Below are 137499 nucleotides of genomic sequence, written 5' to 3' on the forward strand. Positions count from 1 at the left end.
GAGAAACAGCGGCGCCTTATTAATGGACTGTGTCTGTATTGTGCTGCCCCGGGTCACCTTGCTGCCGCCTGTCCTTTAAAAGACATCGCTCGTCGGTAGGAGAGGGGTTACTGGCGAGCGCAACACCTTTGGATAAATCCCCTGGACTTCAGATACTACTTCCGGCTCGACTGCAGTTTGGATCGGCCTGTCATACTATTTCTGCTTTGATTGACTCTGGCACTGAGGGTAACTTTATGGATCTTGAATTAGCATCCAAATGGCGACTTCCCACATTTAGGCTGGATGAACCTATCAACGCCCATGCCCTGAGCAGAACACCACTGTCCATCATCACTCATTCTTCTAAGCTGGTCATGTTCATCTTCAGGAATCATATGGAACAGCTGTCATTCCTCCTTATCCTGTATCCATCAGCTCCGGTAGTGTTGGGGCATCCTTGGTTGGTAATGCACAACCCACACATCGATTGGTCAACCAACACTGTTCTTGCTTTGAGTCCTTATTGTCTGTCACACTGTCTTAACATTAGATACACTGTTTCCCCTATCCAGTCTTGTGTTTCATTGCAGGAAGAACCAGCGGACTTATCCTGAGTGCCGTCGACATACATTGATCTGAGGGCGGTGTTCAGCAAGTCCCGCACCGCGACCCTTCCTTCTCATCGCCCGTACGACTGTGCTATCGAATTGCTCCCTGGCACTTCTCCGCCTCGGAGATGGCTGTATTCGCTCTTGGCTCCTGAGAGGGAGTTCATGAACAGGTACATCAATGATTTTCTGGCAGCCGGTTTCATTCGCCCTTCCCCCGGCAGGGGCGGGGTTCTTCTTCGTGGAGAAGAAGGATGGCTCGCTTAGACCCTGTATTGATTATCGGGGGCTGAACGACATCACAGTAAAGAATCATTATCCTTTGATGTCCTCAGCCTTCGAACTATTGCAGGAGGCGTCTGTCTTTACGATGTTGGACCTACGCAGTGCTTATCACTTTCTCCGTATTAGGGAGGGGGATGAGTGGAAAATGGCATTTAACACCCATAGGGGGCACTTCGAATATTTGGTTATATCTTTTGGATTGGTCAACGCCCCCGCCGTTTTCCAGGGGCTCATGAATGGCGTGCTTTGAGACATGGTCGATCGATTTGTGTTTGTTTATTTAGATGATATTCTGATCTTCTCCCAGAATATACAGGACCATGTGCAGCACGCCAGGTGGGTGCTCCAGCGACTGTTAGAGAATCAGCTTTTCGTCAAGGTGGAGAAGTGTGTTTTTCATGAACAGTCGGTTCAGTTTCTGGGGTTCATAGTTTCACCCGAGGGAGTGCACATGGACCTGACTAAGGTAAAGGCTGTTTCCGATTGGCCAACCCCAGATTCTCACAAGGCTTTGCAGAGGTTTCTGGGGTTCGCTAACTTTTATCAGAGACTTATTAGGAATTACAGTCAGCTCATCGCACTTTTGACGGATCTCACCTCCACTCGCACTGATTTTTGTTGGTTCCCGGTAGCCGAGGACGCTTTTTCCAAATTAAAGAAGCGGTTTTCTACTGCACTTATTCTAATTACTCCCGATCCCGCAAATCAGTTCGTGGTGGAGGTGGATTTATCCGAGGTTGGTGTCGGAGCAGTCCGTGCCTCCCCCTCAGACAGAAAGATGCATCCGTGTGCTTTTTTCCACATCGTTTAACCCCAGCTGAGTGGAGTTACGACGTTGGCAACTGAGAATTGTTGGCTATCCGGTTGGCCTTGGGCGAGTGGCATCACTGGTTAGGGGGTTCGGGGGCACCTTTCGTGGTCTGAACAGATCATAAGAACCTAGAGTATATTCGAAGCACCAAACGTCTTAACTCTATGCAGGCCCACTGGGCATTATTTTTCACATGCTTCAATTTCGTGCTTTCATATCAACCGGGCTCTACAAACATCAAGCCTGACTCTCTCTCTCTCTCTATGTTTTGAAGTCGAGACCTCCACCATCCCACCTGATAACATTCTACCTTCCACTCGCATGGTGGGTATGGTATCCTGGGAGGTGGAGGCTAAATTCTGCACGGTGCTACGCCCAGGAGGTTGGTCACTCGTCTAACATCGCTTGTCATCTTGGGGCGACTCGTACCCAGACACTCATTAGACAATGATTCTGGTGGCCATCACTAGCGCAGGACGTACGTCGCTTCGTTGCAGCTTGCCCTAACAAAACTTGTGACTAACAAAATGCCCTGTGAACCTCCAGCTGGGTTCCTCCAACCGCTGCCAGTCCCTTTGAGGCCCTGGTCGCACATAGCCATGGGTTTTGTAACTGGTCTCCCATGACAACAAAGTCGTTTTGACTGTAGTGGACTGGTTCTCGAAGGCACTTTATTCCCCTCCCCAAATTCCCTTCAGCGAGGGAGACAGCTGTAGCAGTCATTAACCAAGTCTTCTGCATTCATGTCCTTCCGGTCGATGTGGTTTCTGACAGAGGCCCCAATTTGTGTCACATTTTTGGGCAGAGTTCTGCCAATAGCTGGGGTCGACAGTGAGTTTGTCCTCTGGGTTCCATCCCCAGACTAATGGGCAAGCTGAGCGGGTGAATCAGGAGCTGGAGAAAGCTCTGTGTTGTGTGGCCTCCTGTAATCCGTCTTGTTGGAGTGATCATTTAGTCTGGGTCGAGTACGCCCTAGCTCCTTGCAGTCGTCGTCTACAGGGTTATCGTCCTCCATTCATGACTTTTTGCAGAGGTGCCGACACACCTGGAAAGCCACCAGAGAAGCCCTCATGCGGACTGGCGCTCGCGTTAAGAGGTCTGCGGACCGGCACCGGGTTAAGGCCCCAACTTAAGTGTGTGGGCAGAAGGTTTGGTTGTCCTCTAAGGACATCCCTCTCTGACTCCTCACATAAGCTGTGTCCCAGGTTTATTGGACCGTTTCCCATTGCCAAGTTCGTCTTAAACTACCTCCTTACCTTAAGTGTATGCATCCGGTTTTTCATGTTTCAAGAATCAAACCTGTTTTACGTTCAGTGTTACATCCCGCCTCTCCCATCCCTCCTCCTCTATGTCTTAGTGATGGCTCTCTGGTGTACATAGTCAGGAGAATGATCGATGATAGGCGGAGGGGCAGAGGGTTCCAGTACATGGTCGACTGGGAGGGCTATGGACCTGAGGAGAGGTGTTGGGTCCCAGCTCGTGACACCCTGGACTGCACACTCATTGATGAGTTTCATCTCCGGCAAGGTAATTCTGCCGGGGACATCCTCCTTGTTTAGCTGGTCCTGTCTTGTCACTCTGTTGGTTGCCCGCCTTGTTCAGGTTGTGGTTTGCCTTCCAGTCTTCACTGAGTTCAGCCTGGTAATCCACAAAGGAATTCCAGTCTATGCCCTCGTGCCAGGGATCTACACTTCTGCTGTTGCTCACATTGTCCGCTGGACAACTCTCTCATCGCCTAGCTTCTATGGAGGATTCTGCCAAGTTTCTCCTGACTTCCATGATGCACACAATCCACTGACGAACACATTACTCTCTGCTCTGCACGGTGGCGCATTACTGACTTTGTGAATAAATAAGTGCCTCACTGACTTTGTGAATAAATTCTGTCCAGCACCTACATGTTACAATTAGGGTTTGTTGGCATTACATCGTCATGGCAACAAAGTTGTAAAATTGGCTATAACTTTACACAGAAAAGGTTAGTAAGTGATTTTATCACACTAAAATCATGTTTTCATGCATATCCTTTATGTCTTGTGGCTATACTTTTGAAACAGTGAATATTTTAATGTTTACGGACTGTCTCCATTCACTTCCATTGTAAGTGCCTCACTGTAACCCATATTTTTGCTTTTTTTAAAGAAAAGGAGAGTCAAGTCAAATACATTTTTTGTGGTATTCAATATTATGCCACAAATGCTGTCGACTGACAGCATTTAACTTGTAGTGAACCTGGAATATAAAAGAAAAATTATTATTGAAATTTACAATATTAAATATGGTAAAAATAATTTTAAAAAAGTGCTGGTTGTGTTAATAAAAAATAATAATTGCAGTATACAATATAAAATACCAGTTGTGTTAATAAAATTAGAATATATAATATAAAATACGATAATAATAAAAATAAGGTGCCAGATGTGTTCATAAAATAATAATTGCAATATACAATATAAAATACAGTAATGCTAAAAATAAGGTGCCAGTTGTGTTAATAAAAATAATAATTACAATATACAATATAAAATACAGTAATAAAATAAAATAGGGCACCAGTTGTGTTAATAAAAAATAATAATTGCAATTTAAAATATAAAATATAGTAGTAATGAAAAAGAATTGCCAGTTGTGAGAATAAAAAATTATAATTGCAATATACAATATAAAACACTGTAATAAAATGAAATAGGGTGCCAGTTGTGTTAATAAAAAATAAAAATTGCAATATACAATATAAATACAGTAATAATACAAATAAGGTGCCAGCTGTGTTAATAAAAATATTTGCAATATACACTAGATTGAAAAGTTTGTGGACAAACTTTAGGTTGGCTTTAAAAAGCCTAGTCTGAAAGTTTTTTGATAGAATTCTTAGCTAGGCATTTCTAACATGTTTTAGCATGTTGCTAGTATGTTTTAGCACTGACCTATGTGTTGCTAGCTTGTTTTAGCATGTTGCTAGCAAGTTTTAGCACTTCGCTAGGCATTATTAGCATGTTTTATCATGATACTAGCATGTTGCTAGCATGTTCTAGCACTTTGCCATTTGTTGTTAGCATGTATTAGCATGAAGCTAGCATGTTTCTAGCCAGTTTTAGCACTTTTCTAGGCATTGCTAGCATGTATTAGCATGATGCTAGCATGTCTCTAGCATGTTTAGCACTTCGCTAGGTGTTGCTAGCATGTGTTAGCATGATGCTACAATATTTTTAGCATGTTTTAGCACTTCGCTAGGTGTAGCATGTGTTAATAATAATAATAAGTATGTGAGATTATAATAGTGATGCTTTGCTTCGCAAGCACCACTAATAAGTATGTGAGATTATAATAGTGATGCTTTGCTTCGCAAGCACCACTGACTAGATAGGTAAATTTCCTGAAGAAAATGTGAGTGGTGCTTGCAGTGGCAAAATTTGTCACCACCATGTCCCACCAAGTTGAAAGAGGCCACCCCTATGGTAGTAGGATGTTCTGGTGCAAAGATATTGGTGTTGTTCCATGGTTTCTAGGGTGTTCCATCTGGTTGCTAGGGAGTTACCAGGGTGATACTCAAAACGCTCCTTGCCAGCCTGTCAAATGAGCCAACCCGGAAATGTCTAAGATGATCTGGTGCAGAGATATGTGTTTTGTTACTTGGTTGCAAGGGTAATCCCATCTTGTTGCTAGGCAGTTACCAGGGTGATACTCAACAGGCTCCTTGCCAGCCTGAGTCAAATGAGCCATCCCGGATGTGTCTACCATGTTCTGGTGCAGAGATATGTGTTTTATTACTCAGTTGCTAGGGTAACCCTATCTGGTTGCTAGGCAGTTACCAGGGCGATACTTAAAAGGCTCCTTACTAGACTGAGTCAAACAAGCTGAACAGGAAGTTTCTATGATGTTCTGGTGCAGTGATACCGATCTGAGCGACTTTGAATGGAAGTCAATGGTGTTTGGTTGCTAGGGTGCTCTAAATGGTTGCTAGGGCGTGGCTAAGTAGTTTCCATGATGATACTTGGAAGACTGATTGCTCACCCAAGTGAAACAAGCCAACTCTCATGTCTCTAGGATATTTTGATCAGAAGATACACTATATTGCCAAAAGTATTCGCTCACCCATCCAAATAATTGAATTCAGGTGTTCCAATCACTTCCATGGCCACAGGTGTATAAAATGAAGCACCTAGGCATGCAGACTGCTTCTACAAACATTTGTGAAAGAACAGGCCGCTCTCAGGAGCTCAGTGAATTCCAGCGTGGTACTGTGATAGGATGCCACCTGTGCAACAAGTCCAGTCATGAAATTTCCTCGCTACTAAATATTCCACAGTCAACTGTCAGTGGTATTATAACAAAGTGGAAGCGATTGGGAATGACAGCAACTCAGCCACGAAGTGGTAGGCCACGTAAAATGACAGAGCGGGGTCAGCGGATGCTGAGGCGCATAGTGCGCAGAGGTCGCCAACTTTCTGCAGAGTCAATCGCTACAGACCTCCAAAGTTCATGTGGCCTTCAGATTAGTTCAAGAACAGTGCGTAGAGAGCTTCATGGAATGGGTTTCAATGGCCGAGCAGCTGCATCCAAGCCATACATCACCAAGTGCAATGCAAAGCGTCGGATGCAGTGGTGTAAAGCACGCCACCACTGGACTCTAGAGCAGTGGAGACGCGTTCTCTGGAGTGACGAATCACGCTTCTCCATCTGGCAATCTGATGGACAAGTCTGGGTTTGGCGGTTGCCAGGAGAACGGTACTTGCCTGACTGCATTGTGCCAACTGTGAAGTTTGGTGGAGGGGGGATTATGGTGTGGGGTTGTTTTTCAGGAGCTGGGCTTGGCCCCTTAGTTCCAGTGAAAGGAACTCTGAATGCTTCAGCATACCAAGAGATTTTGGACAATTCCATGCTCCCAACTTTGTGGGAACAGTTTGGAGATGGCCCCTTCCTGTTCCAACATGACTGCGCACCAGTGCACAAAGCAAGGTCCATAAAGACATGGATGAGCGAGTTTGGTGTGGAAGAACTTGACTGGCCTGCACAGAGTCCTGACATCAACCCAATAGAGCACCTTTGGGATGAATTAGAGCGAAGACTGCGAGCCAGGCCTTCTCGTCCAACATCAGTGTCTGACCTCACAAATGCGCTTCTGGAAGAAAGGTCAAAAATTCCCATAAATACACTCTTAAACCTTGTGGAAAGCCTTCCCAGAAGAGTTGAAGCTGTTATAGCTGCAAAGGGTGGGCCGACATCATATTAAACCCTATGGATTAAGAATGGGATGTCACTTAAGTTCATATGCGTCTAAAGGCAGATGAGCGAATACTTTTGGCAATATAGTGTATCACTCTCAGCCATTTTTAATGGAAGTCAATAGGGCTGGTTGCTAGGGTGCTCTAAATGGTTGCTAGGGCATGGCTAGCCAGTGACCAGAGTGATTCTTATTGGCTGCTTACTAAACTGACTCAAAAGAGCCAATCCCCAAGTGTCTATGACATTCTGTGCTGAAGATATCCTTCTGAGCCATTTTGAATGGAAGTCTATGGGGGTGGTTGCTAGGGTGCCGTAAATGGTTGCTAGGGCATGGCTATGCCATTTCCAAGATGATACTTAAAGACTGATTGGTAGCCCGAATGAAATGAGCCTGCCCCCATGTCTCTACGACATTCTGATTGGGAGATATGTTCCCACAAATTTCAGTGTCTTGTCATAGTAGGAAAAAAACAATTGTTTTCATGGGCAAGACCCTTGCCATAGTATGCCTATGGGGCATTTTTTGGGCCGTTTTTACCCCCCAGGGGTACATTTTACCCCCAATCTCATGTAATGCTCCAAAATGGCTTGCTAGGCTGTATGAAATGAGTCCACCCACGTCTATACGAAATTTTGATCCGGAGATATGATCTGTCAAAGTTAATCGCAATGCAAAGTCTATGGGATTTTTCACCCTACAGGGGTGCACTGTACCCCTCATCCCTTAGAAAAGTCATAGCACAGGTGTCATAAATAGGCCGATCAATTTGACACCTCATTTGTGGGTCTATAACAAACGATGCGGGACGAGTTAGGTGCCAAAAAGTGTACGAAATAATAATAAGTATGTGAGATTATAATAGTGATGTTTTGCTTCGCAAGCACCACTAATAATAAGTATGTGAGATTATAATAGTGATGTTTTGCTTCGCAAGCACCACTAATAATAAGTATGTGAGATTATAATAGTGATGCTTTGCTTGGCAAGCGCCACTAATAATACATTTAAATAGTATATCAGTAGGTTGGCTTTTTCAAGCCAACCTAATAATAAGTTTAAATAGTAGATCAGTATGTTGGCTTTGTCAAGCCAACATTATAAGTTTAAATAGTAAATCAGTAGGTTGGCTATCCCAAGCCAACCTAATAATAATAATAATTATTATTATTATTATAAGTTTAAATAGTAGATCAGTAGGTTGGCTATTCCAAGCCAACCTAATAATAATAATAATAATAATAATAATAAGTTTAAATAGTAGATCAGTAGGTTGGCTATCCCAAGCCAACCTAATAATAATAATAATTATTATTATTATTATAAGTTTAAATAGTAGATCAGTAGGTTGGCTTTTTCAAGCCAACCTAAATATAAAATAAAATACAATAGAATAAAATAAATAAACAACTTTCAGCAAAATATAAGTGGACATTAAGTCTACACTGTACAGACAATGAATGAACCAGTGAGTATGAGATCAGAGCAGTGGTTGGTTTCTGAGGGTGTGCAGTTCAAATATAAATTTGGCTGTGCTAGATGCATTACTGTTCTCGCCCAGTAACACCTGCAATTGATCTCCTGCAGACACTTGAAGAAATTGTCGAATAAGCTTTCAGAGTTTTTCAAGGTATTTCTCTCTTATATCTCTAAACTTATCACAGTGAGAAAGTATTTTTCTTGGGTCTCCCTCTATTCCCCAAGTACTCCCAGATTCAAGACTAGAGGTTTATCATGTGACCCTTTTGGCCACCTTCACGTGGCTGTTCAGCACCACATGTGATGCTCTCTCATGATGAATAAATAAAAAAACAGGGAGAGGGAGAGAGACAAGGAATTGAAATGGGGGTGGGGGGGGGATCCTTCTTTTATCTGCTATTTCCCTCTACGGCTCCCATTACCTGTCGTAAGGCAGATTTATTTTAAATGCACAGAGTGCCTGTGTCAGTGTGTGCATGTGTATGTCACTAGAGCGGAGTCTGCAGCCTGCGTGTCATTTTATGTGCAGCGGCTAACACGTGGGTAAGTTCTCTGATACTCACATTCATTCGTGCTTCACTACAGTGAAGTCATTGCTATACATGGTGTGTATGCAGAGCTCCCATGTAAATAATGTTACGCTCTCATGAAACAGAAAGTGTGGCGCAGTAATCATGGGTTTGCTGTTAGGCTGGGGCACCACTGATGTCTGATGGCACGCTCAATTGCAGACTCTTTAGAAATGGACAAAAAAAGCCCTTTTGTTTAATCTAGCAGGATTTCTTCTCTGGTTTTCAGGTTTATTGCATGTTGTGGTCTTGTCAATTGCAGTCTGAAGACAGTTTGCTTAGATATGTTACATATGCAGCATTCTACTGTATTCCTTGTGTCATAGAATATCCAGTCAAAGATGAACAGAAACAATAGGCTGGTGTAGAGCATGTGCTTGTTGTTAGCAGGAAGCTGTAATGCAGTAAGTGGAAAGTTTGCGTGTAACTAGACCCAGTGCTTATTATCTCTTATGGGAGGTGTGTGGGGAAGTATTTGCTCATTGGATGATTATCCTCAGATTAATTCACACAGAATGTGAGCGTTCATGCTAATTAACATGCATTCATTCTTGTGGATGCATTGTAGTAAACAGTATTTCTTTCTTTTTTTATTAAGACTGGTATAACCTCGGTTCATTTTAGACAGAGAAAATACAGAATGTCGTGGTTTGAAATGGCCTTTTTATGGAGGTAAATTCATGACTTAAGTCTTTGAAGCACAAAAGCTTATTGAATTGCTCTAATCGAGAAAAAAAAATTATATTATCAGTGCTTGCATTTTGGGAGGCTGAAATTTAAAATGGTTGTATTTCTGAGCATTAAATATTTCATTTGGAAACATTTCACAACTAATTTCTGTATTAAAAATTCAACAATAAATATTCACCTTCCAAAGTTAATTTCCAAAATATTCAGTTCATTTGAAAATACCATCTAGATTTTTCGACAGGTATAATTCAGCCTGTTCTATTTCACTTAACAAAATTCGCTTCCTCAAATTCAGTGGTTCAAATTCGGTTGGAAATTCAACCTTCCACATCCGGGAACTGCAGGAAAAGAAGCAGAGAACTGATGCACAATCTCAATCTGGTGCTATTCGTTCTCACCAGTTGGTGGTGCAATGCGATTGGGTGTTGACTGCTGAAGACCAAAGCTACAGGTAGAGAGAACTGCCGTATACGTTTTGATAGTTTGTTTTTCAGAACAGAATTTGTGCCAACATTCTTCTACGTAGGCATGGGTTCTGCAATCTACGTGTGCCAGAGAAATATTAGTTGTAGCCCATTGATGTCCCTCGCATCTGCATGCAAAATTTATTAGCCTACTTCTTAGATGCGCGGCCTGCTTTATTTAGCTGTCAGCTATTAAAATTTCTATCTAAAGGTGTGGCTAAGCTGCGCACAGTGCAATCCATTGGACCACGCTGAGCGGATGCATTTCTGTTGTAGTGAAGCGCAGACCAGTATGTGGAATGCATTAGCTTTTAAACATTTTTATTAAAAGACTGCCGATACATTGTCCAGGTTATTACATAACTGTTTGAAGAGCTGATTGCTTTGTAGGTTATATATATATAAATAACGAGTGGCGTAAATTAAGAAATTAACGGCATTCGTTATTTTAAATAGAGAACACCTGTTTTCCAAAACAGCACTTAGATTGCTCATTATTAAGTAGAACTTAAATGCTATGTTACGGGAGCTGTCTGGTCCAACGCTGAAACATTGGCCAATATGTCCAGGAGTAAATAAAATCTCCTTTTTAATTTTTTTATAAAAATTTATTTATATAATGTATATAAAATTTATATAATGTGTTTTGTAAAAAATACACATTAATGTATTCCCACTTATTGTATGTAAGGTCGCGAAGGTACTGGAGCCTATCCGAGGAAAATTATTTTATTTTTTATCTAACATTAGAAAAGCTGAAAACTGAGCTTTGACTTCTACAAATGAAGATAGGCAGATTTGTCTCTGCTAGAAATTAATATACTGTCTAGATAAGATTATTTGAATGTTTATAAAAAAATTTATGTTTGTCAATTATATTTATGATTTTAAAAATCATCGACTGTGTGGAAGTCCTTGGTTTTTTGGAATTATTTACTTCAGCACTGGACATTAATACACAGATATTGATGTAGTTCAACAAAAGTTGTTGTTTTTTTAAAATTATTTTTATTATTTAATGTGGCATGACATACAACAAAGTGGTAGCTCATTCAAAAAAATTACTTTAACAATCTGTTTAAAGCAGTACTCTTAACTGCTTTTTTTTTTGTTTTTGTTTTTTTGTTTTTTCAAGCTTTGGTAAATCTAATCAAAAGTCAAGTAGTTTTCAACTATAGTTCTTCCACAGAGGTGCTCATTGTTGTAACCTGGTAACTTTTAAACAACATTTTGTTATCTGATAAAGTGATAAAAACCTGTGCACCTCATAAGAGCTGCCAGCCAATCAGAATGGATTTTCTGACAGCTCTTGCAATTTATGCTGCAATTTACACAATAAAAACAAGTGCTGTTTTTATTTTATCATTTGTTTATCTCATGTAACAACTGATTATGATTCAACTGACTTCTATTATTTAACTGACTATTGGCTGATTTTATTTAACTACTACACTGGCTGCCAAAAGTTTGGAATAATGTACAGATTTTGCTGTTTCGGAAGGACATTGGTACTTTAATTCACCAAAGTGGCATTCAGCTTATCACAAAGTATAGTTAGGACATTAATGATGTAAAAAACAGCACCATCACTATTTGAAAAAAGTAATTTTTGATCAAATCTAGACAGGTCCCTTTTCCAGCAGCCATCACTACAACACTATCCATGAGTAATCATGCTAAATTGCTAATTTGGTACTAGAAAATCATTTGCCATTATATCAAACACAGCTGAAAGCTATTTGGTTCGTTAAATGAAGCTTAACACTGTCTTTGTGTTTGTTTTTGAGTTGCCACAGTGTGCAATAGACTGGCATGTTTTAAGGTCAATATTAGGTAAAAAATGGAGAAAAAAAAAATAAACAGCTTTTTCTAGAAACTCATCAGTCAATCATTGTTTTGAGAAATGAAGGCAATACACTGCTTGAAATTGCCAAAAAAAAAAACTGAAGATTTCATACAAAGGTGTACACTACAGTCTTCAAAAACAAAGGACAACTGGCTCTAACAAGGACAGAAAGAGATGTGGAAGGCCAGATGTACAACTAAACAAGAGGAGAAGTACATCAGAGTCTCTAGTTTGAGAAACAGATGCCTCACATGTCCTCAGCTGACAGTTCATTGAATTCTACCCTCTCAACACCAGTTTCATGTACAACAGTAAAGAGAAGACTCAGGGGTGCAGGCCTTATGGGAAGAATTGCAAAGAAAAAGCCGCTTTTGAAACCAAAAAACAAAAAGAAAAGGTTAGAGTGGGCAAAGAAACACAGTCATTGGACAACAGTTAATTGGAAAAGAGTGTTATGGATCTTAACCCCATTTAGCATTTGTGGGATCAGCTAGACTGTAAGGTGCGTGAGAAGTGCCCGAAAAGACAGCCACATCTATGGCAAGTGCTACAGGAAGCGTGGGGTGAAATGTCACCCGAGTATCTGGACAAACTGACAGCTAGAATGCTAAGGATCTGCAAAGCTGTCATTGCTGCAAATGGAGGATTTTTTGATGAGAACTCTTTGTAGTTTAAGAAGTTCTGAAAAAAAAAAAAATTCAAATTGTAATAGTAATTTTTCATGTTATTAATGTCCTGACTATACATTGTGATTAGTTTAATGCCACTTTGGTGAATAAAAGTACCAATTTCTTTCCATAAGAGCAAAATCTGTGCATTATTCCAAACTTTAAGCCACCAGTGTATATGAAGTGCAACAGTTAAAGAACAGTTAAAGTGAGTCCAGTTTAAAATCTGTGGTCAACTGCATCTTAATTAAAGAGTGTTGACAGGGCCCTTCTCCTTGAGATGAGGTAAAACAGATCCAAAATGACTTTGGATAATGAAATTTGTGTTTAATTACATTGGTTTTAGTAAATACAAATATGTGTGTGTATGTTACTTAACACAATGGAGTTCTTGTTCATTATAAATATGGCAACGGCACTCCTGAAACCGTGACCCACAAAACGTATGTGCAATATGGAAGCGAGAGCTTTATATCTCTTGTCATTTCTCTTAATTTATGTATGTTGTTTTGCACTATTTTCTTTGCATGCCATTTCTTTCTAAGCTGCTATTACTTCTAAGCACTTAAAACTGAAACAGAGAGCACTCCCAGCCAAGTGAATTGATCATGAGAAACAAAGGATGCACTTTTATGACAACTATGGGTCTTCGCTCTTAAGAGCGTTCTCTACATGCAAAACTGCGAACGTTCTTTCCTTTTTCTCATGCGTTTCCCAAACCTTCACTTAACACAAATGTGCAACGCACTTTTAAGTGCTTCTTAAGAGCTGCTGTACATTGTGAAGTGTTGAAATCTGACCGTATAGTGTCGCTTATTCATAGATTTGTGCATAACTTTATAAAAACTTGTAATTTAGCTCACTGAGAAATGTTCAAAGTAATTCTCTTAAATAATCAAACTAATTAAATACATAATTAAATACATAGTTTTGTCATTATTTTTGGGCTGGAGGCTACGATCTACTGTTTTTACACAATCACTGCTTTGTTCATCAAATGTGCATTTGCAATGTTTCATTTATCATCTGTGGGTTGACCATTGGGGTGCAAGCTCCTAGGGTCTGTGAAGACTACTGTACATAAAAAGTATAAAGAGTTTAACGTGTTGGCAGGCCTATTTCATGTGCACAGTAGGGCACAATAGGGCCCCTTCAGTGTCAGAGAGGAAGATGAGAGCTTTAAAGAGAAGGAATGTGGGAAGACGCGCCAAGATAGACAATTTCTCTGTAGATACAGTATCATCAACATCATTCCTTCTGAATTTAATACTATATCATACAGCCACTTGTACCAACTTGTGCAGAAAGGTAGGCCTATTGTTTATTGATTTAGGCCTAATACATTTTTCATTCATTTATTTATTATTTTTATTGTAATATATTATTTTATTTAATTTTCTCATTTTCTTGTTTCTGCTCATTTCTTTTCGAATTGAAAAACAAACTATCAAAACGTACACGGCTGTTCTCTCCTGTAGCTTTGTTCTTCAGCAGTCAACACCCGGTCATATTGCACCACCTACTTTGAACCACTGAATTTGAGGAAGCGAATTTTGTTAAGCGAAATAGAACGGGATGAATTTTACCTGTTGAAAAATCTAGATAGTATTTTCAAATGAACTGAATATTTTGGAAATGAACTTTGGAAGGTGAATATTTATTGTTGAATTTTTAATAATTAAATTAATTGTGAAATGTTTCCAAATGAAATATTCAATGCTTAAATATATAATTTAACCATGTTAAATTTCAGCCTCCAAAAAGGAAAGCACTGTAAATGCAGCACATTTAAATGTAAACACTGTAAATTCAATGCATTTAAATGCAAGCACTGATAATACAGTGCATTTATTTTTTCAGTTAGAGCAATTCAATATGCTTCAAAGACTTTAGTCATGAATTTACTTCCATCATTTGTTTTTTTTTGTTTGTTTTTTTGGTAGTGTTAAACTTAAAAAATTTAAATTTGACAAAAGATAGAATTCAGTCATATAAAGCTTACAATTTGATAATGTAACAACATATATATAAACAGTGATGGTTATATTTTAATATTGCAAAACAACACTACAGTTTCTGCTGTTGTTCATTTCTCATGAGAAATATTCCTCTCAATTTCATAACAATTTTAAGCCATTACTATTTTTAGGCTTGGGCTTGGTGCCTTTTTCACGCATCGATAAGCGGAAGATTTTCCCGATCATTATTGATATATATTGGGATTTTTTCAGATATTAAAAGGGCTGCTTGTTGCACAACAGTCTTTGTCTTTTCAAACATATTTCTCAACAAAACTGTGAGCATCAGGGTAAATTAAAGGGAGTAGCGCACCTTACGTGTCTGGCGGACAACATGACATGTTTCTTAAATTCTAAAAATTATTTTCTATGAAGGTACATCCACACCATGGGCTCATCTCTGGAGGCTGTTCAGAAATCTGCAGCACCATGGAGCATAACTTACATAGTTTTCCATTAAATTTGAAGCAAATCATTTTCAAATGACAAAGATTATTTACTCTTACTCTTTAAAGATTATTTATTATTTGCTATTATATATTGTGCATATGAATCTTTCATATAGCCTACACAATGTATTTTCAGTTAGAAGTATGTTGTTTTGTGGTTTGAAAGCTTGAATGAAACCTCTTCAAGTCTACATACTGAGAAATTGCATAATAATTTCTAATCGTTCAGTTTTCGCAGTTAAGCTCGTTTCATACACTAACCTGCAAACTCATCAATGTCACTTTGTTAATTCTTGAAGAAGTACAAAAACCTTCATAACTTTTTTGTGTATGCGTCCTGTGCATGGAGCACTAAAATACCTGTCCTGTGTTGTGATACCTGTGCCTTGTGACCTGTTTCAGAAAATCTATCACCCCCTTGTGGTCTCTCAACACTATTACGGCAAACATTAAACAGAATCCCAACTGAGTGAATAGGAAAGCATGCAAATTAGGCTTCTTATTTAAATGTTGGCTAATTTTAATATATCCACGCCTCAAAAATATACTGATAAAATAACGTGAAGATCAATAACCGATATATCAATATTTTATGACATGCCTACTATTTATTGACTCAAATTTGATAAAAGAACTTAGGTTTTAGAATAGGGGAGACCGGGGCTAGTTGTCACAAATTTTTACTCCAATTAATGAATTGTGCAAAATACAAAGAATTGTAAAACATTTAATAGGATGATATGGGAATTGGAGGATATAATTTACAAAATTAATAACATTTTCAGGCAGTTTCAAACTAGATTTCAAGAACTAACATAAAAAGAAAATTTCTGCTAGAGAAAACAAGCATTTGTGCAATTGGACATTTAATTAAAAACGTTACAGTTATTGAAATATAGAACTTGACAACTTCCCTGTGATAACTAGCCCTGCTCTACCCTATCTCTCTAGTCAACATTATCACATTAATAACAAAGCATTAAATAAATTCACCTATGTAAGTGTGAAAACTGCTGTGGAATTATTGGACTGCCAAACACAGTTTTGACTAAAACATTAGGACATCAGGCTAATCCCTGGCTGATCTAACAGCAGTATTGAGAGGACAAAATACTTTTAGCACTGAGGGTGTGTGTATGTAAATGTGGATGTGTGTTTAGGGTTTGGTGCTCTGCTCTGATTGTTGTTGACAGCCAGTCAGATTGTTTAGTCTGTTTCAGCAGAAGCCTCAGCTGAAGAGCAGCCGCTTGCCTGTTGGCCATTACTGAGTCAGGGAGGAAAAAATTTGCTCTTTTATGCGTCAACCAAAGTATTGAATGTCATGTGGAGCTGCCCGGGTTTTGTGTTGTGAAGTCATGTAACTGATTTTGGGCTTATGTGCATACTTTTTTCTTTTTAATTGCTTCAGTGTGGACATTCATGCAAAGGAATCATTTGAAGTAATCAAACAAAGCTGGTTTTTGTAAAGGAAATCTCTCTCGCCCTCTCTCTCTCTCTCTCTCTCTCTCTCTCTCTCTCTCTCTCGTAAGGGGGCTAGGTGAAGATGAATATGGTATTTGGGAGTACTTCCTGTAGCTCAACTGGTAAAGCATGGAGCTAGCAACACCAAGCTTAGTTTGATTCCCAGGGAACACACAAACTGATACAATGTATACCTTGAATGCACTGTAAGTTGCTTTGGATAAAAGTGTCCGCCAAATGCATAAATTTAAATGTAAATTTGAGGTCAGTGCAAGAGTAATAAATCGCAGATAGGAATTTGTATATCTATTTTATATTGATCTATGTTACACACTTGTCAATGGTTAAGGACATGGAACATGACTTTTATTGAGTCTATTGCTCATACTAAGGGTTAGGGTTTTGGAACGTATCTTTAACCAAAAGTATTTGGTTTGTAACTCGTCCTGCACCATATTTGCTGTGGGCATGAATGATACCTCAAATCATATGGCTTTATGAGGAGAGGTGTGCTATAACTTTTCAAAGCAATCAGAAACATAATGTTCACATGGTGGACTACAAAATGTGTGAAAAAATCCTGTAGACTAACAATAAAAGAGAGTCCACAGCCATATCTAGGGACTAGGATATTATAGAGAATTGGGGGTGTGCTCTTTTGACTTGGGACAGTAAGGACCTACCAAGCAACCATCCAGAACACCATAGCAACCACCTAGCAACACCCTAGTAACCACCCACAACACCCTATTCATTACATAGCAACATGCTAAAAATACTTAGAATACAATAGCAACCATTTAGCAATGCCCTAGCAACAACCCACAGCATCCTTGCAACTGCATAGCAACATGCCCACTCAGAACACGTGTGCGACCACATGGCAGCTACCCAAAACCCATAATCATCGTGAAGGTGAACTTTGCATGTTCAAGCACTCATTTTTTTCTTATTCTTTTTTCATAAAATGTAAAAATCTGGTTTTATATTTACAATTAAATCAGTTACATTAGGTGTTTTATATTTATTCCATCAATTTTCTTTAAAACAGTAAAAAAAAAAAAAAAAAAAAAACTTGCAGAAGAAAACAATTACGAAAATTGGCCAACCCCATTTTTAATCTTGAGGGGGAAAAAAATCTAACCCTAAGCAGGATTTCTAAAAACATCCTTTATGGTGCTGTCTTTACCAGCAAGAAATACTAATAGTGCAGCAAGAGCACATATCTTGCCAAATCCCTCCCAGTAAATTTTTAAAAGCCAGTTTGGTACAGAACAGACTGTTAAATGTAAACCACCTCGACTGATCTTCAGAACATGGATAGGTTTTCAAGAACAGAGTTCATCCAAAGCTCGGGGTACAGTGGCCATGTCCAGTGCTTGGTACACCAGCATTTCACACCACACATCCTGAGTATTTTTGTTTGGTGCCATAAAGGCAGCACTGAGCTTTTGTTCAATACAGAACATTAGCCGATTGCAGCTTGGCACATGTCCAGCAGCGTCAGACTCTAAATACAGAGAGCCCTTTCATCCCCACTCAGAATCCTTCTTACAGCAGCCAAACGTTCCACAGAGCCACAGCCATGTGCCATCACTCACTGCACACTGTGATTAATGCGTTCAGCAGACACAACAGCACCGCATCTGGAAACAGCATAAATGCAATTTTATTTTTCATGTCTTATATGACTATTTAAGACCCTGTGAAATCCAAACTGGCTTAATGTAAATGTTAGCTTTGAGGTTTGAGGTTTTTTTTTTTTAAACCACCCTATATGCAAGGGTATACCTAAAAGTAGACAAAAATAAATGGTCTATAAATAACAGATATACGCATTTAAAATGTACAAAAAAAAAAATATTGATGACTCATCTTGCACCAAACAGTTTTTGTGCAATCAGATCTCTCAAGAATGAGAATGAGATTCATAGCGAGATTCATGGTTTATGGTTTTATGAGCCTTTTATTCAGCTTGCTCAAATGTCCTGTTTCCTTTAAAATTGCGTGCTTGAAAACAGTGCTTGATTTTACAGGGTTTTTAATTAGCATGTATATATTGGTGGTTAGCATAATGCTATTTTTAGATTAAGGAGATCATTTCTGTGTTGCAGAAGGGAAAGTTCGGTCATGTTTCCTGTGTGGCAGTAGGTTCCAGCTAAACAAACGGGTTAATGTTAAAATGTACACAAATACAGGAACAGTCTGACTTTCGGGTATTGTGCAGGCAGCTCAGTTCTTGAGAAAACGGCCCTCACTTTGTCACAGAAATGTTTGTGGTGTAATTTTAGAGAGAACTCATTTCATGACAACCAACACATCATCACAAACCAAACATTCTCTCTGAGCTTCATACATTCACTTGGTGCTGGGCTCAAAGGAAATTAAGATTAGAGAAAATAACACCAGGTCCTACATGCTTTTTGATTTGAACTGAAGACGTGGCCGAGTTTAGTGGGTTAAGTTTCATTGTGTAGGAATGTACAGAGGCCCCAAAACATAGTTGGGTACTTACACTTACAAATGTCTGAATGTCATTGCACAGATAGAAATACCAAACAGATTGGCATCTGTAAACAAATAATGCTTTTCTCAGAACAAAATGTATTTTTCTTTGCCATTTTTTTTAATTTTCTTTTATTTCCATCAATTATTTTATTTATTTTAACAGCACAAAAGAAAATGATGTTGTACAGACCATCAAATTAAATCCAATCCCATTTAACCCCATCCCCTACCATATCCTCCTGCCTCAGTTGGGTAAACAGTATATATATACAAATATACAGAAATACGAAAATAATGACAATAATAGTAATTAAATAAAATACATCTATACAAATGTATGTGTGTGTGTGTGTGTGTGTATATATATATATATATATATATATATATATATATATATATATATATATATATATATATATATATATACCTCAGAAAAAAATTGTGGACCTCCACAAGTTTGGTTCATCCTTGGGAGCAATTTCCAAATGCCTGAAGGTACCACGTTCATCTGTACAAACAATAGTACACAAGTATAAACACCATGGGACCACACAGCCATCATACCGCTCAGGAAGGAGATGAATTCTGTCTCCTAGAGATGAACGTAGTTTGGCGTGAAAAGTGCAAATCAATCCCAAAACAACAGCAAATGACCTTGTGAAGATGCTGGAGGAAAGTATCTATATCCACAGTAAAATGAGTCCTATACTGACATAACCTGAAAGGCTGCTCAGCAAGGAAGAATCCACTGCTCCAAAACTGCAATAAAAAAAGCCAGACTACAGTTTGCAAATGCACATGGGGACAAAGATCTTACTTTTTGGAGAAATGTCCTCTGGTCTGATGAAACAAAAATTTAACTGTTTGGCCACAATGACCATTGTTATGTTTGGAGGAAAAAGGGTGAGGCTTGCAAGCCGAAGAACACCATCCCAACCGTGAAGCATGGGGGTGGCAGCATCATGTTGTGGGGGTGCTTTGCTGCAGGAGGGACTGGTGCACTTCACAAAATAGATGGCATCATGAGGAAGGAAAATGATGTGGATATATTGAAGCAAAATCTCAAGACATCAGCCAGGAAGTTAAAGCTCTGTCACAAAGTCTTCCGAATGGACAATGACCCCAAGCATACCTCCAAAATTGTGGCAAAATGGCTTAAGGACAACAAAGTCAAGGTAATGAAGTGGCCATCACAAAGCCCTGACCTCAGTCTGATAGAAAATTTGTGGGCAGAACTGAAAAAGCGTGTGCGAGCAAGGAGGCCTACAAACCTGACCAAAATTCCAGCAACTTATTTGACCCAAGTTAAACAATTAAATGCAATGCTACCAAATACTAACTAAGTGTATGTAAACTTCTGACCCGCTGGGAATGTGTTGAAAGAAATCAAATTTATTTTAGCTATTTGAATGTGATCTGCCAGGTCCAATTTATGTCCGTGGGTTTGGGAAAAAATGAACATTTAGAGTGACAGAATAAACACCTCAAGAGCATTTTCACACAGTAAAGGGGTGCTGTAATCCATTTTGATTGACTCTTCTTAGTGGCTTCATTACAAACAGGAAGTTAGATGACGACAAAATTCGGAAGAGCAGAGCGCGGAAAAGGGGCAAGGCTGAATAATGATTGCCAGATCACCACTTCATAGCCTCAGAATAACCACAAACATTGACCTTGTATCTATAACCTAGTATCAATAACAAACATTTGTATAAATATATTACAGTTTTTCTGAATTGCTAAAACATTAAACCCCATTCTCTGAACCAAATGCTCAGTGGCTTACACCCATTTGTCAAATCAATCACTCTTTTGGCAAAACTCTAAACATTCTCTCTCACTAAAGCACATTTCACACTGTGAGCACTTGTGTTGCAAAAGATGGCACCGAGTATGGCTGCTGCGTTGCGAGCTCCGACACAACGTGGCAGTGTTTTGTTTGTTTTGTTTGTTTTTTGTCTTGGATGTTGTCTGCCTTATTGTCTACGACAGACAAACACTTTTGGACATTGGTTCAGCAATTTCACACCGTAAACCGGACTTCAAATTCCTCAATGCCGACCCGCTGTTTACAAACACGCAAGCGGAGCCCTTTGTCTGGGCTGCACGGCCACGGAAACGCAGGAGGAAAAGGGGAAACAGAGCCGGCATTCTCATCAGAGTAAGACGCTGCGCAAATCAACCCCCGCTACCCAGTATTCTACTGGCAAATTTTCAGTCTCTGGATAACAAGCTCTGTGAGCTGAAAGTGTGGATCTCTTTCCAACGAGAGACGAGGGACTGCTGCATTATCTGCCTTACAGAAACTTGGATGTCTGTGGAGATTCCAGACTCCACGGGGTTCTCCGTGCACCGAGCGGACAGAGCGAAAGAACTCTCAGGTAAAAGCAGAGGTGGTGGTGTATGTTTTATGATCAACAAATCCTGGTGTGATCAGAGGAACATACATTCTATCGAGTCTTTCTGCTCTCCTGATCTGGAATTTCTCATGCTTCTGTGTCGACCATTCTGGCTACCGAGGGAATTCACAGCGGTCATTATCACTGCTGTGTATATCTGTCATAAGCCGACACACCGGGCACTCAAGGAACTGTATGGGAGTATAAGTGAGCAGGAAACTGCGCACCCTGAGGCCGCGTTCATTGTGACCGGGGACTTTAATAAAGCCAGTTTCAAATCAGTCGCACCAAAATACCACCAGCACATTAGTTTCAACACACGAGGGGACCGGGTTTTGGACCATTGCTACTCTCCCTTCCGGAATGGCTACAAATCCCTCCCCCACCCACCATTTGGCAAATCGGACCACTCTCCCATTCTGCTTCTGCCCGCTTACAGGAAGAAACTGAAACAGGAAGCACCCAAACTCAGAACGATCCAGCGCTGGTCGGATCAATCAGACTCTATGCTACAAGACTGTTTTGATCACATGGACTGGGAGATGTTCCGGTCCGCCTCTGATGACGACATCGAGGTTTACGCTGATAGCGTAATGTGTTTCATCAAAAAGTGCATGGAGGACGTCGTTCTGACCAGAACAACACGGATCTATCTGAACCAGAAGCCATGGATAAATAGCGATGTTCACGCAGCACTTAATGTGCGGACCTCCGCTTTTAATTTCGGGAATGCGGAGGAGCATAAACAAGCCAGTTATGCCCTCTGAAAAACTATCAGAACAGCAAAACGGCAGTACAGGAACAAGATTGAAGGACAGTTTAACACCACCAACTCTAGAAGCATGTGGCAGGGAATTAACATCATCACGGACTTTAAAGGGAATAAAAACTCCGCCATGAACACCGCTGCCTCTCTCCCGGATGAGCTAAATACATTTTATGCTCGTTTTGAGGGAAATAACACTGCCCTCATGGAGAGAGCTCTCGCGGCTGAAGCTACAGAGGTTAGTTCACTCTCCGTTTCTATAGCGGATGTAACCCGATCCTTCCGACGGGTGAATATCCGCAAAGCCGCGGGCCCAGACGGCATTCCGGGCCGCGTCATCAGAGCGTGCGCGAACCAGCTGGCTGGTGTTTTTACAGACATTTTCAACCTTTCCCTCTCTTTGTCTGTAGTCCCCACATGCTTTAAAACGTCCACCATTGTGCCTGTTCCAAAGCAATCAAAAATAACTTGCTTAAATGACTGGCGTCCTGTTGCTCTGACCCCCATCATCAGCAAATGCTTTGAGAGACTAATCAGAGATTACATCTGCTCTGTGCTGCCTCTCTCTTTTGACCATTGCAACTATACTACACACTGCTCTCTCCCACCTGGAAAAAAGAACACTTATTTGAGAATGCTGTTTGTAGACTACAGCTCAGCATTCAACACCATAGTGCCCTCCAAGCTAGATGAGAAACTCCGGGCTCTGGGCTTAAACAGCTCGCTGTGCAGCTGGATCCTGGACTGCCTGTCAAGCAGATGCCAGATGGTTAGAATAGGCAGCAACATCTCCTCATCACTGACCCTCAACACTGGAGCCCAACAGGGCTGTGTTCTCAGCCCACTCCTGTATTCCCTGTACACACATGACTGTGTGGCAACACATAGCTCCAATGCCGTCATTAAGTTTGCTGATGACACGACGGTGGTAGGTCTGATCACTGACAATGATGAAACAGCCTACAGAGAGGAGATGCACACTCTGACACACTGGTTTCAGGAGCACAACCTCTCCCTCAACGTCAGTAAGACAAAGGAGCTTGTGGTGGACTTCAGAAGAAAAGACAGAGAACACAGTCCCATCACCATCAATGGAGCACCAGTGGAGAGAGTCAGCAGCTTCAAGTTCCTGGGTGTCCACATCACTGGGGAGTATTTTGAGTGGAAATACGTCACATGGTCTTGCCGAGCTTTGTCGGAAGTATGTCATGTGGAGAAGTCCCATGGTAGGTCCTACCTTACGGGGGAGGAGTTTCTACAAGCATGGTGACTGGGGCAGAGGGGCCTCTGCCAAAGGAAGACGCAGTTTACCAACAGGGAAACGAATTAGCGGAAGATATACGTTGCATGGGGTATGGGGAACCAACACATGCAGAGCACCTACCCCAGTACAGGGCTTAGTTAGCACATGTACTGAGCCAGCAGCGCGTTTCTCCGTGAACTCGTCTACTACAGGGCTCGGAGGAAATCATCCAGGGAACACAGTCTGTGAACACTACTGGGAGTCAACAGCGCACGTCTTCAGCTCAGGGGAGGTGAAAGGTGCTATGCGCAAGCGATACACCCGGCCAGCTGTCCCGGACTTACCTGCTTGTGCCTGCCATTACACGAGACGAAACCGGTTCCACCCGGAGATAGTAGAACCTCGCAAAGGTGTTGGGTGTTGCTCTGCAATTGTCTGTTAGAGAGGCGCCACTGGTCAAGGCCCAGGAGGCCGCTACACTCCTGGTAGAATGGGCTCGTAGCCCTGCCGGGGGCGGCACGTTCTGGGCGTGATATGCCATTGTTATGGTGTCAATGAGCCAGTGGGCTATCCTCTATTTGGAGACAGTGCTTCCTTTCCGCTGTCCACCAAAGCAGACAAAGAGCTGCTCAGAGACTCTAAAGCTCTGCGTGCGATCCAAATAGATGCGTAAAGCGCACACCGGACACAGCAACGTCAGGGCTGGGTCTGCCTCCTCCTGGGGCAGCGCTTGCAAGTTCACCACCTGATCCCTAAAAGGGGTTGTGGGAACCTTGGGCACATAGCCCGGTCAGGGTCTCAGGATCATGTGAGAGTAGCCCAGACCGAACTCCAGGCTTGTTTCGCTGACAGAAAACGCTTGCAGGTCTCCTACCTTCTTGATGGAAGTGAGCGCAGTCAGGAGGACAGTCTTCAAAGAGAGTGCCTTAAGCTCAGCTGACTGCAGGAGCTCAAAGGGGGCTCTCCGTAGACCCTGAAGAACTACAGAGAGGTCCCATGAGAGATCGAGGCGCGGTCTGAAGGGATTCAACCTCCTGGCGCCTCTCAGGATCCTGATGATCTACAAACACCTTCAAGGTGGAGGGGGACAGCCGCCCTTCCAACCTCTCCTGCAGGAAGGAAAGCACCAATCCGACTGTGCATCTCTGGGGGTCTTCGCGTCAGGAAGAACACCACTTAGCAAACAGACGGCACTTCAAGGCATACAGGCGCCTCGTAGTGGGGGCCCTAGCCTGAGTGATCATGTCTTCCGTGTCCCATCCAGGGGCCAGACATGGAGATTCCAGAGGTCAGGTCGTGGGTGCCAGATAGTGCCCCATCCCTGAGAAAGAAGGTCCTTCCTCAGGGGAATTTGATGGGGGGGGGCTGTTGCGAGGAGCGTGAGGTCCGAGAACCATGTCTGGGTGGGCCAGTAGGGTGCTACCAGGATGACCTGCTCCTCGTCCTCCCTGACCTTGCACAGAGTCTGTGCAAGTAGGCTCACTGGGGGAAACACATATTTGTGAAGTCCAGGGGGCCAGCTGTGTGCCAGCGCGTCCACTCTCCCCTGAGGGTAACCTGCAGTGACAGCGCGTCTGCTGCATTGTTGAGGTCACCCGGGATGTGAGTGGCTCGCAGCGACTTGAGGTGCTGCTGACTCCAGAGGAGGAGATGGCGGGTGAGTTGTGACATACAACGGGAGCGTAAACCACCTTGATGGTTGATATATGCTACCGTTGCCGTGTTGTCTGTCCGAACTAACACATGCTTGCTCTGGTTTAACGGCCAAACCTCCGCAGGGCGAGCAGAATTGGCAGCAACTTGAGGCAGTTGATGTGCCAACATAGCCACAGGCCCGTCCAGGAGCCGGCGGCTGCGTGCCCATTGCATACAGCGCCCCAGCCCATTTTGGAGGTGTCTTTTGTAACCACGATGCACCTGGAGACCTGCTCTAGGGGAACGCCTGCCCATAGAAATGTGAGGTTGGTCCAAGGGCTGAAGAGACGGTGACAGACCGGCGTGATGGCCATGCGATGTGTCCCGCGGTGCCACATCTTGGGTCAGCACCGACTGTGCGCACTCGTTCGTGAGTCCAACTCCAAGCCGAGAAAAGAGATGCTCTGAACCGAGAGGAGCTTGCTCTTTTCCCAGTTGACCCGAAGCCCTAGTCAGCTGAGGTGCGAGAGCACCAGGTCCCTGTGTGCACACAACACATCCCGAGAGTGAGTTAGGATTAGCCAGTCATCGAGATAGTTGAGGATGCGAATGCCCACTTCCCTTAACGGGGCAAGGGCTGCCTCTGCGACCTTCGTGAAGATGTGAGGGAACAAGGACAGGCCGAAAGGGAGGACCTTGTACTGATACGGCCGACCCTCAAATGCAAACCGCAGGAAGGGTCTGTGTCGAGGTAGAATCGATACGTGGAAGTACGCGTCCTTCCGGTCTACCGCCGTGAACCAATCTTGATGCCTGATGCTCACTAGAATGCATTTTTGCATCAGCATCTTGAACGGGAGTCTGTGTAAAGCCTGGTTCAGTACTTGCAGGTCCAAGATTGGCCGCAACCCACCGCCTTTCTTCGGTTTAATGAAGTAGGGGCTGTAAAACCCCTTCTTCATCTCGGCCGGAGGGACAGGCTCTATCACACCTTTCCGTAGGAGGGTAGCGATCTCCGCGCGCAAGGTAGCAGCGTTCTCGCCCTTCACCAAGGTGAAGTGGACGCCGCTGAACCTGGGCGGATGCCTGGTGAACCGAATCGCTTAGCCGAGTTGGACGTCCAGACCAGCCATCGCAATGGGTTGGAAAGCGCAAGCCACATGTCCAAGCTCCGGGCGAGAGGGACCAAGGGGACAATGTAGTGGCGGGTGGGGCCTTGCGGCGGGGCGGAGCCTGAGGTGTCACGCCGTGTTGTGGCCGTGCTGAGTTCAGGTACATCGAAGCACTTACCTGGCTCCTTGTGACCACCCCCGGAACAGCCTGGGACAGGGGAGGAAGAGGCCTGTCCTCGTGACCCGTGGAGACTGTCACATCGGGACGGATTTGTGCCACAGCTAGGCGCGCAGGGGCAGGGAGACCGCCACTAGAGCGCCAAACCTGCCAAAATGGAATGGTGGACGGTGGTCGTGATGACGGCCGTGCACACCGGGTATGTGACCCAGGGAACAAGGAAACCGCTCTTTTGATGAATTCTTGGGTACCGCAGCCACTTGGGCATGTGGCAAAATTAAATGAAAAGGCAACAAAAGATTCTCCTCCCGGCCCTCCACCGGGGGATGGAGTGGTCTGCTTACCAGCTCCAGAGCAGTGGGTTTCGTCGTCCCTGGGTCGCCCATCTCAGGGGCACTTCGAAGCCTTTCGCGGGTTCTTGGTGGCTGGCTGTGAGGCGGGTGGTGTCTGCTTCCTGCGGTGGGCTCCACGCCGGGGGCGGGCTGCGGCAGAGCTGTGTAGTCACCGCAGGGGGACGCCCTTGGCGACGAGCAGGCAGGGTGTGGGATCTTGAGCCGCACCAGGGTAAGATGTGCTGGATAGCCTCCATCTGCTGCTTCACTGCCGAGAACTGCTGGGCAAAGTCCTCAACGGTGTCGCCGAACAGGCCAACCTGGGAAATGGGGGCACCAAGGAACCGTGCCTTGTCGGCCTCTCCCATCTCGACCAGGTTGAGCCAAAGGTGGCGCTCCTGGACCACCAAAGTGGACATTGCCCGCCCGAGAGACCATGCCGTGACCTTCGTCACCCGGAGAGTGAGGTCGGTCGCCGAGCGCAGCTCCTGCATCAATCCTGGGGCGGAACTACCCTCGTGCAGTTCCTTTAGCGCCTTGGCTTGGTGGACTTGCAGGAGAGCCATGGCGTGCTGGGCGGAGGCGGCTTGTCCAGCAGCACTGTAGGCTTTGGCCATCAGGGACGACGTAAACCTACAGGCCTTGGATGGGAGCTTTGGGCGCCCGTGCCAGATGGCGGCACTCTACGGGCTTAGGTGCACTGCGATCGCCTTTTACACCAGGGGATCACCGAATAGCCCCTGGCCGCCCCACCATCGAGGGTAGTGAGGGTGGGGGAGCTGAAAGATCGGGACCGGGCAGTAAAAGGTGCCTCCCATGACCTTGTCAGCTCCTCGTGCACTTCCGGGAAGAAAGGAACTGGGGCGGGGCGTGGCTGTGAGCGGTGCCGCGAGCCCAGGAACCAATCATTGAGCTGCGAGGGTTCAGGGGAGACTCTAGCCCGACGCTCGCGGCTGCCCGGGAAAGTGTGTCTGTCATCTCCGCATCAGCCTGTGACTGGGCGACCGTACCCAAGAGGGGGAGCTCAGCTGAGGCTTCCGCGTCCGACTGGACGAGCCCGCTCTCTGATGCTGCGCTCGAGAGCTCATCACCTTCGCGAGCTCCGAACAAGAGGTCAAACTCGCCGTGAGACGAGCTGGCGGACTCATCCGGAAGCCTGATCGGGGCAGACGAGCATGCTGGGGAATGGGAGGTCCGTGGGGGGATACCTGGCGGAGATGGTCCCATTGGGGTCCCCAAATCGCCCCCAGTGCTAGCCGTGCTGGCCTCATACCTATGAACTGTCAGTTCCCCTCAAGTTCACACAGGTGCCCTAGCAGAGTAACCACAGGTGATGTTCTACTAAGTTTGACATCTAGAAAGTGTCCAAATACCTTTGTCTTAAAGGTGCTGTAAGCGATTCTTTTAATGGAAAATTATGCAAAAAATGTTCTTGCTCCCTTAAAAGACATTAAGGAAATTAGTGTCCTGAGATATCTCACCGGTCTCTGTGACAGCTGTAGACTTTGTAAACCGCAAACAAAAATGTGTCTGCGGGCCACGGACATTGACGCTTTTCACTTGTCAATCATTTTGCTCATTGTCATAGCATTGTATTTGAAGCGAATTATTGGGGCTAAGATTCTAAATGGATGTCTGTTATGGGCACTGTTGTGCCACTGTTGAAATTGACAAACACAGGAACAAACAATGCTGCTCTTTTGCTCGGTCTTGGTCTCAAAATTAACTTTGGAGGGCGGGGTTTTGGAATTAGGGGGCGTGGCTAATTCAACAAGCTTCAGAATGCTAAAGTCTCTTACAGCACCTTTAATTTTGAACTATTTAGGTACTGTTGTATAATTATTAAAAATAAACGTATTTTCATAGTTATTAGCGAGAGGCTTTGAGGTCATTGTTAGATTTTAGAGGGAGCTTTTTTAGTATTGAATTGAGGTTACACAGCCTTATTAGGATTAGAATATAAGAAAGAATTAAAGGTGCAGTAAGTGATTTTAGCCATTCTGGAACTTCCACGAGACTGAGCCATTGAATTAGACACACCCCTCTTTCCAAAACTCCATCCTCCAAAGATAGTGTTGAGACCGACACTGAATGAAATGATTGACAGGCACATCAAAGTCTTCTGATTGGCTGGTCAATAAATGTGTCCACAGTCACATATTTGTTTGCTGTTTACACAGTCTAGTGCTGTCACGAGACTGGTAAGATATCTCAGGACACTTATTTCAGTGAAATCTTTCAGGGAAAAAGGAAAATTTTCTTCATACAATTCCATAAAAAATTGCTTACAGCACCTTTAACCGTCCTCACATCTTGACTGTCACAAATTAGGCATCGGCTGTTTGACCAAACAAGCATTGGTGCATTGCTCCTCAACAATGAGAGTGATTGTGTGTGAGTGTGTATATCTGTGTGCATGCAGGAGTCAGTAGGTCAATAATGCTTAGGCAAAGGTTCGGTCAACGGTAAAGGCTACTTTACCGACAACAGTGAAGGCGGGTGAGTGTAATAGGGTCAAAGGTGAGCTCATTAGGCTTGGATCAGTTGCGGTTTGGCAGAGCAGTTATACAGGCAAGACATACGAACACTAAGAAGCGTCACATTCAAATGATCTGTCTGTTTACAATATAAGTGACCACTACCATTCACTTCTATCAGGGTCAGACCATTAGTGCCAGCCAAGAAAATTTATTTGTGATTCATACCAATGTTACTGTAAAATTCTGATTTAATGGTGGCTTATTCTCAAATGTCTAAAGATCAAAACACGTGTGTAGAAAATTTGTTTACTGTCACAACTAATTCAGATGAATTGTCCATTAAGGCCCCGATATACTTCCAGAGAAGTTCTTTCATGTTCTTCGATCAAGGGTGAAAAGAAGTTCTAAACAGCTGAGCAATGGTATACTGTTTGAAAACATTCTGACACTGGCCACACCACTGTGGGAGGCGTTTAGAAGAACATTTAAATATGAGGACACTACATGTAAATCCTTAAACTGTGTTATCAATGACTTTGCCTCATTCTTTGAGTAGAATTCACATGAGGTCAGTAAAAGATGCTGTTTTAACCACTCAATGGTGATTTAAAATAATATATATGCAGTAGAATTTTTTTTATTTGTCTTGTTTACATTCAAAGATGGATGTATAAAAGAGTGTTAATGTTCAGAATACAGACAAAAGAATGATGATAGGCATATCTTACTTTGGGCAGATGTGTAAATGGCTTTCACTGCAGATGGCACATGAGTGCTTGGACACTTGAGAGTATTTGAGTAGATTTGATTCCTTTTGTAGTCTAATTAAACAAAATAATTGCATGACATGTTCTTGGAAAATGTCTCTATGCAAACGATCGTACAGATGTAGGTACATTTGCACCAGCTCGCTAATAACTCTGCATGCCGGTGTGTTCATGTTGAATACTGACTGAACAATTATATATATATCAGCCAGTCTGACCGATATTTGGCCTTTTTGAGCTTATCTTGTGCTAATGGCACAGATTGAAATTGATTTCATAATAGACTGAAGCAGGTTGCTGAGGTGTCTCAGGAAGGTGTGTTTGGTCTAATTTAAATGGATAGTTCATCCAAAATGAAAATTCTGTCATAATTTATTCACCCTTATGTTGTTCCAAATCTGTACCATATTCTTTCTTTGTGGAACACAAAATGAGATATTAGAATGTTAAGGAATGGTACCCTCAGTCACCATTCATTTACATTGCATTAACATTGCAAATGTTTTTTTTTTCCAGGCTTATTGCCTTTAAGGCAATTAATGCCCTTTTAATATAGACAAAAAAATCTTTAGCCCTCAAGGATTTACCTTAAAAACTTTTGGGTTACCAACTCACTGTGAACAATGAACCATTTTGTATTGTAATCCAGGTTAATGTTACTCTCATATTTCATGGGCAGGGTGGAAAAATGAAAGCAGTTACTACAGATTGTCAATTTCACCCTTTAAAGTACTTGCCTAGGAAGCATGCATCAAATCAAATTTAATCAGGCTTGGTATTTGTTATGCGTTTCTGCCTCTGTGTGCTTTTTATAAGTGTGTGCTTCTCTAGGTCTCATGCATGATATGGGTACTATATTTACTAAGCTACAGTTGATGATGAGGTGAGGAAAGAGGAGAAAGGAGCATGTGGAGTTTGTGAATGGATGAGATGATGTATACGCCCGGGGCCGAGAAGAGGGAAATGAAACTGGCATACAGATGGATTTATGCTCTGCCTACTGCTGTGCACAACTAATGTAAGCCAGTTACCATAATGAAATGAAATGTAGTAGCTAGCACTTCATAAAACCCAGACTGGGACCTCAGCTGTAACCTAGCAAGAGAGATGGTCTTATTTTAATCAATGGTGATAATGCAGAACAACATTAGCCCTGGTCCTCTGGTTTACTCTGTGAATGTGTGTTTGTTTGGTGAGGAGGGGGGGCGGGGGTCTAGACTGAATTATTCTCTTGAGAGAAATAGTAGGTTTGGAATTGGATCTTCAATTTTTGACTTACTGAATGTTAGCTTCACTGGCTTACTTATCTTTACGCTAAGGATGTTCTTCTTAGATGAAAAAATAAAACAAAACACACACACACACACACACACACACACACACACACACACACACACACACACAACAGCTTAAAGCAGCCTAATCTGATTTTAGCTGGTTTAAGCTGGCCTAACTGGTCTCCCAGCCTGGCCAAACTGGCATTTAGCTGGTCTAGCTGGTCAACCAATGGGTCTCCCGGCATAACAAGTTGACAGCTACCCAAAACCTCTCTAAAACCAGACCAGCCTGAGAGACCAGCTAGGACAGAATCAAAACTGAACCAGTCAGGCTCTGTTTACTATGCACTATAAAATGTGCTTCATGTGTTAACATCTGAATTAAAATATTATTATTATATGTTATTATTTAACATGTCTGAATCATCCTGGTTACATTAGGTTATATCAACAACATACATTTTAAGGGTTATCAAGTAGAAATAGCTACTTAAGGTAACAATTGTCAGTTAGCATCATTTTGAGTCGAGTCATTTTGGTTGGCATTCTACATTCTTTTTCATGTCTAGAAAAATTTTGTTGTCAAGTCATTTTTATTTGTATAGTGCTTTTCACAACACCTCGTTTCAAAGCAGCTTTACAAAAAATCATGCATTCACAAAAAATGAAACCATAACATCTATAAAATCTTAGAGTGATCATTGTGTAGTTTGATTAAATGTGATTGTAAATTGTGTAAAAAAAATAAAATAATAATTAAATAATAATTGTGCCCCTGTGAGCAAGCTGAAGTTGACTGTGGCAAGGAACACAAAACTCCATAAGATGTTGGTAAATGGAGAAAAATAACCTTGGGAGAAACCAGGCTCACTGTGGGGGCCAGTTCCCCTCTGGCTAAACAACATGAATATAATGCCAATATTTGTTACTTGTGTGCAGTGCAAGTCATGGTTTAAAATGTGTAAACTACGTAAGTGTTAAGGTCTGGTGTTTAAAAAAAGATAAAAAATAAATAAATAAATAAATTATGAACTTTAAGATTAATGACTAATGTCTTTGAAGTCCATCCTGAATTAACTGCAGAAGTTCATTTATGGGTCTTTTCCACTGCATGGTACAGCTCATCTCGAATCGACTCTGCTCGCTTTTTGGGGGTTTTCCACTCTGGATAGTACCTGGTACCTGATACTTTTTTTAGTACCACCTCGGTCAAGGTTCCAAGCGAGCCAAGCCGATACTAAATGTGACGTCAAAACCCTGCAGATCACTGATTGGTCAGAGAAAATCATCACTAGCAGTGTCACTGGAGTTGCGACACGAGACATCAACCTGCTAGTTTTAAAGTTAGCAACAGTGACAGCAATATCATTTGTTTACGTGACTTTCGAATTGTAAAAAGAAATGGCTGTGCGCAAAACCACACCGTGGTCAATAAACGAGGTGCAGACGTTCCTCTCGTTAGCGACGAATGAAACAACATGAAACGAAAAAGTCTTTCAGGAAGTGTCTCAGCAGTTGGCCACACACAGCTACCACCAGACCTACCAACAGTGTAGGGAAAAGTTAAAAAAAACTAAAAGTGACTACAGAGCCATCAAGGACCACAACAGACGGAGTGGTTCAAACAGAAGAAAGTGGAAGTGGTTCGACCAAATGGACGCTATCTATGGCAATAGACCTGCCCTGGACTCAGCGTTGTTGGAGTCCACGATGGAGGATGGTACGTTTTGTTACGTTAACTCTATATTCTGCTTGAAAGCTTCACTTTATTTAGTTGACCAGCTACTGGGAAGCTTGCTTCTAAAACAACCAGGCCAATTTAACTGTTACACTTGTGTAAAATCACCAAGCAATAACTGCTTTATGCTGGCGGTCGTGTTATTGTTTATGGTCAGTAATGTTTGTGTCGCATTTAAGATGATGTCACGGCAGTAGAGGCGGCGCAACTTTGACGATCAGTCTATAATCCCACCCACGTTGAGGCGGCACTAAACTGCAGTGGAAAAGCAAGCTCAGAAAAGTAAAGCGAGCAGAGTCGAGTCGAGTCGAACCGTAACGTGCAGTGGAAAATGCCAATAGATGCATTGTCCTTTGTTAGTTGGCTGATGAAGTCTTTTGTTGGCAATTAATTGATAGTCTAAGTCTGTTGTACATACAAATGGCTTTTATCTCAGCTGATTTGCTAAATGTGTCAAGAGTGGTTTATGTGGTTTGTTGAAATTGTCTTCCAGCTTTTCCAACCCTTTTCCTCAACAGCGTATCGACTGGCTTTGCACTCTGAGAGGTGTAATTTATATGTCAGACGTTTGCTAAGCAAAACTGGGCTGCTAGTTTTGAATAAGATGTTGAGCGGGTGAAAAGCTATGGTTGGTGCTAATTTATTTATCAAAGGAGTGTGGACAGTTGAGACAGTGGATCATAGCCCTCAAGTGCTTTTTGATTAATTGCCACTTATGGAGTTCTGGGCATCAAACACAGCTCAGCATGTGAATTAGCATCTCAAAGGGACAGAAAGGCAAGTGACATCCCATTGTGAGGGAAATGACTGCATTTCTGCAGACCTATCCTTTTAAGTTCGGCTCTTCAACAGGGTCTAATACAATAGAGAAACACTGTCTCCTGCATGCTATGTTTGCAAGATTTTATTCAAGCCTTGTTGGAAGTATTGTTATATAAATTGCTCTCAGAGAATAGTATAGTGTTGGTATTCTAGAGGTGTTTGTGTTAGGAAATGTTGCCCTTGGCTTGGTGTTGGGTGAATGACCTGGGCTTGTCTGCATCACTTAGAATCACCCTATACATTTACACAATGTAGCTGTGATTCTCTATTACTCTTGCAAGAGTGTTGTTGTACTTGTTCTATAAACATGGTATTATGTAGTTCATGTAATATTAATATTAAGTGATTTACATTTTACATATGGGCAGTTATTTTTCTACATTTGCTCTGCTAACAGAAATAATTCTGCTTTATAATCTGTTGTAGCAAAATGTTACCTATAATCATGTTTTAAAAGTGGCAAACCCTCTGTCAAAAGACACTTTGAAAAAGGGAAACAGTTTAAAATTTTATTTTATGGCCATATTTCATTGTTTCGTTGATAAAGTAGTACATGAAAATTTGTACCAGAAACCCTTCCCAGTGGGAAGCAGAGGAATTACTGTTTGAACTAATTTGAAATAAACTAGCTTATCCACCATCGGGCCAAACGGCTCAGGACTGTTCCGCACCAGTCAAATCAAATCAAATCACTTTATTGTCACACAGCCATATACACAAGTGCAATGGTGTGTGAAATTCTTGGGTGCAGTTCCGATCAACATGGCAGTCGTGACAGTGATGAGACAAATACCAATTTACAATAACATCAAATTAACACAGCACAATTTAAACATCTGATATACACATAATTACATTCAACAATATACAAATAATAACATACACTGTACAGTATACAATATGCACTATATAGAGACACATTATTCAATAAAAAAAAATATATAAAAAAAAGTGTATATATATATATATTTATATAGAATGTACATTATTGTACTGTATTGACATTCAGGCTGTCGGTTGATAGTCAGTGGTTAAGAGAGAATATAATATAATAGTAATATAATTTATGACAGTCCGGTGTGAGATATAAGAGTACGGGTAATAAAGTGCAGTGCTGATGTATTTGATCGTGGGAGATCAAGAGTTCAGAAGTCTGATTGCTTGGGGGAAGAAGCTGTCATGGAGATGGCTGGTGCGGGTCCTGATACTGCAATACCGCCTACCTGATGGTAGCAGTGAGAACATCCCATGGCTCGGGTGGCTGGAGTCTCTGATGATCCTCCGAGCTTTTTTCACACACCGCCTGGCATATATGTCCTGGAGGGAGGGAAGCTCACCTCCGATGATGTGTCTGGCAGTTCGCACCACCCTTTGCAGTGCTTTGCGGTTGTGGGCGGTGCTATTGCCGTACCAGGCGGAGATGCAGCCAGTCAGGATGCTCTCTACAGTGCAGGTTTAGAACCGTGTGAGGATGTGGCGGTTCATTCCAAACTTCCTCAGCCGTCTCAGGAAGAAGAGGCACTGATGAGCCTTCTTCACAACGACTTCAGTGTGGATGGACCATGTGAGTTCTCAGTGATGTGGACACCCAGGAACTTGAAGCTGCTGACTCTCTCCACTGGTGCTCCATTGATGGTGATGGGACTGTGTTCTCTGTCTTTTCTTCTGAAGTCCACCACAAGCTCCTTTGTCTTACTGACGTTGAGGGAGAGGTTGTGCTCCTGACACCAGTGTGTCAGTGTGTGCACCTCCTCTCTGTAGGCTGTTTCATCATTGTCAGTGATCAGACCTACCACCGTCGTGTCATCAGCAAACTTAATGATGGCATTGGAGCTATGTGTTGCCACACAGTCATGTGTGTACAGGGAATACAGGAGTGGGCTGAGAACACAGCCCTGTGGGGCTCCAGTGTTGAGGGTCAGTGAGGAGGAGATGTTGCTGCCTATTCTAACCACCTGGCGTCTGCTTGACAGGAAGTCCAGGATCCAGCTGCACAGCGAGCTGTTTAAGCCCAGAGCCCGGAGTTTCTCATCTAGCTTGGAGGGCACTATGGTGTTGAATGCTGAGCTGTAGTCTACAAACAGCATTCTCACATAAGTGTTCTTTTTTTCCAGGTGGGAGAGAGCAGTGTGTAGTGTAGATGCAATGGCATCATCAGTGGAGCGGTTGTTGTGGTAAGCAAACTGCAGCGGGTCAAGAGAGAGAGGCAATACAGAGCAGATGTAATCTCTGATTAGTCTCTCAAAGCATTTGCTGATGATGGGGGTCAGAGCAACAGGACGCCAGTCATTTAAGCAAGTTATTTTTGATTGTTTTGGAACAGGTACAATGGTGGATGTTTTAAAGCATGTGGGGACTACAGACAAAGAGAGGGAAAGGTTGAAAATGTCCGTAAAAACACAAGCCAGCTGGTTCGCGCACGCTCTGATGACGCGGCCCGGAATACCGTCTGGACCCGCGGCTTTGCGGATATTCATCCGTCGGAAGGATCGGGTTACATCCGCTACAGAGACGAAGAGTGAACTAACCTCTGTAGCTTCAGCCGCGAGAGCTCTCTCCGCGAGGGCAGTGTTATTTCCCTCGAAACGAGCATAAAAAGTATTTAGCTCATCCGGGAGAGAGGCAGTGGTGTTCATGGCGGAGTTTTTATTCCCTTTAAAGTCCGTGATGATGTTAATTCCCTGCCACATGCTTCTAGAGTTGGTGGTGTTAAACTGTCCTTCAATCTTGCTCCTGTACTGGCGTTTTGCTGTTTCTGATTTTCGGAGGGTATAACTGGCTTGTTTATGCTCCGTGTTCCCGGAATTAAAAGCGGAGGTCCGCACATTAAGTGCCATGCGAACATCGCTATTAATCCAAGGATTCTGATTCGGATAGATCCGTATTGTTCTGGTCGGAAAAACATCCTCTACGCAGGTTCTGATGAAACACATTACGCTATCAGCGTAAAGCTTGATGTCGTCATCAGAGGCGGACCGGAACATCTCCCAGTCCGTGTGATCAAAACAGTCTTGTAGCGTAGAATCTAATTGGTCCGACCAGCACTGGATCGTTCTGAGGGTGGGTGCTTCCTGTTTCAATTTCTGCCTGTAAGCAGGCAGAAGCAGAATGGAAGAGTGGTCCGATTTGCCAAATGGTGGGCGGGGGAGGGATTTGTAGCCATCCCGGAAGGGAGAGTAGCAATGGTCCAAAACCCAGTCCCCTTGTGTGTTGAAACTAATGTGCTGGTGGTATTTTGGTGCGACTGATTTTAAACTGGCTTTATTAAAGTCCCTGGTCACAATAAACGCAGCCTCAGGGTGCGCGGTTTCCTGCTCACTTATACTCCCATACAGTTCCTTGAGTGCCCGGTCTGTGTCGGCTTGTGGGGGAATGTACACAGCTGTGATAATGACCGCTGTGAATTCCTTCAGTAGCCAGAATGGTCGACACAGAAGCATAAGAAATTCCAGATCAGGAGAGCAGAAAGACTTGATAGAATGTACGTTCCTCTGATCACACCAGGATTTGTTGATCATAAAACATACACCACCTCCTCTACTTTCACCTGAGAGGTCTTTCGCTCTGTCCGCTCGGTGCACAGAGTCTGGAATCTCCGCAGACTTCCAAGTTTCCGTAAGGCAGATAATGCAGCAGTCCCTTGTATCTCGTTGGAAAGAGATCCGCGCTTTCAGCTCGCAGAGCTTGTTATCCAGAGACTGAACATTTGCCAGTAGAATAGTGGGTAGCGGGGGTCGATTTGCGCTGCGTCTTACTCTGATGAGAACGCCGGCTCTGTTTCCCCTTTTCCTTTTGCGTTTCCGCGGCCGGGCAGCCCAGACAAAGGGCTCCGTTGGCGTGTTTGTAAACAGCGGGTCGGCATTGAGGAATGTGAAGTCCGGTTTATGGTGTGAAATTGTTGAACCAATGTCCAAAATTGTCTGTCTGTCGTAGAAAATAAGGCAGACAACATCCAAGACAAAAAAACATAAGAATTGTGAACAAAACAAACAAAACACTACTATGTTGTGTCAGAGCTCGCAACGCAGCAGCCATACTCGGCGCCATCTTGAGACTTGTCCGAGTTTACTGACACTTTTACAGTTTTTTCCATTGTGGTGCTGGGAAATCAGGATTAGAAGGAACTGACTGAGCAAGTGACCAGTCGTGAGTCGCCACATCACTAAAGCTGTTCCATCAGCACAGCTGAGTACGATTAGCTAACCGTGCTGAGAAATCTGTGCAGGGAACAGTTTGTAATTGTACCATACTGAATCATGCTCAAGTTGAAATTCTATTGGAACGGTTACTCACCTTGCTTAAAATCGTTCAGCCCGATAGTGGGAAAGTGTTATAATTTAGATTAGTGCTAAATACATTTCATAATGTCTCCCAAGTATAACATCTTTTTGACATGGTCCAGTCCCACTATGCTTAAAAACTAGTGCTGTCAGTTTATAAAAAAAATTTTTAATCGCTATTAATTGCAGATTTGAAAAGTGCAGAAATTTGACCCTATATATACTTGCAAAATGCATTTATTTCCTTTTTAGGAAAAAAAACAAAACAATATGTAACAACAATGCTTTATTAACATTTTCCAAACAATGCCTTCCACAGTATAAAGATAAAAATAGCTTTAATTTAAGTAACATTAAACATTTCCCAAAGTCTAAGTGGGAGGTTGACTAATTAAAAGAATTAGTCTCCCCATAGGTTGAGGATTCATTGCAATGGGCATTGAAAATCTCGTAAATGATCATCCTCCACAATTTTTTTCTTTTTCACCCAATTTGGAATGCCCAATTCCCAGTGTGCTTTTAAGTCCTCGTGGTCGTGTAGTGATTCGCCTCAATCCGGGTGGTGGTGGATGAATCCCAGTTGCCTCTGCATCTGAGACCATCAACCTGTGCATCTTATCATGTGGCTTGTTGAGCGCATTGCCACTGAGACATAGTGTGTGTGGAGGCTTCATGCCATCCTCTGCAGCATCCGTGCTCAACTCACCACGTGCCCCACCGAGAACGAACCACATTATGGTGACCACGAGGAGGTTACCCCATGTGACTCTACCCTCCCTAGCAACCGGGCCAATTTGGTTGCTTAGGAGACCTGGCTGGAGTCACTCAGCACAACCTGGGATTTGAACTAGCGAGCTAGTGAACTCCAGGGGTGGTAGCCAGTGTCTTTTACCACTGAGCTACCCAGGCCCCCATCCTCCACAATCTTAATCAGCCGCCATACTGTGGCTATCCACTTTGCTACAGCAATCGTGAAGCCGCGTTCATGATTCACGTGAGAGCGTCAGCGTCAAGTGCCGCTTTGAACTCCATATGAAAAGTGCTGAGACCTAGCACGTGTGGAGGCTTCACGCTATTCTCCATGGCATCCACGCACAACTCACCACGCCTCCCACCGAGAGCGAAAACCACATTATAGTGACCACAGGGAGGTTAACCCAACTTGACTCTACCCACCCTAGTAACCGGGCCAATTGGTTGATTAGGAAGCCTGATTGGAGTCACTAAGCACGCCCTGGATTCGAACTTGCGACTTCAAATGTGGTAGTCAGCCTCTTTGCCCAGGTCCCCTACAATTTTTATTTTTAAGATTATTGTAATATAAGATTATTTAATCATTTTGCGGTCCCCTTGGAAGTTTGCTGAAGCCCCCTAGTGTGCCCCAACCCCTGGTTGAGAACCTCTAAGATTCCCAACCGGAGATACGTAAGCAGGTTCTGGGGGGTACATGAAAATAAATTAATTTTTGCTGTTGAATCTAACTAAATGTGTGGCTTAAAAAAATAATAAGAATTAGGGATGGGTAAAAATATTGATTTTTTCCAATTTATCATGATCTTCATTTGAACAATCTTATTTTCATATTTTTTCTTAAAAATGTTGTCATCATTTACTCACCCTCATTTGTTCCAAACCCATTTGACATTCTTTTGTGGAATAGAAATGCTGGGAAGAAGGTTAGCATCAGTCACCATTCTCTTTCATTAGATGGTAAAATATGCAATAAAAGTGAATGTTGACTCTCCTTTTTTATTCCACAGAAGAAAAAGTCATAACTAAACTAACACTTTAATTACTCTGTCCCATGAAGCAAAGTCCTTATCCTTCTTTCATAACTCTTCACCTGGCTTCTTTTTCTTGTTCAGTGTGATTAAATCAAACACTTCATGCCAGAGCTCATATCAAGGACTCTATCAAACACACATAATTAGCCCTAGCAGTGGACTCCCTTTTCTCCAGGCAGCATGTGTGCTCCCCACAGTGAGGATGGATTAGATAAATATGTGCTAAACTAAAATCCCACTGAGCAGTCAGTAGTGTTTCTTTTCCTTTTTTTAATTCCAACTCTAGCCTTTTGAACACAATGTAGAAAACCCTAGCCAGGTCAGCTCACAGCAATAGGGTGGCAGCCACATTAGAGTAGTGTAATAAGGGTTTGGTAATTTAGCCTAATGTCTGCTCAGACCCAACACTCTCTTTGCTGTGCTTGCAGATTTTAGTTAAACTAAATGTCTATGGCTTTACACAAGTATAATCAGAATCGCAAGCCATATAATTACTACATACTTAGCCAATTAGTATAAAACATGTGGTCTAAAGTCTGAGATAAATCTGGGCTTCCAAATATGATTTTAACTTGAAAAAACAAAGTTAAAAAATAAATAAAAATGAAATAAAATTAAAGAAATGTTAAGACATTAAATTAATAAGAAAAATGCAAAATAAAAGCATTGTAACTAGTGGACTCAGATTTGTGATATTCACTGTGTAATGGCTATTTTCACTAGGTGTAAAAACACTTGCCACACAGCACTGCTATTTGTACTCCAATAGTCTGGTGAAACATAGAAATTAAAGACGAACTGCAGCACTACTGGTGTGGGATGTAACAACGGTGTGGATGTGCTTTTTCGTATGGATGACCCGGGTTCGATTCTGCCTTTTGTCCTACTTTTTTCCATCCTGTTTCCTCTCTCTGCTCTTAATATTTCCTTTAATACTACTTGTAATAATAAATAAAAATGAATATAATGTAGGGTTGCAGATTTCGTGCATTTTCCTTAACCGATAGTTGAACACGTTAACAATCAATAATCGGTTAATCATTAATAATTAATAAGATACAAAATGCACGTCTTTTTCTAATTATTTATTTAAACAATAATAGTAGCACATTAGTTATGTGAAACAATACGAAGCACAAACTATTTAAACGAACAAAATAATAAAACAGTAAGGCTCTCGCTCGAAACGGCTGCTCATTTACACCTGTCCTAATTCAACAAATGGCACCGCCAAAAAAACAATGTCAAATGGGGCACAACTACTGCCATTTCTAGACTAGCAAAGGCAGACCAAACTAAACCCTTTTTTTAAATAAACATAATGTGCTGTATAAAAGGAAAATAAAAAAGACCTCTGCACAATAAACTGAAACCCTACTGGTTTGTATTTAAGAAAATTAACATATCTACACGGGCAGGAGTGAGTTGTGAGCACGGTAAAATACTCTTAAACTCACCACAACATATTTAAGACCAAGGCCTACTGGATTTTATTTAGAAAAATGAGCATATCTACGTGTTCAGGGGTGAGTCGTGCGCGCGGTCTGTTCACTGTAAGTCCAGCTGCAGAAAACACCCTTTTTCTGGCCAAAGAAGATGCTTTTTGTTGCTATTTACCTTTAGTGCAAATAGCCTCTGCCATATTATTATTATTTCTTGTGGAGCTGTATGTGTCTAAAAATATAGCTCAATTCTATCCTGTGTTTTAAGAAAGGTTTGCATCTGAGCATGTGATCTGAACTGTTGCAAGACATCTTGCAATCATTATCATTCAAGACAGATGAGCACCATCCCACTAGTGTAAAATGTTTTCCAGTAAGGGATTTTTACAGTGCGTGTATGTGTGCATGTAAAAGTAGAAAAGCGGTGTCCTCATCTATCTCACTCATACTGCCTCCCTCTTTCAAAGTGTGTCTGCCTGGTTGCCCCTGCAGCAGCCTGTGCATCCCATCAGACAGCCAGCTGTCAAGGATGAGACCAGAGATTCAAGTGCGGAGGCAAAGTAACAGGTTTTATTAAATATCAAACACAGCAAAGCTGGCGAAGCATGATGGAGACCCGGCACCGACTGTAGCGTGGAGATGGAGAGTGTGTTCATAGGCTTGTGTGCGTTGTGGTAGTGTGGAGCGCAGATCCGCAAGGAATCCTCTGAAGGATAGTGTGTTCATAGGTTTGTGTGCGTCGTGGTAGTGTGAAGAGCAGATCCGTGAGGAATTCTCTGGAGGATAGTGTGTTCATAGGTTTGTTTGTGTCTTGGTATTTTGAAGAGCAGATCCAGTGTAGAGGGATAACCGATGAGGAACGCTCAGGTGAAGCATTAAGGCGAGCGATGCAACCAACAGGAAGGTCACCACAATCCGGGCACTACAGCGAAGACTGGCAACCAATACAGAAAAAACACAACAGGACTGACTAGGGCAGAGAGAGAGTGGTGAGTGATTAAACACACGACAACAATCTAGCAATGAACATGAAAAAGAGTGGAGTAAGTATAGGCAGAAAACAAACAACAATCAGGTGCCGTTCACCAGCTGAAAGTTGGCATGATCAGCGAAGAGAACATAATCACAGTGGAACAAACCGGCAGACTCACCGAGACCGGGACAGTACCCCCCCACCCCACCCCCTCCCACAGGAATGCCTCTTGGCATACCCAGAGAGTTACCATGATGAAGATGGAACTGATCGATGAGGGCATGGTCCAGAATGTCCCGAGCCAGGACCCAGCATCTGTCCTCAGACCCATAACTCTCCCAGTCCTCCAGGTATTGGACCCCTCTGCCCCTGCGTCTGACATCGAGCAACTGCTTGACAGAATAAGCAGAAGCACCCTCCACTAGGCAAGGCGGAGGTGGGATGGGTGTGGAGGGATGTAAATTGGACCAAATGACCGGTTTAATTCTGGAGACTTGAAACACAGGGTGGACGCGGCTGAGGAAGGGAGCCGATTTAAGACAGACCGCCACCGGGCTAATGACAATGGAAAAAGGTCCGATGAAATTGGGCCCCAGCTTACGAGAGGGGAGTTGGAGTGGAGTGTCCTTTGAAGATGACCAGACCTTCTGCCCACAGAAGTAAGCTGGGGGCTTAGACCGGTGACGGTCCGCCGACTTCTTAATGCATGCGCCAGTCCGGAGGAGGGCTTCTCTGGCTTTCCTCCAGGTGCACAGCACCATTGAATAAACATGTGCGTGGGCATTGGGTTCTTGGGCAGGGAATGGAGGGGGCTGGTAACCTAGGCAACACTGGAAGGGTGATAGTCCCGTAGACGATGACGGTAAGGAATTTTGGGCATGCAAGATGGATTATGGGAGGCGACGCAAAGCAGGGTCGTTTCAAGCTCTTGATTGGCTCGTTCTGCCTGTCCATTTGTCTGGGGATGGAACCCTGAAGACAGATTCACCAATCCGAAAGATATGACCGATTATTCAAAGTGCCCCTTATGGGTCCAACTTCGTAAAGACGGACACTCCCTGCAAGAGTTCGAAAGTCGAGGACATCAACGGCAAATGATAGTGATTCTTCACCGTGATGTCATTCAGCCACTGATAATCTATACAGAGAAAGAGTGGTGAGTAACTAAACACACAACAACAATCTAGCAATGAACATGAAACAGAGTGGGGTAAATATAGGCAGAAAATAAACACTGATCAGGTGCCGCTCGCCAGCTGAAAGTTGGCATGATCAGCGTTCCCATGGAAAAAATCAGGGTTCCCATGGAAATGCTGATTCCACGTGCCAGCGGCACCTGAAACACAAGAAGAGAACGTAAACACAATGGAACAAACCGGCAGACTCACTGAGACCGTGACAGCCAGCGGCCTGTGTAGCTTAAAGCAGAACCTGATCCACTAAGCCATTCAAGCATCACAAAACAAAAGGAGAAACAAATAGTGGAGAGGAAAAACAAACAAATGGAGAACAGATGGAAGAGACTCCTCAAAGCCATTTCATTACCACAGCCTTATTTACAGGCAAGCAGAGCTAGAGATAATACATTACCATTTGCCTCTCCAGTGTGCCATATATATTACTTTCTACAGGCTATTATGGCCCCCCTCTTCCTAAAAGATGTGGAGGAGTAAGAGGAGGGGGTATTTATGGAGGTGTAATAATGAAATGATTTGCTTTTATTCATTCCATTGCAATACATTCATTTATAATTAACCACAATACATTGCCTCTGTAATTGTTTTAGTAGTTAAGGAGATAGAGCAATCGCTTATTGAACAGATTGAAGCTCTTGTAGCTCTTGCTGTCTTCAGCAAACAATAACACTTCATGTGTCTTGGGCCCCCTTTACACCTGGTATTAACAACCGTCATGGGTGATATGATTACAAACGGACAGTGCTAAGTACAGGTGTAAATATGGTCCAAAACATTTTGAGATCTGATCAATAAAACCACATTTGGCAGTAGTCAGTGCCTGTTTACACCTGGTATTAAGGTCTAAGGTGATCCAATCACAGGTGGTCAGAGTTAAATACAGGTGCATTTTGGCTATAAACACTGATAATATGTAATATTTAACAGATTAAGCATATGGTGTTTCCTCTCTGTATGCCAATTGGATCTCAGCTGGATCTGAAAATAACAAATAAGTATTTTGTCTCAAAATAAATGTGATATTTTCAGGGATTCTTATTAGCTACGTAAATTTGTAACATTTTAAAAGTTAATAAATGTTAGATCAAAATACCTCAATATCAGCCTTAGTTAGTTGTTACAGTAAGTGATGCCCAGCAGACATCTTTTCTGATTGTCTTTCTCCTGATTCCAATGATTCCAGTAGAGTCTTTTTCCTGATACATATACAGTTATTTTGATCTGCTGCTTTTTGCTCAGTGTTTGTCCTGTTTGTGAAAAGCATTTCAGATGTTTAATACTCTATAAAAATAAAAAATAAAAAGTCTAAACCAGGCAAGCCTTTTTATGTTGTATAAATAGACATTTAGAGTGTGATAATTTGTAATTCCACTAAAGTTACCATTTAAATTGTTGGTAATCAGAATACAGTTACATTCAAAAAGTATTTTAATTACCGAAGAGAGTACTTTGCATTTTATTGTCATTTGTTTCATGTAATATTTAGTCTATTCAGTTGGAAAACATTTAGCCATACAAATGATGCGATCCAAAGAGCAAATGAACAGCGGTGATATACTTTCTTATGATGTGTTACATTCATATGAGCAGACAGAGAAGTACGTTTGGAGCAGCAGAAATAGAAACAAACCTTGTGTAAATTGTCATGGGAACATTTAGCTTTATGCTAAGCTAAAATGCTATTTCTAGCCATTTTACATATGTACATCTGTTACCAGGCACGATCATATTTTTTATGATGAAAACCCACATTAGATAATTTTTTCGACAATAGACAACAATTTAAATTTTTGATATTAGAGCAAAAATCTTATTCTTGATGATAATTTTTTATTGTTTTTCGGTACATTTTTCTAAAAATCCTTAAAACAAGATCAGTTTGCTTTATCCTGTTTTAGAAGCAACACTGCATAAGATATTTAGGCTTATTCTTTTTCAGAAAATGTATTTTTAATATGTGTATTTTGTCTTACTGTACTGGCAGATCTTTTATAGTCAAAACAAGTGAAAAAATCTACCAGTGCTGAAGAAGTAATCCAAAGTATTTAGAATACGTAAATACGTAAATGAGTAATCTAATGGAATACATTACAAATTACATTTTACAGCATGTATTCTGTAATCTGTAGTGGGATACATTTTAAAAATAACCTTTCCAAACCTGGACATAATATATTTGTTGACAGATTCCAGTGCCCCTGCAACTTAATTTAGTGACTTTGCATTACTGAAGACATAATAGTGCCAGGAAATTAACTTGGAATCATTTTGAGTTGGTAGCCATGGTCAAGACGGGTAGGTGTGCAACCTTATCCCTCGCATGAATTAGTAATCTTCTCCGTACGGCCTTATCACTGCTCAGTATGTCAGTGCTCTAGAGAGAATACGTAATGGAAATATCCCTGAACTGAGGGGCTTTAGAGATCTAGAAAGGTATCCAAAGCTATTTTTTCACCATAGGTTAAAACCTTTGTGTCTGAGTTTCATCTCAGATAGACGTTGTTTTCCATGCTAACACATGTTTCCAAGGCAAGAGTGCTCCCACAGCATAACTTGACTGTAGTGCTCTCTAAATGTATCCTGTAATACAATCATGCACCAAAAGGCCTCTTTTATGTATATTATTGAAAAAATGTATCTATGAAAGAAGGAGAATATCACTGAAAATTACAATACATCATAAAATCACCATAAATAATTCTAACTATGCTGGTGGTTAAATCCTAAAGTATGTTCTAAAGTATGTTTCAAAATCAGATGAGACAGGATGCCATATCCACAAGGTTTTACCAAAGAAAGTGCTTTTCACACTTTAAAATGTTAACCCACTTTCATTAATAACCTTGGATTAAGGTACTCCTGGGTCATCTTATTCCATATTTCATACTTTACCCTGGATTAATAATTTACACTGTGTATCTTTGGCACCACAATTCAGGGTTAGCACCTCAAAAGCATGTTGCTTTGCTAAACCCAGGATAAAAGTGATTCCTCAAGAAGTTGGTTGAGAAAATGTCAAGAGTACATGTCTGCAAATTCTAGGCAAAGGGTGACTACTTTGAAGATGCTAAAATATAACACAGTTTTTATTTATTTTTCATATAAATTGTTTAGTCACAACATAATTCCCATAGTTCCATTTATGTTATTCCATAGTTTTGATGACTTTACTATTATTCTTAAATGTGAAAATAAAATTATAATAAAGAATGAGTAAGTGTTTCAAAACTTTTGACCGGTAGTGTATATGGTGTTGCATATGCACTGATTTATATACAATATTTATTATATTTATACTGTATATACAGTTTATACAGACATACAGTATAGTGAGGTCCAGAAGTCTGAGATCACATTTATAATCTTGGATTCAAAATCGATTCATCTGGAAATTAACAAAGTTTAAATTTTAACAAAGAAACATGGTGATTTAAAATTAATAACAAATATTCAAAATCCTGCACTATTTCTAGACCAAGTAAGCAGATTTTTGACATTAACCATGTTAATACTTTTTGTACAAAAAGTCAAATTTCCTACATTCTACTGAAGCACACAAGATGCTCATTGGAACATTCTCAAATCATGCTGGGATAGCATGGATGATCTGGTTTTGCACAAACTTGTGGATCCATACTAGCTTGAGTGCATACTCTCATTAAAGCACACGGGGGGGGGGGCATACCAAATCATTTTTCAATTAAACGTTTTACTCAAATTGATATGCTTATAATTTAAAACAAACAAATGCTACATAGAAGCATTTTTATTAGTGGTCTCAGACTTTGGACCCCACTGTATGTCGATATGTATTGAAGCATGAATTGACTTTTCTATAAGGTCATAATATTAATTACTTCCTCTACAGAATCATGTATGGTGTACATGTTTCTAACATAACCACTGAATAAGGAAAAACATGCACACATCGCTATGCCCTGTGTGTGCGAACTATTGTCGCTTAACTTCGTTACAAACAGCAGTCGCCATCCAGATTTGAATAAATCCAGTTTGTGCAGGACAATGAATATTTCAATTTCTAACAGACAGTTTAAAAGGAAATCTGCATGGAAAGCTGATGGTCTCATTGCAATTTATTTCTGTAGGAGCAGCTCTCCACTGCCTGTGCTCACCCCCCACTTACAACTCATAGATTGGATCTGTGAGAATTGAATTGATTTGGTCTGCTGAAATATGATGCATTACATGGCCCGTCTGCTCTGCTGTTGCCACAGTAACGGGCGTCACATTGGCTGGCCCAACTGCACACACGTTTTGCAGTAATGAGCACTTGGCAAAATGCCAGGGCAACATCCAACCAACCTCCTTCCTTGTCGTTTCATTTTCATGCACTTACAACTCATAATTCACAGATTCGCTCTGCATATTTCATCATGAAAGTGTGCTCACATCAGGGTCCAGCAGTGTGCTCCCCAGCCTCTTTTTGTCTGTAATGATTACTGTCACCTTGTGCTTTCCCCTTGGCAGTGAAGTGGGATCCGTAATCAGGGGCACATACCTGACTTTATTTGCTATTCCTACAGTTAGTTCCTGTGGTTAATCTAACCCATCTTTGGGCACTTCGTGATTGGTGGACTTGTTCTAAAGAAAGTGCTAAAGGAAATGTTCACTCAGAAAAGAAATTCTGTCATTTACTCACCCTCATATCTATGCAAACACTTTAAATTTGCCGTGGTTTACGCCTCTCATCCACACTGAAATGGTCTTTCCCTCCACCGAAAATGGTAACTAAAAAAAAAAACCTCTCTGGTTCCACATACTTTGGAAAACTATAACACTAGAAAACAGAAAATAGAGTTTCCAACCGAAAACTTATTAGTGAGGACATAGCATCAGTTCCAATTCACTTTTATTATATAGAAAAAAGAATTGTCTCATTTGTAAGTTGCTTTGGATAAAAATTTCTGCTAAATGACTAAATGTAAATGTAAATAGCATCAACATTATTTAGAATTTATCCTTGTATGTTCCACGGAAAAAGGAAGGTCATGGGGTTTTAGAACAACATGCGGGTGTGTGAATAATTACAGAGTTAAGATTTTGGGGTGATTTATCCCTTTAAGTCCTATGTGTTATCAATGCTAAAAAGACCAGCATATGCATTTTGGAGAGTTTAACCAGCAAGACTTTCTTGGTCAACCAGCTTCATCAGAAAATCCATGCTTTGTTGGTAAACAATGTGAATAAGCTACAACCAGTTGGACCTGCACCAAACCAGCCTGGACTGACATGGAAAGTCATACTGGTCTGAGCTGGTCTTTTCAACAGGAATCACTCTTGGCCTAAAAACATTCTGTGATTACCAACATATTTTAAAGAAAAATCATATGTACTTCATATTCACTTTCATGCGTTGAATTAAACTGCATCCAAATGAATAACAGTAGAGCTTTTTGGCTCCTGCTGGAATCCCAGTAATGTTAATGCTAATCAAGCCAATTAACATGTGAAGAGGTTCCAGTGCTGCACATTCTTTCATGCTGGACATTGTTTCTCATGGAATCCTGCCTGTGGTGAAGAGTCTATTGTTATACTGAATACAAAAACTTGGATGTTATTCATCACCTGGGGCTGCGAGGACACCCATTCGCTACCTGACTCCCTACCTTGCTCCATAAAGAAATACACAGGCTCTAACACACCATTACGCAATGAAAGATTTATAGGTGATACAGCCAAATGCATTATTGAGCATTCATAAATTTTTGAAGGTGGAAGAATGGGAATCTGTCTCATTCATGGACAAAAATGAACCCTTTTCCCCAGGACTAGTACTTTTCAACATTTTTGCAGCTGAGGAACTATAGTTCCTCATAGCTGTTTAAAGGTACATTTTAGCTCCTACACTGGGGTAGGTACTTTTGGGGACATAGAGGGACTGTGGGAGGTGCTGCAGCCTGTGACTGGTCAAAAACCTATGATGCACAGAGCATTGATAAAGCAAAGAGTCGGCAGCCTCCATTTGCTGTAGCTGCTAGACACCTACTCAGAGAATTGCACTAATTTTACAATTCCCTTAACAGAAATAACATAAAACCAACTAAAGTTCATGTAAGTGGGGCCTGGGTAGCTCAGCGAGTATTGACGCTGACTACTACCCCTGGAGTCGCAAGTTCGAATCCAGGGCATGCTGCGTGACTCAAGCCAGGTCTCCTAAGCAACCAAATTGGCCCGGTTGCTTGGGAGGGTAGAGTCACATGGGGTAACCTCCTCGTGGTCGCGATTAGTGTTTCTCGCTCTCAGTGGGGTGCGTGGTAAGTTGTACGTGGATCGCGGAGGGTAGCATGAGCCTCCACATGCTGTGAGTCTCCACGGTGTCATGCACAGCGAGCCACATGATAAGATGCGCGGATTGACTGTCTCAGAAGCGGAGGCAATTGAGACTTGTCCTCCATCACCCGGATTGAGGTGAGTAACCGCACCACCACGAGGACCTACTAAGTAGTGGGAATTGGGCATTCCATATTGGGGAGAAAAAAATTAAATAAATAAAAAGTTAGTGTAAAACAGCCCTAACAAAAGTGTAGCTCTAATCCTGGCGTCCTCCATCTGTGTTGATGCTATGGAATTGCGCTTGCAAACAACATCAGAAGAAAACTGGTCGACACTAGATGACTGTGATGAGGAGGAGGGCGTGGCCGGGCCGTGAGGGTGCACGGCAGGCGCTGAGTCGTGCAATCAGCGGGAGAGAGAGATAAAAGGGAGCTGGAGATGCCAGTTCGAGAGAGAGAGAGAGAGAGACACACACGCGGTCACTGTGTGTGCGTGCGTCTGTGTGTTTTATGTTTATTTATGTCATTAAAGTTCTGTTGACTGTTCTGCCAGTTCCTAACCCTCCTCCTTGCCCATCCTTTTCCCATTACATTGGTGCCAAAACCTGGGAAGGAGGAGGGATGCACTGTCGTGGAGTCCTCACCGCTGCCGTCCGCCAGGGGAGGAGCCACAGCCATCCGCTGGGGGACAGAGGAGTCGCCAGCGGGAGTCAGAGGAACCGCTGCCATCCACCAGGAAGGGGAGGAGCCGTTCCATCCACCAGGGGTCTGAGGACTTGCTGCCATCCACCCGGTGAGGAGCGGCTGTCATCCAGCGGAGGAGTGGCTGAGGACCAGGCGACGGCATGTCCGGGGACCGGTGAGAAAGTTTCTCTTTCTCCTCTCTCTCTCTCTCTCTCTCTCTCTCTCTCTCTCTCTCTCTCTCTCTGTCTCTCCCCCTCGCTCTTTCCCTGTCCCCTCTCCCTCCCCTCATCTCTCCCAGGGCTCCAGAGAGGCAAGGAAGACTTGCCGGCAGAAGGACGGCCAGAAGGACAACACCTCCCCTCCAGGAAGGGAGGGGAGGGGAGTAAGTCATGCTGGAGGTTTCCCCTGGCCTGAACTGGGCAGTGGAGGAGTGTGACGAGGAGGAGGGCGTGGCCGGGCTGTGAGGGTGCACAGCCAGCGCACTAATCAGCAGGAGAAAAAGATAAAGGGGAGCCGGAGACGCCAGTTCGGGAGAGAGAGAAAGACACACGCGGCCGCTGTCTGTGTGTGTCTGTGTGTTTTATGTTTGTAACAGGTAAAGGTGGGCAAGGAGGAGGCAGGAACCGGCTGAACAGTCAACATAAAGGTTTAATGATATAAATGAACTTAAAACAACATAAAACATAAACCAACACAGACACACATGCAGCACGGCCACGTGCGTCTCTCTCTCTCTGGTGCCTCCAGCTCATCTTTATCCCCCTCCTGGCTGATTAGCCTGATTCAGAGCCGGCCGTGTGTCCTCACCCTCCTCCTCGTCACACTCCTCCATCACCTGACTCAGGCTGGTGGAACCAAGGCATGATGCACTCCCCTCCCTTCCTGGAGGAGGGCGTTGCCTTTCCGGCTGTGCCTGCCAACAGGTCTTCCCCACCTTTCTGGTGCCCTGTGAGAGATGAGGGGAGGGAAAGGGGAGAGGGAAAGAGCAAGGCGGAGCGACAGAGAGAGAGAGGAGAGAGAGAGAAAAACTTGCTCGCCGGTTCCCGGACATGCTGTCACCTGGTCCCCAACCACTCCTTTGCCCTCTGGCAGACGACAGCTCGCTCCTCCTCTGGCGGATGGCAGCGAGTCCTCCGGCCCCTTGCGGACAGAACCGCTCCTCCCCTTCTTTGGCGGATGGCAGCGACCTCTCCGGTCCCCAAGCAGATGGCCACGGCTGCTCCTTTGGCGGACGGCAGCAGCGAGGACTCTGCAACAGCGCATCCCTCCTCCCTCCCGGGTTTCGACACCAGTGTCAGAACTTCAGGTTCAGGTATGGAAGGAGGAGACTGGGAGCAGTGGCAGACTTCAGGTAGGCTTTTTATTTTCTGCCTTCAGTCTCTTAAGTGCAGCCTTCTCAGGGCTTTTCTTATTTCAGTCAGTTCAATATCATAAAAGTCTCAGCTAACACAAAAAAAACTTCTCAAACTCTTCAGCTTCACGATACAACACTAAAATATATAATAAGGCACGCCAGTCGCTGTGCTCTTGTGCCGTTCTCTCTCTCTGCCCTCTCTGGCGTGTTCAGCGGTTTTGAGGCACTTCTCCGCTATCACTGTAATGAGAAACAGCTGTTAAAAATCATGACAACCAGCTTGACGAGCCACACCACTCCCTCTCTCCCGCAGACAGATACACGACCACGCCCCATCACCAAAGTTCATTTATGTCAATAAAGTTCTGTTGACTGTTCTGCTGGTTCCTGCCTCCTCCTTGCCCATCCTTTACCCATTACATTGGTGCCGAAACCCAGGAAGGAGCAGGGATGCGCTGTCATGGAGTCTCGCTGCCAGCCGCCGGGAGTTGTAGGAATCACTGCCATCTGCCAGGAAGGGGAGGAGCCATTCCGTCCACTAGGTTTTGGAGGACTCGCTGCCGTCCGCCCAGGGAGGAGTGGCTGTCATCTGCCAGAGGGCGGAGGAGTGGCCGAGGACCAGGTGACGGCGTGTCCGGGTTTTTCTCTCTCTCCTCTCTCTCTCTCTCTCTCTCTCTCTGTCTGTGTCCCTCCCGCTCACCCTTTCCCTCTCCCAAACCCTCGTCTCTCCCCAGGTTCCCAGTGTTTCCCCTCCAGAGATGGAGGGGGGAGTATGCCAGTCTGGATGACACCCCGGCCTGAATCGGGCGGGGGAGGAGTGTGATGAGGAGGAGGTCGTGGCTGGGCCGTGAGGGTGCACAGACGGCGCTGAGTCACCAAATCAGCCGGAGAGTTTGACACACGTGGCCGCTGTGTGTGTGTGCGTGTCTGTGTGTTTTATGTTAAGTTCATTTATGTCATTAAAGTTCTGTTGACTGTTCTGCCGGTTCTCTGATTTTCTCCCCAATTTGGAATGCCCAATTCCCAATGCGCTCTAAGTCCTCATGGTGGCATAGTGATTCGCCTCAATCCGGGTGGCGGAGGATGAATCTCAGTTGCCTCCACGTCTGAGACCTTCAAACCACGCATCTTATCACGTGGCTTGTTGAGCGCGTTACCGCAGAGACATAGCGCGTGTGGAGGCTTCACGCTATTCTCTGCGGCATCCACGCACAACTCACCACACGCCCCACCGAGAGCGAGAACCACATTATAGCGACCGCGAGTCACCCCATGTGACTCTAGCCTCCCTAGCAACTGGGCCAATTTGGTTGCTTAGGAGACCTGGCTGGAGTCACTCAGCACACCCTGGATTCGAACTCGTGAATCCAGAGGTGGTAGTCAGCATCTTTACTCGCTGAGCTACCCAGGCCCCTGTCCAGTTCCTTTTAAGATTTCTCATCTAGAAAGTTACAAAGGGAAAAGTACCAGGACTGTAGGCTGGAAAGGGGCTATATCAAGGAAATTATGGCTCATGGCTGTGATTAAACTGAAGTCTATTGGCTATTTAAAAGACAGGGACAAGCCATTTGATATGTCCTGCTGCCCCAACTTCATGTTTTAACAGGAAACACATCAACTGGGGAAAAAACTGTACTTGTCAAGAAATTTCATTTCCCTCTCTAAGCCCTGGTGTAAATTCTCCCTAGGTAAGGCGTGAAAGGAAGTCATACTCAAAATGCAGATTTAAAGATAACAAAGTAGATCTGGTAAATCTCCTGTTGATGGTTGGCAATTTGTCCTGTGTGAAAGTCCGGTAAGAATATTTGTTTCAAATACTATGTCGTCTATTTGGATTTTTCTGTGCTATATGCTTTTTCTAAAGCCTTTATGCATGTTAGTGCAGGGGTTTTCAAACCGGGGTCTGGGGACCCCCAGGGGGCTGCAAGAGTGTGGAAGGGGGTCTGCAAAAAAATTTACAGGAAAAAAAAGTACAAATTTTGACATTGTTAAAAGTTATTACAGTTTCATTCTGAAACCATGAGATTAATCATGATTATTTTATTTTATCTTTTGAAACCATAGCGTCTCATTGGAATAAATTGAAAACACTCACTTGGCTTCACAGTCACACTCACAGTGTAAGCCAGTCGACACATACGGTTAGAAATAAAAACAATTATATATTCTGACAAAAACATTTCTTATTTGTAAAAATCTGGGTCATACCTCACTTTTCTCTATTCACTATTTTTATTGTGAGAGTGCAAAGTGCTAAACAAATAAATTTGAACTGAATTTAAAGTGTTTCTCTTCAGTTATAACATTTTAAATTACTATAATAAAAAACGACACAGTGTCAAATTAATAAAAAGTACACATTCACTGAGCACTTTATCATAAACACCTGTACACCTGCTTATTCATAAGATTATCTAAAAATGATTCCTTGCTTTAGCAAATATTGCTCATTAAAATAAACAGATTTTACTGAAAACATAATGCTGTCAACTTTCCTTTATTATATGCTATATTTGTGACACAAGATATTGAGATTATGCTGTACTCATAATAATAAAGAAACTTTGCTAATTATTTTGAGTGAAGCAACAATAATCTGAATTTCAGTAAACCCAGCCTAATTTTTTAAGATTCCATGGGAAACCACGTGATGCAGAATGTGATTGAATTTTAAGCAAGTTTATTTGGGGCTGGCTGCCGCTTTGGATGAGGAGAGCTCGTGGTGGACAACACAAAGTTTTTGCCAAAAAGTTCACAGGTAAATTACTTTAAACATAGTGTGAAATCAGTAGAGTTTTTTTTTTTTTTTTCTGTTGCTATCAATTTTCTGTGTATTCAAGTTTCTATTTGCTTAAATAAGTTGTTAATTTACGTTACGTTTGCAAAACTACAGTATATTAAATGTTTGTTTGCATGAGGCTAATTAGATGTGTACATCTTCACAGTCGAACAAACACAAAGGAGCCCGCACATTTTTTCACCAGGCAGATACTCTTCATCTTCACCTACAACTCCTCAAACTCAGCAAACAACAGGTAATTTCAGTAAGTTAATCGCATTTCTACACCAATTTAAACTTCAAATTGTACATTTTGAAACCAGCGAACATTTCTGATTGTTGGTTTATATTCGGTTTCATCAGTTGCATCTACAGTTTTAGCGTTCAGTTAGTGTTTGATACGACATGAATAAATACATACATCAATATCATGTGAAGCATACATTTCGGTCTCTGTAATGAGTTTCACTGTTGTGGTTGCCGCTTGCCTTAAATGACATTGAGGTTGTCAGTGACAATAATTAATATTCTGTATGTGGCACTTACACTTTTCTCATGGGAAAATACTGTGCTTTCTCATTGTCGGGCAGTGGTGGAGAATTCTCGCAGATTTTTCACCGGAGAGACAGTTCATCTTCAACTCATCACTCACACGGCAGAAACTCAGCAGGCAACAGGTAACTCCAACAAGTAAATCGCTTTTCTACATGTTTCCATGCAAATGTCTCATTGAACCCCTTTGTCTTAAAGGGAAACCAGCTTGCATTAGCTGAGTGTTGGTTTATGTTCACTTTTCAGCTTAATCAAATGATTTTAGTAGTTCACCCAAAAATGCTATTTCTCTTATCATTTGGCCTTCTCACCCCTTATGCCTTCTCAAACTTGTATGACTTTCTGTCTTCTGTGGAACACAAACCAAAATTTCCACTCAAGTCATATGGATTATATGCTGCCTTTATGGATCTTGAAAGTTTTTAACCTCACTGACTTCCATTATATGGACAAACACACATCATATATACATGAAAAATCTTTGTTTGTGTTCCCCTGAAGAAAGTCAAATGAGTTTGACATGGCATAAGACTGCATAAATGATGAGAGAATTATCATTTTTGGTTTGCCTCAAGGAGACACCCTGATATCAACATGTGTAAGTTGGTTTGTAAAAAAGAGTCACATTATAAGTATAATACTGTTGCAATATGTCGCAGGGTTTGCAGCGGTTGAAAATTGTCTCGACATGAATCTTAAATGTAAACTAGCCATACATGTTGCTTATCTTGTCAGTTACAATTATACTATTTTTTTTTTTTTTTTTTGTCTAACAGGATAGGGTAATTTAAATTATAGTCCTGGCAGGTCTACAACTATAACTGAAAGAAGAGTCATCAGAGGTTTTCAAGGCAAAAAAAAAGGTAGGAAACACATTTGGATGACATTATTCATATTTATATAGCACCATTTTAACATATCCACTGACATTCATATAAAAATATGCATTTGGTACAGTGGTTGAATAGCTGTGTGCTTCAAATGAAAATTCTCTCATCATTTACTCACCCTCATGCCATCCCAGATGTGTATGACTTTATTTCTTCTGCAGAACACAAAGTAAGATTTTTAGAAGAATATTTCAGCTCTGTAGTTCCATTCAAAAAAAGTAAATGGTGACCAGAACTTTGAAAGTACAAAAAGCACATAAAGGTAGCATTAAAGATATGAATACAAATCCAGTGGTTTAATCCATGTCTTCAGAAGCGAAATTATAGGTGTGGGTGAGAAACAGATCAATATTAAGTCATTTTTAATATTAATTTTCCTCCATGCCCAGTAGGTGGTGAAATGCATAAAGAATGTGAATCCCCAAAAACAAGAGAAGACAAATATGAGTGGAGTGGAGATTGATAGTAAAAAAAGTATTTAAATATTGATCTGTTTCTCAACCGCACTTATATCACTTCTGAAGACATGGATTTAACCACTGGAGTCTTATGGATTACTTTATGCCACCTTAATGTGCTTTTTGACCACCATTCACTTGCATTGAATGTACCAACAGAGCTGAGATATTCTTCTAAAAATCTTTGTGTGTGTTCAACAGAAGAAAGTCCTACACATCTGGGATGGCATGGTGGTGAGTAAATGAGATAATTTTATTTTTGGGTGAACTATCCCTTTAAGCATCACTTTTCTTTTTACTCTGTAATTATTGATTTTGAGGATATTTAATTGTGCAAATAAATACAATGGAAACTGTTAATATACATTTTGACAAAGATTATTTCTTTGCATTTAGGAAGAGCAGCTTGACCAAGCACAGAAAGGAGCAGATGCCATCAGTGCTTTGGAGCAGGAAGAGCAAAAGTTGCCTTTCAACCCCCTGGATGTATTGATTGTCCTTAAAAATGAGCAGGGGACATTTGTCAAAACTTAGGTCAGTGTACTGACTTTTTGGGCTACTTTATGCCCTTCACATCAGCTACTCAAAAAGCTGACACTTTATATTTTTGAGGTCATATAGTAAATAGCGTTGCATCTTGATGATGGCAATGTCTGGCCAAGTTGAAAGGATCTTTTGAATGAATAGTTTCATTTATAAATACAAATTGTTTCTGGTGTTTTTGTTACAGTATTAGTTCAGAGAGTTTTCTCCTACCTGCGTATATTTCTGCAGTGTGCAGTCTGTTAAAATGTATTTTGAATTGCGTTTATTTAGATATACTGAAATTCTTTAAGTCATTGCATAGCCCACTTGTTTTTATGTTTTTTGTTTATCGTCATGATTTTGTTACTATTTTTGTATTTGAGAATGTATTTTGGTTCCAGGATAGCATGAATATTTATGCTAGATTGTAAATTTGTAAACAACAATAAAAACCTTTGATATTCACCAGTTGTCTGTTATTTCTTCAGGTCATTTTATTTTAAAGTTAATTGAAAGTAAATGAACAATACATTTACAATTGAGCTAAATGAGCTTAAAATGCATAGTTGGGTAAACAGAGACTCTTAGGGTTAAAAAACCTTAAATGTAGTAGCTGGCATGGCACAGTATTTTAAGTAAACATTTTTGAATGGAAGCTCATTAATTTGGCCATAGCCAGCTACGTTTTTTTTTAGGTAACATTGCTTAATATTCCTAGTGGAATTTGCTTAAAAAGTGGGATGCAAAAATGATGCACTATATTTTTAAGCAAATCCAGCACATTATTTGTTTCAGTGTGGCAGCAGTGCAATGCATAAAATCATGCAGATACACATCAACAATCAGAATGGGGGAAGTGATCTCAGTGATTTCGACCATGGCATGTATTTTGTGCCAGACGGGCTGGTTTGAGTATTTCTGTAACTGCTGATCTCCCTGGATTTTCACACACAACAGTCTCTAGAGTTTACTCAGAATGGTGCCAAAAACAAAAAACATCCAGTGAGAGGCAGTTCTGCGGACAGAAACGCCTTGTTGATGAGAGAGGTTGATATTATAAAATATTGATAACTTATCTGGCATTACACTCATTTTTGTCCAGTCAAGGACTCTCTAAAATGAAAATGTCCCACCCCCTAAAACCACAAGCACTTGACTAGCAAGTTGCAAATCATTGTTAAAGGCCGTGACATATCTTACGTTTGTTGGCAATTTAAAAATGAGAGGAAAACCACGCTCATCCATGCACTTACCACATACCATCTCTGCTAGTTGCTTTTGCTTTTTACTGTTCCCTTGAGGGGCAAAGCAAGCACACAAGGGATACAAGCTATTTGTTGACAGGGGAGTGGGATTTGCGAGGCTAAAGGGTGCAGGTCAAAGTTTCTGTTTACTGTATAGTGGCCATGTTCATGGTGTGAGCTTATTCAGTACTCTGTTTTGTGACTATACTGAACTTCATCGCACTGCAGCGGGAGTACCTTTCCTTCCCCCCACCTCCACACTTTTTATGATCATAATCTTTACTTTTAGTCAAAGTGACACCTTTTGAAGCACATCGGTTTACTTTTCAAATTCATACACTGCTGTACTTATATTCCCATGTACAGTATATTTCCCATAGAGACTTGGAGGACTGTGAAAGTGCACTGTGAGAGGACTTCACAAGCCTGAACTTAGATGCATGCCTTGCAGATAAAACACATTATGCAGATAGGTGATTGACAATAAGATCAGCCTTTCAAGCGTTATTTGTATCTTTATATTGCTGCTATGGGAAAAGACTGGAGTAGGTCTAAAATAACAACTCAAGCTGTGAAGATAAAGATCATCACAAATAAAAGTGTACATGTTAAAGCATGTAGCTCAAACTATGCAAAATGTTTTGTTTATTTTAAAATTACAATCTGTTTTCAGACTTGTAAAAGTCTTCTGTAAAACAACTGTACCAAGAGTTATGTAGTATTTTTGTATGCCTGTGTCTCCCTCTAAAATAATAAATAAAAGAGTACCATAATATTGTCATGTTTTTTCAGCATGGTACCATGGTAATGCCAGTGTTCTTTGGACACGTACCATGGTGATTTTATTGTATTCTTTGAATTTATATTACCATATAAATTCCATGGTGTAATAATATGTTTATCATTCAGCACCATGGTATTACCATATGATACTACCCCTGCTCCATAGTAAATAACACAAAAGATGGAGCAGAGCAGACATAGTACACTGTTAAGGGTTAAAAGTGGTGTTTATTAACATATATAAATGATGGAGCACATGGCTGTGTGAATATTATAAATGCCTTTCAGAATAGTGGTCTGATAGATAAATCGAGCCTGGAAGCACAGCAGTGTATGCTGACCTGCGAATGGTCAGACAGGTAATTGGTTGGATGCAGAGTGTAATTCAGCTCTGACAAATCCCTTTCACAGCTGGCACCCTGTCTGAGAGAGTGAATCTAGGGGGATGGGTGAGAGACAGATAAAGATTGAATATAATGATGGGGGTAGTGGAGGAATTGGGAGAAAGAAAATGAAAAATAGTGCCCTTGTTGGTGAGACTTAGTACATCTGGGGACCAATGAATAATGAGGATTTGTGGGGCAGAGGTAAAGAAGAAAGAGGGAATGACTGACTGAAAGAGAGGCAAATATAGACAAGCCACAAAAGTGACATATGCTTTTGAGAAAGTTTTTCATGTCACATCAATATGATCTTATTTAACTATTATAGCATAGTATTGTTTTGTGATCAGTTTAGAAATATTAACAATATACTGCAGTTTCACTTATTGAAATGCCTTGTTTTATCATTCTGAAATGTTACATCAACACAGCAGAGCTAAAGCTCAGGCTTTAGATGGCACATTATTTGGTGGAAACCAAGTGATTTTGGAAGTGAGTCTCTGAAAGCCAAAGCCAGCCATGTATTTGTCATGCAAAACTGTTCCCCTCCTCCTGCCCTGTCTGCCCGAGCAAAGTGCATCTGCCCGCGTTCCCAGGCTCCACATGCTCTCAGCGGCCTGGAAGGGGGAGAGCAGCCCACTGCCTGACCAAACTGACCCTTGTCCTACTGCAGCCAACTCACTCACACGCAGCTGGCCCGGGCCTCTGCTGATCATCAATATTCATGCCTCATACAAAATTAATTCTCAACACCACAGACGCCGAGGCCTGATCTGTCCCAAGCACTATGCGGCGTATATTCTCATTTTGTTTTATGTCAATTGTGAAGAGACAGACTTGTTAAAACAGGAATGTCTTACATAATACAGTAGTATGTCCTAATTGACCTATTTTGATCGACACTCTTAGTTAAAAAGTATTTTTACCCATGCTAAAGACTAATTGGACAGTACAAAAGTAAACAAAAAACTTTTTAACACGAAATACATGTTGTGTTTGAAGTAACAATTAGTGTATTATTCTGTGGAAACATACAAACAGTTGTTGACACGATTTTGCAAAGACTTCATATAAGCAAAATATCTCTGCATTTTACCTCAGCTCTATTTTAGAAACATGAACAGCACTCAGTGGAATGTGGCTATACAAGAACCCTTATAGACCTGTTTGTGTATTTTTAGTATCCCATTTCTGAGCAGTGACAAAAATTTAAATGAGATGTACATATGTAAATGATGGGAACTGTCATTGTAATATAAATCTGATAATATTGATAAAATGTATGTTTAAAACAAGTTGCTTTCAGTGTGAAAGAGGTTGTCATGTTCTGTACGATTCCTGCCTAGTGAGGCAGAATGACCGCCTTCAAAAGGACAGTGTAGCCGAGCCATTTTCAGCTGTGCCACTGCTTTGTCTTCAAAGTGAAAACGCAGGCAAATTCCAGACTAAAGACTGGACTGTTTGTATATTGTTGCAGATTTATTTAGGTTTTTCCCAGTCTGCTCTTGGTTGGTGTTTTTGTCTTGCTTTGAAAGAGTATTATCTTTCACTATGGGTCAGGGCTTTACTGTAAACAAACCATGTAGTTATATTTTCCCAAAAGTGTAGAGCATAGCTTATTTACAGAGTAGTTTAGACTGCACATCTTAACGTGTTCTTTTTGTTGGTATCTGTATGGCATTTATCAGTCTGTCACTCACAGGCTGACAACAATAGTATTGCTTAGTGTATTTTATTTCTAAATTTCCCTCTTGTCATAACAGCATATTGCCCTTATTTCAAACTGTTTCACACTGATTTCAGTGCATGACATAATTTTATTTATTTATTAAACTCTTACTGTATACCTTTTAATTAAGTTTCCATCTGTTTGTATCAGACATTTTTCTTAATTGTTTTCCATTTCTAATATGAATTCTGTTGCTGTTTGTTATTTTTTCATTTTATATTAAATCAATATTTAAGTCAATATTTTTTTATTATAAATTCTCCTCCTTGCCCAGTAGGTGGTTATATGCGTGAAGAATGTGAATCACCAAAAACAAAAGAAGAAGAATGTTGAAGTGAAAGGGAAAGTGGAGATTTACAGTAAACGTGCGGTCAAACATACTCTTTGCACGGCGAAATTCCGCAGGCGAAGATAGCGTGGGCGGATGTTGAATGCATGTGAAATCAGCCAAAAATAACTGCCAAGCAGCATATTTTTAGTGCTGCACTTCATACTCTGGCAGAGTGAAGTTGAAAAGAAACTCGCCGCTAAAGTGATATCCTTGTCCATTGTGTATATTCACTTTAGCTGTGTAAGAAGCACCGCCCACTCAGAGGTCACTGCCAAACCAAGCAACTTCCTATGGGACAACGTGGCGAAAAATCACCGCAAAGTTCACCGAACTCGAACTCACCACGAAATCCGCGAGGGAAATTCATGATCACGTGGATTCCTATTGAGATGAATGTATTCCGCCCGTGGAATTTCACCGTGCAAAGGTACAGTAATGTGCAAAAGATTTAGGCACTTGTGAAAAATGTTGCATAGTGAGGATGTCTTCAAAAATAATGACATAAATAGTTTTCATTTATCACTTAATGTCAAACAAAGTCCATTAAACATAAAAAAGCTAAATCAATATTCAGTGTGACCACCTTTGCCTTTAAAGCAGCACAAATTCTCCTAGGTACACCTGGACACAGTTTTTCTTGGTTGTTGGCAGATAGGATGTTCCAAGCTTCTTGGAGAATTCGCCACAGTTCTTCTCTATTTAGTCTGTCTTGATTGCTTCTGTCTCTTTATGTAATCTCAGACTGACTCGATGTTCAGTGGGGGGCTTTGTGGGGGCCATGACATCTGTTGCAGGGCTCCCTGTTCTTCTATTCTATTCTATTTGCAAAAGTAATGTTTGGGAGTCTAACATTTATATTTCCTATTGACACACTAAAGCTGAAGATATAAATAACCATCTTAAGACAAATGTTTTTGTGAAACACCTTATGTGCCTAAGACTTTTGCACAGTACTGTATGTGAACCACGCCTTAAAAATAAGACTTAAATATTGATCTGTTTTTCACCCACACTAATCATATGGCTTCTGAAGATGTACATTTAACCAGTGGAGTCATGTAGATCAGTGGTTCTCAACCTTTTTGACTCCAAGGCCCCTCACTGTACAAGACCATATTTGAAGGCCCCCTCGCCAGAAACTAGACGTGTCTGATTAAAATAATTAATCATGGATCATTTTTTATTCCAGAAGTTTCAGAAAGAATCTGTTTATGATTTGTAGGCATACATCTTAAAGTATTTTTTAGCATTTTAATTAAGTAGGATTATTTTAATTATTTTAATATTTCTTATTTTATATTAATTTAAGTCATCTTGAGGCCCCCTTGGAAGTGTGCTGAGGCCCCCTAGTGGGTCCCGGCCTCCTGGTTGAGAACCACTGATATAGATTACTTTATGCTACATTTATATGCTTTTTGGAGCTGTAACGTTCTTGCCACCATTAACTTGCATTGTATGGACCTACAGAGCAGATATATTCTTCTAAAAATCTTAATTTGTGTTCAGCAGAAGAAATAAAGTCATACACATCTGGGATGACATGAGGGTGAGTAAATGATGAGAGAATTTGCATTTTTGGGTGAACTATCCCTTTAAGTTTCCAGGTACTTCTGTTTGGATCAGGTATTCCTTGATGACATTATTCTTAATTGTTTTCCATTTCTATTATCAATTCTATTGTTGTTTGTTATTTTCTCATATTACACTTTTATTATTTATCATAATAATTTTCACTTGCAAGCCTACCTATTTCCCTAGCATTTGACTGTGCATTATGCTTGCAAATTATAATGATCATTTTGCTTCAGAACTTTGTGAGCTGCCGAACTAAAGCGAATTTTGGGCCCACAAACACTGTTAGCGTCTTAAATGCAAAAACACGTTGTCTAGGTAGGCAGTACACCAGGTTTTTAAGGCAGACATAGCCTATTTGTGGCCACCATTTTGGAGGTGAGTGTGTTGAGTTGAAGGAAGTGCACTGAGAGCAGCGCCTGAGCTCTTCCTGCAGTTACAGGGATGAATGCGAGAGAAGAAAATGGCGATCGAGCAGGACAAATGTTTCCCCTCCCAGACTCTGCAAATGTGTTGAATTTCTATAGCCTTATTATTTGCTTTCATTTCATCTCTACTGCACTTTAAACTACAAGAGGTGAGTGTTGTAATCCTTTCGTGTTTTTTGTGATTTTAAGTATGTAAACGGTATAAATGTATTCCCCAGCCTATCTGCGATATCTAAGCTGAGCTCAGCACCGGAGGTACATGGTTGCATGTTTTTGTCTTGCTCTCGTTTGCACGATAGTTTTTCGTTGTGATGATTTATAAAAAATGACAGAGCAGTCTCTCCTATCAGTGTGACGTGTAAAAAAGAAAATCAAAAAAGGAAAGTACAAATGTATTTCTGTGTGGCAGATTTCTTGAACGTTGATCACGTTATCAACGCATTCACGTTATGGCATCGTAGTGACATTGCAGTCGGTTTCATAAAGTGAAACGTTACATTTAATAAAACAGTATGCTTAGAAACGTAAAAGTCGTGTTTATGAATGTACATGCAAACTAGTTGTTTACTATGGTGTGTGTGGGCTTGCGTTCAGAAGCTATATTGTGTTGGTGTATTTTGGAAAGATGTTGGTTTAATATGGATGTTTGACTCGACGTCCTGCCACTTTTCTCGACGTCGACTCCTGTTTTTTTTTATTTTTTATTTTTTTTTAGCAGCCGGTTGGAGCCTTTGCTTGATAATGAAGTGACAGTATACGATAAAACACGACTGTGTGTCTGATTAGTTCATGTGGGTTGTTATACAGTCGCATTTAATTGCTGAAGTAGTTAAAAGTCAGATGCTTTAGTAGCGGACTGGTTTGTTAGCGCTGTTAGCTTGGCACTGAATTGCGCACATCGGGACAGCGGCTTTAATTACAGGAAAAAAATCATATTTAATAACTGTATAATCTACTAGTTTCTGTCACTTTAAAAATATCGTACATGGGCCAGCTTCACTTGTTACTTGTTTTCAATATTTAACGTTTAAAAGTACGCAGTCACGGGAGCTAACACAAGCTCGAGACCAGCTGTGAAATGTTTATTTCTCTTAGAACTGTGCAAAGAAAATACACACGACACGAAGTCACCCTTCTGCCTATAAATGTGTTTAAAAAGACGTTTTAAGTGTGTTACATTATGTTTTTAAGGGCAGGTCAAGGTTGCTGGTGTTAGCAGCAGTAGAAGCAGCTGAAGCCAGTAGTGGGGGAGGTGTGCCTGCACTCTACCATTAACACTGTTTATAATATTTTTTTTAACCCTGAAGAGACTCTTAAAGGGGCACTCAGTATTCTTGTCCTCATTTAAAGCGTTTTACTCCTAAATAAATAAATTTGTAAACGTGTATAAAATCATAAGCACGCACATTAAAATGAAGACTCCAGTCATATCAGTAACCTTATAAAAGCTGTTTTATTCAACATGGAGAGGGTCCGCACATGGGGGCTGCCATGTTAGAATCACATGACCAGCCAAATACTACTCACTTCATCTCAGTAACTGCCCTCTTACTGGTCTGTTAACTCATGAATTAAGTTAATTATGGCTGACTGTAAATAGTGAATTTCTATAATGGCATTGGTAACTGAAAACTATTGCGTTTGAATTATGCTGCATCCACACCACTAGGTGTCAGTGTATGTCCAAGATGAGAAATAAAAAAATGTACTCAGTGCACCTTTAAGGTATAGTTCTCCCAAAAATGACAAATTTCTCATCATTTACTCACCCTAATTGCATCCCAATGTGTATGACTTTCTTTCCTCTGCAGAACACAAACAAAGGTATTTAGAAGAATGTTTCAGCTCTGTTGGTCCATACAATGCAAGTGAATGATGACCAAAACTTTCAAGCTCTAACATAAACGCAGCATGAAATGTAATCCATAAGACTCTAGTATTTTAAGCCATGTCTTCTGAAGTGATCCAATCGTTTTTGGGTGAGAACTGAACAGACCAACGTGGAACTCCTTTTTCACTGTACATCTTAACATTGCAGTCTCTAGGCATGATCATGATTTCAAGCTTGATTACAGTGCATGAAGCATGCACAGAGCGTTAGATGGCTCTAGGAGGTGTAATTGAGCTTGAAATCATGATCGCCAAGGAGGCGGCTGATGTCAAGATTTATAGTGAATAAAGAGTTACATTTTGGTCTAGGGCTGCACAATTAATCGAAAAACCTAATCACGATAACGTAATTGTGAAAACTGATGATTACAGCGTTCAATTTAAGTCTGCTTCTGTTGTGTCAATGGTTTCTATTTACAATGTGTTTTTGCAGTGGTTGAGTATTCTAACCAATAACTAACATGTCTGTTGAGCAATACAATGGAAATGGTCAATCAGAGCCGGTTAAATTAGTCCTCTGTCCTATCAATAATGACAACTGATCCTAATGGGCAAGTTTTAAACCGTCTGAATGCCCAGATGCTTGCTTTATGTTCCACCACTGTTCGCAGTGGCACACGAAAATTAATAATGAAGAAACATCACCCGACACTTGAAAAGAAGCTGTAGAACAAGAGCGAAAATCACTTTGGAATTATTTTGGATTCATTGCATATTGCACCGCTCGCTTTGAACATAGATGTTAAATACACTGCAAATGAGCAACACGACAAAACTAAAATGCTCCCGTTCTAATCAAGGCATAGACGCGTTGTAAATAATTGATTTATTATGCTGATTAGACTTCTTTGTTTTTAATGAGAGCATTCACAAATTGTAGAACTTTGTGCAGAGCGTCACTGAAATCGAGTCGAAATGCAGGTCTCAAACAGTGTAAACCTGCAGTGAGTGACAGCAGTCATTGTAATGGGAGAGTTTGTTGCATTGCTCGATTTCTATGTACAATTTATTAAAAATGTAATAACAGTTTTGTTTTGTCATGTTAATAAGTAGGCCAATGTGAATTTGATTTGTACAAAATAGCAATAAAGTAATTCAGATTAACTGTTCTAAGTTTGTTTTGGAGGTGTAGCCAACATAAAGAATATGGCATGAATAGCATATTTCAGGAATCACCGTCATTATCGCGTCTGCTGTAATAAGACCCATTTGCCACGCAGCTGGTATTAGTAGATTTAATATTTTCACGAATCGCACAAACTCCGATCGCAAATGACTGTTTTTAATTTCCAAAGCGCACCACTGAGGCCAAAAATTATCTAATGAGAATCTTACATGAACAAGATCACCATTGAAGATCTAAGATCTGGTCTCGCCACCAAAGGGCTTACTGAACGCAGTAACTTGGTCAGTTTAAATCGGCTGTTAATAAGTTTGAATATTGAATATGTCATTATTTACTGTACGTGGACTAATAATTTAAGCAGTAATTTAGCAATAATTGAATTTATTTGATACCATAGCCATTTAAAATAATTTTTATTTGGCCTAACTTTAACAAACATTATTACAATATTTAATGCTTAAAAGAAAAGCGCAGCTCATATCCACCATTGAAATCTGCTATGAAGAACTGCACGGTTGCTTGCTTTGTGACGTCACGGTAATTTAATATTTTAATCAACATTAATAATCGCGATTACAATATCAAGGGCAATAATCAACAATTATTTTTGCTATAATCGTGCAGCCCTACCCAAAAAGAAAAAAACAAAAAAGATTGGATTACTTCAGAAGACATGGATTAAACCACTGGAGTTTTATGGATTACATTATGCTACAATAATGTGCTTTTGAGGCTTCAAAGTTGTGGTCACAATTCACTGGCATTGTATGGACCTACAGAGCAGAGATATTCTTCTAAAAATCTTTGTGTTCTGCAGAAGAAAATAAGTCATACACATCTGGGATGGCATGAGGGTGAGTAAATGAGAAAATCTTCATTCTTAGGTGAACTATCCCTTTGAGTTGTTTGTGGTTTTATATTGTGATGCAAGTTAAGGTGTGATAGGATGTGAAGGCAGTGTTGTTGTTGCCATTAGATATATAATCCCAGTATATTGCACATGCATTACTTATGTAGTTGCTGCTTCCCAAGAAATGAAAGTGAAAAATAGAGAAACCAAAATCTTTTTGATGTGTGTCATGAGTGTTAGGATCTATTTTGCTTATTGCCACATTTTCATTCACACAATATAAATACATAGCTATACAAAAATGGATGAACAAGAATGTATGGTATGCTTTTGTCTAGCTTTTGCATTTGCCTTTTTAGAGCTAGAGATATAGCCTTCAGTTATACAGTGTAATTGCATTTGGATTCTGTCAAAATGTATGTCTGTGTAATAATTAGAGATGTGCCAGGGTGGTCGACTAATCGACTAGACGGCCAACAACGGACTAGTATATTAGCGGGGTCGACTACTAACATTAATATTTTTAGTGGTGGTGGTTTTAAGGGGAGACTCATTTCTCATTATTTAGGAGAACTTTTTTGAGAGCATTTTTGCATAATGATAACTTGCTGTGCTTAACAGTGAATAACAGTCAGCAGGGTAAAACCCTCTGCAAAAAGTTTCGTCTCTTGCTTTAGGTTTATTCTTACTATGTGCTGTTGTTATAGCAAAATGCTGCATCAATAATACTTGGGATGCACCGATCCAATACCTGGATCGGTATCGGCTCCGATACTGAAGCTTTTAGACGTATCATGTATTGGTCCGACGAGCCCGATCCAAATCCGATACTGTGTGTTAGTCATGTTCGCTACTGTCAAGCTCCAAAAATGACATAAAAGAACCATAAAAACACAAAGTAGTTCATATGACTCGTGCATTTTATTCAAAGCCACTTGAAGACGTGCGATAGCTCTGTGAATCACAAAAGGCTGTGTTTAATAAGTAAATATATAGTATGCGCAGCGCCAGCGCGTTTAGTGAATGGTGCTTCTCAGTTGACATAAACTCTTGCACAGGCTGGTGATGCACTCGTGGCTATTTTTAACCTTCACAACTTTGCGCAATATTTGAGCGCTACTCAAGAACAGCATCTCAGATGTAGATGCTCAATAGTTCAGTTCACTTATAATAGTCAGCACAGTGAGAAGAATTCAACATTTCTGGAAACACAGTGGGAAAAGCACATACACTATACACTATACACTATATCCATTTATGCAAACCAATGTAAAATATTGACGGTCCCTCGCATTCACGTATATGCACTCGCTCGTACTTTGGGTGAATCCCAGAGTTTTACATAAGAGGGAAAGTCCAATATTGCAGTGCAATTCCACTGCAGGTTGCAATGGAAAGTTAAGGAAACAGATACAGCAACAACTCTAGAATATCTGGGAATAAAGCGACGCAACAGAAAATAAAAAGGGGAAGTCTTCCTCGGATGCCATGTTAATTATTTACACAAGTGTCACAGGGAAATTACATTGCTGTGGAGAAAGCTGCTTACTGACCGAGGCGCATGTATACAGGAGTGCTGAATACGCTGCATATTTAGGCTAGTGCATGTAAACGGGCATGTAAACTTTCTGGTTTTCATGTAAATTTAGTAATTGAAGCATGTTATTCTGCGTTCAGGATGTGCATAAGCAGTTTTGTGCCGCTCCGTATTGTAGCCTTTCATATTTTGATAGTTTTGTGCTATATGTTCTAGTTATTTAGCCTATTTATTTGTTGAATATTTGTTCATTACTGTTAGGGCTGGGTGATATGGACCAAAAATCATATCTGAGTGTTTATAGGTTGAATGGCAATACACAAAATATATCTCGCTATTTTCTACGAAGTTGGCTAAATGTTCAGTTGTAAGTCAAAGCCACATGTGAGACGGTAAATGAAGCTTGCAACACACTTTGTTTCTTGGCAGAAGACTTTTTGGGCTGCGAAGGCTTCGTGGCCGGGGTTGCAGCAGAAGTCCAAGCCTTATTTTCTCTTCAAAAGAGATGTTGTTTGTAATGTCTTACATTCATAATTACCATGAAAGTGAAACAATCTTTTAAATATTTAAGTTGTTAAAAGGTTTAAAATACACTTCTTTATATTTTTTATTCCTTTATGCCATTTATCTGATGTTATAGACCTTTTTCACAGACTGATGATGCGTTTCCACCTTATTTATCTGCGTAAATCGCACAATTTTTTTATATTATACTTTTTAAATATTGAGTATAAATAATTAAAACATTATGCTTTGTGTTATATTACCCTGGAATTAGTTTTAAAAAATGAATTACCACAGCTGTGAGTGGGTTTCGATTACAGCTGCTGAGAGAGTGACAGTAAATTTGGCATCTTCTCCCATTTTACAGTCTTAGTCCACCGCGCTCTATTTTTTTTTGTCTTCTTCTGGAAAGTCATTCAAATGTAATAGTGGATTTTTTCTTTTGGTCTTGGAGCAAATGAGTAAGTGAAAATAATATTTGCTGTGATCTCTAGGGCTTTCCCCCGACCAAAGATTTTCCTAGTCGACTAGTAGGCGTTAGTTTAAGCCATTAGTCGACTAGTTGTCACACGTTTATGATATTCATTTAATTACTTAAATATATATTTTTTGGGGGCATCAGAAAATGGTTTGAGTTCCAGGGCTGAGAAATAATCTTTGCTAACACTGTTCTACATTACAGAGAAATGCTAAACTGTGATGAGCCTTTAAAATATAAATTTACAAGCGCACGCATGAAGCGAGCTGCAGCGACACCGGCAAAAGCGGTAACGATTCTGAATGTGTCGGAAAAACCAGCAAGGAGACTGTCTGAACATTTTGTTAATTTATAGAGAGAAATGCACATTAGTAATGTGCCGACAGATGATCTCGGGGATCGATGATGGTCAGAGTGGTCGCCAATAGCTTATGCCTTTGATGTCAAGGTGATATTTGGCTCGTTTTCCAATTAATGTATTAAATTATTATCGTGAAGGAGCGAACAAAACGAATTTATTCACACACATGATGTTTTTTCCCAGACAATGAAATACCCGACTGGTAGAGAATGCACAGTTGAAGTAGGTTCTTTGTCTGAGAGATGTTGTCCTTCACAACTGTTGTAAATCCATCTTTCAAAAAGTGCCCAAATTCGTGCTCACAATATACTGATTCACGACATATGGAGCTGATTGAGACACAGGATCAGTTTTCTTTGGCAGGGTGGACTGGTGCTGTGTCTCCCATGTTGCAGGAGAACTTGTGAGTGAGTGGGGCCGGGTTTGCGCACAGACACAGAGGGAGAGTGGGGGCGGGGTTGTGCGGAGTGTGAGAGAGGAGAGATGCAAAAACTGGCACGGCTTTACGGAAGAAACGGGTTATGTAAAGCAATATCAAACTATATCGATATAAATGGTATAGTCTCATCCTATATTTCGTTTGAAAATATATCGATATATCTTTAAAAGTTACCGTGTTAAAGTGCTGTGCTCGTCAGTAGCATATCCCACTGAAACACTATTGATCGGGATCACGTGAACATTACAGAGCCTAATTATATGTTATTGTCCTTAAAGGTGCTGTAAGTGATTTTATCCATTCTAGAATTTCCACAATCTGAGCTGCTGGATTAGCCACGCCACCTCTTTCCAAAACCCTGCAGTTCAAAGATATCAAATGAGTTTTATTGAGACCAACATTGAGCAGAAGCGGTTGTCAAAAACAACAACAGCAGCAAAATAGCGCCCTCAACTGCCAACTGTTTTGAACAACTTGGCATAAAAGTTTAATTAAGCCTCAATTCGCTGCAACTACAATACTGTGCAATACAATACTATACTATGCGCAAAATAATTGACAAAGCAGAAAGTGTCAGAGGCAGCGGCCCGTGGACACATTTTTGTTTGCTGTTTACAGAGTCTAGTGCTGTCACAGAGACCGGTGGGATATCTCACGACACTTATTTCATTCAAGTATTTCAGGTTGGAGAGCAATTCCACAAATGTCAACCATACCATGGAAAAATAGTTTTAAGCAAAGGCACAAAAACCCTTTTAAATTATCCACCTCACATGAGGGGTGCACCATTTCTAAAACAAAATTTTCAAACAGCCGTATTTTATAATTGCAAAAGAGGGATCAAAGGATTATTTATTTTCACTTGAACAAAAATCATTTTCCAGAGTGAAAATATGCAAACTTTGTCATAACAGCACAGAAGAGCCACATTTATGATGTCGCTGCGTTTTAGTGTTGTCACATCCATAACGTTTTAGAGGTTAAGTTTATATCACTCAAGCAATATTCATTCAAAGAAGTTAATACTTTCTGTACAAAGCTAACTTATGTTGATGTAAAGTATGATAAACAAATGGTCTCCCTTGGTTACTTGAAACACTTATAAAAATGTGTTACTGACTTGACCATTATGGACGCTTCATATCAAATCATTTGAATATCAGAGAATATGAGAGAATCACAAACCTCCACCGCTCGTTCTTTACCCTGATGATTCTGATAGATCACTGACTATTGCTTTGATATGTGAATTGTAATATGATCACCCTAATCTAATATTGCTGTGCTACTCTGCGTGTTCCGCTTATACTTTACTCCCACCAGAGCACCACTCGCTTGCACAGTGCTGTCTGAAGTAGTCAAGCAGACTTTAATACACAGCCCTTTGTGGCTTAGTATTCGTGCAAGGCCATATCGTAATTACAGTCTTATTACAATCCATAATGCAGCCTTGATGGATATCATACAGATTTCTCGGACATCAAAGTTGATAAGTTTTAGCGTTTTGGATGGTTTTCTCCTCGTCTTGTAAGTGCTGCTTTCACAACTGTTACATCCGTAACAAAGAGGTTTCACGCCCGTAATGACGATTTTTCCCCGTTTATGTGAAAACAATAATTAAAACAGATTAAATATTACATGTTCTTATGAGTGCCAACCCTCCTACAAGTGTACGGTCTCCCAAAAACACGTCTATTTTATAAAGTCCATAACGCAAGTTTATTTCCCGATCTACATTGGAAGAAAACTAGTATAGACTGAAAATTTTCTGATGTCTGGTCTCTATCTGCAGGTGTCTATGATTATTCATTCAGATGGTTCCATATACTGGTCATGAGTACTTATTATGTAATGTTAAATTTGAAGTATTCCCTGCAAATGTCACGTTTGTAATGCTGGAATATTTTTTGCATACCTTTCCATGAAAAAAATCACTAGTCACCAACTAGTCATTCAAACAACTGACCTACTAGTCGATTATGAAAATTGTTAGTTCTGCACATCCTTTATAATAATTATCAGTTATGTCAGCATCATTTACATAATGGAGAATGCAAAGTGAAATGTTTGGTTATTAGTTTACACCGTTGTCCTATGTTTCTTTCCATTTAGAGAATTGGATGCTATTGCCACCAAAGACATTGAAGAGAAGCAACACAGGTCAGTAAGTATTCCCATCACCCTGTAGTCCTTGTCAGTTGTGTGATGATAACTTGATTTTTCTGAAGCTTGTGTCCTTCTGGGCTTTTCCTATTCATGCCAATGCCTGTGCTGGGTGACACTAACAAAGCCAGGTCAAAGCAGCTGCTGCTGGTGTAAGCAAATGCAGTTCCGTTTGTATTACATGGGGTTCCCAGTGCTGAGTAAGCTTTGCTGTGTTAAAATATCCAACAAAACAGTGTTTGTGTAGCTCTTTCTAAGTCTACTGTATTGCATTTGTGAATTGCAAACTCCTGCCTCCACTGTTTGTCTGCCTGAGCTTCTTGTTGTTTTATTGTAAACTAATAGATAAGTAACACTGCTAAAAAGTCAAGAACGCTTTCAGTTTGATGTGTTTTGATGGTGTTGTAATGCTAAGAAGCATAGGCATATTGTTTAACCGGCTTGCTTTTAACTCAGTTAATCATAGACAGTCTTTGAGTTTTTCTTATCAGGAAAATGAACATTGCCGCTGTATGGTCATAACCATGTCCACACTTACACTGGCGGCCAAAAGTTTGGAATAATGTACAGATTTTGCTGTTTTGGAAGGAAATTGGTACTTTAATTCACCAAAGTGGCATTCAACTGATCACAAAGTATAGTCAGGACATTACTGATGTAAAAAACAGCACCATCACTATTTGAAAAAGGTCATTTTTGAACAAATCTAGACGCCTTATCCTTGAGTAATCATGCTAAAATGCTAATTTGGTACTAGAAAATCACTTGCTATTATATAAAACACAGTTGAAAGCTATTTGGTTCATTAAATTAAGCTTAACACTGTCTTTGTGTTTGTTTTTGAGTTGCCACAGTATGCAATAGACTGGCATGTCTTAAGGTCAATATTAGTTCAAAAATGGCAAAAAAGAAACAGCTTTCTCTAGAAACTCATCAGTCAATCATTGTTTTGAGGAATGCAAGCTATACAATGCTTGAAATTGCCAAAAAACTGAAGATTTCATACAAAGGTGTACGCTACAGTCTTCAAAGACAAAGGACAACTGGCTCTAACAAGGACAGAAAGAGATGTGGAAGGCCAGATGTACAACTAAACAAGAGGATAAGTACATCAGAGTCTCTAGTTTGAGAAATAGATGCCTCACATGTCCTCAGCTGACAGCTTCATTAAATTCTACCACACCAGTTTCAAGTACAACAGTAAAGAGAAGACTCAGGGTGCAGGCCTTATGGGAAGAATTGCAAAGAAAAAGCCACCGAAAAGCAAAAAGAAAAGTTTAGATTGGGCAAAGAAACACAGACATTGGACAACAGATAATTGGAAAAGAGTGTTATGGATCTTAACCCCATTGAGCTTTTGTGGGATCAGCTAGACTGTAAGGTGCGTAAGAAGTGCCCGACAAGACAGCCACATCTATGGCAAGTGCTACAGGAAGTGTGGGGTGAAATGTCACCTGAGTATCTGGACAAACTGACAGCTGGAATGCCAAGGATCTGCAAAGCTGTCATTGCTGCATGTGGAGGATTTTTTGATGAGAACTCTGAAGTAGTTTAATTTTTTTCAAATTTTAATAGTAATTTTTCAAGTTATTAGTGTCCTGACTATACATTGAGATCAGTTGAATGCCACTTTGGTGAATAAAAGTTTCTATCCATAAGAGCAAAATCTGTACATAATTCCAAACTTTTGGCTGCCAGTGTAATAATGCCAGGGACTAGGCCAGGGCTATTCAGCTTCATCGACAAAAGGGCCAGATGGAAAAAAAATCTTGGGGGCAAGCGAATGAGAATCAAACTGATTCTGACATTTTTATTGAACAATAACAGTGAACTTTGTTATAGATGCAATGCTTTAAACTTTAAATCCAGTGTTTTCTTGACCAAAGTAATAAACTATTAACTCACTCCGAACTCACGCTAATAAGTCGTCCATGATTTTAATTCTTTAATCTTCCCATTCTGTCGACTCAGATCATTTGAGCCTGTAATTTGTTAGAACAAATTTATGTAATTATCTTTTAATCAAACCTTGTAAATTGAAGTCTTTTTTGCAAGGACTTTATCTGTGCTGGTATGATATTGACTGGTCATATTTTCAGTTGTGTTTATTGTTGGTGCTTCATAAACAGATGCCCTGTCTTTGTGTGTTTATGTATGGGAGGCTTCTGTTGTTGAACTGGCCATCTGGTTAAACACTTTTAAGGAACGGGGGTTGTTCCTGTGGGTGGGTCAGGGCCGTGTGGCCTCGAGCTATAAAGATAGGCTGACTTTACCCCCCTGGAAGTGGCTACACTCTTTACATTAGGGATGGGCACGGGGACTCGGGTACTCGGACGTGGCAGCAATGATCGATCATGAAAACGATGATCGATAGTGATCATGCATGACGTGACTTCTCTTAATTCGAAATCCAGAGACAATTACCTGACAACTAAACACAAACGTGTCAAAGAGGGAGCTTATTTTTAATTTTGAGATTGATTACGTTGTGACTTTGAGGGGTACATTGATTATCAGAGACTTCTCATGGCAAACAAACTGATACGACGCTGCAATGCTATTGTTACAATAATCAAAACAAAGAGAGTGTAATTAACCGTATTTTGATCACCTGTCTCTGCAAAACATTTGTTAAACACACTTTATTATCATTTAATGTAAGAACTTTGACTTGTTAATGGGTATAATTTAATGGATATTATTTATTAAAATTGAATGATTGTCACTGACTAAACCTACCTGCCCTGCGTGAAGTAACACGCACCTGCATCTTAAAATTTCGAAGTTAGATATCTGATATAAAGTGTCATTCCGTTGCACTTTCCTCAGTTTGAAAGGTGGAAATGTACAGCAGGCGAGTGTTTCAAACAGCTAGACAGAGCGCAGTTAAATGGAACACAGTGCAGCATCTTCAAAACTGAACTTCAACTTAACACGCATATTAATACGCAGTGGTTATGGCATCTCCTGTTACTTGAAAATAGACGGTTCAGACACTCACTAAAAAAACTGGTGCGCACTTACTAAGATTACTACGGAAACCTTAAGGAAGAACAGACAGATGCGTGTTGTGCACATTCTTTCATAGTTGGGCAGCGAATCTTCACAAAATGACAAAATATGATGCATTATATTTTGATTATGCAATCTTTCGTATATTTTGTAACATACTATTTTATAACAGCCTATAATAATGAATAGATGATACACTGGAACAACAAGACGCAATGCAGCAGCCATAGATGTTTGTCAGACATGTTATTATATATACAGTTATGAATATGTAATTGCCCCTTGAGTACTCGACGAGTACTCGAGTAGACAAAGTGCCCATCCCTACTTTACATCAGATACCTGTTTGGCCTTCTCACGCATTTGTGATGCTGAAGGCTTATTTTATGAGCTTGAAGGGTCCCACGTTTGTTGAAACTGAAGAAAGTGCCTGACCCTACCCTCCAATGTTGGTAATTGCACTTCTTTTGGAAACCTGGCTTAATGAAACCATCCCGGACAGCACGTTTCATCTGCCGGGCTTCCGGCTATTCAGAGCGGATCGCTTTGCGGAGTCATCGGGGAAAACGAGAGGTGGTGGAACATGCTTTTACATCAACACAAGTTGATGTACAGATGTAACAGTGCTGAAGATGTGCTGTCCTAATTAAGAGGCGCTCTTCATCAACTGTAAGCCTTTCTATTCGCTGTGGGAGTTTTCCTCGTTCATTCTGGTGAGTATTTATATCCTGCCACAAGCGTGCGTGAATGCAGCGTTGCAACAACTGGCTGATCATATCACAGACACGGAGCAACAACACCCAGACTCACTTATTATTCTGGAAGATTTTAATAATGCTAACCTCACCCATGAACTGCCAAAATACAAACAACACATCACATGCTCCACCAGAGAAAGAAATATATTGGACCACTGCTACACCACTGTAAAGGATACATATCGCTCTGTCCCACGTGTAGCTTTAGGACTCTCTGATCACTGTCTGGTTCATATTCTCCCGACCTACAAGCAGAAACTAAAATCAGCTAAGCCTGTAGTAAGGACTGTAAAGCTATGGACCAATGAAGCAGAGCTGGAACTACAGCCGTGCTTTGACTGCACTGATTGGAGTGTTTTTGAGGCTGCAGCTGATTTTATCTGCTTTTTCTTGCTTCAAAGGCCTGATCACCATTCACTTGCATTGTATGGCCCTACAGAGCTGAGATATTTATTTTAAAATCTCTGTGTTCAGCAGAAGAAAGTCATACACATCTGAGATGGCATGAGGGTGAGTAAATGATGAGAGGAATATACATTTTTGGCTAAACTATCCCTTTAACTTGTATTGAACATAGAATATTCCTTCAAAGTGTCACATTACAACATGCATATGCACAAACAGGCTTTAAGAATTTATACAGAATTCAGAAAAAAATAAGCTTGATACATGATGGACACCTTCTCTGATAAACCTTTAACTTTACATGCAGCACCAAACAACTTAAGTCCTGACAGATCAACTTTATGAGCAGTTAATAAATGTAAAAATATATTTATGACAGCCCTCTACATTACAAGTAAATCAGTCGCATATGCGACCACATTTCACACTATGAGACTAAAATATGACTTATTAGCCACTGGCTAGTAAATGTTCAGATTTCACTTGCCAGTGATTTGATATATGTAGTGTTGAAAAACATAAGCACAGCGATCCTTTTACTGCGTATTATATCTTGTGAGTGCACACTCTGAAGGAAATGTACCTTATTTGGCTACAGTGGGTCCTGAATAGTCTTGGATCGCAGTGTCACCATGGCTTAGTTGAGCCGTGATATGCCATAGTTACATTAACTTTGTTACAAAATGTCATTAAAGCAATGTAGTAAGTGTAATAAATGTGTACATATAAATATTTAATCCTTGTATTCTGTTTGTTTATGCTTTACCTTAAAGGTAAAGACCCCACACACTAAAAGTGTGATTGTAGCGAAATTTTATTTTTTAAACAAATGTTATATCACTTTCTTCAATTATTTAAAAACTCTAAATTTGTGCAGCTTATTTACCAAAAATTTTGTAAACAGTACCATTAATTTGCATATAAAATAAGGAATTGGAGATTATGCCATGTGTTAGGGGCAGATTGCTGCCATCTCCTGGTAAGAAAAAAAACTAAGTAAAATTACATGTTTTTTTGTTTTTGTTTTTTTTAGGTGTTTTGAAGTGTCAGTTTTTGCAATGATGCCCCATAAATGATTACATACCATGGTACTACAAAGACAAGACTTAGAGTAAGATTTTAGTCACCTGTTTATTTCAAACATCCCAATTTAATAATTCATTAAGTTAATAAGAAGAAATAAAACATATCATCATAGTACTAGAATAACATTTTGCAATGGCAAACTTGGCATTTTTGCAGGCATCAAAATTGTGAACATTCAATGAACTGAATAGCAATAAAAAGCAACAAATTATTTCTAATTAAAAAATGGGGGAAAAAACAATAAAAAAACCAAGAACAGTACAGAACAGTGAGAATGATATAAAGTATCAGAAACTATAGTCTTTTTTTCATGAATCCACGCACATCTGGCAGAAGGTCATGAAAAAGGTGTGAGCCTTGCAAATTTTTTTTTTTTTTTTTTTTCCAGTTTGTGCATATCATGCTGCCTTTCACATCCTTTTTACGGGGACACACCTGAAACCTTTGCCTTTTGTGAGGCGGAGCTGCTGTGGAGGGGCCTGCAGCTTCATCTTCTGAAGAAGATATATATATCAGCCTTTGATCTGTGTGTGTGTTCATTGTGGATGTGTAATGGTGTCATCCTTTCATCTCTCTGTATGTGTGAGCGTACGTGTGTTCATTGTGGATGTGTAATGTTCTATTAAAAAAAAAATGCTCTCTGTTGCAGTCTTACCTATTCATTCCTGTATGTATGTGTGTGTGTGTGAGCACATGCGTTCCGCAATGTGGATGTGTTATAGTACCACCCCTTTATTTCTGTGTGTGTGTGTGTGTGTGTATTCTGCATTGTGCCGTGTTTATTGATTTTATTTAACAAATAATAATAATAATAAAATAAAAAATAAAAAAACTGTTTGATTGTCTTTCCCATTCATTTCCAATGTGGGGTCCAATTTGACCCCAAACACCATGTAAGGTATTTTTTTTTTTTTTTTTTTTCCACACCACCACACCAACAGAATCCAGTCTTGTGTGTGTGTGTGTGTGTGTGTGAGTAGATGGGTAATGTCAGCAAAGTCACAATTTCATGCCACTGAGATGAAGGATGCCATGTTTTTAAAGAAGCAAATTTCAAAATGAGTCATTTTTGACCCCAGTACCATACAAGGGTTACAGGGACAATCATACATTATGAAATATTTTAACTTCAGCAAACATTGTAAATATGGAAGAATTCGAAAAATAGGCTCTTGCAGCATCTATGCTGGGTTTTTTACAAAAAGTAATGTTTTTACATGGTACTTTTGATGTAGTAGCACTTAAATTATTATTTTTATAATACAATTATTAAATTGTTATGTGTGTAATTCTATTTTCATTATTATGTTCCAACCTTGTGAATATTTTGATAAAATGTGTATGAAATCTTTAAACTGTGACAACAGCTTGTATCATTTATATAAATGCAATTTCATGACATCATATAAATTGATAGAATGTGAAATTTTAACTTTTTTAAAAAGCCTAAATGTAATTCAAATGATAAAATAATATGACATAAAATGTACAATTGCATACTATATCACATGGAGTAATATACATGATAACATTATACATGTTAAGATGCCCCCCTTCTCGGTTTGCTTAATATATTTTAAGTTTTCAGTTGCATTAGGCTTTGCATTGCATGGGTCTAATATGGATCTGTATGATGCAAATGTTTCTACTGGCTCGTATATAGCTGACTGGTAATTTGAACAAATTTTTTTTTTTATATTGTCCATCTTTACAGCATGTCCAGCAGACTGGTGGTTAACCTCGATGCGGTAGCTGACTTGCAACATAAATATTGTGTATCCCACTTAAATTGGCAAGTCAGTGGGCAGGTCTCGCAGGTAGTCAGTGAAGCAGTATTTGCTGGTTTGACCCACAGAGGTAGTTGGCTGTTTATAGAGGAATAATTTCCAGGTGTAATCTGTTAAGGAGATTATGGGAAGCTTTCTCCCTTTTACTAAATGCGTTACTGCATCATTTATTTGGAGATGTAGTCCTGGATAAATGTTAGAGTTGCTAATGATGAAGCCAAGATATCGTGTCTTATTTACTATTTAATGCTTTCATTTTCAGGGAAATCTTTCGAAACACGGATGTTGAGTGGACAGAGGAAAGTGTAGAGCACAGTGGAATGACGATAAGGAAGAGGGGGCTGGTGTAAAGGTAAGAATCTTTGTTTACAGGGCTAACAACATTTGAGTTATGCTGCACTCTTTTACATTGTTGTTGTTATTGTCATGTGTATTGTCACAGTGTCAATTAACATGCCACATTCACTAATTAAATGACACTTTACATATTAATTTCTAATCAGGAGAAAAAAGCAAAACCATCTTATCACAAGTGACCATACCTTTCATTTATGCAGGCCAAGTCACATCATAGAAACTTACCAGTGGGTGTAGCATTTTTTCACTGAGTGATGTGGAAATGCTGATATCTTGGAACTTTATCTCTTGACCTTGTCGTCGCTCTCACCGTAGCTTAGGGCTAAAGCCAGCGGTGCAACTGATGCTCGCTTCAGTCTGGCAACGAATTGCTCCCCTTAAAAAAGAGCCTGCAGGTGTGTCTTCTGTCTAATGTCTGTGGTTTATTTGATAGTCATTAAAAAAAAACAAGAAGAAAAACATTCTATGTTTGGAAATGTTGCTTTGTTCGTTTTATGGAATGGACTGAGTTAAATGGCTTATTTGTAAGCCTGTGTAAAGAGCTTTGTTTGAACGTGGGAAAAGACCTCCCAGAATGGCGACGTAAAAACCCTGTCATTCAGTATCTGGGCAGAACGCTGATGCTCAGAGATTCGCAAGGCACAAATATAGGGCTGCAACTAACGATTATTTTGATAATCGATTAATCTTCGATTATTTCTACAATTAATCAATTCGTCGGATAAAAATGAAATTTTCTTTCCTGTATTTTATTAAAGCATGATTTTTCAAAAAAAACTGAAATGATAAAGCGTGTAAGGATTTGGTTTGATTTACATCCCTGAATTCATGAGTCTATACTCTCACAAAACTTTTAACAAAGCCTTAATCATCAGAAGTTAAGTTTGAATTTATTATTATTATTATTATTATTATTATTACTTTCAGGATATCCTTTACTTGTAAAACTTAACAAATATGCTCCTCATTAAAGAGTAAAATGATCCATAGGGTATGGAGTGGGACAACAAAATCAGAAGGCAATAGTGACATGAGAATAGAAATGTTAATAATTCTGCCCAGCTGAAAAATACATAATTATGTTAGATACATATGCTTGTAAAGTGTCACTGATTACGTTGGTAAACTATTTAAAAAAAAAAAAAAGTTGTTTATCCTGTTTATCCAATAAAATAATGTTTGCCATATTATAAATTTACTAGTGAAATCAGACATTACATGTGGCATTATCAGGACTTTGAAATATCAGGACCCTTAGCATTATTATACAATATATTCAGCATTACATACAGTTGAATATATTACAATCATCTGTAAACCCTGTGCAAATTCACTCTCACGCTGAAAAGACTCATCCTGGTGCTCACAGTATTACATGCGCTTACATGAGCACGAGAAAACACTTAAAGCCGGCACACCTTAACTGCTGAGACTTCAGCCTGATATCCATGAAAGCTGCACTATTGAACACATTGAAACTGAAATCGTGGTATGATGTTGGACAGTTCAATCAAAATGATTGCGCTCCCTTTCTCCATTGCAATCGATTTGATTGACACGGATGTGCATGTGCGCTCGCTTGCTCAGAGTTTAGCGGAGACTTGTGGTAAGAACAAACAGTTTCGCGAAATGTGCAGCTGATTTTGAATTCATAACTTGTTTACATTAAAAAACATAGAAAATAGCAGTAAAATGTAAGTGATGCGCTGGAGAGAAGCAACTGCATCAAACAGCACAAGCAATGTGTAAATGCTCCTAATGCAGCATCCGCTCCACATTGAACTGTATGCTTATTGTGATCTTCTTTTAAGTGTTTATAAAGTGCTCTCGTGCACTGGACAACTTGTGTCATGTTTTTTTCTGCTTCATAATGCAAGTTTTATAATGCAACTTATTTTTCACTTGTCTGTGAATTGACATCACTGATGGGGCTTCTCCGTGCTTAGCGCAAATATCCAACTAATCGATAATGAAATTCATTGTCTGTGATTTGTTACATAATTTTTGTTCCTGGGTAGTGTGTTATTTCCTAATTGCTTATGCCTCAAAAGTATAGAAAATGGCTATTATTCCCCAAAAACTTTGCTTTTGTGACCAGGACAGTGATATTTTGAAATGTACCTATTTCCAATGAGAAAACGGGCGAATTTGTGTCTTTTCGTTCACATAAAGTCAGAAAAAAAAACATATGAATCCAAAATCCTTCTTTATCTGTGGTCCAACGAAGACACCGGCTTTGACCTTTGCCTCAGACAGCTTAGGGAAGAAGTCTTGAAGGTACTTGAAGGCTTCCGACTCCTAATCTAGAGCTCTGACAAATTGTTTCATACGGCCCAATTTGATGTGCAGTGGTGGCATCAGCACCTTCCGGGGATCCAGCAGTGGCTCCCACTTGACGTTGTTCCTTCCCACAGAGAACATGGTCTGCTGAGGCCAGTCCTGCCTGTGGTAGTGTGCCTTCATGTCCCTGCTGTCCCAAAGGCAAAGATAGCAGGGAAACTTGGTAAAACTGCCTTGAAGACCAATCGGGAATGCCACCATTTTGAAGTCTCCTGTGACCTCCCAGCCATACTCGACATACTTCAAGGTGTCCAGCAAGGTCTTGATGCTGTTGTAATCCTCTTTGAGGTGCACCGAGTGAGCCGGGGAAGAGACGGGTACTTGTTACCATTATGGACCAGCACGGCTTTGAATATTACTTTAGTATAAATACATGTTAATTTGGAGTCATATGTTGTTTTTTTCTGACTTTATGTGAACGAAAAGACACACATTTGCCCGTTTTCTCATTGGAAATGGGTACATTTCAAAATATCATTGTCCTGGTCACAAAAGCAAAGTTTGTGGGGAATAATAGCCATTTTCTATACTTTTGAGGCATAAGCAATTAGGAAATAACACACTACCCAGGAAAAAAATAAAAAAATAATTTGTTACACAGTGTAATTATCAATTTTATCGATTAGTTGTTGCAGCCAAACACAAATACAGCAATCATGTTTCAAGTACACACCTCCACCCCTCCCTCGTTACACCTGATGACTTTTTACTTATCTGTTTCCCCAGATATCCTTGCGTCTTTGTTATGATACTGAGCAAATTAAGCAATAAAATTGACTTGTTGGCTGTTGCATGCACAACAATATTCTGCTCTTATTTTATTCTTTATCGTTAGAGGTCGGCCGACAGTGGATTTTACCAATAACTAAGTTGGGCAGTACCTGCTGATAACAGATTAATCAACAGATAGTTTTTAAAATTGATACCGAATGAAAAAATAACTGAGTAAAATAGTGCTGAACTTTATTAAAAAATAAATGGTACTGACTGAACCATGAAAATGTATTGTACTTTTTTTAATGAAATAAATATATAAATTTATATATATATATATATATATATATATATATATATATATATATATATATATATATATATATATATATATATAAATATGAACTAATATTCAAATTTTAAAGTCAGATGATTTTTAAATTGACGTTGTTTCCTTAGTCCACAAGAGGGGGCAATAAATACATAAACCATTCAGCACCGTATATTATTGCATAGAACATTCCTATCCTGGCTGTTAAAAAAAAGAGCATTTCATTTTCAGCTAATGTGCATAAAATAAATAAGTTTTTGGTCGGTCCATATTCTCAAATGTTAAGTCAAAAGTAAAATGAGGGGGGCAAACGCTTCAATAGACAGTTCACATGGTGTTACACTTGCACTGATTCCTACTACTCCAGACTCAAGCTTCATAATAACAGCGACATACCACATTGTTTTTTTATTCAGTACAGTTCTATGTAGAGTAGCAATATTCACAGATAGCAGTGGTATTCGGCTGAACTCGGTGGTGAAGTGGCTCAAATTATGAGCTCAGGTCAGGGTCTGTTCAAACAGACGGAACACAACAGAGTGGAACCAAATGCGAGGATCTCGAGACAAACATTTCCAAGTTCAACATCTTTCCTGAAAAAGCATTTAAACAACTCATTGCTTAATCTGAGAAACACTTATAAGAGAGCAAGATGCAACTGCCAAAGACCTCCAAGAACTGTAAGGGGCTGTTCATACCGATTGCTTTTGCAACCATCCATTTGTTTTTCTATGTAAACGCATGCTAGGTGAACGTATTTGTTTCCCTTTGTTTTTGATTATTCAGCATCTCGTGCAGGAGCACTGTTTTTTGTTTTTTAATTTTTTTTTTTTTAGATGTGGCTAATTAAAAAGAACTTTACAAACATATTGAGACACCAGCTTTCTGTTAAACTGTATTTGTTGCACTGTCTAGCCTTTTTTTAGTGCAAGAATGTGATCAAGCTGAAGTCATCTTATTACAGTGAGGATAAAAAAATGTAGTTGATCAGATGCTTTTCTGATTTGTTTATATGTTTCTCGACTGCATGAAGATATTAATTTGCTTTTTCACATCACTAGCTTTAATTATGCAACTTAGCTGGCTAACAAATGCATAAACATGACCAGCTGGATGTAAACTAGATCCCGACTGTTATGAGATTTTAGTGGGGGAAATTCACCGATTACCGATATGGTGGCCAATGTAGCTAATTTGAGCTGAAATGAAAACAGACCATTTCTGTGTGGATTTTGCATATGACTATGCAAAACTCAGAAGGCTGCTTTCTTAAATATTTTTTATCAAGGAATATTTGACATTATTATACATTGTCAACAAATTCTAGAAATGAACACTGAGAAAATAAAGAATAAATAAAAATGAAATAAACATCAGTACTGTTTAGTATCAGTCAAATGCTGACCATTTAAATAAAGAATAAATAAAAAGAAAATAAATAGCTAAATAAACATTAGTAGCACTGTTTAGTATCAGTCAAATCCTGACAATTTTAATACTGCCAGTCAATTAGGGGGAGATTGTAAAACAAGAAGCATTTACACCTTCCGAGTCAAGAGATAAACAGCGGCAGCGGTGTTACACTGTATTCTTCTATACAAGTTCAGGGGAAACTTTCAACGGTGGAAAACCAGACTTTAAATATATTTAAATATTTTAAACATTATATTAAAAATAATGTTTTAAACATTCTGTAAATGCAATGACTGGAATTGTTCTGTTGAAGGGGTTACCAAATCCTGAATAAAACTGTTTGGTGAATACATGTTTACACATTAGCTTCCACTCAGCTGACAAGCAATGAAAGTAGCTACGTGTTTAGCTAGTTAGCTATAAGCTCGTTGTCACAGAGAGTAAAAGACGGACGTTGTTTATTTACTTTCCAGCATTGCATCTCACCAACTAGGTAACAACGTAGCATGAAATCGACACTCAACAGACACAATCCACCACCGCACAGTTGTCTGTTGAGCTGCAGAAAGATGCTCTGATGTTTACCTTTCAATCTGCTACATTACTGACTGCACTGACAAACTATAGCTGGCTAACAGCAAACAGACATGAGTGACATGGTTGTCAGGGACAGGGTTAACGTTATATTGAAAAGGGAAAATGATGGGGTCATTGTTTATTAACTTTGCAGAATGTATTTCACCAACTAGTTAGCAACTTACCGTGAAGACACCGCTTAACTCCGCCCTGTCTGCAGAACAACCATCAGCTCAGTTCTGTAAACAGTGGAGTCAGAGCACGCTCTGCGGGACAAACTACGTTATGGCACCAATTCTAATGCATTGTGTTCTGAAAAAGTTTTCATATCGGCGCATATCGGTAAACATATACGCTGATACCGATATATCGGTGAAAGGCTAATATCGGCCGACCGATAAATCGGTCGAGCACTAATACAAACTAATGTAAATAGATGGTAACAATCGTGACATTTAAACATTTGGGTAGGACTTGCATGTATTTTTGTCACATTGTTCTAACCGCTTGAGGTGAGTTTTAATGTCAGCGTCCTCTCAGCCTTGTCGGCAAACATACTGCTGTTCTCTACTAATGCAACATCTAGTCAACAAATTAATTACTTTATAATGATATGACAACATGTACTGTAGTGTACTGTATACCTTTTCATTGTTGATGTTTTAAATCCGCATCTGAAGTGTTCAGCTCCATGCAGAGTGTAGTCTCACCTGTCAAAACAAACACCACAAGGAATCAGTGAAGCCGCTCTCATTCTGTATAATGACAGCGGACCCTTCCCAGCCGCTCCAGCACCAGACGCAACGGGGAAAAACTATCGATAGTTCCAGAAATCTGTTAATGGTGCCGATTAATCGGCAAAACTGATATATCGGTCTACCTCTACTTTATTGTATAATATAATTACGATGAATCCAAAAAGTACCAGCTGGAAACCATTAGTTTTGAATCCTGACCCAGTCTATGAAGGATTTGCTTATTAGAATTATTTTCCCTTTCATCTCTCATTTCAAGTCTAACATGTAAGTGTATGGAAGAAAAAAAATCATAAAATTTGTCATTTACTTTTTGTTAACAAAACCTTGGGGTCAGAAAATGGAAAGCCTTCAAGAAATGATTTGTAGCCTTAGTGCTATGTGACAAAGTCTTTGTTTGTTGACTGAATCACATAGGTGTTGCTTAGCAATGGCTCTGCACAAAAAAAGCCTGCTTGAAAGGAAGTGTCACTGGCAGAGATGGTCTGCATGAACTCATCTGGGATGGAAAAAGCCCTATATGCCAAAAGCATAACTTCAGGCACTACTTTGTCTTAAAGGAGAGTACCTTGTCCTGTAGCCTCTAATACTTACAGATTACTTGCATAACTAACTCCAAAAATAGAAAGTAATTTCTAGTCAAGACCTGCTCCTGCATACTTGTCATGTTCAAACAAATTGGAGACCTGATCATTTTGTTTTTTTAAAGGGATAGTTCACCTGAATAAACTCAGACCTGAATGACTTTTTGTCTTCAGTGGAACAAAAAAAGGAGATTTTAGAATGTTAGCCTCAATCACCATTCATTTTCATTGTTTGAGGGAAAAAAAAAAAAAGATGCAGTGAAAGACAATGGTGATCTCTTTAAACTATCTGGAAGGCCTTTTGGGTGTGTTGATGTTTTTTTGCACAGGCATCTGCTTTTAACAAATGTAGACAGGCATGGGGTGCAAATTATGTTCTCTGTTTTTGCATTTGACCTTGAACAAAGAATAAATGCACTAATATTTTAGGTGTTCCTGAAAAGTTGGCTTACCAATACACTGTCAAATCAGTACCTGAAAGCATGCATGCTTAGTTCAAATAATTTAGTCATGCAGGCATGCCATTAAATGTGCCTCTGGATCTAGCAGTGCAGCAGATCTGCAGGGTAGTCTACTTGTTGCAACGTGACCACCTGACTTCCTGACGGTTGTCATTCCACAAGCAAGTCGAAGCTGTTTGAACAGGAAGTACCCCTAAGTAAAAAAACAGACCTTATGCATGGTTGCAGTATTTTTTCACGTGTTTTGTTTCATTTGAACTCCTTTCGCTAAACATTCAAATGAGGAATTACACCTCAAAAAAAGAAAAGCCAAAAAAAATAAATAAATAAATAAATAAAACCACTCCCCCCCCCACGGGGCCTGTGGCTGAAGTCACTCTCTTGGGCCCACACTACAGTTAGCAAGAGGAGCTGGCAGGAGTTTCTTCTCAAGCAGTAAAATGACACCATACCCCTCCATTTTTTCCCCTTATGAAATGCGAAGAGAAGGAACAAAGCTGGATGTCTTGGAAGGCTTCTGGTTGAACTAGAGAGGAAGGGAAAAGAAAGCCGTGCTCTTAACTTGTGTAACTTAAAGGTAGAAGCTCAGCTTTTTTTAAATGCACTAAGATAACAGTTTTGCTTTGTAGCTTCCAGTCCCTTTTGTTGATAAATTGTTTGACATGTTTTAAAATCTATTTACAGCTGTGGTGATGTGAGAGGAATTGTGAATTATTCTATTCTGATTTTTCAGCAAATGTTTATTGATGACAGGCAAGTTAGACAGTGGATCTGTTCTTGAAAGGTCAGGACAGACTCTGTTAGAGGAATTTATAGCACTATGTGGTTCCTCTGTTGTCATTTCTTCTTTATTAAGTGAGACTGCTGCTCTGTGAGGTCATTCCCTAAAGAGGACATTTTATAGCCAAAACAACTTTCATGAACAAACTGGTGGATATTGCAAACAGTTGAGCTAAGGGTAAAATGGTGAATTGCATTGATAATGTTGTGAAGCTAAAGATCTGTGCAATGGTAGACTGGACTGAAACAACTTTGAGGTGATTTTGATTTTCTGCTGTTCGGAATTCTATTTTTACAAGTCTATATGCATGGAGTTTAAATGGGACAAATAGAAAAAGATGCACTGATTATTTTTATTTAACAAATGGTACGCTAAAATAAAGTACCATGGTATTTTTTTGTGAGGAGTACCATGAATATGGTAATCATTCAGTACCTTGTTAAATATCAAAGTAACATGGTATTACCATCTGCTACTGTATCATGGTACCCCAGCAGTACTATTAAAGGGGTTGTTGTATAACAGTTGTATAATGAAATTTCAGATGTAAAAAAACATCGACTCCATTTTCAAAAGGGGTTCAATTACATATAGTCAGTTATTCCGTGTTTTCCATTTTATTTTCTCTGGAAATTGGGTTTTAAAGTTTAATTACATTTTATCATTAAAAAAAACTCTAATCAGATTAATTGAATTTTAATAAAATGAAAACTGAACAATTACTTTTTATCATACCGTTGCATTATTTTTTATTAAATGAAGAGCGTCTATACTGACCTTCACAGCACAATCCAAAACTCAAAATTTGAGTTTATTTTTATTTTTATTATTATTATTATTGTCAAATACAGTGCTGCACAGAAGAGCATTACAGTATTAATGAAAGCAGTGATGAAACTCTTAAGATATTGCTTAAATATAATGTAATTATTATTGATATTATTATTATTATCATCATTATTATTGCTACTACTATTACAGCAACTACATTTAATATTACATTTTACTATGCAGAAGTAAAATATTTCTGTAGCATTTTTTCAATTTCACGTGTATAGTTAAATGGCGCTTTTATTTTGGCGTAAAACCGAATATTTTTGATGGCTTCACTTCTCACATCCAGACAGCAGTTCACCAAATGGCCTTATGTGCTTATTAAACTGCAAAAGGCTATGATTTAATTGTATAAATCTATATAGTCTATATGTGCTGCTCTTCACATCGAATAAAGTGATCTGCTCTTTGTCATTAAGACACACCGAGAGCGCACGTGATGTTAATCATGCGGATAGTGCAGTGGCTTCTCACATTCACTTCTCACAGCTTATGCAGACCATATATTTGTTTAATTAAATCTCAGCCTTTTGAGTTTTAATCATCACACTAGGACATATCATGATTTTAATTTGATTAATTGTGCATTTATACTGGGGATGTCAGTTTTCAGACGTTTTCATAATCGATCGTTCCAAACACACGTGGAGGACTCCAAATAATATGTGCTTGTAGCCTACTGTTTATATATAATATAAATGAATAAACTTAAGAAATGCAAGTATTGGCATTTTCCTCTTAAAATATTCTTAGTTCAGTGTATTTTAATACGTTTAGGCTATGTTTAGTACAAATTTGTGAATTGTTTAATTACTGTTAATGAACTACTGTTAAAAATAACTGAAGATATATAACTTGTATACATGTTTGAGTTTATTAAAACTTCACATTGTTGATCGTGGAAGATTTCGGAACTTTGGATTTATTTTTTTAATGGAAATTAAGTGAAATAATAACACACTGTGCAAACACAGTACATAACATACCGCTTCTCCGGTGATGCTAACGTAATTGTAGGTTGGGATGAAACGAGGAGATCAGCCGTGCTTGTTGTCATGTTGTACTTTAACACACTTTCACGGTGTGTGCAGAAAATGCTCCAACACTATTTACATTGAGCCCGCTGCATCTGTGATCTGTGCGTCTGTGCTGCTCTTCCGTGAACCGGAGAAGACATGACATGCAGCGCCAAGTGCCCTCTAGCGGCTGGTGATTGTAAAGACAGCCATTTCAATGTCTGCTGTCATAATTACTGAACACATTTGTCCTGAAATTAATCGATAAGCTTAATCGGTAAAATTATTAATGACAATTAATCGATTTCCAATTAATCATTAACATCCCTAATTTATACATTAACTTCATCCCAAATATGTCAAATTCCATGACATTCTGCATTTGACAGCAGTGTTCCCCATTAATTGACTAGACTCTGGCGGCCCGCCACAGTCTAATTTGCCCCGCCACGGTCTCATAATGAACCGAAAACATTTTTACACTTCTCATCTAAAATATTTTTGCACTTCTCAGTCTCATAATAACATAAAATAAAAGGTGGTGTTTTGCGCTCTCTCTCGTGCTCCATTCAGCTCCAGTCAGTTCAGTCAGCTCCTCACCCGCTGCTGTAAACTCACTGTCCTCTTTTTCGGACCTTAAAGCATCCGACCGTGATTTCTAAATTTGCAAAAATGTTCGGGATTCGGCTTTATTTGCATTATGATGTGCTTCTGGTCTAATACTTCATTGTGTGCGTACGCATATTTGCATTGCTTTAACCCCTCTTTGTAAGTCCCGCCTTCTCACACACCAATTGGTCAATTATAAGACACTTGCAGCAACTATTGGCCAAATTCCTGCCTGTCAATCCACAAACGCGCGAAGCGCTGTTGTGTTCGGCATTAAACAGTTGCTTGACAGTAGCAGCAAATGACATCTGAGTGGAAACAATGCCCAAACGAAAGTGCAAATTCACAGAAGATTTGCACAAAAAATTCCCATGGTCGAGATCCGTTGGAAGCAGAATGTATGACATGTAAAGCTGCCACTTATGTGTCAGTTGCTAATAAAGGTGCAAGTGATTTAGAAGCACACATTAGCTCTGCGAAGCATAAAGGGTCAGCAAAAGGTGAAAGATCATCCGGTAAATTAACGGACTACTTTTTACGACCAGGTAAAATTATCACATTGCTTCATTTTCCATGGCCGTTCATAATAATAGTAATAGTAAATGAAGGTACACTCATGGCATCAAATATTTTATTTTAGTACATGGACATTCAAAAGAATGTTGGAAAGGTTTATTTATTTATATATATTTATGTTATGCTAATAGAGTGTCTTTTTCACTGTATTAAAATTTGCATTCATAGTAACACTCTTTTGAACCCTATTATCTCCCCACCCCCCCCACCCCCAGCGGGAAAAAAAAAAAAAGGGTGTCCTCTTTTTGGAAAACCAGAATATGGTCACCCTAATCATGATGATTAACATAAATTAACATTGGCATTACTAGGTTAATTGGCATAACGTTACACTGCTTACGGCTTCACTAGCTAGCTATCGTTAGCAGTCTGAGGTAACGTTAAAAGATAAAAAGCTGAAACTGACATCCCTAGTTTGTACCCTGTGAGGGATTAGTTAGGACCACAGACTCTAGCTCTGAGTGAAAATTGTGGGTCGGGTAGTGTCAGTCCAGCTAATTTTAGCCAATTGCTTTTGGCGAGGCAGGCCTTGGCTCTGTTTGTGAACAGCTGTCAATTAAACCCTGGCTGGGGGTGAAGAGCATCATGTATATGGGGAAGAATTGGGGGCGCTGTTTCTCACAATTCGATTTATTTCAAAGTTGCCTACTGAAGCTTTAAGAGCACAAAATTGTTTACAAGAGCACAACACTAGCCTCTTAATTTTGTTCTCAAAGTGCACCAGATGGAATTATTTATCTTATAAATGTACAAAATTTTCTTGCGGGGGAGCATGCCCCCGGACCCCCCAGAGGGTCGGAGGTCCACCCCCATAGTCTCACAAAATCCTGTGGGAAACACTGGACAGTCAGTTCCGTTTTTATCAATGAATTCCGCAATTCCGTCCATGTTTTTCACAATGCAGAAATCATAGGGCCCTAGTCTTGTCTATTCAAGCTGCTTGCAAGGAACACTGCAAAGATTTGTAGCATGCTTAGTGTTAAGAGGTATTGTGTGTTGTCTTTGTACACTGGAGTCACCATTTTTAAGGTTCTTACATCATGATAATCTCCTGGTAAAAATCTATTGTGTTACCATGTACCATCATTTCTCTTAAACGCAAGTAGGCTGAGTATCAGGACTAGTGATGCACCGAAATTAAAATTCCGGAAAATTATTTTATTTTAGACTTTGTTTGGAATAATTGAATAAATTCTAAATGTTATTATAAACCACTTTTTCTGTAAACATTTCATTATAAAATAGAGTAGACGGAGAAGAATTACATAAAAATGTGAAGCCTTTTAAGAAAACCTGTGTTAACTTCTCTGCTGGATAATGCAGGAGCAAAATTAACAGTAATTCCGTGTGAAAATCTTCAGTGAATATAAAGCCAGTTCTATTGGACTTGGAATGTGAAATGGATTCTTTAGTGGATCTCTTTTGTTTATTTTAGTTGTGATAGGATATCACATTACTCCTTCAATATAAATATTATTGTAATTCAATAATAATAATAAAGTTATATTATACAATAATAAAATCGTCATAAAGTCGTAATCATAATAAAGTCGTAATTTCTCAACTTTAAAACCTTCTGGTATTTATTTTGACAGAATATTCCAGACATGTGTGCATATGCTGCTATGAGTGTGTGTCAAACAACAGAGCAGCATTCATTCATTGAAGCATGCTATGCATGCAGATGACATTTTTGCTTATTAAATGCATCCTTTGTGATTCACAAATCCATTGTATGGTTTCAAGATACTTTGAATTTTATAAACCACTGGTGTCTGAAATTTTAGGTGCATCCCTTAATCAGGACATTAATAGTTAATTGTAGGGATGCCCCGATCCGATACCTAGATTGGTATTGGCTCTGATACTGACGTTTTTAACTGGATCCAGTATCAGTCCGACGAACCCGATCCAAATCCGATACTGTGTTAGACATGGTTGTTAATGTCACACTCCAAAAATGCATTAAAGTAGTCCATATGATTTGTTCATTTTGTTCAAAGTCTCCTGAAGACAAAGTATAGCTTTGTGAATCACTAAAGGCTGCATTTAATAAGAAAGTATGCATGCGCTGTGCATTTCAATGAATGCGCACTGCTCTGTTGATACTCGTAACACGCGCAGGGCTATCATGATATACTGCTGTTTTCAGCTCTCAGAGGGGCACATCTCCGATGTAGATGCTCAATAGTTAGGTTCGCTTATAACATTCATCGATTGATTCTACTGAATCGATTTAAGACCAGATTTTTGTTATCTAGCAGACTAGTTAAAGTTTTCCTAAATAGGCTACATATATTAAATAATAACTAACTAATATGTAGTTAGAGCTGTTTCTTTACATATAAAAGAGCACTCCTAATCAGTTCCACACAGTGAGGTATAGATATACTGAACCGGGGCCAGTTGCCTAAATCTTTTTTAGAATAGTTTTACAAGTTAGTTGTCTAAAATTTTAATTTAAGACTGGTCTTATCTTTTTCAGTCAGTTGCATAAGAACACATAGAAAAGGTCTGTTTTCATTCCACCTCAAAAATGAACTATATCGACCACCATATCGGTAATTTGTGAATTTCCCCCCTCTAAAATCAGTATCATCTCAAATCAGACTCTATTTTCAATATATGAATCAAACTCACTCAGAATGACAACAGTTTCAGACATAGTTTCCCACACGTCATTATATTATATCCATCCATGTGGTTACAGAAAAATTATACTGAACTGTGAAATCCCTCACAACATAACGTCTTGCCTGCGCTCGACTCCAGTATCTCTCAGGAGATGGATGACGTGAGCTCTGCTGTCTTCGCACTTATTGGTAGTCGCTCCCGAATGTCGCTCATCATTTGTATAGTTAAACTTTTCTCAACTTTGTTGTGTTGCTCGCCACGCTCACCTGTTGCTGCCAGTGATCACTGTCGCAGAAAGTTGCTGTGCTCTCATTGAAAATGAATGGCATCCTGTCGCTGTTTGTCACTGGCGATGTAAACCGGGCTTAAGACTGCATAACCTTGGTCCAGTTGCATAAAACTGTTTTAGACTAGTCTTACAAGTTAGTTGTCTAAAATTTTGGTCTTAACTTTTTCAGTCAGTTGTTTAAAAACTTTGGTCTAAATTAAGACAAAAATGAAAGGAAGCATATAGGCTAGTACAGAACCCTTCTACATAGGGGAGCCTACAAGCTTAGCATAAAATAGCATAACGCAGTGGTCCCATAAACATTCTATGGGTGGTACACTGGTGAGGAGACGAGGCCTTTTTTTTTTTTTTAATGGCTGTCTATGGAGGAGATGCTTCATTACGCTGAATAAACTGCTTTTGTAAAGAAACAGCTCATCATTTAATGAATTATCGGCAAACCCTGGTCTGAGGGATCGGTGAATATTCTTGCTTTACTGATTTTGCATTGAAAATTAATTTAAAAAATGAAAAACTTAAATACATTTTTAAATTCAAATTGCACTCCAAACGAAAAGAAAAAGCAAATAAAATAATGAAGTTACCACAAAAATTATATATATAAGTAACCACCTTTCCATTTACTGTCATGCAAGTATCCGTCTAAACATGCAGGCGGAAAATTACTTACACAAATAAAGACGTAAAAACAATTATAAATAATCATTATAATGATAATAATCACTGAAATATAAATTATGGTTCGAGGTGAACGTGTTTTTGTATTATTTCATGTTGTAATCACAGATGTATAGGCTGCAGAGTTGTGGTCACAATAAACTGCCCTGTGGAAATAAAGTGAACTGAAATCAAAGCACCTCCTGAGCTGAGATGTCTGAGGTCATTTGCGGCACTCATAGATGATACTGTTCTTGCAAAAAAAAAATCAGAAGTCAGAAACAAAGAGAGTGAGAATCTTTTACATGCGCGTGTTCCACGAGACTGCACGTCTCCGTATAAACATACATGCGCATAGACGGCTTTTCTGTCATCTGTTCTTAATCATTTTATAAAGTGTTTTCCTTCAAGCGTGTGTCTGCGGGCAAATTATTTGTAATATTAATTTGATAATAATAATAATAATAACAATAGCCTAATAATAATAATAATTTTATACATTAATGGGAAAACAAGCCAAATATCGTCTTGACATCGTCAAAGGCATCAGCTATTGGCGATCACTCTGACCATCATCGATCCCCGAGATCATCGTCTGTCGGCACAACCCTAATGTGCATCTCTCTATAAATTAACAAAATGTTCAGACAGTCTCCTTGCTGGCTTTTCCGACACATTCATAATCATTACCGCTTTCGCCAGCTCGCTTTGTGCGTGCGCTTGTAAAATTTATATTTTAAAGGCTCATTATTACGGTTTAGTATTTCTCTGTAATGTAGAACAGTGTTAGCAATGTTACTTATAAGATTATTTCTCAGCCCTGGAACTCAAACCATTTTCTGATGCCTCATATATATATATATGTGTGTGTGTGTGTGTGTATATATATATGTATATGTAATTCAGTTAATATCATAAAAGTGCGACTAGTCGATTAATGGCTTAAATTAACGCCTACCAGTCGACTAGGAAATCTTTGGTCAGGGGCAGCCCAACAAATTAGAGACAGTTGTGTTGGAGCAGATAGAGGGGGTAGGGTCACCCTGAGTATTATACTGTCCTACTGCATACAATGTTCAGGCATTTATACAAGCAAATATGGGCTACCCTGTCAACACACACAATGATTGACAGGCAGAAAGTCTTCTGATTGGCTAAACAAAGGATCTGACCACGGCCTACAATAGATCTTTTCCATGCTGTTTTCCGAGCCTAGGGCTGTTACGAAGGCAGGTGTGATATTTCATGGCACCTATTTCATTGATATCTGACAGGTAATAATAAAAAATAAAAAAAATCACTTACAGCAAAACATTGTTTTATTGGCAGAAACCATGGTTTATTAATGTAATCTTGTAGTAGCCATGACTGTATGAACCATGGTTAATTTTGTGGTTACTATGGTTTTACTAAAAATACAGTGATGAAACTATGGTTACTGTAGTAAAACCATGGAGATTTATTTGGTAAGGGCAAACCTGTAGAAGTGTTTACCAAATTGAGTATTCTTACTTTGACAGTAGTATTTTTTTTTCCATGAACATAGCAAGTATCAAACCGTACCACAGTTATACGGTATTGTATCAAAACAGTGATACAAAATGAACCATGAGAAATTTTAACCGTTACACCCCTAGTTCCTTTTGGCAATATGCTAAAATAGATTTTTGTAGTTTAGCTTTTTATTGTGCGAAGTTGTATAGGATCAAATATAGTTTTGAATTCCTGTTATTGTTTTGATTTCAGTGCCAGAACATATCAAGTCCAGATTCAGCCAGCCTCAGTCTGCCAATTAAAACAGCAGCAACTCCACTGTAACCTGCGCCATCAGCAATGCCAAGAGGGCCCCAGCCAGTGGCCAGCCCCAAGCCCTGCCTCGGTACCCGCTCTGTGAAGTTCTGTCGCATCTCTGTCAGCACAAACAGAAACAGCTGTTGAAGCGTGGGCAATCCCTTACAGTCCTTGCTGCCACCCTGGGAACTCTAGTGCAGCTTATCTCTAACCAGACAGGGGAGCTTACAACTGAGAGGGCTGTCCTACACTGCACCCAAAGCCACCTCTCAGGTACCACTACACTGCAAAATGACCTTTCCAGTTACTGGCAGATGCATGGAGACTTTAATGTTAGCCATTCCTGATAGGGAAAGGCATTCCCATGTTGAAATACAAGTTACTTTTACAAGGACAGATGTCTGATTACAGTATTTTTTTTTTTTTTTCCTCCAAAGCCCAAACTGTTTCTGTGTTGATTGTGTTGAATTTGTTGGTGGTATGTAAAGTAGTGATAGATTGATATATCGCCAAGCCAATAAATCAGCTGATATTGGACCACATTGAGATTATCTGCATCAGCCGATTAACAGAAGTTTTAGTTTTTGCTTGTGTCGGTTCCAAAATCTAACAATAGCTTTCTCAATGAATAAAAAACAATACATGTATTTTTTTTTTATTTTTTTTTTGCAAATGTTGTGTAAAATTTTTAGTGATAATTAATGCAAATACATCAGCCACAGACTGTTCTGCACTCTAGATATTGGCAATTGCATAGGCCATTGAAAAACGTATATCATTCGGCCACTAATTTAAAGTCCAAGTGCAGTTGATGGTGACTGAGCACTGTGTGCTTCCAAATTTTGCAAGTCAAGTTTCTTTCATAGTGTGTCTAGAATTTGGATTGACTTTGATCATAGCTAAGGAGTAATCAAATGTGATGTTTATGTCATAGTCTTAGTTTGTGAACTTTTTATTTGCAGTTTAGGAAAGGTCAGAGATGCAGATTTGAAGCTATTTTTTCCAGGCTCTGCCCTGCTGTAATCCTCCTGTCAGAGTGTCTCATGGTGTTGCTCTTTTGTTTCATAGGCATGGCTCCCATTCGGGATTCTGTCAGCCACTCCTCTAACCAAACAGGTGACGCACCTTTTTTTTTCCTCACCACACATTATTGATTACTGTTTTTGTGTGGCATGTGTGATAAGTCCAAAAGTCATAAAAGACCTGTTTGGCCATCTATATTTTAGTAGATTGGGTAAATTTCCTCTATACAGGCTTATTGGTCTCAGTAATATGCAATACAGACAGTGTTGTTTAAGCACTAAAAGTTTTATTTTCAATCACTTTAAATATAGCCATATGCTTTGGCACTTGTAAGACGTGTGGGAAAAAATGTCATAAGGTCATGGCATAAGTATCCAGACTTACCCTTTATTTCCTGCCAAACCTGTTTTCCTGTGTTATGTAAAACCAAATCTGTTGTGCTGCCAACTGATTCACAGTGCACACTTTTCTGAATTAGCTTTTAAAATAAAAATGGAACTGAAAGTTTCCTTTACTGGGGTCACCTCAGTGACCTTCAGCGGAATCTCCTGTTACCATGTCACTTTTAGCCAAACTGTTTACTTAACAGTGAGACTGTCTGTTTCTTTGTTTTGCCATGTCTGTTAACAATACAGCCAGGGAAGAAAGATCTCAGACTTGGCAAGAGAACAACGCTCCAGGAAGCTTGGCAGCCATCTTGTAGAAAAATCTGTAAGCAAGAGCAGGCTAGCAGAAACGGCTTGTTTCAAGAAAGATAGCAGTGTGTTATTATTATGGTTTAGTGCTGCCACTTGCTGCATTGATGCAAAATGATCAAACTTGTAGAGACACTTCACACTGTCTTGCTGCTAGTGGTCATCTGTCTTTCCCTCCTTTATCTCTTGGCATGCAGAATGATCATGCTGCTGCTGCAAAATGGTGGCAGCTCTACTACTGTTTTAGTCTGGCTTAAGACACCACTCAGCAGGACTGAGACAGGGCCTATGGGCAGTTAGCCATTGTTAAGTAATCCACAAATGGACAAATAATCCACAAATGGACAAACTGTGAGATTTTAAACAAATGTCTATCGAATTGTGTGGTTTCCAGTGCATTATCCAAATAAAGTTTTTCTTATATTTTTGTTTGTGGGGTGTATTACACTTCATATGTCTTAAAGATTATGGGTAATTGTATAAGGTAAGTGGAGGTTAATCAGTATGTCACATTTAGGAATTTTTCTGTGTTTTGAAAATCTTACTCTTTAGTATCTTCGTGTCAAATGTCCTTGTTACTTTTTGCCTAGCCTACTTTTTGCCATATTCAATGTCAAAGCTCTAACAAAAGCTGTGATGCATAAATATTGGTGGTATTTGTATTCTGGCATTTTTGTTTTGCTTAGCCTAGTTGTCTTTGCCTACTTAATTTGGAATTCTGAATAATTTCTAAATTGTGCCAACATACATCTTGTTGAAGGAAATTATAATCACTTATTTTGACTCAATACACTCGTATACAGTCTCTGTTTTTAAAACAGCATTTCTTCTCACTTTTATAGATGGATTTTTTTTCTGTTTGCCTTTAGAACTGATTTGACTTTATGTCCACAGGTTTGGAACACGCTGGTCTGGAACCTCAGTATGAAAATTCATTGTGGAGCTCTGGCAGCGACTCTAACAGCAACTGGGGAAAAGTCATTGTAGATAAGGGAACCTGGCCCTCTATCACTGGTAGTGACCCAGAGTTAGCCTCAGAATGTATGCATGCTGACTCTGCCTCCAGCTCTGTGTCTGAAAAGAATCTTAGTATGATGGCATCTGGGAACACCGGTGGTGACAACAATGGCAATAGACAAGGCAGCAATCATTTCATGGTTGCAAATGGCAGCAATAATGTGGGTAATGGGAGTGTTAAGGGGCCTTGGGGTATGTCCAATGGCTCGATGCTAAGCACATGTCAGGGCTCTGTGGAGGGCCCCAACAGCAAGCTGGCAGAAGGCAGCCAAGGGAAAATTAATGCATGGGGTACCCAAAGTTCCTCAACCAATGGAGGCATAAATCCAAGCACTTTGAACCCAAATGCCAACAATGGTGCCTGGCCTGTTCTTCAGAACACTGGGCCCAACCCCCATGGGCCTGTGGGGAATGAGAATGGTAATGGCGGCACCAACTCTCAACAAAGCACCATATGTCAAACACCCAGCATGCAGAGTATCAACTCTAAGATGTCCTGGGGATGCCTGCAGGAAAATATATCTGAAGCTGAAGTCAATGGTACAAACAAGGTTCCAAGTGGGCAGCCTCAAAACATTAACACTGAATTTAATGGACCAAATAACACTACTAACACGATGACCTCTAGTTTATTAAACTGTACAGGTTCAATGCAGATGAATGAACAGCCCCCAGGGCACCGAGCCTGGCCTGTGAGCACAGGGGGCTCTCCTCAGCTCCCGATTTCTACAGTCTCTAATGGCACTTCCATTTCTCAACATGGCAACAGTGAGGGAATTAACAGCGGGTCTTATGGTACAGCATGTGGCATTCCGCCCGGCACTAATTACTCTGGGGAAAAATGTCCTGTCCCTAAAGGCCAAGCTGTGGGCGACACTGTGAATGCAACTCTAATGCAGTCTGGAGCCAATGGCTTCTCTGTGAGTGCTGCTCCATTAAAGAATAATAATAATAGTGGGATGGGCAGTCGTGGAGGAGGTTGGGACTCTGCGTCCACTACCTCACAAAGTATGTCTTGGCGTGCAGGTAACTCTGTGGACCCTGCTGGAATCCCTCGCCCCTGGGGGAGTGCCTCCTCCTCCTCTTCCTCTTCTTCATCCTCTTCAAACACTGGAACTAAGGTCTCAAATGGGGAGTGGAACACTTTGCCCAGCAACAGTCAGCATTCCAATGATAGCACGAATGGGAGCAGGAAGGGAACAAATGGATGGAAGTCGTTGGAAGATGATGCTCTCGGTATAGGTAGCTGTGGTCAAGCATCCCAAGGCAGCACATGGAACAAATCAACAGGCAGTGAAGGAAGTGGAGACAGCTCAGGAGGTCGCAGCGACATTGATGGACAACGCAACAGCAACCGAAGGAGAGGTAATCAACAGGGGATGATAAATGCAGCTCTCTCTAAAATTGACGTAGATCCCAGGGTCTTGTCCAACACAGGGTGGGGACAAACACCAGTCCTCCAGAACACTGCCTGGGATGTATCGAGCTCTGATAAAAAGACAGGAAATGGACAGGCCGGCTGGGGCAGTGCTCCCCCGCAGGCGTCTTATTCAGGTGGGTGGGGAGACAGACCCAGCACCAACAGTAGTGATTCTTCAGTGTCTGGTTGGACAGAACAGAAACCTTCAACTGGCTGGGGAGAATCCAAAGGCCCAGTTGGGCAAGGTGGTTGGGAGGAAGCCTCTTCCGTTACAATGAACAAGGGCAGTTCCTCATGGAATGGTGGCAAGGATGAGAAGTCCTCCTCTTGGAATAACACACAGAAGGCAAAACAGGGATGGGGTGGACCATCTGCTGGAGAGGGATGGGGTGGAGAATGCCCAAAGGGAAACCATTGGGAAGAGCCCCAGAAATCTGGTTCTGGTGGCTGGGACAGCGATAGTGACCGCTCTGGATCAGGCTGGAGCGAACCCGGCCACTGTGGAACAAGTAACACCTGGGGAGGCAGCGGAGGCACCAACACTCCTGACCAGAGTGGTCCAACCACAGGATGGGGAGAGCCAGCCAAGACCAACAATCAAAACCAAGGCTGGGGCGAGCCAATCAAGCCAAGCCACTCCAACCCTACTTGGGGTGATGCCACCAAACCAAACAACTCTTCAGAGTGGGGCAAATCCCAAGAATTCATTATGGGAACATTCAGGAGTGGGAACACCCCTCAGACTGGAGCCCCTGGTCAGAACAAGCCTACAGGATGGCTGGGAGGCCCAATGCCTGCTGCCTCTAAAGAATCATCATCCACTGGGTGGGAAGAGCCATCTCCTGAGTCCATCAGGCGTAGAATGGAAATTGATGATGGTACTTCAGCTTGGGGAGATCCCAACAAATATAACCACAGCAATGTCAACATGTGGAACAAGAACACTGCTGGAGAGCAGGATGGCATGGCTGCTTCTCAGCCCCCACAAGCCCAAAGCTCTATGGCTCCAAAAGAAAAGAGCTGCAACTCAGGTGGGTGTCTTCCTTTTTTGCTCGACAAGCATTACTCACCCATTATATTTATGTTGCAGTCGTCTGTTTGGAATTTTTCTGGATGTTCTCTCCACCCCCCCCAACCCGCCCACCCCTTTCCTCTAATACCTCTGCACTGACAAGGCTCTGAACTTTTGAGAAAGTGTGTGTATATAATATATATATATATATGTGTGTGTGTGTGTGTTTGTTTGTGTGTGTCAGTTTCTGCCAAAAAAATTTGGTGCCGTCCAACGTGCCGGGGAAAGATAAAGTTTGCCGGACAAATTGTAAAAAATCCGGTCATCTCATTTCGCTGTTTTATTTTGCGCTATTTTTTTCTTGATGGATGATGCATAATAATGCAATATAATAATGACACACAATCAAGTCAAATGAACGATAAACGTTTGTTCATTACAACTGCTTTTCCATAAAAATAAAAAAACGCCCATCATATAATTTCTCACCTTGACATATACTTGGCTCTTTTTATTATTACCATTTCCTCCCATTTTTCATAGCAGCACAAAAGCATTTTGCTGCCAAAGTGAAGTCAAACATGTCCAGTGTTTCTCTACAACTTGAAATTCACAATCCCGTGGTGTACTCATCCAGAAGACGGCAATGCAAGGCTGTTTTAATGCGATTCTGAAGTGAGAAACTTCTGACTGGGGGCACACGAGACATGGGAATCAGTAATAACGAGAATAACACAAGCTGCTTTTGCCAATGTGTGGGATACAACGTGGTGCACTTGCAGATTAGGAATTCGCAAACTTCGGGAAAGTTAAAACTCTCCGTGATCATTGGGATGGCATCACATTGTACACTTGTGGCATGAACTAAAGAGGTTGCTGATGCTTCCTGTTAATATTTTCACCGGACATTGTGTCTGACAATGTTTGAATTTGTTGGACATTTGGATATTTTTACAGTCCAAAACCGGTAATTACCAGCTAACGGAAGCCCTAGTGTGTATGTATATATATATATAAGACCTGTCGAAATTAATGTGTTAATGCGTGCAGTTCATTTTAAAGTTGCCTATACCCATGCTATAGTTCTAACATGGACTCTTGCTTTATTAATACAGTTGTAAGTATGTACCTAATGCATATGCAGCGAGATGCTGATAAAAGAGCAATAACCTCTGGGGGGCTGTTCCCTCCGAAAGAGCCTGTATTTTTGTATGCAAGCATGCGCTATACAGATGTCTTGGACCATTGTGTCTACATATATACACTACTGTGCAAAAGTTTTAGGCACTTGTGAAAAATGTTGCATAGTGAGGATGTCTTCAAAAAAATCACATTTATATTTCCTATTGAGACACTGAAGTTGAAGATCTAAATAACCATCTTAAGACAAATGCTTTTGTGAAACATCTTATGTACCTAAGACTTTTGCACAGTACAGTGTGTGTGTGTGTGTGTATATATATATATATATATATATATATATATATATATATATATATATACACACACACACACACAGTATGTATGTATGTTTGCATTATTTGCTAAACTGGAAATATGAAGTGCAAATTGTGTTGCCACCTCATTTGGAACTGGCTGTGGATGAGCTATGCTCAGGGAAAAATAGGTTGGGGTTACGTTCTGACCGGTGGTGCAGTCATATGGCTGCAACTTGAGCAGTAAGGCACACATGAACAAGGGCTATTTTTGACAGAAGTATTCAGGGCATATGCTGGATGGTGAAAGTGCAAAAACCTCGGTGGTTAAATGTAAGCTGATCCATCGTAGCACTTCAGAGTAAACAAAGCTTACGTAAGCATGTTTATGCAAGTGTTGCATTTGGACCATAGGAAGATTTGAAAGTGCAGTCCAGTTCCATTTTGGGGTTATTAGCAAATATTAATTGCCTTGTTCTTGTAAAAAGATTTTATCTTAACACTCCACCTTGCTTTAAGTATTTTTTAAATATTTCAATGGTTTTTATATGCCGTGTAGCTGGTACATTTTAATTCTTGTTTGCTCTGTATAGTTTACAGAGAATAATTTTTATTGCATGCAGAGTATTAGTTTTAATGCATTAACATAAATAATATCTCTCCCTCACATTGTGCATGGTGTTATTTTGTTGCCATCAAATTCCACCATATGTGCAAAACCAAACATCGTTTTGCATACTGGTTTTTAATCATGTTTTTATGTGTGTGTGTGTATATATGTGTATATATATATCACAGGGTGGGGAGAGCCATATGGTGGACCACAAAAAATGGAGTCATCTACCTGGGGTGAGCCTGCTGGTCCACCGGTCAAAGTGGACAATGGCACTTCTGCTTGGGGAAAGCCTGTTGATTCAGGTTCCAGCTGGGAAGAGCCAGGGAGGGAAAACTCAGGAGGCGGTGGCTGGGGCAATGCTGCTGTAGGACAACAGTCACAGCACAAGTCTGGTATGTCACATCTACTTGGCCAAAGAGTATTCTTTATTCACAATTCATATTTTTTCACTTTGATGATGAAATATATAATTAAATAGACAGTATTGTTTCCATGTGGTTTTTCACTTAAATGGAACTAGATGAGCAATGACAAGTTTTTGTTCTTTAATTTTGTCCTTAGGATCCAAACCTATGCAAGACAACTGGTGTGGCGAGGAGATGTCTGTGGCAGGTCACTCCAACTGGGAGGAGGAGGAGGAAGTAGAGATAGGTATGTGGAACAACAATCCATCACAGGAGACAAACCAAACTGGAAACTGGTCCTACAAGAAGATGCCTCCAAAGGTAATAATTAATAGATCTGATTTAGCCTGACAAACTTCAAGTAATCCATTCTCATAGAATCATTAAAAGTGTTTACATGTACAACAAAATACTGGTAATTAATCAAATCAACTCATTAAAAAAACCAACAATGCAAGAAAATCATGTTTACATGCAATTTTAAGATCTTTTTAAAATGTTGTGTCCTGTTCTGACATCAAAATATAAATGAACATTCTGACAAGACATGCACACATTGAATAACCCTGTCATGGTGAAATGGGCAAAAATCTAGGTGTACCGATCTGGTTTTGCTAAAGCCATTTATGACCTTCCCCGATAAAAGAACAGAGTTTAAGGCATTTGACCTTTATGTTGTCTGGTTATTTAGCATAATTGGTGTAAGATTGTGCATTTAAACACTCGTTCAGTGAAATTACTGTTATCAAATTGCAAAAAAGGACAAATGGAGTTAAAAACTTTTGTACATTTAAAAAACAATTTCACCCTTCTCATCCTTAGCTGAATAAAGGACCCAACAAACAGGATGATTCTCTGTGGATGAATCAGTTTGTACAAAAATTCAACAACATTTACACTGTAAGGTTCAATATTATTACACTATTATCTGTGAAATCTGTTTTTATTGAATACAAGCGAAATCCTTTCTGTAGCAGAAAGTTGCTCTTTAACAAGCTGACATTTCTGTGTCATTTTACAGAGGGATTCCTCTGAAGATTCCCTGAAGAGCAATAAGATGGATATGCCTGGAGGTATGTCATGTTCACATGCTGCTCCAGGGCTGAAATTGTTGAGTGGTGTCTGTTGCATTTCATGAGTACTAGCATCTGTAAATCCCTCTCCTCTTCTGCAGGAATGACAGATAAGCGCATGGATGTTGACAAGCATGTTCTTAATATGGGAGAGTACGGAAAAAACCCTGCTTCACGCCACCAGATCCACAAAGACTCGTCCATAGACCGTAATCCCTATATGGATAAGGTCAGTTGTTCTCTACTCTCATATAGCCTTAATGGAGTCCTCACTTGCCACAGGGTTACTTTTGCTTGCTTGGTACTTTAGCACCCTCTATGGGAGGAGAATTTAATTTAAAGATCTCATGAAAGCGCAATTAGAGTACTAACCCTAACCAAACCATGTACGTTTGCTTTGAGAGACAACTATATGTTAGTGAACTCCTGAAAGTTGATCTGTAAATATAAATACACTACTCATTTAGCATTTACAGTCTTTCTCTTCTGGGAAAATATTGACTCCTCTTGGCCAAAATTTGGAAACACCCCTGAGTGCAAGTAAATGCTCTCTAGAATGAGAATGGCTACAGTCGGAATAGCATACTACCATACTTATCTGTTAGTTTATATATAGAGTAGTATGCTACTCTGAACATAGCTATTGTACCTTTCCCTAATACCACTTGCCTCTGACAAGCAATAGCAAGAAGCAAATCATGGTACACGTTTGTGACATGACTAAAAGTTATTTAAAAAAAGGGGTGAACCCATAAATATATCCTGCCTCAGCTTCTGTTTCATAGGAAATTTGTAAACACAGAAAACTGGTTAAGCAATTTCATGGGATCTTAAACATTTAAAAAGTCTTCAATAGTCTTAGTCCCTTTCTTCCTTAACCCAGTTTTTCTGTGTATAACCTTCTATTACTTTCCTAACTAATTACAGTTTAAGAAAACAGTCTAGTTACTTGCCAAAGAGGATGCTAACATAGCCTTTCTCTTTTCTTTTTTGTGGCTGTTGATGTCTTTCTCTGGTGGCCTGGTGTCCACTTTGACCACTCTTGCTTCACTGCTGTCCTGCTACTCTTTCTGCTTGGCCTGTGGTTGTGCTTCAGCTTTCAATGCCTGTATATGATAGCTCTGTAGCAGAAGAGTCCCCAAACTCCATGCAGAATATCAGCTTTTCCCCAACAAATAATGCACAGCCAAGCCAGTGCAGCTTGCCAGGGCCTCACCATCCAAACTCTGCCTCTGTTAGGCAGGTGAGTTAGTGCATACTGCTCCCTGTGTGCTGAAGCTGTGAATGAAATGGACAGCAGGATGCTCATTATTCATGTATGGTGTGTTTGTGTTTGCTTGCAGAATGTAAACATGTACGGTGTCAGTAATGCAGCAGCACAAGGCCGGAACACCCAGCAGCCTCCAGCACAACCTCTGAACTCCACTCAGTCCAGTCTACGCAACCAAGTGCCTCCTCCACTACTGCCCTCTCAGGTAAGACCAGTGCCTAGTAGGCACAATTGGCTATGAAGGGTCCAAAATACTTGCCAAGTGCCAAATGAGTAGATTTGCTAAGAATTACTTGCCAGATAACTTTTTTGCAACATAATACATGGTTACAATTGCAGTGTAAATATGATTTCATTCATGTTTTTATTTTATTGTAGTTGTTACAAATTCAAACACATGGCTGAAAATTCCTAGTGCTAAGCCATCAAAATGATGATTTGAGGACCATATTGTTTGTGTTTTTTGTTTGGTTTTAGTTTTGTTTGTTCTTTTTTGTGTTTTTGTTTTGTGTCCATTCACAAAGAGACTGGCTAATGGATGATTGCTGCGAATATTCTAGAGATAAATGGCTAAATAATTGTTTTTCAATAACTAATTTGGAACATCTAAAAAGCCTATACATTTTATATAAATAAACCATATTTGTTTATTTACATCTTTATTTTTAGATAGAAATTACCATGCAGATTCAAAACGAATGTGTATGCTCTTTTGTCAGGTCCCGCCATCCCTGTTTAAGTACTCTCCCAATAATGGAGGTCTGAACCCTCTGTTTGGCCCACAGCAGGTGGCTATGCTGAACCAGCTGACCCAACTCAACCAACTCTCTCAACTCTCTCAGATTAATCAGTTACAGGTATTGATCTCACTGCAAGTGCATTCTAGTAATAGCTTTGTAAAGATTTAAGTGATAAGTTGTGGTGTTCTGAGCCACATTTACAGTTCTTTTTCTTTTTTCCAGCGCCTCCTCCTTCAGCAAAAAGCGCAAAACCAGAGAGCCATGCCTGTTAACAGCCGACAGCAACAGGAACAGCAGGTTTGTGATTATTTTGGCCCACTTATGATTTCTATTTACTGGTGACCAGCATTTAAAAAGAACCTTTTCACTCTGGAACAAATAATAGGACTTTGTTTCTGTATTCTATAACATTCTGCAAAAAAAAAATGTTAGTTCCATCTCTAATCCCTGGTTTTATTTTCTTAGCTCGTTTGACATTTTCCATATGTGATTTATTTAGGGTCGTGGTCTGGGCCCTTCCCAGCAGATGATCCAGCCTTCCCGTCATCTCGATCCCTCCCTGAGGAAGCAGCAGACTTCCCCCCAGCCACCCTCACTGCACCAGCCCAGCTTCAAGTCCTATATGGAGAACTTCATGCCCCCCAATGCCTCTGACCTGCAGAAAGAACAAAATTCCCTGAGCTCGTTCAGTAATTTCCCTTTAGGTGGGTGTCCTCCCCATCTTAATTTAGGCCAGACTGACTCAATGTTGCACCAAGCTGCCAAGCCCAACACGATGTTTGCCTCTGACATGTCAGGCTATCAGTCAGCTGGCATTAGACAAAGTCATAGCCTCCTAGCCCCTCCTCTGAGCAATGGCCACATGGTGCCAGGCTCTCCCATCAACCCTCGGGTAGGAAAGAACTTCTGTCCTGACAGCAGCTCTCTGCCAGCAAGAGGTGAATACACATTTTGTTGTCCCAAACAAATTTCCCAATGCATTTTATTTATATTGGAAAAATTGCAATTTTGCAGACCTTTAAGTTCGGTCCCTTAGTATTTGATTGAGAATCCAATGTTTGGCTGGCATATGTATGGTGCTTCTACTTATAATTTCTGCTGCTTGACAATCATAAGATCATAATTATTTTTTCTTTGTGTGCTGCTGCTCCCCATGTTTCCCCCCTTTAATGGGTGTTTTAAAAATTATTGGGTAACACTTTATAATAACATTTTGTTGAAATTAGTAAAAGGGTTAGGTATCATGAACTAACAATGAACAATATTTTTTACAGCATTTATTAATCTTGGTTAATGTTAATTTATAAGTGCAATTGTTCATTTTGGTTTGTAATTCATTAATGTTAACATGTGCAACTTGTACTTTTAAAAATGTATTGGTATATATTCAAATTAACATTAACCAAGATTAATAAGTGCTGTAAAGGGTTACCATTTATTGAATCATTTTTCTTTTTTTAGCTGCTGTGAATTCATGCATACTGAAAAAGATCTTTAAATGAAATTAAGTATTTCTGGAAAGAGATCTTTTCTCATAAAACACTTTAATGATTCTTTTGGTTTGTTCCTCTAGGCTTGAACTCAAACTTGAATGTAAGCAACCTCGACATCAGTAGTGTTGGTTTTAAGGAGCCACAGTCCCGTCTAAAGAAGTGGACTGCCATGGACATTTCCGTCAACTCGCCACTTGATCAAAACCCCAGCAAATCTGGTGAGTTTCACCATTTCATGTTTCCTTTTTTTGTAATTAAACTATGCGTTAGCTTATGTTTATCAAATGCATTTGTGAAAATGTGAGACTTATTTGAGGCATATGTTCCTGATATAGGTGCTATAACATCTGGCCTGAGGCTTGAAGATTCACCCTTTGGTCCATATGACTTCATCAATGCCAGTAATGCTCCCATTAGTCCTCCTGGCTCTGTGGGAGATGGCTGGCCCAGCCGTGCCAAATCACCTCATGGTTCCACTAATGTCAACTGGCCACCAGGTTTGGATGCAGTCACTCTATACATGCTTTATAGATGACCCACGTATCTCAATTAAGTCTTATATTGAAATAAAAATATCACAAAGAACAAAAAGTGTGGCATTGTGGAATGAATCAAAGCTCACAAAGTCATGTTTGATTGGCAGAATTCCGTCCTGGTGAGCCCTGGAAAGGATATCCAAACATTGATCCTGAAACTGACCCATTTGTCACTCCTGGCAGTGTGATTAATAATCTCTCCATTAATACAGTCCGGGATGTTGATCACCTCAGGGACAGAAACAATGGTAAGCGGTTTATTATACATAAATGTAAAGGTCAACTATCAGTATAATTTTCTGAAGGCTATTCACACTGCACAGAAATCCAATTTGGTTTACAAATCTGATTTTGAGGACTGACTGCCATTTTGCAAGTGATGAAATCTGATCCATTTGTTCAGACAGTGTAGTCAAGTCTCAGCGGAATGTCAAGAGACTTTCTCCTATGACAACTGGAAATTGTGTCCAAAACCACTGACTCGTTCACTAATTCACTACATAGTACATGGCACATTGTTTGCTGTAAGAGGCGAGAGTGAGCGAAAATGTGTTTTCAGGCATTTTAGATAACATTGCACACATATATGACGTTATATGGATGTGGTTTGAATCGGGTTTTGGAAGGAGTTTGGAAGGAGTGATACACAATTTTTTCTTTTTGACAAAGTGGGTATGTATTGTTTCTTATAGTGGAATATAAATTTCTTTTAGGGCCATCCTCATCACTTAACACCACGCTGCCTTCAAATAGTGCCTGGACATCCATTCGTGCCTCCAACCACAATAGTTCCCTCAGCAGTACAGCACAAAGCACTTCAGGTAAGTGGGCAACTACTCAAGCATAGCTATACAGTCCTGAGGCTTAAATAGGCTCCTAGCTTTATCTCTGTTTCACTCCTTGCAGCCAGAAACAGTGACTCTAAATGGTCTCCTGGTATAGTCACCAACACCTCTTTGGCTCACGAGCTGTGGAAGGTTCCTCTCCCTTCGAAAGGCATCTCTGCTCCATCCCGCCTCCCACCTGGCCTGACCGGTCAGAAACAACCCTCATCTTGGGACAACAGCTCTCTGAGACTGGCAGGCTGGGGTAGCTCTGAATCCAGATTCACCTCTGGTTAGTCACATTAAATAGTATTCCCTTGAACCTACAGACATTATGGATAGTTTCACACTCTGGCTTTCGGTGCGGACCGGAGTTCATTTGACATCAGAGTTCGGCACGTTTGTTTTCGGGTTTTTGAACCACGGTGTACACAAGTAAACCCCACCCGAACCTTGCCTCAGTTCACTTTTTCAAGTGAACTCTGCTGTGGTTTGCAATTGGTATGAACGCAGTCCGGCCTAATTCACGGAAGCTAACAAAGCTCCGGTTAATACAAAGCAATTAAAGCAAGTGTGAAAACACCCTATATTAATTGTGTCAATGTAATAGAGATTAAACAAAGAGAAACTTGGAATAATCTTTATTCACAGGTACCAGCTGGGGTGACAGCAGCTCAGGGAGAACGAATTGGCTTGTACTGAAAAACCTCACACCTCAGGTAAGGGAAGTTTCTGACTCATGTTAAGAATTTTTTTTTTTTTTTTTTTTTTTTTTTTTGATTGTCAAATATAACTTATTGTTTTGGGTAACAATAGTCCCGGCCATGTTTTGCAGATTGATGGCTCCACCTTGCGAACTCTGTGCATGCAGCATGGTCCACTGATCACATTCCATCTGAACCTTCCCCATGGCAACGCTGTCGTCTGCTACAGCTCTAAAGAGGAGGCGGCCAAAGCCCAAAAGTCACTGCACATGTAAGTCCATATCTTGGCTTTACAGTGTGTTACCATGAATGCCAGTAACTACTCTGACAGAAAGAAACAAGTTCATATCATGTTCCTGTGAGGCATGGTTGTCATTTTGAAGTTTATGGTACAATCCTCAAATGTAACCCTCTGATTTGTGGTATCCTCTACAGTGGACAAATCTTTAAAAGCTATTTTAAAGTGTGATGTTCCATCCAGACCACCGTATCGTTATCCATAATTCTATGTTTGTATCATTTGTATTTTTAATTTAACATGGCTGACAAAAAGGTGATACAGCAAGTGCCTCTTGAATATTTACTAGGGATTAACTGATTATTCTTGTTTTAAAGAAAAAATAATCATTACGATTTGTGGTAACACTTTACAATAAGGTTCTGTATTTTAACATTAGTTAATGTATTAGATATCATGAACAAACATTTACACTTGGTTAATGTTAAATGTATAAATGTAGTTCGGTCATGTTAGTTCACAATGTATTAACTAATGTTAATTTTAACATTTTAAAAGTTGGAAATGTTTTTATAGTACATGTAGATGTTAAAGGAATAGTTCACCAAAAAAATATAATTCTCATCATTTACTCATCCTTATATCGTCTCAAACTCTTATGACTTTCTTTTTTTCCATGGAACACAAAGATATTTTGATGGAGATATGATGTGAAAATATAACCATACAATACAAGTCAATGGAGACCAAACGTTCAAGCTCCAAAAAGGACATAAAGCCAGCATAATTGTAATGCACAAAGCCCAGAGTATACTTTGGTCAGACGTGAACACTAAGCCTCTGCGTACAGGATGCGTGACGCACATTTAGTCATCAGCAAAGTGCTGGAGCATTGAACGCGTGCAGCCCGGTTTTTCTAACTGTGCATACTCTGAACGCACAGTATGCACATGCACCTAGAATTATTTAGACTAATTACTGGGTCCACAAAGTGGCAAAATTCACAATTGAGCCATAGCTGTCATGAAGAAGCGGTAGAAGATGTATTAGCTGCTAAACATCACGAGACAAAGGTAGTAGTAGATCGTCACGAGCATATCTATGAGGAGGTCAGGAGATACCTGCATTTGTATAACTTGAGTCTGAAGGAATATAAAGACATCTTTGTGGGTCTAAACTCCTGAAGAGAAATAGACCAGTGTCCCATAGCAGTCGTAGTGCCCAACCACCTGTGTATGCACGCACAGTCAAATGAAGTATACTTTGACAGACTAGAGTTCGATTAGGCGCAAACGCTAAGCAATCATGTCAAAATCGAAGTATACTTTGGGCTTAAGACTCAGTGGTTTAATTCCATGCCTCCTTACTAGCGCATGATGCATGCGCAGAGTGCTAGGTGTAGTAATCAAGCTTAAAATCATGATCGCCAAGGAGACTGTTAAAGTCAAGATTTATAGTGAAAAATTAGTTATATTTTGATCAGTTCTCAGAACAAATCAGATAACTTCAGAAGACATGGATTAAACCACTGGTGCCTTATGGGTTACCTTTATGCTGCCTTGTCCTTTTTGGAGCTTGAAATTTTGAAATCAAATCTCCATCAAAATATCTTTTTTTGTTATCCGTGAAAGAAAGGAAGTCATACGAGTTTGAGACGACATAAGGGTGAGTAAATATTTAGATATATATAATTTTTGGGCGAATTATTTCTTTGACATTAACCCAGATAAATAAAGACTTTAATCAATCATGGTTCATGTCAATTATAACTATTAACTTAAACTATTGTTAACACATAAAACCTGGTTATAAACTGTTGCCAGATTTAATATTTTGTGATTTAGTAAAATATTCATCAGAGGGTTAAGGACTTGACTGTCATCTTGGAACAATATTTAGCTTCTTTAAAACGTTAACTTATGCAATTCAGTAGCCAGATTACTTTGGTTACTCTTTGCATGGATGATTAGTGTGTTAAGGATGAAATAGTTTAATATCACGGCAACCTCTGTTCAAAGCAGCTTTACCATGCTGGAGTTCAGACACACTGTGATAGTTGAGGCTCTGTACTGATGAAGGCTCTGCTTTTCCTCCTCAGGTGTGTTTTAGGGAACACTACTATTCTTGCAGAGTTTGCTAGTGAAGAGGAAATTAATAGTTTCTTTGCACAAGGTCAGTCAATGACTGCCTCTCCCAGCTGGCAAACGCTGGGTTCTTCTCAGAACCGGATCGGATCCATTGAGGGTTCTCACCCCTTCCCGAACCGCACTGATCCAAATCACTGGAACGTCAGTGGGCTGTCAGGAGCTGGAAGCGGAGACCTGCACGGCTCTTCTCTCTGGGGGGTTCCCAACTACTCCACGAGCCTGTGGGGGAGCCCTAGTACCAGTGAGGGAGGGGGAATCAACTGCCCCTCCCCCATCAGCTCCTTCCTTCCTGTTGACCACCTGACAGGAGGTGGGGAGTCAATGTAGTGCATCTTTCACCTTCTGACTTAAAAAACATTAAAAAAAAAAAAAAAAAAAAAAAAACAAACCCGTGACCTCAATGTCAAATAGTTAATCATATTCATATGACCATATATATATCATATATGAAAAAATCAATTGGCACTAGTTAGACTTTCTTCACTTTCAAAACAAAAAACAATGCGGGGTCACCCTGTAGAAACAAGTTACATACTTTTCTTCTGCACATATGTCCACTTTGTTTTAGCCCAAAACATATCAGTTTGAATACTTGAATCATGCAGGCCAATTCTATAATGTGAAAGGATGTATTACACTTCCAGGTAGTGCTCTTCATACAGAAAAAGCTTCAGTTGAGCTCATCTGTTTCTTCATCATGTTTATTTGAATTCCAATTCGTTTAGTTTATTTTTATTATTTGCGTTTTGTTTGCTGACAATGTTGGAGTTTGAGCTTTTTTAACTTTGCACTGAATGTGGTTTTTCTCAGTATAATCTGCAATATGGAGGGAGCCGACAGTTCCAGTGTAGTTGTTTACTCAAGGATGTTCTTAAAAGTGTACACTCTACTATGCCTTGATGTACGCCTACCTTTATTGTGGTATTGTGGAGTTCGAGATGAAGATATAGATTCTGATTTAGGATTATCTGATGATATTACAGAAATAAGTATTGCACCAATTTTGTTTTAAAACTAAAGAATTTAGCTCTGCAATGTAAGAAACTGTAGCCACAGCTGTGACTTGCAAACCCGACCTGCAAGCCAGGGGGAACAGCACTTTCAAAATAGGCTTTCAATTTTGTTTTGGAGGCGTCACATTGTGCCCTCTTGTTTACAAAACTTTTTGAGGGGGAAAGTATGGTCATTCTTCCTTTATTTTAAATGAAAAGTAAAAAAAAAAAAAAAAAATATTAATAATAAAAAAACTCATAAAAATGATAAAAAATAAAAAATAAAAAAAAGAGAGAGAGAAAATGTTGAGGATAAAGACGAAGCTTTCTATCTCTGGGAATACTGATCAGTGTTTGGCCATGTCATTGGTTATTTTATCTATTCCTCTTGTCTGCTAAATAACCAGCATGGTTCTCAGGAAATATAGCCAGTTTCCCCCCATAGAAACTCCTTGTAGGTAAATCCAACTTTTAGCACTGAAACTACTTATAGCTCTGTAAGTTTTTCTCTGCCAAATAACTGCTTTAAGCTGGAGACATTCTACATACTTCTTTTCAAATATGCTGTCTTTTTATTAATGAGTGGATATGGTTTGCTGAATCACTATCTAGTCCTCCTTCCCTTTTCCCACTGAGTGGCTCAATGTTTTTCGCTCTGTGATTGTTGAAGTAACTGTCAATGTCATAAGAAAGCAGAAATCTGTAACTATGCATACTGTAGCCAATGACTCGGCCTACAGAATCGCTTTGTCTGAAGTAATGTTTTGGATAATTTGCATATACATTTTGTTCTATATATTTTTTTCTTTATCACCAGAGCTGGTGTTAAAGAGCATAATTTTTTGGTTATTTTAACAGTGCAAAAGTCATCCACATTTCATTGCCTTTATTCAAATTGTGTCTGAAGATGCAACAAGTCAAGTGGCTTTTAACTGTTTACAAATAGAAAATGATTGTAACGTGTACAGTTTGGTTGTTAATCTGAAGTTCCTTACAATATTAATAAATCAATGTTTTGGCTGCTCATTATCATTTTATTTTGAATTTTTTGTTTTTTTCCCCCCATTTCCCCCTCCGACACCCCCCCCTTCCTCAAAGCTGGTTTGTCATTGAAAATGGCTTGCCTCTGTACTTGTGGCCAAGGAAGGCTAAATCAGAGGTGAATGTAATCTATTGCTGGTAGTTTAAGTACTTGCATTTAAATAAAGTGCATAGATTTACAGATTATTTACCTTTTTATTGTACTATATTTTAGGTGCACAATTTATGAAACGCTTCAAAGAGCGAGAGGGAGAGAAAGATGTCAGCATTAGGCTAAGCCATGGACCTTAATATGTTTAAGCTGTTTTTCTCCATTTTAATTTTATTTTAGAAGTAGAACTTTGCTTGATGTGTTAAGTTATCCATATTTAATCACTCAAATAGTACAAAACCCTGAGTATTACCCTGACTTTATGGTTGTGTGCCAGTATTGAACCATTTTAAATAACTGCTTTACCAAATATACTTCAATCAAAGGATTTGTTTACTTAATTCCATACCTGGCTTATCTCATTTTTGTTTGATACATTTTAAAGTGAAACATTGGAAAAGAGGTCGTTTTGGAGAGAAAAAAATATTACAAAAGCCGAAAATTTATTTTTGGAATTGCACTTGGTGTATATAATGAACTAAAAAAAGCTTGTACTGTATTTTGTGTTCTGAGGGCAGAGTGTAGCTTTGGACAACTGGATGGCTTGGACAAGGACTTTGCCTTTTTGTTTGTCTCTTATTGTTCATGTACATTTTCTATACTGATTAAGGTGTGAGACAGCACGTGTTTGTGCCTGCGTGCTAGAGTGGTCCACTCCATTCCTGCTCATCTGGAGCCCTAGTGTTCTCCTCTTGTATATTAATGCAGTCTGTCTTGAAGGCGTATAACTGCAGGAATCACTTATTAGATGGCCGTGACTTTATTTACTCCCTCAATGTGGATTGCTCCAAGTCTTTTAGAGTTACATGTTTGTATGTGTCCATGGTAGTGTTAGTAAGTCATGGTCTGGAAGGTTGGTGCTGAGCTTTACCAATGGTTCTGAATAGGTTCTTCCTTGCTGTCTTTGTAAACTTGCTAATTTCCCTATTATTCATGCATTGTTTTCTGAAGTGAACTTTGAAAGCATAGGGAAAAGCCATTGGCACCCAGTTTATTTCCAGTTTTAATTTTTCTTTTCTTTACTTTTTCCCCCTCTTAATTTTATTTAAATATATGTGCAGCTGTTTGTTTTTGGAACTGTCATGCTTAGACATTTTGATGATTCACTGTCATGCCAAATTACGGAGTAGGGGGAGGAAAGGGACTTGTTCTTTTGTAAAAGCTGGACAATGTATATGCTTCAAAAGTCACTTGCAAAATGGATGTTTTGAGGATATACATGAGCAATGTACAATCCCCATTTTTATAGCCAGGTGTAAGTAGAGGGGAAAAAATTACTTGGCCTGACATTCTACTTTTGTACTCAAAATGTCATTTCTTTTTTGATTTATCCTGTGAGCAAATATACCCATGTCTTTTAAATGGTTCCTACTGTTGAACAATGTGCTAAGGCAATTGACTTAAACTGTGAGTATTGCTGTCATGTCATTATAAACCCTGAAAAGCTTTAGAAAAACCAGCACAAGAAATGGATGAACGTGAGTTTAAATCTAAACTTCCACCATGGGGAAATTCTAAGAAAGTCTATGCAGTGTATGGTGAGGCTTCTGTGTCTTTCTTTTGTTTAATAAAATCCTAACTACAGTAGTGGTAGGATTAAAAAAAATGATGTGCCATGATTGAAATTGATTTTATTTTTGTCACAAATTGGCCAGTTTTAGCAAATGAAGGGTGCATTAACATTTCCATTTCACGGCCGTCCTTACAGAATGGTCTGTGGAATAGCAAATTCTCAACTCCAACATTTCTAGAGGTCTGTCAAGAAATAGTTTGCTCACATGTAACCTATATGCACACTGCTTTGTTAGACTGTTTGAAAATGACTAGAAATAAACATCAATAAGATTACTTAATGAGCAGGAAGTTCTTTTCAGCGTCTTCCTGGGGTCATCTTTAGAATTTTAACTTGGGGAACTGCACTTTTTGAAGGACAATCCTTATTTGTATTGGTAACAATTGACACAAGGTTTAGTCTAATAATACATGGTAGATACTCAAATGTGTAGTGATGAATGTTTCCTGTAATGCTGTAATATTTTTCTCTTTGTTGCTTGGTTTTCAATTGTAGTACCCTTAAGTGCATATGTAACGAGGTAGTTGAGATTAGAGTAGATTTTAGGTCTTTTGTTGGCTGTACTTGTAGACTGATAATAACTGTTTGTAAAGTCCTGATCTTGATATCAGAATACAAAGCTGTTTAATTTGGGTACAACCCGCAATAAAGCCTAACAGTGACATGGTGTGCAGAGTTGTGCTTTGTTTATAACCCGCCTATTTAATCATACTTTTACTGTGTATACCCATAAATTTAACTCATTTTCTTTTTAACTTTTATAATGCATGCAAATACAGAAGAGTCTTAGTTCTAACGATCTAGATATATGCTGAACCAGTGTCAAGGATTAAAGTTACACATCACCAAAGAGGTATATTGAGGTACCTTTAGGTTTAGCTACCATAATACGCAAGTTTACCGATTATAATTGTTTTTTTAAAATGTTTCTTAAACTTTCTTGCTTTTGAGATTAAATTTAATAGAATTTTTTTTTTTTTTTTTTTTTTATCCAAATGCTTTTTGAGCATTATGAAGACTGCCACTTCATTCTGTTACTTCCTTCAGGGCACACATTTATAGGCTAAATTGCTAAAAGTTTTCCTCTGTGCAAGGTGAAATGAGATGGGGTAAAAATAATACTATTACACACAGGACCATAGAAATATGTTCTCCCAAAAAAAAAAGAAGTGCTTCAGTGACAACTGAGCGTAAATTCTAGGGCTGGGAATTTCAAGTAATTTTGTAGTCGAGTACTCTTAATGCACAAAAAACAAGTAATTAATTACTTGATGTAGAATTTGAACCTTTGAACCTGTTTTTCTTTTCAAAAAAGCACTAAGAATAAACATCTAGATTTAAAAAAAAAAAAAAAAAAACAGATGCCTCAGCGGCTGTTCATTTGGGATGCTATACATAAGCCTTCCGCCATATTGGAAAGGTCAAAGTCAATACATAATCACACGAAAGCAGTTAACCATGCATCTGCAAGTCTTTGGCAGTTGATTTTTATACGATTTTTTTTTTTGTACAGCACGTTGGTGCAACTCTGTTGCTTTTAAATGTGCTATAGAAATACATTTTGACTTGACTTACAACCACAGGCAGAACGATTTTCAGTTAAAAGCATTATTGTGGCTGGTGTGAGTTCTTGTGGAAGTCAGAAATTCCGAGTTCCCAGTTGGAAATTTTAACTGGAACGCCCTCAAGTCGGAGTTCCGACTCGGAAACTCAGAGGAACTGCAACAACCCCGACTTCAGAATCCAAAATGGCCGCTCAGCGCATCAACAGTAAGTGAAACATTAGTAATATATTATTTATTAGCACTTCTGTTTGTCTGTGTCTCAATAAACTCAGTGGTGCACACAGTACTATCCAACCTGTATCTGGACAAAATACTTCGGCATTATCTGTGCAAAATACCACTTTTTTATCAACTGATATTGCTAACAATAGCTACTTCCCCTACCCTGTTTGTATTCCGAAAGAGCAAGTGTGACACTCCTGCTATACCCGCTCCGTACAGGACTCGAACCAGCGTCTCGGGCATGAGCGTCAGCCTCTGAGGTCAGGAGAGTGAGGTTTATACACATTACACAGCTATCTATCAGCTGGACACCTTTACACTCACTCCCATCCAGGTCACGGCACCATTGTGACGCTCCTGCTCTACCCGCTCCGTAAGGGACTCGACCCAGCATCTCCGGCATGAGAGGCGGGTGTGCTAACAAGGAGGCTAAAGGCTACGGCCTCTAGTGTCAGTCGCAAGTGCACCTTTTGAGGTCAGGAGAGTGAGGTTTATACACATTACACAGCTATCTATCAGATGGCCACCGTTACACAAGCACAACAAAGGTTTGCCTAGACGCTTCCATCTTGGTTTTCCAACTTGTGTACTGGAACAAGGTCAACTCGGGTGTGACGTCATTCCCAGCTCCGACATCTGAGGTAAATGGAACACACCATTATGCTGTGTTCCATTCAACTCGGAAAGTCGGATTTTCCAACTTCCTACTCGGAAAAGTGCAATGGAAAGCCACTTGAAGTGGTAATTCCAACTTGGAAAGTTGTGCAGACATTTTTAACTCCAATTTCGCTGAGATGAAGGTGTGTGACGTCACACTGTCATGTCGGCACCCAGGAAGATGCACTAAAGTTATAAAGTTAAGTTATAAACATTCACTTGTATTAAATAATATCGATAAATGAGTCAACGTTCCTACATTACATGATATTAAAGCGTGTTTAACAAACGTTAGTGTAGCAGGTGTTCAAAACATGGTAAATTATACACTCTTTTGAAAATCGTACACCTGTAGCACAAATGTTAGCTCTTCAGCATTGTTTATCAACTAAGTTGCTAGGAGACGTCTCTGTGATAGCCGAACACCTGCTAAGGTAACGGGAGCGTTACAGTTTCGTTTCCTTACAAGTCATCTTAGGCGCATCTGGGAATGGAATACCTTTATGGTAGGAGATCGGAGATATCAAGTGGAATATCCCACATCCGATTCTATTTGGAACGCAGCGAAATGTTGACCGTTCCAAGATGGCGAAAAAGTTGATATGTCCAAAGCGGTCGAATGGGGTATCTATGTGTAGATATCTATGTGAACAACTTTGTTGAGCAGCGCTACTCCGAAATTTTTATCAGCAGAAATATATTTATTAGCAGCCTATCAAATCTGTATGTTTTCTACATTGCTTAATCACATTAGAGGGGAATTCAACTTAAAGAGGATGTTACAAATAAATAAATAAAAACAACAAATAATATCTGAGCATGGCTGTTATGAGAGCGACGGTCGGTCTGCGCGCGCGTGCATACACAGTACATGTGTGCGCTCGCAGTCTCAATTAACACGGCGCGAATCTGTCCAATCTTTTGAATATCTCATCAGAGATATGTACTCTTCATGACAACAGTATTTACAGGGGGAAAAAAATAACAGTTTTTCATGAAGTGGCGGCGTTTAGACTCCTTCAAATGACCAAATGTTTACGACTTGTCACTGAAAGGCTTTTGGTGCTAATTTTGGATATATCGCTCTTGTATATGAACACATCTCTGGTGTATGATATGTTGAACACTCATGGTGTTTGTTAGTTGACAATCACAGTGACAACAGAACTGATCTATATCAGAAAATCGAACCGTTACAGGTACCCCTTGTGTTTAAAATAATTACTAAATGGATAGTTGACCCAAAAATAAAAATACTCTCATTACTTAATCTCCCTCATGCCATCCCAGATGTCTATGACTTTCTTTCATCTACAGAACACAAATGAAGCTATTTAGAAGAAAACTTAGCTCTTTTGGGCCAAACAATGCAAGTGTATGGTGGGCAGAACTTTGAAGCTCCAAAATCACATAAATGCAGCAAAAAAAAAGTAATCCATACGACTACAGTGGTTAAATCTATGTCTTTAGAAGTTATTTGATAGGTGTGGGTGAGAAACAGATCAGTATTTAAGTCCTTATGGTTACCAACGGGATGTCACTTTGATGCCTACGGTTTACTACCATTTATACTCTTAAATGCTATAAACTTGACATTTTAAACTTCTGGAAATATAAAAGTCTGCTTTTCACTTTAAAATGTATTTTAAATCACTGTAGTAACTACAAACGGCCACAAGATGACACAGTTCATCGAGTGTCCCTTCCAGGAGAAATAATTAATACATACAGTGTTACCCAACAAATACAAAACACCATCAGGGTAACACGTGACACTAAAATAATGCAATAAACATTGATTTTATATTAAAAAAAATTTTACCACCACCAATAACATTTCTTTTTTTTTTTTTACTGTTGCATTTTTACATAATTTTCCTGTTAAAATTACAGATATGTTTTAAGGTGTAATGTTGTGATTCATCTTGGAGCTGGTTGGTATGGTTCATGGCTTACAACACTTTTCTTAGGGATTTTATGAAATGCCTACTGAAAAAATTAATGGGATAAATACTTCCGGAACCCAGACAACTGAAAAAGTGGGCGGGCACTATAGCACTCTATTATCTGAAGTAACCTTTCAAGCCTGGTTGTGGTTAAGGCGACAGGTGTGACGAAAGTGACATTTAGCCAAATATCAATGAAATCCAAATTATTGAAGGATCTCAAAAGTGAAAGACTGAAGGAAATATATTTTGTTTAATGGAGCGGAGGGTGGAGTTGCTCTTCACCTGGTTAATTGATGTTAACTGGGTCTGTCCTTTCATTTTAAATGGGTCAGTCTGTAGATGGGACTGCACGAATGATTTGATCTATTCATCTATATTGACAAGTGTTGGGTTGGTGATCAGAAAGATTCAAACTGCTTAATTGTCAAGACTATTTTAATAGTCTTTAACAGAGCTCATCTGTGTATAGGATCATAATTCTCTGCAAAAAACCAGCAATCTTTCATTGGTTTGATCAATCAATATTTACATATCAGCCTTCATAAAAAAAATTCCCTCACGGGCCACCACTGGTTTATTTCTCTTTATCTGTTTCTTAAACAATATATTGCTTAATTTTCAAGCAGGGTAAAAACACTTAAATATTAATTTGAACATTTGGTGTGTTTTAGGGTCATGCAGGTTGTATTGTCCTTCAGATGATGATGATAGAACACAACCACTCATTTTCATTGTGTAACAGTACAGTCTGGGTAAACAATGTGGGAGGGTGAGTAAATAATGAATCATTTTTGGGTAGTAGTAATACTCCTCAAACACTAGAGGGACTAGTGAGTCCCCATTTTTACATAAGAAACCACTGAATTACCATTTTGTCTCTGCTTTATTTTCAGCTCAAGCTCCCAAGAGTTTATAGCCACAATACAGCAACACAGGACAAGGCAGTTGACTCCATAAGTCAGAGACAGAAAAAAGTACAACAGAATCTGGACACTGCCCAAATACAGTTGATCCAAAGTCCATATTGTTTTAATACAGAGTCAATCCTCCATACCTGAGAAAGAAAAGGGGAAACATTAGACTTTAGTTAAGAAAATAGCCATTTAATTTACAAATACCAACGAACCGTGTTACCTACAATCTATAGAAAGGCAATACTTACCATATGATATGCCTCTATTCATAAACATCTTTTTTATCTGCAATGTACTGTACGATTTCCGCAGGAGTCATAAGCTTCTCCGCCTCTGCATCTGGGATCTCAAATCCTGTGGATGGAACAGTGTTTTTTGAGCACAATTATTTAAATGTTGATCCATTTTAAATTTGCATGATGAACTACATAATATTTGATGTACAGCAGCAAAGAAATTGATATTGACTTTTTACAGGAACAAACCCATACTAACCAAACTCGTCTTCCATAGCCATTATAATCTCCACTTGGTCCAAACTGTCCAGTCCCAAATCTTTCATGAAATGAGTCGATGTCTGAAGCTTAGGGGGAAAAGTCAATCATATAAGAATTGATGCTATTAATGTATATGCATGAAGAAAATATTGAATTGTTACAAATTCTCAGAAAAAAGATCATAAAAATGAAAACGAAAAAAAAACAATGTGTTAAGTCTCTTTCACCTTCTCTGGATTGATCTTGTCATACAGTTTTAGGACGTACATAACACGGTCTCGGACGCTCTCTATTGTGAGGGGTGGAAGATCCCCATAATGTCGACACAGCTGAACAGAGGGTCCTGTAATCTAAACACATGCAAAACAAACATCATAAACTGCACTTTTATCAAGAGAGTCAGGAAAATCAAAGCCATGATATGTGTCATTTATTGTTCTTGTGCATTTTATTAACCTTTGCAGAAGAGTTAATAAAATAACAGTCTGGGACCTACATCATCCAGTTAACAGATCAGCTGTTTAGTACTATAAAAACATTTTGGTTCGATTTTCAGGCTTTTGGGTCACATCTTAAAACAACCATAACTAATGTGGAAGACGTAAACTGTATGACATAAACAAATGTTTGGAAGTATGGTTGCCAGCTCTCATGCATGAATAGATATGTAGGACAGACACAGGTAGGTCACAGCACTAGTAGGCAGGCCGCAGACAAACGCTCACCCGCACTAGTTCAGTACACCTCGTCCGCTGATTGCATGAAATGACAGAGAGTGGTCGTTGGTTTGAGACGAGGGGTGCACAGGCGGATCTCGTGAGCACACTGCCCTCATTAAACCTTGCAGCAGCGCGAGCGATGGAGCGCACAGAGTGTGCAAGCGCACGAGACGCCATGTCTGTGATATATCAGTCCCAGAAACCACTGCGAAAACAGGACGTAAGTTTAACGTGCGCATGCGTGTTTTCTCTTCAGAAAACAGACTTGTACTTTTACTCTTTAAAAAAAGTATTAATAACTGAAATAAGCTAAATATTTAACTGATTAATATTGCATTACATTTTAAGGTCGTTTAAATGTTGTCAGATAGTATATATGTGACCTACATGAATTTAATAACGAGGACCTTAATTTGAAAGCTATAATATCCGCTGTTCAGGTTGTAGTCCAAAAACACGGAAGAGAAATAGCTTTCCTTTCTTGATTGTTTGTTGCAGGATATATAAAAAGAACATACATGAAAAAAGTGCAAGTGTACAGACTTGATTAAATAATATACATTAGAAAGTACCAGGTATAAAAGCATAAAATATTAAGTATCAACACTTAACAAAATATTTTAAAGGTTTACAGTCTTAAGAGATTTGGTGTTCTTTGAAGGTGAAGTAAAGTGGATTTATTGCTCGACTTCTTTTTCAAATACAATAAATAAGGGATTTTGACTAGGCTACTGAATTCACAAAAGATTAATAATAAAATACTTAACCTTTTTTGTTTATCTGATGCTATAAAAACCAAACAACACATCCTGAAACAACACTGAGAAATCCAAAAGTACATTTTTGTTTAAAAAATTACAAAATTCTATCCAAAATAGGAAGAGAGTTAACATTCTCGAGTCATGGATTCCTTCAGGATTTTCCTATGGGTTTTTATACTGGCAGTTTTGGATTACGAGTAAACATCTGTGGTAAACATTACTTGAAGATACCTGGACATTTACAACATTAATTACATATAGTCAACAAGTTGCTAGATAAGGACCACAGTGGATTTCCATCAGGCACTACACTCACATGCTAGTGGTAGTTGTAGTCCTTATTTAGCAACTTATTAGTAACATAAATGTTTTTTAAACGTTTTCAAAATTCACGTTTGAGGTATGACTGTGTGTAATTTAAGTTAAGTATCTTCAAGTAATGTTAACCACAGAGCTTATTTTACTCATAAATAAAAATAAAAAAAATAAAACATTATAATTAAAATTGGATATATCTTAATTATGAGTTCCAAGCACATGACTGACCCAGTGAACTTGATTAACGAGTGGGAAAGTCGGAAATGTAAATGATACCCGAGTTTCCGAGTTGGGATTTTGGAAAGGGCGTGTTGACATAAAAGATGATGGGAAGCAATGATTTAAAATTTTCAATAATATTAATTAGTTATATATGACAGTCAACTAATGACTCACGCTTCGTGTTTGTTTTAAGCAAATGAATAATTAATTGGTTAGATATCATGCATTAATAAAACACATATGTCATGTATAAATGATGATGTAGGTTTATTCACTTGTTAAATAACCGGTACAACATAAAAAGAGATTTTGCCGTCATTCATTGTGTATTTGTTTGAGTTTCGCTTCTTCTGTATTTTGTTTCCCACTTGAATGCTTGACAACGAATACCCAAGTCGGAGGTAAGAGCTTCCCAGGTCCATTTGAAGGCAGCAAAAGTATTTAATATACTGTATTAGTGGTCGACCAATATGGGTTTTTTAATGGCCGATGCCGATATCCAGAGAGCAGGGTGGCCGATAGGCTGATACAATGGCAATATATCACACAATTTAATATAGTAAATAACATAAACATAAAATTGCAAAAAAATTACTTAATTACACTTACTTAGCACTATAACTTTATCTTTGTAAAAAATCGTCTAAAAAAAATAATATTGTATTTTAAATGGTAGATATCAGTTTCTTCTGATTTCTGTTTAGTCATCAAATTTTTGTAATTTATTTGCACATGAAGAAATTGTTAATATATTAGGAAGAGGGAAATAACAGTATACACAGTAGTCCAGCAACCACGGATGGCATGTGCGCATTAACAATGGCATTTACTCAAAAAATACAGAATCAAACCAGTTGTACATATAGTGCATAGTGAATAAGACATTTACTTATAGCACACGTGAAGCGCTTTTACTTTGAAGATGCACTCACGTGCGGATCCAGCCAAAGGCTTTCTAGCAAGTCAGTCCACTGGCAGCCATCTTTGGAACACTCCCAAGAGACTATTTCCAGTCATGCCAGTGCAGCTACTATCTACTTGGGGGAACACCGAAATCTTAAAAATGGTTGGTCAAGATTACGATCAAAGAGTATATTTCAAATCAGCAGTAAAATCTGACAATGCTGGTATCATAAATTGTGTTTCTTTACCTCAGATTACACAAAAAAATTAGAATACGCATGCACATTCTCAAGATGATTGACAGGCAATGTCTGTATCTAAAAGGTGATTGGCTCTTTTAACTGTAAGGTGGGACGTCCTTTCTAAATCCGTTGGGTGCTAGAGCCTCTTGATTGGGCTTTCCAATTCCTCCCATTCATTTTAATAGAAGTGGCCCATCTCTGCTAAATAGTCTCTTATCCAGCAATCTTATTCAGCAATCTCCTGACAGTTTAAATGGCCTGGATCACCTGCTTGGATTGTCATGGACTGACCGTCATGATTTGTGAATCAGAGGACCTTTTGATCCTGATCCTGAAGTTTTGATTCTTCAGAGGAAGATATTAGATAAGCTCTCGACGGGAAGAAAACACAGGATTTTCATGAGATTCTGTTTAAACGAGATATCGGCTTATTTGCAGACAGTATAATAGAAGTTTTATTGATATTTACCTTTTATCATTAGAAAAGAAAGTTAAAAGTTACATGGAACTGCCAAGGAAAGGCTGATAGAATATGTGCTTTAGAGGTAAATAAATGTAATGTGTTCCACAGGATGCTGGATCTGCTCAAGTTTTGTGAGGTTTGTTTATTACATCTGTCTTAAGATATGCGCATATTTGCTGATGGTATATGATATCATATTAGTTCCCTTACGACTCAGTACACTTGACATTGCATTTATTAACGCATATGGGGAGTGCCTTCTTACACAACCTAGTTGAAACCTCTCTACAATAACGCCAATATTCTAATATTGGCTACGGTGTTTGAGCCCTGCCTATTTTGGAACGAAACTGTCCACTATAAAAACAGGTGCACAAACACCATTTCCTCAGAATTTCTTCCTTCAAGACAGCGATCATCTCTTGTCTAGAAGCCCTCTACCCTTCACCGTCGATATATATGAGTCAGCGTGTGGAATATTCATGCAACGAGAAGACTCTCCGCTCCCCTGCAGTGTTCCAGCGAACATCACTCCGCCTTGCCGCTTGACGCTTCGCTGGTGAACGGGCCTCAGCATCCTGATTCCCCGCAGCGCTTCGGCAGGTGTTGTGTATCCTTACAAAGCAATTGCATATTGTGTATTGTATATTGTGTGATATAAATATAAATGTATATTTATTTATATATTTATTTATCTAAAAGAGTTGCTTACATGTTCGTGTCTTTTTAAAGATGTCGTTCCATAAGTGTTCCTTGTGCTAGAGGCACATCCCGCCATCAGATCAGCATGATACAGTAGCTGCATTTACTGTCTGGCCCACGCAGAGTCAGCTCTCATGGAGACAGACAGTCCTCACTGCGAGGGCATGAGTCTCAAGATGTTTCGCTCGCGAATCGCTCTTGTTCTGAGGGACGATTCAGCCTCATGCACCCTCCCACCCGCCTCTTCTGTGATACCCGAGGATTCACACGAGGAGGCATGGGGGGCCGCGAGGTCGAGCAGGATGAATTTAAGGTGGTCCTCATTCCAGCACACACACCGCAAGCCCCTCAATCTCCACGAAGCACATGTTTTCTGATACGCTATGTGCAAGACGATATCCGGCCCTCTGAAAGAGCTTGCAGCCTCATCTCATTCAGCGATTCTGACGCTGGGGATGATAATGAAGATATCATGTCTCTCGCTGCATCAGTGGTCAGTGGATGATGCTGCTGCCCCTAAACCAGCGAGGGCGAGGAGCGTGCATGCGCCACTGACTGGGAGATGCTTCGTATACTTACGTGGATGGTCAAAGAGCTTAACCTTGAGTGGTCTACCCCAGAGGAACCTGAACAGTCTCACCTCGATGAATGGTTCCTGCAGTCCGGATGCCGTCAAGCGGCCGCGTTCCGCAAATCTGCCCCATTCTTCCCCGAAGTTCATAACGAACTGTCTAAGTCCTGGCACGTGCCCTTCTCAGCACGCTCATGCAGTGATGCCATCCTCTCTAATGTGGATCATGGGGAAGAAAACTGTTATGCCCAACTTCCCCCTGTGGAAGAGGCAGTAGCGGTACACCTCTGCATAGCAAGTAACAGGGCCTGGAAATCACGCCCCATTCATCCTTCCAAGCCGTGTCGACAAACGTCCGCACTGGCTGGAAAAGTTTACTCAGCGGCATGACAAGTTGGATCAACACTACACGCAATGGCGATGCTCCAGGTATTTCAAGCCAAGCTCCTCAAGAAAATGGACGAGCAATGCTTCAATCCAGAGACATTCAAAGAGCTCCGCACCGCTACAGACTTAGTGTTGCATGCCACGAAAGTCACTGCGCAGGTCATCGGCAAGTCCATGGGCAACCTGGCAGTTTTGGATCGACATACACTATATTGCCAAAAGTATTCGCTCACCCATCCAAATAATTGAATTCAGGTGTTCCAATCACTTCCATGGCCACAGGTGTATAAAATGAAGCACCTAGGCATGCAGACTGCTTCTACAAACATTTGTGAAAGAATGGGCCGCTCTCAGGAGCTCAGTGAATTCCAGCGTGGTACTGTGATAGGATGCCACCTGTGCAACAAGTCCAGTCGTGAAATTTCCTCGCTACTAAATATTCCACAGTCAACTGTCAGTGGTATTATAACAAAGTGGAAGCGATTGGGAATGACAGCAACTCAGCCATGAAGTGGTAGGCCACATAAAATGACAGAGCGGGGTCAGCGGATGCTGAGGCGCATAGTGCGCAGAGGTCGCCAACTTTCTGCAGAGTCAATCGCTACAGACCTCCAAAGTTCATGTGGCCTTCAGATTAGCTCAAGAACAGTGTGTAGAGAGCTTCATGGAATGGGTTTCCATGGCCGAGCAGCTGCATCCAAGCCATACATCACCAAGTGCAATGCAAAGCGTCAGATGCAGTGGTGTAAAGCACGCTGCCACTGGACTCTAGAGCAGTGGAGACGCGTTCTCTGGAGTGACGAATCACGCTTCTCCATCTGGCAATCTGATGGACGAGTCTGGGTTTGGCAGTTGCCAGGAGAACGGTACTTGTCTGACTGCATTGTGCCAACTGTGAAGTTTGGTGGAGGGGGATTATGGTGTGGGGTTGTTTTTCAGGAGCTGGGCTTGGCCCCTTAGTTCCAGTGAAAGGAACTCTGAATGCTTCAGCATACCAAGAGATTTTGGACAATTCCATGCTCCCAACTTTGTGGGAACAGTTTGGGGATGGCCCCTTCCTGCTCCAACATGACTGCGCACCAGTGCACAAAGCAAGGTCCATAAAGACATGGATGAGCGAGTTTGGTGTGGAAGAACTTGACTGGCCTGCACAGAGTCCTGACCTCAACCCGATAGAGCACCTTTGGGATGAATTAGAGCGAAGACTGCGAGCCAGGCCTTCTCGTCCAACATCAGTGTCTGACCTCACAAATGTGCTTCTGGAAGAATGGTCAAAAATTCCCATAAACACACTCCTAAACCTTGTGGAAAGCCTTCCCAGAAGAGTTGAAGCTGTTATAGCTGCAAAGGGTGGGCCGACGTCATATTAAACCCTATGGATTAAGAATGGGATGTCACTTAAGTTCATATGCGTCTAAAGGCAGATGAGCGAATACTTTTGGCAATATAGTGTATATAGCTAACCCTCACAGAAATGAGTGATAAGGAAAAAGCCACTCTGTTGGATGCTCCAGTGTCTCCAGCCGGCCTCTTTGGTGGCTCTGTGAATATGTTTGCTGAGCATTACGTCACGACTCAGCAGCAGTCACAGGCTATGAGACACTTTATGCCTAAATGGAGTACATCACAGCCGGTTCACCACGCTTTGTTTCGAGCCAGCGCCAAACTAAAAGCCCCATACCTGCTGCCACAGCGCTGGCATCTGCCGCTGCCAAGACACCGGTGAGGCCACGCAAGCCATGGCCCAAACGGAAGCAGCCTTATCAGCGACTGCCTCACGCTGGCAGAACAAACACAGCAAACGCACTCCTGATGGGCACAGCCCTTTGAAGTGGAAAGCAGAGCCCCCTGGTTCCCTCCGTGTCTGCTCCAAAGAAGGCTCGATTGGAGACACAAAACACTGTTCCCCATCTCCCCACTGCTGTTTGTCGGGAAAGGAATATTGTTGTTCACAACATTGTTCAAAATGTTGTTTCTGTGTCTTGCACTCAAATAAATGCAATAAAAAATACAATGAATGCAAAAAAGAATACAGCACTCGTTGCAAATGCACAAAATGCTCACACATTCTCAATAAAGAGCCAATTTCCTCTTCAAAGCACACACATTATGCGCAACCACTTCCCTATGGTGAGCGATACATTATATCATATGGTGAGCAAACCAAATTGCCCTCTGTCCCATTACACGGACGTGTGGCAAGCCCTAACGGGTATTTCAAAATGGCTGCAAAAAACTATCGAACATGGTTATACGATCCAATTTGCACGCCGGCCACCCCGTTTCAACAGCGTCCTGTCTTCCACGTTTTCATCCAAAGACACGCCAGTGTTACGAGCCGAAATACACAGTTTCCTCATGAAAAGCGTGATAGAGGTTGTGCCAAATTGTCAAGCCCAAAAAGGGTTTTACAGCCATTATTTTCTTGTCCCAAAGAAAGATGGCGGGCTTCGGCCGATCCTGGATCTGAGACATTTGAATCATGCACTCACAAAGCGGGCATTCAAAATGAGTACTCAGAAACGGATCTTATCACATGTACGCCCAAACGATTGGTTTGCGTCGACAGATCTGAAGGATAAGTACTTTCATATCCAAATTGAACGACATCACAGAATGTTTTTGAGATTCGCGTTCAAGGGAACAGCGTATCGATTCAAAGTCCTGTCCTTCGGACTGTCTCTGGCTCCTCGCATGTTCACAAAGTGCATCGATGCGGTTCTCGGCCCTCTGAAACTGAGCGGCAGGCGCATCTTAAACTACCTCGACGATTGGCTGTTACTGGCACAATCAGAGGCTCTCTTATGCCAGCACAGAGACTTACTGCTTCAACATCTAAACAGCTTGGGCCTCAATGTGAGCTGAGCCAAGAGCATGCTCTCCCCCAGCCAACAAATCTCCTTTTTGGGAGTCCGCCTCGACTCCACAATTGGGCGCGCACACCTCATGAGCGAGCGTGTTCAGGCCATTCTACAGTGTCTGTCTCAGTTCAAACTGGGGAGAACACTTTCACTGAAGCTGTTTCAAAAAGCATTGGGATTTATGGTGGCAGCATCCGTCATTCCATTAGGCCTCTTACACATGAGACCTCTTCAAATATACCTTCCCCCGGTGTGCCTGATTCACTCTGTCATATGCAAAGTCCGAGAGGACAAGGAAATGATTCAATTGGTTGTGCCGAAATTGCTCAACCAGCCATGGTTTCCAAAAATTATAGGGATGCTGTACAGCTCGCCATGGGAAATACTGCTGAGGATGGATCTCCTCTCTCAGGCGCAAGGCACAATCTGGCATCCCCAGCCCAAGCTGTGGATCCTGCATGTGTGGCCCCTGAACGGAGCGCTCTAAATGCACCAAAACTGACACATTCAGTCATGAACACCATTTTACAGGCCAGAGCGCCGTCCATGAGACGCCTCTACACGCTAAAATGGAATGTGTTCACTGATTGGTGTCTCTCACATGGCAAAGACCCAGTAAACTGCCCCATACATGAAATTCTCATATTTCTTCAAGAGTGATTAGACACAGGACTCACTCTGTCAACGCTCAAAGTGTATGTGGAGACTAAATCTGCATATCATGCACATGAAGCTAGCGCCACTATAGGCAAGCATGATTTAATCATAAAGTTCCTTAAAGGAGCAAGACGATTAAACCCACCTCGGCCAGCTACAGTAACCAACATGGGACTTAACTTTAGTCCTAAAAGCTCTCGCAGGGCCCCCCTTCGAGCCTTTGGATTTGCGCATGCTCTCCATTAAGACCACGCTACTTCTGGCTCTGGCCTCAGTAAAACAGGTCGGTGACCTGCATGCACTATCAATCGACAATTCATGTCTGGAGTTTGGCCCTTGGTCCACTGTCAAACCCAGAAAAGGCTATGTGCCTAAGGTCCTAACCACGCCCTTCAGAGCGCAGGTGGTTCACCTTCAGGCCTTTTTCCCTCGTCCATTTAATTCAGATGAGGAACAATCATTGCATTTGTTATGCCCTGTGAGGGCACTACACGCATACGTTGAGCATACACGCCAGTTCAGACGGTCTGATAAGCTCTTTATATCCTAGGAGGATGCACTAAAGGAATGTCCGTCTCCAAGCAAAGACTTTGTCACTGGATTGTCGATGCAATTGCCCTGGCTTATGAGTCGCAGGGTAAGACTTGCCCAGTTGGTGTTAAAGTACACTCAACTAGAGGCATGGCCTCCTCATGGGCATGGACGAATGGTGTGTCCTTACAAGACATATGTTTTACAGTAGGATTGTCTGCTCAAAACACATTAGCAAGGTTTTACAACCTAGATGTAACGTCTTTCTCATCACAAGTTCTCTCTGTTTAGAGCGCTTGCTATTCATTGGCCAAATATCTATACTTATGCTCGTCCTTTAAGGATGAGCTCCCCATCTTTTTACACAACTGCCTTACAAGCACTTACATTTTAAATAAATCATACTATATGACTATAGTTCATATATTCATTCTGAGTGCTCCCCTCCTGGCCCAACACAAGGGTCACTCACTGCGGCATACTCATGTCGGTCGCCATCCCATGAGACTGCAGCGTCATGCTTCCTTTCTGGGAGGTTATGTCGTGTAGTGCGGTGTGATGGGATTCTCTTCCCCATATGTGTTAATAAACGCAATGTCAAGTGTGCTGAGCCATAAGGGAATGTCTCTGTTACTTACGTAACCTCGGATCCCTGAGACGAATGGAACGAGACATTGCGAATGATAGCCGCACTACAAGACTCAGAGTTCTTTAGGCACAAGCGATGCGCTCCTTGTTCTCAGTCAGAAATTCTGAGTAAATGGTGTTTGTGCACCTGTTTTTATAGCGGACAGTCACGCCAAAACAGGCGGGGCTCAAACACCATAGCCAATATTAGAGTATTGCCGTTATTGTAGAGAGTTTTCAGCTAGGTCGTGTAAGAAGGCACTCCCCATATGCGTTAATAAACGCAATGTCTCGTTCCCTTCCTCTCAGGGAACCGAGTTTATGTACGTAACCGAGACTTTTATTGATATTTGCCTTTTTATCATTAGACAAGACAGTTAAACGTTACAGGGAACTGTTGAGGAGAGAGAGGGAGAATGAAAAAGGCAAGCATTTTAACATTATGAGCTCAAACACGTCTGCCGCGGCTCTGATAAGCGGACCGCTTAAATGACACTGTGTTGCACACCGGTCTATTATTGTAGTAACACGATGGCATGTAACAACAAAACGTACCGTGACTGGTCGTTTACATGACTCAGTCTCTTCACGTGCAAGCAGGCGATTCTCAGCACCCTCAAGAAACAAATCGGTCAAAGGGAAAAATTATTGGCCGATGCTGATAATTTAAAAAGTCAGAAATTCGGCCGATTTGTTGGCCTCGGTGATATATCGGTCAACCACTAATACTGATATCTAGAAATGGCAAATTCAGTCAAAATAGTTTTTGTGGAAAACTGTATAAGATAAACATGATTTGAAATAAAGAGGCTTTTATTTTGAAAAATGTCATGGGCACAAGTTAATCATGGGACCTTCACACGTCTGCTAGTCACCAAGCGGAAGTCATCATGGTTGGTTAAACTTGAATGGGTGAATGGGGGACCACAGCAAATGTAATTTTTTGCTTACCCGTTTGCTCCAATAGCAAAAAAAAAGAAAAAAAAAAAAAAGAACGATTACGCTTTCACAGCTTTGCAAAAGAAGATAAAAATATACATTGCTGGATAACAGCAGTATCTCATCGCATCTATGGTAAATTATTTCTTTAAAACGTATTCCAGGGTAATATAATACAAAGTGCAACGTTATAAATGTACACTAAATATATTTAAAATTGGAAATATAAAAGAGTTGTTAAAGAAGGCGGAAACGCGTCATAACAGGTCTGGACTCTTTTCACTCTCCGGGTTTTGGAATGCAGAAGTAAACCATTGCAGGATAAACTTCGATAGCGGTGAATGGGAGATCACAGCAAATATTATTTTCATTTACCCATTTGCTCCAAGAACCAAAAAAAAATAAGTAAATAAATAAATAATCCACTATTACATTTGAATGACTTTCCAGAAGAAGGAAAAAAAATAGAGAGCGGTGGATTAAGACAGTAAAATGGGAGATGCCAAATTTACTGTCACTCTCTGAGCAGCTGTTATCGAAACCCCCTCGCAGCTGTGGTAATTCGTTTTTTAAAACTGATTCCAGGGTAATATAACACAAATCATAATGTTATTAACTTAAACTCAATATTTAAAAAAATGATCATATAAAAAAGTTTGCTACATTTACGCTGCTAAATAAGGCGGAAACGCGTCATCACAGTCTGTGAAAAAGGTCTATTGGGTAGTTTATTGGTAGTCTGTCAATTTATTTTTTAAATATTATTTATTTTTTTATCTCCGCTGATATCGTCAAAAGGCAAAATAATTTTTGAAAAACCATTTAAGAAAACATATTTGCAGGATCTAATATTTGTAGAATACAGAATGTGATAAACTGACTTAAATTGAATAAAGAGGCTTTTATTTTGAAAACTAAAGCCCTCATATGCTTATTGGATCTCAGTGACGGTATATCTGTGTATATCAAAGTGAATTTAATCTTCTTTAAAATCTAGAAAAGGCAAGTAGTCAGATAAACTAATTTTGCGGAGCTGTTAAAGAATATATATTCGCTCACATACCGTGTCTGCCAGAGACGAAATAAACAGAAAACTGGACGTAAATAACCCACCAACAGCAGCATGCATCCTGCTGTAGTACAAAACGGTTAAATCTGGGTCAATAACAATATAAGTGCAGTGCTTACAAGAAGACCTTATTAATAAGGTATCACATTAATTTTAATCAGTCATTTTATAAGACCTGTGAGACTACAGTTACTCCACACCAGCATCTCAAGGAACATTACAAATATTTGTCATAACTTATTGATTTACCATGCCATGATGTTGCTTTCCAGAAGAAGGTGAACATGGAGTCTGCCAGTCTGGAGAACTTGTGTGTCCTCTACCACAGTGCAAACTATATTGTTGTTAATAAACACTGGGACATCCGTATTGATAGCAAGATGTGGTATGAGAAGCAGACTGTTCAGAGCCAACTGAAGTATCACTTCCCGGAGCTTGCAGATCCTGGCACCTACTATGGCTTCAGGTCTTCCTCTCAAGTTTTAGTTAGTTAAATATCAGATGAGCAAAATTTAATAATATAAGACCACATTTGTGTCTGACAATTTGTTCATGCATTTTCTTTTATTCTCGTGTTTTCTTAGGTTTTGCCATCAACTGGATTTCTCTACAAGTGGAGCTTTATGTGTTGCATTAAACAAGGCAGCAGCAGGGCATGCGTATCGCTGCTTTAAAGACCGGCTTGTTATCAAAGCTTATCTTGCACTGGTACTGTGACATTCAATTAATATATACAGGGTTTTCCCTAACAACACATACAGACTGTTATATTTCTTGTGCAGGTCCGTGGCATTGTGGCTGAGGAGAAAGTGACTGTGGACTTTGCTATCGGCAAGAACACAACAGAGGGCAAGACCCATATGATGTGCATTGAAGGAACAGATGGTCAGAATCACCTTTATTAAAAATCTCAGTTAAGTCACTAAACAACAATATAAATTAATTAACATATTTCCTATTTCCTCTCGTGCACTGTAGGGTGTGAAAATCCCAAGCCCTGCCAAACAGAGCTCACAGTATTAGAGTATGGAACATATGAAGGAGACACAGTCACTAAAGTGCTTTTGCAACCTCTGACAGGTATCAAATTGAGAATTCAACACAAAATAAGAGAGTACAGATAAAATACATAGATTTATGTTTTCCACTTGAAATACTTTACAGGACGGACCCACCAGCTAAGAGTACACTGTAGTGTCATTGGTCACCCCATAGTGGGAGACTTCACGTATAGTCTACGCACAGACAACTCTCCTTATCGCATGATGCTGCATGCTTACTTCCTGCATATTCCACTGGAAAATGAACTGATACAAGTCATAGCCACAGATCCCTTTCTGCCCAGCATAGACTCAAAATGGGCACCAGAAAGATGTGTGAACTCTCTGGAGGATTTACTAAAGAATATTTTAACAAAGCCACAGATTGAGAAACAGAGCCAAGAAGAAACAGAGACAGTGCACAGGAGCAGCAGCCCAGTGGAGAGTGAGGAACAGAAGGCACAGTGTCAACAGTGGCTTTGTGAATGGAACCTTGACTGAGGAATCCTTATGCTTAGCGGCTCAAGAAACTTACCATTTTATTCTGTTTTACCAGTTCTGAAACATACAGTATGTTTTTAAATTGCAATGATCTCTTATATGTCAAAAGATCTAGAAAAATTTGATTCTTCATGTCATGACCCCTTTAAGAGAGGCCTGTTGAGTATATGAAGTGTGCTATGTGTACAAAAGGTATTGTTCATTATATGAATCGAGTAACAGTATGGTTTAAACTTTTGCGCTTGAATACAAATTGATTTTAAAATATTTTTTATGATTTTATTTGTTTGGTTTGAACTAGTTTTTGTTGCAGACTATGGGAGTACATCCACCACCCCACCAGTGGTCCAAACTCCCAACAATTCCTACCTCAAACAAGTGGATAATGAAATATAAATGTAGCTAAATGAGTCTTGGATGTCTACAGAGTATTTTATTGCATGTCATCCTTTTCCTTACACTGTAGTGTAATATTTGGAAGTCTACTAACGGAGCCCTCAAGACATGGAGAAAACGGTGAAATAACTTGAAATGATTCAGTATACATTTTCTTTATAAAAAAAGCATTTATTAACAACTATAATAAAATCTGTTTTATCACACAGATACCATTTAGTGTTGCAGAGATGGTAAAGCTAAAAAGCTCATTTGTAATAAATAAAGGACTTTCAGTATATCAGCTGATCACTGAGTCTTGTGATCTCCCCCAGCATTGCAAATAAGACTGCTGTGTTGCAACGGCATCAAATAAGATGCATTAATCTAAACATACCTATTTGAAATACAGGAGAGATGTGTGTATAACTGATTCACATATTTTATACTTTTCTATATTAGCATGGACATGATCAAAGCTAGGTGTATTTACTGCAAGTATGTAACTGCAGCAACAGTCTATTAGTGCTTTTGGTCCCAGAAGACACAAAACTGAAGTTTAGTCCTAGATCTGGCTGAGAGGGAGGAATTTCTGGTAGTAACTTTTGGTAACATCGATCATCAGTTCCTGTGTACATTCAGGGAGCTCTCCTGAAAACAAACCTGAAATTTGGAATCAAAGTTAAGCTTAAATATTTGCATTTACCAAGTGAAATGAATTCATCTGATTTGTCTAAATTTCACTGTCTAATGCAAATACACATCACCTCTTTAACAAATTATACTTATTTGAAAAA

The 137499-nt window shown here is 40.1% G+C and overlaps 4 protein-coding genes and 1 long non-coding RNA gene across 23 annotated transcripts in view; 3 read left to right on the forward strand and 2 right to left on the reverse strand.

Moving 5' to 3' along the window:
- Positions 1-52964: 52964 nt before the first annotated feature.
- On the forward strand, positions 52965-57417 carry LOC127451612 (uncharacterized). 2 transcript variants are annotated; one of them, XR_007899120.1, is made up of 5 exons: positions 52965-54575; positions 54763-54852; positions 55187-55273; positions 55925-56011; positions 56893-57417. It is a non-coding gene; the product is annotated as an uncharacterized LOC127451612 (long non-coding RNA). The 2 variants fall into 2 exon arrangements; XR_007899121.1 differs by having other exon boundaries at positions 52965-54852.
- A 6066-nt stretch (positions 57418-63483) lies between these two features.
- Positions 63484-117677, forward strand: LOC127451338 (trinucleotide repeat-containing gene 6A protein-like). Of its 9 annotated transcripts, XM_051715936.1 has the most exons (26): positions 63484-63640; positions 72789-72836; positions 77011-77119; positions 78048-78125; positions 80150-80239; positions 96561-96878; positions 97674-97721; positions 99218-101791; positions 104007-104216; positions 104386-104549; positions 105051-105128; positions 105250-105301; positions 105403-105530; positions 106398-106544; positions 106645-106776; positions 107291-107428; positions 107534-107608; positions 107811-108249; positions 108885-109022; positions 109140-109301; positions 109448-109588; positions 110054-110161; positions 110247-110456; positions 110816-110883; positions 111000-111139; positions 113205-117677. In XM_051715936.1, exons 7-26 carry the CDS (start codon positions 97676-97678, stop codon positions 113578-113580), a joined length of 5526 nt encoding a protein of 1841 aa, XP_051571896.1. In that variant the 5' UTR covers positions 63484-63640; positions 72789-72836; positions 77011-77119; positions 78048-78125; positions 80150-80239; positions 96561-96878; positions 97674-97675; the 3' UTR covers positions 113581-117677. The 9 variants fall into 9 exon arrangements, with proteins under 9 accessions (XP_051571896.1, XP_051571898.1, XP_051571897.1 ...); XM_051715938.1 differs by lacking the exon at positions 78048-78125 and having other exon boundaries at positions 72789-72840; XM_051715937.1 differs by lacking the exon at positions 78048-78125.
- Positions 117678-122267: 4590 nt separating this feature from the next.
- On the reverse strand, positions 122268-123738 carry LOC127451507 (acyl carrier protein, mitochondrial-like). The gene is made up of 5 exons (XM_051716254.1): positions 123540-123738; positions 123042-123164; positions 122813-122900; positions 122566-122671; positions 122268-122457 (listed from the first exon to the last, which is right to left on the reverse strand). Exons 1-4 carry the CDS (start codon positions 123708-123710, stop codon positions 122580-122582), a joined length of 474 nt encoding a protein of 157 aa, XP_051572214.1. The 5' UTR covers positions 123711-123738; the 3' UTR covers positions 122268-122457; positions 122566-122579.
- A 10037-nt stretch (positions 123739-133775) lies between these two features.
- On the forward strand, positions 133776-136724 carry rpusd1 (RNA pseudouridine synthase domain containing 1). Of its 10 annotated transcripts, none has more exons than XM_051717014.1 (6): positions 133776-133852; positions 135062-135252; positions 135371-135494; positions 135569-135671; positions 135765-135866; positions 135951-136724. In XM_051717014.1, exons 1-6 carry the CDS (start codon positions 133850-133852, stop codon positions 136325-136327), a joined length of 900 nt encoding a protein of 299 aa, XP_051572974.1. In that variant the 5' UTR covers positions 133776-133849; the 3' UTR covers positions 136328-136724. The 10 variants fall into 10 exon arrangements, with proteins under 10 accessions (XP_051572974.1, XP_051572973.1, XP_051572971.1 ...); XM_051717013.1 differs by having other exon boundaries at positions 133796-133852; positions 135059-135252; XM_051717011.1 differs by lacking the exon at positions 133776-133852 and adding an exon at positions 133994-134303 and having other exon boundaries at positions 135059-135252.
- Positions 136725-136873: 149 nt separating this feature from the next.
- LOC127451939 (dynactin subunit 5) overlaps positions 136874-137499 on the reverse strand; it is a 1853-nt gene continuing 1227 nt past the window's right edge. The window contains exon 6 of the mRNA XM_051717021.1: positions 136874-137365. Coding sequence (XP_051572981.1) covers positions 137268-137365 — 98 coding nt within the window. The 3' untranslated portion in view covers positions 136874-137267. The remainder of the gene's footprint in view (positions 137366-137499) is intronic.

This window comes from Myxocyprinus asiaticus, chromosome 14 (assembly GCF_019703515.2).
Source record: "Myxocyprinus asiaticus isolate MX2 ecotype Aquarium Trade chromosome 14, UBuf_Myxa_2, whole genome shotgun sequence".
In the NCBI taxonomy this organism is placed as follows: domain Eukaryota; kingdom Metazoa; phylum Chordata; class Actinopteri; order Cypriniformes; family Catostomidae; genus Myxocyprinus; species Myxocyprinus asiaticus.

Bases quoted from the DNA above. Each gene is read 5' to 3' on its own strand.
- LOC127451338 (XM_051715938.1), top strand. From the start codon at position 97,676: ATGGCTCCCATTCGGGATTCTGTCAGCCACTCCTCTAACCAAACAG. The intron at 106,777-107,290 runs GTAAGACCAGTG...CTCTTTTGTCAG, and splicing joins CTCCACTACTGCCCTCTCAG to GTCCCGCCATCCCTGTTTAA. The intron at 108,250-108,884 runs GTGAATACACAT...TTGTTCCTCTAG, and splicing joins CAGCTCTCTGCCAGCAAGAG to GCTTGAACTCAAACTTGAAT.
- LOC127451507 (XM_051716254.1), bottom strand. From the start codon at position 123,710: ATGGCGTCTCGTGCGCTTGCACACTCTGTGCGCTCCATCGCTCGCGCT. The intron at 122,901-123,041 runs GTGAAAGAGACT...TTTCCCCCTAAG, and splicing joins ACAAGATCAATCCAGAGAAG to CTTCAGACATCGACTCATTT. The intron at 122,672-122,812 runs GTTAGTATGGGT...TTCCATCCACAG, and splicing joins GGCTATGGAAGACGAGTTTG to GATTTGAGATCCCAGATGCA.
- rpusd1 (XM_051717011.1), top strand. From the start codon at position 134,217: ATGCCAAATTTACTGTCACTCTCTGAGCAGCTGTTATCGAAACCCCCT. The intron at 135,253-135,370 runs GTCTTCCTCTCA...GTGTTTTCTTAG, and splicing joins GGCACCTACTATGGCTTCAG to GTTTTGCCATCAACTGGATT. The intron at 135,495-135,568 runs GTACTGTGACAT...TTTCTTGTGCAG, and splicing joins TCAAAGCTTATCTTGCACTG to GTCCGTGGCATTGTGGCTGA.